This window comes from Anticarsia gemmatalis, chromosome 10 (assembly GCF_050436995.1).
Source record: "Anticarsia gemmatalis isolate Benzon Research Colony breed Stoneville strain chromosome 10, ilAntGemm2 primary, whole genome shotgun sequence".
Lineage (NCBI taxonomy): Eukaryota > Metazoa > Arthropoda > Insecta > Lepidoptera > Erebidae > Anticarsia > Anticarsia gemmatalis.
This window is the reverse complement of record NC_134754.1, coordinates 3,197,238-3,341,416: the sequence shown is the minus strand read 5'-3', so window position 1 is coordinate 3,341,416 and position 144,179 is coordinate 3,197,238. Positions and strand designations below refer to the sequence as shown.

The window sequence follows — 144,179 nt, the reverse complement described above, 5'->3', positions numbered from 1 at the left end:
TGATAGAAACGAAATTTCATAATAGCATTACTTATCTACGTCACTCAAACCCAAGTTACAGTCACGTGGAATAATTTAATGTTAACTTTAAGGTTTCAAATGAAATGTATTTGAATTAAAATAAAATGTATTTCCAAACTAAATTCTAATAGCTAGAATGGGCATAATTTAAATCTGTAACTGAAATATCAGAAAATGCTTTGATTAGTATTCTCATTCGTATTTCATTTAAGTCTGATATAAATATCGTTTAAAGGTAAAACCAGCATAGATAATACTCTTAACTATTTCAAACAACTGGGTTGGAATAGTAGAGATAAGTTCAAAAACTAAATTATATTTTGGTCGCTGCTAATGTTGAAAGGATTGAGAATCCATGTGAGTGCCTATTATTTGAAAGACAATTTTTTCTATAGATATTTAAAATTTTAAACAAACAATGAAATAATATAATTATATCTATATAAAGAAACAGTAAAAATTGCGTGTCTGTATCCTTAATATGCTCATAAAATAATTAATGATTAGGGACAGTAATAGAACGCAAATCGACAAATAAAAGTTTGTCAGTTTGTACGTGCTAACCTCCGAAACTACTCATCGGATTTCAATATAACTTTCTTGTTGTAAAGCTATTAGGTCTAGGCTACAATTTTTTGCTTTAATTATTATAAAACGACACAATATGAAGTTCTCTGAGTACAAAAATCCCTGACCAAATATCTAACTCAATAAATTCAGTAGCAATGTGCCCGTATTGTTACTCTACAACATGCTATAAGAATAACAGTACCTATCGGAACTTTTTTGTGGTATATTGCTCTTATATAACTTAGGCTATTGTAAAGCAACGAGTATTCAGTGCCTTCACAAGCACATCACTATTGTGGTCCAGTGTGGCCACTTCTATGCTCTATATCCAGTCTGCCCCAGTTTCGTGTATGAAATTTCAATTGAATACTCGAGTTGGTATTTTTGGTTGGTGTTCTTTTTAGATACAGAAAAAGCATTATACTTTGTGTTTTTTTATTTACTTTTGTTTTTATTGTTTGTAGTGACATGAGACTGTTGAGCACGTTTCACCTACGATTCTTAGGTCAGGATTTTTTCTTTGTCCGTTTATTAAGAATACCTTTGCCAGCCATAGAACGGTAGTAAGTAAACTTTCTTGGTTCTCATCTGTTATTACTCTCGGATGTGCCAGGCATGAAAGGCAGTTTTGAAATTTTAATAATTACAGTCGGGCTGCTTTCTAGTACTTGCCACTATTGACTTTAAATTTACAAGAACTGTTTTCTTTAAGTAATTCTAGATGTCAAACACTTACCGTGCATAGTAGTAGTATATAGTATCGAATGTAGAAAATCGCGCTATTGTTCAAAGTGTTCAGTCTTCCATACCAAAATCGTCTAATAACCGATGACATAGTCGCAAGTGAGCCATGAATCATGATCTTCGAAGTGCTGACGTATACACAGGTCTGTTCACGCAGTTCCGCAACTCGCTGACGTGTCCAAAGCCTAACAGTTCACTATCAGCTGTTGCGTGATTTGTGTTTATATTAGGCGGAGTACGAGTGTGTTTCCACACCATTAACGACTACAAGGGTTTTGAGTTAAGCTTTTTCTGGAAGCCGCTTTTTGAAGACTTTGGAAAATTAGAGTTTTTGATGGTACAGTTTCATTGTGCTGTGATATCTTCACTAAATATAAATTTTGAAGAAGATTATAATTTATATAATTTGTAAGGTTAAGTCGGTGTAATCTGGGGGAAATGGGGGCAGGTCTTCGGTCATTACTTTTTTTTAAAGCTATATTAGATAACCCTTCATATTGAAATTAAAAATTACACTAGTATCTTCTGTATTTACTTAAAAATATTAATCAACCTATGACACAAAACGTTATGATTGAACTTGTTTAAAAAAGATTACGTTCATTTATTTTAAAAACTTATTTAGATAGCGGAATGGAGTATCTACTCTATACTCCCATTTTTATTGGTTCCATGCCTGAGCTGTCCACAATGCAGTATTACTGCACCATCGTAATTTTTAATGAAGATATTCTCTCGAGTAAACAGGACCGAGTTAACACAAACTTCAGTGCCAACAACTACGCTACCCTATTAAGTAAATGGACTTGACAAGCTATATCACTTCCAGTACATTTGATATTTAGCTCCTTCGTACTTAAACTTACAGAAGATATGTAGAGTATTTGATGTTCGTTAATGAATTACTGCTGATGAGTAGTAATGGCTCTTGGTTGCATACTACAATAATAATTAAAATAATTAAAAAAAAACTCCTGAGCAGTCTTCACAACGATTTTAAGACTTAAAAAAAATAAAGGGGTATAAAAACGTAGACAAAGTACACGTTAACATGAAACAATTACAAATTTGTTGCTTGTGGAATTGAACCCACGATCTTTAAGTTCAGTTCGAATCAGTTAGTGCCCACGCAACTATTGCTTCTTTACTATTGGTCACTCTTGTATTGCAGCAAACTTGGGTGAAATTGCTGCTGGGCCAGATGTTGTAATGTTAGCAGACGAATATGTTTAATGGTTGTGTAAATATAGGCATTGAAGACTGTATAATGTCTTTACAATTGTACTTATCACACATAAATATTTTTCTATATATTTACATGTGAAAAGTATCACAACGATATCATTTTGACCTAAAAATGCAAAAACTAGTTCAAATAACAAACTAAACTTCACTATATTAGAATGTAAGTATCAATAGAACTCCTAGTGACAATGTACGTCCTGATTTTGAATTCCAAAGGCGTCGGGACTAAGGGCAGTCAACATGATTGACCTTTGCGAGGGTAAAATCTCTGTTGACCAAAAGCTTTTTGAAAAACTTCGTAACCTTATCGTATACCGATCTTTAGGAGTATTGTTATCTTTGGGCTTTAGGCTTATATTGAACCGTTGGTTATTTCTATGACTTTTGAGTAAATATTGTGTTATTGGGGAGGCTGATAAGAATCTATTAAAAGTAGGACATCTATTTTTTGGTGAAATTTTCGGTTGCTTAAATCTACGTAACTAGTAACGAATAATTGTTTGAGTAGTTTAATAGGTAGATGCATTTATTTTAATTTATTTGAGAAGAAAACATTTTTTTATTTAAAAATGACAGACTCCTGTTCAGACGTTGCCTTTCGGTGTTGTTTGTAATTCAATTGTTATATGCTACTTTGGTCTCTGTTCTTACTGTATTGTTTGAACTACTTACTGCTCCTTATTTTCACTGATGAATAGTAGACGGTGCACTGTAGTCCAAATGAAACGTACAGTGTTTGTTTAATGTAAAGTTACAGTGACTTGAACAGAATATAAAATCGTATCCGTAAAACTTATCGCTAACGTTCAAAGAGACAAAATACCTCATTTTATTCTATCAAAGCTGAACGCCCAATAAAAACACTTACACCACATTCACTTCAAAAATAAAATAATGGGTACTTAACACATTACTTCGGGATTTTACGTCGTACGTTCCCAGTTGTTGCTGAATTATTTATTTGTTACTAATAGAAATAAACGGGTACAAGGCCTTGTTCTTGAGTTCGTTTCCCGTATAGCGAATCGGAACGGATGTCTCTGCGCTATGAAATATTAATGTGTCGTGAGAAATTGTGGAGAAGCTGTCTTTTACTTGCTTTTGATGGGGTATTGGCAATTAGGAATATAGTCTACATAGTAGCACGCACGCGATACACGAAATGTGGGTGAAGCTACCGTGGCGCGGACATTCTATAGATGGATCTGTTGTTTCCGTGATTCGGAGCGCTCGTAAAATGTTGGTCTCAGTGGTTGTCAATTAAAATTGCAGTCTTTAAACCATGTCAAAGACCTCAGTACAGCTTGAACAACTTTTACATTTGCTCTACCCGTACGATGATGTAAAACGAAATTTTCAAAAATAGGTGCTTTTGTTTACCAAGATATATATACTCTCCCAAAATATACTTAAAAAAAACTCAACTAAAAAATGTAATGCTATTGTTTTTTTGTTAAGAAATACAATCATTACTATGATACAGTTGACAGACATCTTTTATCTACGTATTCAATATCAATAGACTAAGCTGCCTACATTTTATCTACAACTCCCACATCTCAGTATTATTCCAAAAATACAATATACAAACGTAAAAAGACCTTTGAGATTTGTTTGTATCATGTTTCACCTCATTATGTTGTCAAAGTGAGAGCTAAAGAGGTTTAAATATTTAAGTCTTTGAATATATTTACCACAAACGTCATCTGAGATACTCTAGAATGTTTCAACAATGAGATTTTGAACTATTTGTGTCCTTTGATATTTAACTCAAACAAAAATTCATCACTTTTTCAATTTGCAGACGGTCACCTGATTCCAAACATTGTGTACTATAATTACTCTATTGGTAAACATAAACAGATTTACAACCGGTCAAAATATCTTTGACTTAACCAGCCATAAGATCATAGATATCTATGAATGGATAAAATCGAATCCAGCATTTATTATTTTTGACAAAATCACTTCGTAAACAAGCTTCGAATACAACAGCTTCAGTTGTCCGAATTTTTCAGTTTCAGTAACCCTGTAAACAAAACTGAAGTTTAAAAACAAAATACACACGTAAAGTTAAATAAAAAGCTTGAAAATGTTAATACACAACACCTGGAGCAAGCCGCAGCTTGAATGTTTGCCAGAAATTTGAACGATACCACCTGTTTAGATTTTATACACCTTTGGTTTTACTGTTGCGAAATTCCGGCGAAGTTTGAATGTCCTTTCGTGTTTTTCTACACATTTATATTTTTTGTACTTCATGCCTCCACATATTCATTATTGTTGAAGATTGTTCTTTTATTGGTATCAAATTCAATAAGTCTTACATTAAAATTGCAAGCTAAACCAGCAGTAATTAGCAGAACGAAAATCACCAAAATTAATTTGTGTTAGTACCATTTTATTTTGAAAAGTTATCAAGTGCCTATGAAGTCCTTGACACCTGTGATTGACATTCAGACTTACCAGACGACAAATTGTTCAGTTACTCACGAGTTAAAACTCTCAAGACTACACAAGGAATTCCTTCTAATTATAACTTATTTTAGGATTCACATCAACATTACAAAGGAACAATACGTATTTTGACGTGTTCCTTTAAGTAACTTTTCATCTTTCTGGATGAGTGACTTAAAACACTTAAAAAAGATTTGTACTGTATTCCTTATTTGTATGTATGTATTACAATGAAAAAAATTAAAATGTACCGTGATATAAGTGGTAAAAAAACTGATCAAGATAGACTGGAAGCGTAAGCAGACCCATGAACAGTAAAAAAATAATTGAACGAATAATTTCATAACTGGAACATAGCACTACGCCCATTTTGAAACTGCGGTTCTACATACATAAAAGGACTTTGTTTCTATATTAAATTTCATAGATATACCTATGTAATAATGATACGTCTCTTCAGCTGTGAGTAATGAGTACTTTACTAACTAATGCAGGAACAGAATGCAGGACGCTAAGCGTAAGTGTGTCCAAGGGTTTAGTTGTCACTCGAACAATTTGTCTTAGAACGCTGAGCTCTTGACCAGCTATCTTGTTCCTTAAGTGGAACAGTGTGTTATGTAGTGTAAGTAATTGTTTATGTAGCTTATTAACTTACTTTATTACTCGTTTTACCGAAAAGAATACCTGCAACTAAGCATTCGGTGTCTAAATACGGCTTATGTGTACCAAAGATCATAGTTTAAAATCAATGAGGTTATTAAACCTAATGCAAAATCACTGAAACTACGATGAAGGGGTGATTTTCTACCACTATCGATTAACGACTACAGGCTAGATCTGAATCAGAAAATCTGATCAGCGTCTCTAGCGGGTGCCGTAGGGATTAATTTAAATCATGAAGGTTTTAAATGACAATCTTTTGGTACTTGAAAGTACCGACTATAGAAAATTACACAAAAGTTTACTTTTGATATCATAGACGGCTAACCAGTTATCTTACCTCTCAAATAAACAAAAGATTGCAATTTAAAGATAAGTCTCAACCTAAATTTGTTCGTGATTTGTTCTCGAATAACCTATCAAAGATAGAATAGATTACGTATCCTAGATAACCGATTGCTAAAAAAATATAAATTTCAAAGGATTGCTCAATGATTTATGGAAGGGGTCAGTGTCGACGTATTTTGGGTGTACTCGGTTTTTGCAAACAAACCATTTGTCTTGCTGTAATTGTTCGTCCGCAGATTAAATTCATTAGACTTGAATAATTAAGGATACTGATTAATGGCTTCGTGGATATCAGGGAGCGTCTGTAAATTTTCTTTGTTAAGTTTAATTGAAATGAAAACACCGCAAACTTTGTTCTCGCTGTACTTAGTACTCACGGTACAACTAAAGCCATCCGCTTCTATTTTCGTAATCAAATTGTTTCAACTTGCAAATGAATCAATCTGAAGGAATTTCTTAGTCCGCATTGAGCACTCCTTTGGTGTTCAATAGGTTTTATAGAAAAAGTGACAAAATGATCTTTTTATTAAGCTAAAAAAATGGAATGATTTATTGTGGTTTTGAACTTGTATTAAAATATTTTATTTGTTTTTTGTATCACATCAATGTTTACCGGCTAGAGCTGCTATTTATATTTGTCTAGGTATTTACCACAAAAAATAATACGTTGAAAACATGATATATTATTATATCAAGACAAAATGGAAATAAGTTGTAATAGTTTTTCTTACAGTAATCTTATCCTATATTAATTTTAATCTATTGCAACAAAAAATAAACCACTTTGTAAACAATGTCTTGAAATTAAAAAGTTTAAATGTTATTACATCTACCTGTGGCACGCAGTCAAAGAACATAATTATTATGATTGAGCCCATTATAATAATATTTTTTACCCTGTTGCTGCTTTGTCCATCTTAAATCGAAACTAAACTTTACCGCCTAAAAAAATTGGGTGGGATTAGACTATTAAAAGAAAAAAATAGCTCAGACACGGTCGGAAAAATTGGTCTATGGTAATTTTCTTAAATTTATAGAGGATTTAAATGCTACTAGAAAAAGTCGCATTCGATATTATGACTCCAATATTCCTTAAAAACCTTCATCTCTACATCATGTACCATGCCTTAAAGCATATTCGCGAGTTGAGGTAAACTAGATACCCGCAGGTTTGTACCTACACATATATAATTATTCCAGTTACTTGCAATTAAAGCAATAACTAGGATATATGAAGGAACCCGCGTCAAGTCACTTGTATTTCAACGAACTGGGAAGGCTTTGTCATAATCAAAACATTTACTTATTTAGGACATAGAAACCGCGGAATGCGGAATGACGGATATTGAAGTGATAAATAGCCATAACTGTCAGACCATAATTATGTATTAGTCATTTGTTTGAGATATTTTATTATTTGTGTGTGAATTTGTCATCGTTTTCGATCTTAAAACCTATACTAAAAACGTAAATGCAATAGCTTGGATGTATGTATGAATGTTTGTAATAGAATCATGACAAAACTAGAGAACCGATTTTCATGACATTCGGCACACAGATAGTTACTAATCCGGACATAACAAATCTTTTTTATTTCACAAAATACCTTCACATATGTTCCTAATATCGAAACAATTTCCCACCATGCTCGTACGATATTTTTAGAAATTAATCATAAATATTATTATGCGCCTGGTGTGACTCCCAACTTAATCAGACAACACGACACATCCAAAAAAGTGTTTTATAACTAGCCGCATGTAGTAGCTGCAAATCCTTTGAGATGAAGATAAAGTAATGAATAACGTAAACAAATTATAGACACTACTCAATCCATCAAGGAAAACAATTTTTTCGAAACTCAAAGCTAGTTTTGATATAGACAACATAAAAAAGAACTTATCATAAATTATACAAATGAGTATACAAATCTTCATTTCTGAATACACGGTTCTTTACCTCAGTAAACATGAAGTACGTTATCTATACAATGGGAGCGGGCCACCCGTATAGCTGCCAGGCGCCTTTAAGGAAATCATCCAACCGAATACTGAAACACGACACGTCTAACGTTTCACAGTTTACACTATTCTAATTGTTTGAAAATAGTGTGTACATTGTGTAACTGTCTAACGATATCCTAACACATCTGTAGACGACCAATAACAATGCACAAATATTGCATGATTATTTACCATTTAGGGTTTTTGTTTTGCTAATTGCTATATTTTGACAAATAACTTTTAAGGTTAACTTAATTAAACTTAATTTAATTGTGCAAACTAATCACGGCAAACCATTTACTTTCAATAGCAATGCTTCCCATTGTAGCCTATCCTTCTAATAAAAACTGGTTTAGGTAGCACTGGTAGCCGTCTTATCAGTTATCACCTATTTAGAAGTAGCTTATCGTAAGTTGTTAAAAATATTTATAAAATACTGCTTCAAATCATAAAACTGTCCATAAGTCTTCTTAAAAACTTATTTGCTATCGACTCGTATTAAGCGTCGAAATGGATCCATTGAAGCACGTATTTAATTTCCTACTCGTTTCCAAGAATTTGTCTTTATAATTCTGAAGTCTCTCGAGTGTTGGTAATCGAGCCTTCGTTTCAATCATCGGGATTGTTTGAAGAGCCGTTTGTTCGTTTTTGTTCCCACTGATAGGAAACAGCGGCCTATTCTTTGCAGTCTTTACTTGATTCAGTGAATTATTTGATCTGCGCCCGTTATTTTGTGGACGGCTTTGTGTTATGTCTTTCTTCCGTTTTTCTTCATTGTTTGAGTCAATTTCGTTTGTTTTAGATAAAGATAGTTGTACCAATTAATTAGAAAGACTGTTAGCTAATGTTTAATAGAGATTGGAAAAGGTTTATTATGTCACGTTTTGTGAGTATATTAGTAGGAAGTCGGGGGGATTTTCAAACTATTCTAAGAACAAATTTTTATGAGCTCTTAATTCGCAACCTATGACATGATATAATACTTAATTGTTTTCTAGCATAATGTATAAAATATAGCTTTAACTTGTATTGGAAACCAAAACAAGGAAAACTCAAATAAGGAAAGGAGGATGGGAAACAAATGTATGGAATCTGGGCCCACCCCTCAATAGTAACATATGATATACCGTTGGATAGGCCTTTTTAGCGGAACATTATTTACTAACTAAACTATGGTCAAATGTTAGTACTTTCGGAGCTACGATGTCTTAAAGTCGTCTCAGATTATCATATTATTTATAAGGTAAAATAGTAATGATACTAATAATACATGTATTTTACTTTAAAACAAGATTTATTATTCGTCTTCTTCATCAATAAGAATGACATCATTTAAGAAAAACGCGGGGGCCACGAATGGTTGATATCTTCCAACTCCTAGGTACCAAATCAGTGATGCGCTAGCGCTAGTCATCGCCAGAGTGTTTTGCGTTGAGTAACTGTTTTCTATTTTGTATACCTTTTGACCCGGCTATTCCTTGGACATTGACTGTTGTTGTTTTTATTATTGACCCCAGTTTCGTTTAATGGACTACTGAATTGCATATCGATTGGTTTTGTGGAAAATGCACCATTTGCAAATGCGCACGGGCCGTCGGCGCGGCGGGAGGGTTGGGATGCTAGAGAGGGGAGCTGCTAGAGAGATAAGCGATGATTATACACAATACAGTTTGAGCCTCGGTAGTGTTAATATTTTAATGAAGTAAACTATGATAAATAATTGCTTAGATTGGGATCATTTTTATGGCAGTATAATAGGTAGTATAACTCCGAAAGTACTGACTTTTAACGTTAGTCGTAATACTAAGTTTTATTCTGCATGAAAATACCTATTCATTCATATGTATCTCACTTCTATTGAGAGGTGGGCCCACCATTACCCATTGTCCTTTGCACCCGAAAAATTTATTATTTCGTTAAAGTGGTGTCAAATATCACATTTTGTATCCGATCCAAGAAAACCTATCTATATCCTTTGTACCTCACACTGGGACTAAAGTAAAGCCTTGGCATGCACTACAAAACTGTATCCTGTCTCAAACTTGGTGTTAACTTATTACTCTGTATGTCATAACTTATTTGAAAACTCTTGAGGATTGTTACTTGTGTGGAATCCATTGGAGGTCTAGTCTTCAGTGGACTTTGTCGTTTGTACTATATTAAGTTTGGTCTAGATAACGAGTTGTGAACTACAATTAATATGTTTAGAAATAATTTTGAAAATATTGAAGTTGTACAGATCTTTCATTGTTTTTTATTTTGTTTGTTTTGTATATTGATTTCGATAAAGATTTTGATTAATTTAGATTCAGAATTGCACTGGTATATTTTACTCAAAGTTGCTCAGTCCTCAAAATGAATATGACAAACATTACATTAACTTTCCTATTATATTGAATAAGGTTAAATTCTGTATATTATACGTTAAATATAAAGATGTTTAAAGATAGTTGCAGCTGTTATCAGTCAATTTAAATGGTTAAAGGCAAGTGGCCTTACCAGCCTAAAACTGGGTTAACTGACCACACACAAAATCGCAAAAAACCGTTTATTAGTATTATTTCATCTTCTGATATAATAACAATACGGCTAAATAAAAAAAAACTAATATACCAATATAAAATCACATAATTGTATTTAATCACTTAATAGGTTGTTGACCTTAGTCACTGACAATGAAACAAGTCAAACCTGCTGTTACGAGTATAATGCAAACGGGCTGTTGCGAAGTGGCCTTTTAATTCGAAACACTAGTAGTCTGAACAAAAACCTTCTAGTGAGAAACCAAAGTTAGTACCTAAGTTTTGAGGTTTGCTTATCAAAAATGGAAAATTAAGTGGAATCAAATATGGATCACAACTTTGAGTTAACTTTTACGGTATAACCAAATTTTCAACTCAATAGACTGGATAGAAGATAGTAGAAAATTTATGTTACTGCGACTAATCTATACAAATATTATAAAGCTGAAGAGTTTGTTTGTTTGTTTGAACGCGCTAATCTCAGGAACTACGGGTCCGATTTGAAAAATTCTTTCAGTGCTAGATAGTCAATTTATCGAGGAAGGTTAAAGGCTATATATCATCACGCTACAACCAATAGGAGAAGAGTACCAGTAAAAAATGTTACAAAAACGGGGAAAATTTTGATCCATTCTTATGTTATGCAAGCGAAGTTCAGCGGGTCAGCTAGTGATTTCATAGAGAAAAGTAGGTATAGGTACAGTAGACCTTGTATAAATGTTTGCTTTAGATCGTTGTTAAAATTTTGCACATCATAAAAATTAATTGGTGAAAAACCCCTAACTATGAACAAAAATATTTACCTATTTCATTTCCTGCTACATAAATATTATGTTAATAAATCTTATGTAATATTTTGGTGAATACCCGTCGTTATGCGTTCATATGATGGCTTAAGTGATGGTATCCCTCAAGGCACAATTCTTGGCCCCTAATCGGATTTGCTTTCGATGCTTTGATCTTACTTATGGTACTTATGCATTTATTATGATGTATGTAAGTAGGGCATAGGGAATTATACGGGGCTCATGGAAATATTAAATTATGAGGCTGTGTTTCATGCCCGTTTTTTCTTTCTAAGTAATTTAGCAGAATAGTGCTAATTTAAAGCAATACGGGCGAGCCTATAGTTAATTGGGCTCATTACTAAATTGCGGGCTGCTACTAAGAATTTGTGATAACTGAAAATCTTTTTCGTTATCAGATCTAGATCCAGACCAGAACGAAAAAGATGCCACAACATAGAGAGTTTGTAAGTGAGCCAATAATATTACAAGCTACACCACAGATGCGTCTTTAGGGATTATAATGACTTGATTCTACCTATATTTATTGTTCTATTTACTTAAGCGTTGACTTGATACATTTCTCTGATGTAATACTTAAGGCTAAACTGTAACATTACACGCAGTGAATGACCGTAGACTTTGATATATATCTGAGTCTACACATGACCGTGACTGACTCACGACATCCTATTCAATGAACGACACTCATACTTGCCGCAAGGTGTAACATTACGTTTTACGTATAATCATGACGCAGTGTGACGTCACTGCTACTGGAATGTAGTTAGGATTGCTACACACATAATCGAGCCGACATTCATCGGCACAGCCAGGCGATACAATTGAAAACACGTGCATAGATTTGCGAGTCACAAACCACTCGGCTGCTTCAAATAACTGGGTTTGGTAACTACCGAATTATGCCAATTGGCTTTATTCGTGGTACTAATACGACAAAACAGCACAAGTCGAATATTTTTTTTAGTTCTTTGTTTTAATAGGTATTTTAAACTCTTTAAGCTTAGGTCAGCACGATAAAAACAATACGCTAACAATTGTTTTGGGTTAGCAAAGTCAAAGGAATACTGCCGAACCGTTAATGCCGTTCGACTATATACATACTTACATAGTTACCTTTACGTTATTGCGGTTAAACGATGATCGGTGTACACCTTTGAACGTCTGAGGTCGTGCCTGATTTATGACGTAATGCACACTTCACGTGTGTTTCTTTCTATAAATAGAAGTAGGTACGAAGGTAAAGGCGTTGACGTATAACTAGTTTTTTATATGGTTTTCCGCTCTATGACGTTTCTCCAGTACATCATGTTAACGCTATTGTGTTGTTTTTACTAGTAAACGTTTTATTGGAAACATCCGTGATGTTATTGAGAATTACTGACAATATACAATAATAATTATGCATTTGAATTATGAGTTACAACTTATGAGTAAATAAACCCTTTTTGGGTTTCCACGCTTTGTGTTAACAAAAGATCTATGCCACCAAAAACATTCTGTAAAAACCTCAAGTCTCGCCGTAAAAAGTGGTGAGATCTATATAATACCAAGTCGATTAATCAATTTAGTCCCTACTTAAAGGACCTTCTGTCTTAAGTTATTACGTATGTTATTATCATGCCAATTTAACAAAAATACCTCTAAAACAAATTGACCGACTTGGCCATCGCATGATTTGATTATTAGTATGTATCACACTACACAGCACGACAACAAGTTAATGCTCCTGAAATATTAACGGCGAATTTGTGTTTTCTTGCGATGACCAAGTCGATCTATTTGTTTTAAAGGTATTTTTGTTAAATTGGCATGATAATAACATACGTAATAACTTAAGACAGAAGGTCCTTTAAGTAGGGACTAAATAGATTAATCGACTTGGTATTATATAGATCTCACCACTTTTTACGGCGAGACTTGAGGTTTTTACAGAATGTTTTTGGTGGCATCTCATTTCTTTTTGTAGAGCGAACATAAGTCCAATTTGTATGGAAAGACGTTTTTTTTTTATAATTCAACATATTTTCCAATGGGAATGTTGTTCAGTTTCATGGGCTAAACACCCTTACCCACCCTATACCACCTCCCGTTATGCCTCATATAGTAGGTACTTATTTACACCTATTTATTTTATTTTCTACAGTAATAATAATTCATTAACCGCAAATGTAACCTTGTAATCTTATACATTTATAGGGGATTACAAAGTTATTCTTGCAGTTGGTGTATTTAGAAAACTGGACCGAAATTAGAAAATATTAAATTTTTCCCATGATTAAGACACTAAACCCTATTTTAATTCTAAATTTTAAGCTTCTAAGTCTGCTAGAAGTACCTTAGACTTTTGATGATCGGTGAGTCAGTGAGTCAGTGAGTCAGTGAATCAGTGAGTGACAAAATTCAAAATTTTAACAAGTTGTCATTCTAAAACTACTGGTTCAAATTGACTGAAATTTTAAATATACCGTGTTTATACAATGACTGATTAGTTGCTGAAAATCCAGGCTTCTTGCTTTATCCACAACGAATTTATAGGGGTGTCAAAAATAGCCCGAATTGCTTCGAGAAAAGGATGTTACGGCCGTGCCACTTTTTTTTGCTCGACTTGCGGGGGCAATTCCGTGCCCCCAGATTACACGTGGATAATTCCTAATAGCACAAATACTTTTACCGAATAAGTTAATTTAGTTACCAAATAATTTCAATTTTCTCGACTTTTCTCTCCTCTTTATAACCAATAACATACAATTGTATGTTCTGGTATCTTTGTTTTCAGACAAATATGCGAAAATGTGACCTGTAATGTTTAGGTACTGAGAAATATTACGTTCAGGAGAAATTAATATTCAGATTAATCACGTTGTATTGTTATTATAAATTATTTCTGTAACTTCAAGTAAAATTTGAGATAGCTAGTTACAATAATAAGTAGAACATAATTATTTTAAGGTAAATAGACTGGGTGCTTGGATGTCTATTTTCGGTACAAGTGTAATCAGTCTTTGTAATTATAATTTATAATATTTCATTTTCATTCCTTTGATGTTCAGTTGTTTGTTTTGTTTGTGCTAATTTATTGTGATTTTAGGCAAAAATATAGTTTGTTGGTAAGTTATTTTGTTCATCCTAAGATTTATTAGTCGTTGTTTTTAGAGCTTTGATTAATATCAAAATTATGCATAATCATAAATTTAACTTTCTAGATACCGTCCCCACCTTGAAATAAAATAAGGTTTAGGCATTGATTTACCACGCTTACTCATTGTAGGGACTTACCATTACTTCAAGTAAAGAAAATAATTTTAAATATGCGAGGTTTTCCGACGATATTCTCCTTCTCCGCTAAGTGATTTAGAAAAAACAATTTCCGTACGCCTCTACTATATTTTGAGAGTCACTTTATACCAATTGTGTGTCAAGCAAATATAATTTAAAAAATTAAGTTAAAAAATATTTTACGTTTTATTCGCAGAGGCAATATAGTCTTTCGAACTACATCATGTTATGCAATTTGTCAAGCCTTCCTTATTATTTAGAATACAATTTCCCAACTTATAAATTAATCACTTAATCTCACAAAACAAAATAAAAAATGTAAACAGAAAAACCTATCAACAATTAAGTTAGATATAATTGAATAGTAGAGGAAGATGTTTAAACAAAAGAGTTTTAATATTTACCGTATATTGCACAACTTGTGAACATCATAATAGTATTATACCTGCGCTTATTAAATAAAATGTGTTGCAAGCGGTTATTACCCCGTGACTAAACGTTGCAATTTTTCATTACTTTTTTGGAAAAAATATGATGTAATGTAATTTCTTTGTAGGTAGATGATGTATGACTGTAAGGGAACCTGTTGTACCTTGGCCGGTTTTTTAGAAATATATTTTTTATTTTGATTTGACGTGCAGCACACAAATCATATTTGCATAGTTTGAAATGTCAATTATTTGGGTACTCACCAAAAAAATATCAGAAATGTATATTTAATATTTACATAATATTTTTAAATTTAAAAAAAAATGGGAAATGTGGCCAAGGTACAACATACCCTATGTACCTAGGCCAGTAGTACGTTGTACCTAGGCCACATTGAAATTTGGGGGTAATTTAAGCAAATTATCAAGTTTTGTTAACTAAAATCATTTTATTCGATTTATTACAGTACACAGTATTATTACAGTATACAGTATTTAACAAAACATTTTAAAAATTCTCAAATGATCAAAATTTTAAAATGATAAAAATTAAAATAATATTCATAGCTTTTTTTATGCTTTTCAAACAAAATATTTAAACAAAAACAACTAACTTTGGCCACCGTTTCGTAACATCACATCGCTGCGCCTGCCAAACTCCATATGTGTATTTTGATGTTAAAAAAAATGAATATTGTGTCCCAAATAAAAAAAAAAGTTTTCCAAAATCTCACAAAAGACACATGTGGAACTTGGCAGGCGCAGCCACGATATCACATAATATAATATAACAAATCAATATACCTATATAGCATAGCAACGGAAAACAAAATATTGAAACAACTAGCTGACCCGCGCAACTTCGCTTGCGTCACATAAGAAAGAATGGGTCATAATTTTCCCCGTTTTTGTAACATTTTTTACTGGTACTCTGCTCCTATTGGTCATAGCGTGATGATATATAGCCTATAGCCTTCCTCGATAAATGGGCTATCTAAAACTGAAAGAATTTTTCAAATCGGACCAGCAGTTCCTGAGATTAGCGCGTTCAAACAAACAAACAAACTCTTCAGCTTTATAATATTAGTATAGATTAGTATAGATTATCTTTACCTATATATAAATTATTATTTCTCTCTTAAATTTTAATCAGTCATTTGGACTAGCTATTATAAAAACACTATCAATAATGTCGATATATTATTCAGCCTTAAGCATTTAGTAGAAATCCCAGTACTTCTGTATCTCTGGAACATAATAAATTTCTCTGTTCTTGTTAACTTTTTGCGGGGTTTTAATCTCCTCTTTTTCAGGCCATTTCCAGTTTTTAAGTGATTTTTGCATCGATTTCTGAAATAATAAAGCTATTTAATTAGGAATATTATTACGTAAATGTGAAATAATTTAATAAAACATTCTCCTGGCCAAAGTACAACATCCAGGTTGTACCTTGGCCAGTGGCCAAGGTACAGCTGATCGACAGTGACCGAGGTACAACACTACTCCAACTTCACTAAAACGGTGATTTTATATAGTTTAGAATTTAAGTATCTCGTAAGTTTTTTATTGTGTTGAGACTTGTAAAATCAAAGAACCGATAGCATATAACAGTTAAGTGACTATTAGAAAACTTTTAAAACTATTAGACTTCAAAATATATTAGAAATACTTACTTTTTCACACAAAAAAGTTTCAGCGTCGATAACACCAAACACCGGCTTAATGGCGGTATGCGACTAAATGCACATTGAATAGTCTGTAGTGACGTATCGAATACCGTAAACAGTAGAATTTAGTATCGCGCGAATATTTGAAAACGAGCCCAGTGGCCTAGGTACACATAGTGCCAAGGTACAACAGGTTCCCCTAAGTGTAAAATTTAGTGTACCGTTGAAATATAACGTATTCATTGATGTTTAGAGTTCTACTTTTGTTTTTTTTTTGGTTTTTTATTGTTAAGGATGTTTCGGAAAAAGTTTATTCGATGTTTATCGTTCAGAGGTTAAGATAGCTACCACGTAGCTACAACTGCGTGCTGGGAATGTGGGTTCAATTCCCGTTCTACATAATTTGTAAGATTTTTTCTGAATTTATTCAGCCAGTTAACCGCAATATCGTTATTGAAAAAGAGTTTGTGGAATATAAAAAAGTAAAGCCTAAGTTTTAAACGAAGCAATTTCAATTCAAAAGTAATATTTGTAAGTTAAAGAAGTCAAACTTATCTGTTGATGATATCTTTAAAATTTGAAAGCTTAGCCCAAAGGGATCGAAAGCCTGTAGCCATAAATTAAATTTCAATCATTCCAAACATTAATTTATTCTGAACGGGTCTCTAAAGAGCACGAACCTATTTTATCAACTTTGAATCAATTTCGAATGAAAAACAGATATGCAATGTCACAGATAAAATATGTGATCTTATTTCTTTAAATCCAACTTGAAATCCCGGCGGAGAATAACAAGTTTCATTGAAAAATACGAACACTTTTATTTTAGGTCTATTTGACAAATTTTATTCAATTTATTTGTAAAAAAATTTAGCCCTGTGACACAAAATTCACGATATCACGAGACTTAATGAGTATAACATAATGATCGACAAATGTGCAGGTGTTATAGCTACAGTAAACATATTTATAAACTAAGGACCTTTTTTTTTAATTTTACACACTACTGTGTGTAATTATTTTTACTGTGTGTTGTGCACTGTATAATTACGTACCTACTTATACAAAAATAAAAAAAAATGACTTGTGGACATATCACTCTAAAGATATAAATGAAGCATTTCAAACTTTAAACATAGGCTTTTAAAATCTAAGCATACATAGGGACAGAAAGCAAAAAGCGACTTTGTTTTATACTATGTAGTAATACAACGGCTAACTAGCTACCCATAATCACAACACAACAATACACAACACTTAACCTAAAATACGAGCACCGCAACACTCGATAACATAATTTGAAGGAACGAAACGCCTTCGAAATAGACCTAAACAATTTTAGTTTATAAGGGTCAAACAGTCAAACAACCGTGAACGTATAGACCTGAGCAACCCATGGGATTAAGGGGTAATGGTTTGTGGTGTACGGAAACGGGTTCGGGGAATTATGACCGCATCGCTCATATTGGAAGATGGAAGTTGAATGTTAGATAGTGTCTATTGATTTGATTTGGAAGGTAAAGTGTCAGTGTAAAACTTAACCAAGAACTATTGTATACTCTTGTTTTTGGTCTGGCTGTACTTTGTGTCCCTTATTTGTATGTTTGTAAAAGTTCCCGCAACACAAGACCAATTAAGAATAGTACGGGAGTTTCACTCGCGCTAGATATAAGATATTGTTGTCCCCTAATTAACTAAGTAAAGCTTATTTACATACTAAAATATATTTTAGTATTTAATGGGAATTCCCAGTTACTTAAAAATGTGAACATTATATTTCTCAAGGTCAACTGAATATTTTGAGGTAATCTAATGATTTATACCTATATTACAATAAGATGACTATGCATAACACGAGGAAAGTCATTGAATAGACCAGCTAAGGTCTGATTAGGTGGATTCCCAGCTTCCGCAATGTTTTTATACGAATTCCTAACGATAATCCTTGACAAAATTTAAATCATTAGAGAATGACAGTCAATAATATTACTCAGTAAAATAAAAAAGGAAAAAGACAAAGTATGAAAATAGTTTTTTGAGATAATAACATGATTGTATGTTTTGAAAGATTACATTTTACTTTTTACTAATAATAAAAATGCGAAAGTTTGTAAATATGAATATGTTCGTTACTCAATCACTGAAATGTTTTTCCATAAAAAAAATAAATTTCCATAAAAAGAGGTGTAAACATTGCATTTCATTTAATCATCAATTTTCAATCGGGTTCTTAAAAAAAACGAAAAGTTTATAAGTATTTCAAGTTAAAAACTTTTCATAATGTCAATAAATGAAGCTTAAAATCGATGGATGGTAATTAAAAAACCTGTCAATCTTGTCATAGCTCATTAAAACACATTAATGAGTTGAATAATTACTTAAAAGTAAAGGCTTACTTTAAAAGCTGCTAAACTGCTATATTCAATTTGACTGCCTTTTAGGTGAATCACGAGAAGTAGGTAATGAACGCAGTATCTCACAAAATGCTTTATTTTTATAACATTTTAAGCTTAATTTCAATCAGTTAATTTAATTTTTTGCAAGCATTCAACTCCGTTTCCCGAATTGTCAAAAAAAACAGTTTGAGAACTAATAACAAAAAAATACATCTGAGTGTGTTTGCTGTACGTGAAATTACCTTTGTAATTAATACTTCTAAGTCGTAATAAACACAATTATTTCAAAGCGTCGCCTATAAATACCCAACTTCTTGAAATCACAGAACTGGCATTATTCTACTTAAGTGGTTACTTAATCCTTGGCAATCAAACAGTCGTTCCAGACCCCAACTTTCCAAGTAATGTTAGTGTCATAATGGCAAAGTTGTAACAGTTTAGTGCAGAAATACTTTAAACGTATTTGGCTCAATTCCAAATATGAGTGCTCAAAAGCAATTATACTAAATTAAAATTATCCAAAGGTACTTTTTAAGTTAAAATTTAGGTAGTGAAAGTGAACTGACCGTGGATTTTATGACCTTATAAATTCGGCAATACTTTATGTTAATCCATTTTTATTACTATCAAATTCTAAGTAATATTTTACTCGTATTATTTTCTTTCTCTTACGATGAAGTAAAAATCTTGATAAAACCTTGCATACCTTAAATTTGTTTAATACATTTATTGAGGGCATGAAAATTTTCACACCAGCACTTGCACTTGCCAGCGTAGTGGACTCAAGGCCTAAAACACCTCCCTCATTTGGGAGGAGACCCTTGCCCAGCAGTGGATCAGTAATAGGGTAAAAAAAAATATTATGATTGCGGGTGGAAAGGTAGACTTTCGAATGGTTTCTACCTCTGGATGGCTCCTTTGCCATAATAATCGTCAGGAAATAATAAATGAATATTGCATGATCGCTTCCATATCGATCTAATATTTTCTATAACAGCTCAAGTTGAAAACTTACGATAGCAAAACCTAAATCAATATCCTAAAACCAATTATAGTAAACTAATATTATTTAAATTGGTTATGTTGGATAAACAGACGCAATGATATTATTCTAGACCCTTGTCAAGTTGTCACTATCTCAGTTCCTGTTATAAAGGTCATGTAATGTCAAGAGTAGTTTAAACGGATTTAAATTATACTCACATGAGAACAAATTGCACTTTTTATTCGTTTAAGTTGTAAATTATATGGGTATTGGTGTTCTTATAGAAATTGAATGTCATTGTTTAGAATCCAAACAAACATATTATTGAGTGAATAAGTTGCCGGTCTTTTTTACTGAGTTTTTTTTATTCGATAAACTAAGAATTAAGGTCATTAACAAAATTATAATTGTTCGAGTCATTAGTCTACTACATTGTTCAGGTGCGCGTCGGGATGAAAATTTTCTCAACCAGGATTTGTCTTACAATTATTTTGAATTGATGACGTAGCGTTAAGTTTAAACACAGAGGGAAGAAATTTTTAAGAAAATAAATGAATTACTGATATATATCTTTAGTTATTTTTTTTAAATTAAACAACTCATTGCAGTTCGTGATTACTTGTCCACTATCTGCTATCTCTTTTTCCGAGTCCGTCGATTTCCTTCCTACATTAATAATGAATAATAGATTAAATTAACATGATGGCCATCATTTATCATGAGTAAAACCCGATGAGCTATTATAGTTATAGCTAAATAGCACATAATCTAGGCATTTTAACTCGGGATTTATCCAGGTAAACTAACACCGGGAAATTTAAATAAATTAAATATTTATTAGTTACCGCTTATTAATATTGTGTAATCATGATCATCATTTAACAAAAAATAGAATTTCCCGGGGAAAATCATGTGCTGCAACTAAACTAATATTGTCTATCAAGTTAATTAACTTGATAGACAATATTAGTGTTATAGATATAATTATATTATAATTATATTATTATATTAGGGCAGATGATGATGATGATTTTTCATTATATTATTTTATACGCAAACCGAACATTTTTATTTGACTTCTTTAAGTTTCAGCGCAGGCTCAACTAACCGTTGCTGCTTTGCATTGAAAAAGCGGTCTATATGTCGATGCTTGTAATCTATCAATATTGTGAAAATTCGATAAATAACTTTTTGTTTTGAGGCGAATAGAAACCAATACAGTGATTACGTATTATATTAGTATTGATATTTAACAATAACGTAACGAGAAATCATTCTAGCTAAAGTTTTTATAGCAACGGTTACCAAGTTCAAGAGTGCATCTTAAGCAAATTAACATAACCTGTTCTGCATTATGTTACTAAACATATTAAGAACGCATAAAAATAAAAAAAAGTGTATAATTTATTGCATACATTTTCATGTAAGGACTTGAACATCTTTTGTTTAAGACACATAAGTTACAAAACTTTTTTGTTTTGTGTTATCGTCATAACAAATTATGTAATCTGTAAAACACTTCATGTTGTGTTAATTTGAAGTATAAAGGATTGATCACGAATGATTAGCACTTTTACACACATCGATTGTAATAAGAACATAGGAAATTTACTATTATAGCGTAAAGGAAAACGATTTTTTTATGATTCTAAATATATCAAGCAATAGAATAGAATAGAATAGTTTATTTCAGTTACTAAGTATTACAAAAATGTCTCTTAGCCTACTATATAATAGTCTATTAAGTATATAAACAAGAGAATACGTTGACGACCGTAGTAGTATGAACAAACAATATACAACAAATAAGACTCGATACTTTAACTAAACGAACTCGATTGTTGAATTGAAAGTTCGCGTTTATTCAAAGTCAAAACAGTTCCGGTTGTTGAATAATATTATAGTTTTTGTTATATATAATAGCTTAAGAAGATCTGACATAGTTTTTGTTCAAAAGTACCATAAATAATGAATCTCAGCGAGCTAGTTTTTGTTTCGCAAATATAAATAGCAGACTTAATTAGTCATCACTTTTAAGTTTTTTAGTAAGTAAGCTTCAATGACAAACATTAGAGTAGTTAGTCACTTGTTTATACAATGACTAATAAAATAAGTTAGTGTTTAGTTTGTCTTAATTCAAGAGTACTAACCGTGAGACTTGTTAAGACGTAATACAGAAAGTTCGAATTAAAGCCGTCAAAAAGAGGTGGCAAGATTAGGATAACACTAAAGAAGTAGAAAATATACCTATGTACAATTAATGTTTTTAGAAAAAATCGCGTCGGACACAGCCGAAGACCGGCAGATGTGTTTCAAAGACACCCGCGATTCTTTAGTAATCAAGTCTGTCCTATTTAATAGTGGACGAATTTATATTGTTGGCTACCTAATTCTGATCAGCAGTCGTATGTACCCTACCGACCAGATTTTAAAGGCAATATTGTCTCTGTAGCACAGTGGTTTAGGTCGCCACGCCGATGCTACTGCGTCGGGAGGTCGTGGGTTCGATTCCCACACGGAACAATTATTTGTGCTATCCACAAATGTTTTGTTTCGGGCCTGGTTGTACTTTGAGTCCGTTTTTTGTATGTTTGTAGAAGTCCCCGCGACACAAGGGATATTCTTAGTGGGATTCTTAGTGTATCTTAAAAAAAAGATGTAAAAGGTCTTATAAAATTAAGGCATAATAACTTAATAAGATAAAACTTCTCTTTCACTCGAATGAATCACGCATGTAATATGTAAATAATGTAACAACACATTGAATAATGCCAATCACTGAAGGTCAATCCGCTTTAGAGTTCAATGTCACGCGGATACGAATTTCTTTAAAATGAGACTACAAGTTTGTGTTTTTTTTTTGCGGTTGACTTATTGTACGTCTGAACTGGCACCCTTTTTACTTTGGTTCAGACGACTACCGATATAATTTAGTCGATTTCGTCGTGTTAGGAGGCATGAACAATATAAAAAGACAACTTCCGCTCTAAGAATTGCTCTTGTGTCGTGGGGACTTTAATAAATATACGAACAACGGACACAAATTACAACCAGACCGTAATAAGTAACTATTTATGAATTGCCCAAATAATTGTCTCGTGTGGGAATCGAACCACGACCTCCCGACGCAGTAGTGCTAGTAGTGACGTTGCGACCACCTTAACTAACCGCGCCACTTGAAATAAAAGAGCTCTTTTTAAAGAAGGAGATCACGAAGGGATTATGTTCATTCAATTTTTCAACAAAATATTTTGTATGATAACGATCAATCGTGTAAGTTATTGACTCAAAGAAAGGACCAATCAGCGGACGCCATTTTTTCTCCATTATCGCCTTTTGATATTTTTTTGTCAATATGAAGGATAATAATTGAGCGAAACACATTTATAATTTTCAAAATGGTGTTTTTTTATTACTATTTAAGGGTCAAAATACACCCGTATCAAATTTTAAAACCTTTTTGATTATAGGGATTATACAAGTTCATTAGATATTATTGTTGCTTAACACTTTACGAAGATCATTGACCCTAATGAAGTTGAAATAAAGCGCAATTTTATACTCACACTAATATTATTATAATTTATTTATGCAACGACTTTTCAGAATTCGTGCATAATATTTAATAAGATTTGTGCATGTCGCAGTATTAGATAATATAAAACGAATTACAGTTTTATTTATCTTATCGTTTACCTTTATAATGGTAAAATCAGAGCACACCCTAGTATACTTTGAAGTCATAGTTGTACTTTTGAGAGAGTAAATTATTTATTAATGGGTTAAGATAAGTAATTAAAACTAGAACCTGCGTTTTCACAACTTAGGTAGTCTAAGAAAAAACGCAATTCTAAGCGAATTACTTGTGGTTAAGTTAACGGTAACATGAGTCATAGCATTCAGAGTCTGAAATGAGTCAAACTGCTAACTTGACAGGTTTACTTTAAATTTTGAACCTCAACTTTAATGAGGGAAGGGTTGATTGGCCGTCGTAAAAGTTGATTTGATTTCTGTCATTTCTTAGGAATAGGTTCCGGACCTTTAAAGAATGTAACCCTTTTCACACTTGGTCACTTGCAGCTTGTTGTTTATTACCTATATTTCTTTTGATAAAGGCATATTAATGAACCAGCGATTACCAGTAATTGCCTTCCTTTATTTTTTAAACACCTATTTGATTAAATCCCTGCATCACTCACGGTAGGCTGGCAGAAAAGTCCTTTGGCATTAAGTCCGCATTTACAAATTTTTGTATATAAGACTAATTAAATAAATCAATATTTATAGTTTTTTTGTTTGCACACGTTGCCATAAAAGCCAACATTTCTATATTAAAAAGGACCGCAAAAATAAGAACATACGAGTATGTAAGTGAATATGGGTTTATTTGTACTTTCGAAGCGGATCTCGATAAAATTGTCAACGTGGTAAATTTTAAACCGAAGCAACTATTTTCAACAAAAAGAAACACGGATATAATACAGCAGGAATGCGGCTTTTATTCCAGGATACTTAAAAAATCATCGACTTGATCCGAATGTGTTCGGTATATGTCAAGTGCTCGCTTATACAATGATACCAATTCAACTCGGAAATAACTGTCGCTACCATATATGAAGTGTTAATAAAAATGTAAACGTTTTAACCGCTGATCGTAGCGTTTAGTCATCATGACACAATATGTGATATCGAGATGTAAGTAACTCTGTAACTGGCGTAACCTTGTGGCATTGATGTAAGCTAGATGCAACAAAAAACTAGTCGCAACATGTAAACATTAACCAATGTGATGCAAATAAAAAAATACTTAGTTTTCTTTAAAGATCCCTTGTTAGGAATGAATCTTAGACCGTTCCTAGATGCTCATTAAGATGGCATAAAATATCGTACCGCACATTATATTCCACCTTGCACACAATTTAAGGGCGGCCTTATGTGACAAGACTTCTAAAAGTCACGGAAATGCAGCTAAACCCAAAATAATGACATCAATACAAGTTGAAGGTCTATTTGTTTAGGCAATATAATTGTGCAAATTTATTGTGTGTTGACGGTATAGTGGCTTTATGTGGATTTTTAAACCATACAATTGACGAAAACAGTATGTAGCTAGAGTGTAGAGTGTAGATAGAGAGATCCTTATGTGGATTTTTTTACTATTTTTGGACACGTAGTGGAGTGACAGTCTTAATTACTGCAACACGGATGTTATCTGTCGTTAACAAATTAACCAAAGGTTTGATTGATTTGTTTTGACTTTCTTTCAAGTAATTAATATGTTAATGTCGTTGACCTTTGTTAAGCAGAAGGCTTAACTTGGCTACAAGAAAATTGCAACAGCCGGAAATGACTGTCTAGACCTTCGAAATACGGAGATCCACATCAATACGTGACAGGTCATCTAAGAATTTAATGCGTCAAAGGCTACTTACTTACCTACCAACCATTTCCTACCGACTAGAGACCGATTACAAGGAGTATAGAGATTATCGTGACTTCCCCAAATGTTCGTAATTCTGTATGAGGCCAACTGAGTAAAATTCACCAAGAATTATTTTATCTTTGGTCTGTATAAATGTATTTATTAATACCACGCGCTTTTGGCTGACTTAATGCCATCAGCATTCTCTCTCAGCCATCCTTTGGGTAATGCATTATCTGTAAAGTCCCTAGTTAATAAGACATTATTCACTATACAGAAATTCTTTAAAAAACTTACAGTTATTTAAACCCAGTTCAACCACAATGACCACACGTTTAGTTACAATCAATTACTCAAATACCAATAAAAGAAAATTAATCTGTAGATCCGGTGCTTTTTATTAAAACATTACTCATTAACCGCAAGGCGGAACCGGTTCTTATTAATCTTATATTATTATAATGTGTATGGAAAACCGCATATTATTGTTATAATAAAGGATTTTTTTATATATACGCCAAAAGATGTGGGTGAGCCACATGACAGTAGACATCAAATTGGTATCTGAGAAGCAATGTCAATGACCTAGTTAGTAATGGCAGAATGGCTTGAAAGTATAGTTAAGCTCACTATGTATAGTAAAAATTTTATTTCAGGTAAAATTTCATTGCAGTTTTATGCACCAAACAGCTTGAGCATAGCCCTAGTTTCGCCGAAATTTCTTCTAAAAAAAATTCTACCTTTTTTAACGTGCCTAAATCTAGGCAAAGTCGATATGTTATTCTAGGATCTTTGTTAAAAAGGACGAGTAATATAAACCAAAATAAAAAAGGATAACCACGCTTTTTATGAATGTAACAATCTCACTTACTTTGTAATGATTCTATTCTTGAATCTTTCATCAAAAATTACTAGTAATTTATACCAAAATAAAAAGGTTAACTTAGTTCACTTATGTTCATGTTTATAATTATTATTATTGTTTAAGTGAATATTACAATAACACTTTAAGTAACTACTAAAGTTAATATTAAGTGCTATAAGTAAGTACCAATTGCAGCCGTAATACCGGTCTCAGGGACTTAACCATTGATCGTGAGCTATTCTGCAACTTATATTTATTTAAGGTACATTTCAAATAAATATTATAATAAATAATGAATATTACAATCAAAATGAATGGTATATAACACTTCATGTAGGCTAGAATTAAAGAATACATAAATTTTACTTTATTTATTTTATTTTTCTTAAATTATTGTTAGACCAGGAAAATGGCTGTTTTTTTCTGAGACACACAATACAACTTAATATTGTCAATATGTATTAGATCAAAATAAATGTGTAGGTAGATAGAGTCAAATAAATGCGCATTTTATAAACCGAACTTTAATAATTATTTATTAAAATAATCACTCGATTATATTAAATACTACTTGAACAATAAAAAAAAACTGCATGATTTCTCATTAGAGTGTATTATGAATTATTTATTATGGCCAAATAATCCATAAGTATAATAACAACAACAATAGCAAAGCAAAGACTCAAACAGAAACCGCAAATATTGATAACAATACATAAATAAAGACAATAACATAATGCAAACAAATATTATTGCATTTAATAGCTGCAAAATCTACCCGTTTGCTAACTATAAAACACAAACTTTTTCCGATAACAGTGGTGGGAAAACTGACCAGATGATTCACAAAAGGAAAGCCAAGGGAATTACGTTTAGATACCGGACTATATATATTGCAGAATAACACGCCGAGTATCATTCACGTGCGAATACAACGGTCGCGTTACTTAAAACCGACGGACGCCACCTGTCCATTCATTTGTTTACAACCAGTCGCTACGCAAGGCCGTGTCGAAAATGTACAAAACAATGTTTGTGATCGTGCTCTTGTGCCTTATGACGATCGTAGAGTCAAGAACACTCTACTACCCAAACCCTAACGATCCAGACGCGATCGTCTTCGAAGGCCCCACAAACTACGACACGAGAAAAGCATACGAAAACGAAATCAATGAAGACTACTCAAAATTGATTGACGTGAGATTTTCTCGAGAAGGAATCACTGATGAGAAGACACCGCCTGAAGCGGAAAACACCGGATTCATCTTCCCTGATGATTAAAAGAATAGTGAAACTGTTAGTAAAGTTACCAGTGAGATATTTAGTGCTGTGTTAGAAGACGAAGACTCAAGATAGTGCCATATCGATGGTGAATTGTATTATTTATATTATGTTTAAGATTATATCATCAGTAACCTTCAATAACTGGTTGCGATGTCTCGTATGTGTGTGGACGTGAATAAAAAGCATAATGTTCGTTAATATTTGCTGTGATGTTATAAAACGTAATTTATGTTTAAGGTGTGTTCACAAACTGTGTCTTACGAACGTTTCGATCGGGTCAAAAGGTTACAAAAATATGAGTTTCGGAATTCATATCGATTAATTATATTTTGACAGTGAAAGTGCGTCCTTAAGTTGGTCATAACAGTAAAACGAAATTAAAGCAAATCTATTCATTTATTTGATGTCACATTTTGTCGGCCCTAAGCCCTTGCGGTTCACTGTTCTACCCAAACCCTGATTTGCGTTCCAAACTTATCAAAGGGTATCGCTCTTTGACAAAAAATACTCGAAAACGGATGTAACCGATTTGATTCAAAGGCAATGCAGTACAAAAACAAACGACTAGCTTCACTTGAACGTAAAAAACACGCTAAGAATCGGTTTTCCCTCGGAACTGTTGAAGTGAGCAAAAATCTCAATGCGGTAAATAGCATTACTTTGAATTAAAATTCGAGGATTTGAACAAATCTAATAAGAACTGTTGCTTCTTATTGTTAAACTAGCTGACACGCGCAACTTCGCTTGCGTCACATAAGAGAATTAAAATTTTCCCCGTTTTTATAACATTTTTCACTGGTACTCTGCTCCTATTAGTCATAGCGTGATGATATATAGCCTATAGCCTTCCTCGATAAATGGGCTATCTAACACTGAAAGAATTTTTCAAATCGGACCAGTAGTTCCCGAGATTAGCGCGTTCAAACAAACAAACAAACAAACTCTTCAGCTTTATAATATTAGTATATATGTAATTCATTGTTGAACTAAATTATAAAGCATTTCATGACTGTTTAAAATAGTCGCTAAGTCAAGTAAAGGTAAATATTATTTGTAAATAATGAACATTAATATAACCTGTAATTATGTTTCTGTACTGAAGCGTAATTACATAAATTTTAAGTATTATATTATTGATCGCAATTTATCATAAAATTATTTTTTACTTGAATAATGGGTCTTACCGTATATAACGTGATCGTTCAATTGCTCATCAAACAATTATCTCTTCAACATCAATATTGTTCATTACGTAATTTATTTTCTGTGCAAAAAATACGCGTGTATGTATGTGATAGATATATGATAACATTGATATTTTGATCATGTTACGAGACGTAGGATTTCGTGAGTGTAACAAAATCACAACCTTGCTGAAGAATGATAGTAAGGACATTTTATTTATTAAGTTAAGTGACGATATCTCTGAAATTGTTAAAGGTCGTTTTACCAAACAAAGTGGCCAGTATTTAAACATTGAAGCGAAATATTCATCCGTGTATAATATAATATTTTAGTTTTACCGTTTCATCGCACTTTTGACTATTTACCAAATCTCCGATTCTACCACATTACCGCAACGTACAATTAAAATAATTTATAACTATCATTGTCGTAAAGTTTTGATTGAACTCGTAACAAATTATAGTCAATTTGTTCATGTCATTATATAATTAGATTTGATATCTGAGTGATTATAATAGTATTAGAAGTAATAAAACGTAGTACACCACTAATGACTAGTGGGAACGCGATCAAAATGATATTAGCTAAATATTATAATGAGTTTTATAAACTGTGTTTGGGTTTTTTTGTCCAGGAAATTCTCATTAAGGACACGTTATTAGGATCAATAGATAAACATATTAAGCGAAGTTTTATTCAAATATAACACGGTTTGTGTGAACATGCCTCTTTTATAGTATTTGCGTATTGACTGACACATCCTAGCGATTAAAGTTGAGCGTTCCTTGATATAGAGTATCGTTAAACTGTTTGGCAAATTAAGTTAAAGATTTTAAATGTATAATTTATTTTGTCTTTTTGCTTTGTTATTCAATTAGTAAACTATTTTATAATTTACTAAAAGAGAATGTCTATATGAACAAAATATTGTCAAATTAATGTGGATTGGATTTTTGCCTAACCTAACAAATATTGTTGTTATAATCAGTCCAATTATTTTTGTTAAAAAATAATGCATAGTAATGTCATACCTATAATTATTTTCTTTGTTATGTAAGACTATTAGTCACAGCTACTTATTAGTTTTTTACGATGTTTCAAACACTTTTATGACTTACAAATGCCATTAAAATATATGTTTAAAACACGAATAGTTTCTGAAATGCTTTGCCAATATACATTTTTAAATGTTTGAAGTGTCTCAAAATGTATAGCAGTATTGTTAGAATGTTTTAACGAAGAGTGAGCATGCAATTGTATATTAGTATTTATTTTTATTTATATCTTAAAGTTACGACTTTGTACTGAATGATTTCTTTTGTAAATTAGTCATTTTCCTATTGTAAGGCTTTTATGAGATTCTAGTTGTAAGTGATAATGGATTAAATGACGACTGATATTTTAGTGAATAAATATATTTTTGCATAATATTGAATGTTTTATTGCTCCTTTGATAACAATCAAGAACTTTTGCCTTTGAAAATCTTTACCCTTATCCGTATTTGAAACAATTTCTACAAATTTAAGGTACAATCATGATTGTTTTTATCATAGAAGGCCTCCTTTTTGTAAGTTGTTTAAAAATATATTATAGTGACAAAGGTTTGCATCGCCTTCAGATAAATAAATTTTGACACTGAAATTTGCTCTATTACATGATTCTAACCCTCTTATTCATAAAAATATAATAATATAAAGTTATGCAAGGCTTAGCGGAAAAAAGGGGAAACATATTGTAGTAGCTTTTTAACTAAAATAGGTTTATAGTGTGTTTATGAATAAGAGGGTAAGAATATAAATCAATCTCAGTTAAAATTAACACGAATATTCATAAAAGTTGAAGCAAAGAAATTTCACCAAAGAACGTATTACGAAAGCAAACCAATTTCTTAGGAAGTTGATCAAATGGAACTTCTTGGTATACGGTTCACGGTTAACCGGTTTTATTGTTTTGTTGGAACATAAACGTATTTCATGGTGGACATAGAACATTGGAACTTTTGTTGGCACTCACTAATGGGCACTAAAATGCCTAATGTGCTTGTATTACAGTTGAAATATACATAATACACCTTTACTGGTGTTCCAATGACATGTGGTGCATTCACGAAGTTTAGGTAAAATAAAATTATGTTCTATTCACAAGAAAAAATTGTGGGACGATATGAAGTTTCGAATGCTACGTTAGTTCTTTGCACATTTGTTACATATACATTATCGATCGCTTGACGCGGCCTCAAAGTGATTCGTGATCGCACTGATCATGGTTGATATTACATAAAATAATGTAAAGTTTTTAGCAATGTCCTTATGCCACTACATGATAGGCCTTGTAGATCACAAGCTGCATTGGACGTATTTCCTTGATTATATCTTTGATTGGCATTTAGTTTTATCAAGCCCTACTGGTAATTATAATTCGAAAGCAGTATTAATAACTCTTCGTTAAACAAACTATTCACAACCGATTGACTTTACTACCAAGACCTTACGAACGAAATAAAATAACAAATGTTTCTTTAGTGATACTTATTTAGACTTTACTCCAAACTGGGAACGACATGTAAAAATGTGGTCCCAAATGTAAGTAATCGTTCAGACTACGTCGTAAAATAAAGACTAAGTTATTAGGGTTACAGTTACAAAAAGGCTGCATATATAAAACAAAAAGATCGGTACAAAAAAAAAAATCTTTGATTGACGATGACAGGTTTATGAAGTCAAAGTACTTGTCTAGACATGATGAGAGTTTAATTTCATATTCATGTTTAATAAAACACGAATTTGATCATAAAAAATCGAAATTCACTTACAAAAACACGTTTTGGGCGGGTTCTGATAACGCCTTATTCCCATTTACATATTGGCTAAGGTCATTATTACTTTTTGGAATATATTATTGGTATATGGTCATGGGACATTTTGGGGTCACGTTCTGACTATTTTATGTTGCTATCTTAGACCAAAAGCTTTTCTAAGCTAACACGTCTGATCAAATTATAACATCACATTTTTCAATTGCAGCTTCGCATCTATGTATAAAAACATTTTCTCAATTTTTTTTCCGAAGGTTTAATGTATTAACTCCTGAAATTCAATGTTTTAGTATCTTAAACGAACGTGCGAGTCTTTCGAAGTATGACCGACACGGTAACAAATTTTTGAATGCACTTTTTTTCTTGAACAATGCTGTAAACACATTAGTATTCGTTAAGTATTTAGTTAACACCATTAAATAAAGTATAACAAAGTCACCTAAATGAATAAATTTTGGATATATTCGATCGAAATCGGTAAAGGTTAAACAAAAAATTCCATATAATTTTTTATTTGTTTTTACAAAAGCAAAATTCAAAAGTAGAAATTAAGCAGTTTACGCCGTTATGAATAACAGGTGTTGAATGTAACAGTTAGGACGCCCAGTACCCTCGAATATACTTTATATGATTTTTAAATAATATTTAATAATAACGTGAAGTCCTACTGGCCGGTAATCGGATACAGCGGCCAGTTTCATTAAAACCAGCCAGTGCAGGACGTTGTTTATATCGTCTATGAAAAAATCTTAACAGATATACAACGAAAAGAGTTTTTGGCCCGGCTCGGGAATCAAACCAGTTACCAGCTCGAATCAAGTGCGCGTCGTAAAAGGCTGTAATTTCCTAGTTCAGCTATAGTTGAAAATTTGAATCAATTTAGCCTTTTCCTTACCGACAATATGCTTCAATTATATTGGGAGTTGCGAACAAAAAACTGTTTAGATATCTGTTACGAAATGTGATAATCCGCTTAAAGTAGTTTTTTCGCGTCTCTAATCGGCTTAAGAGCTTAAAACTTTTATTGTGTCAATCAACAGGTTTTTATGTAAGATAAATATTGTTGACCGTTTAAAGTAACGACGGTTTAATAACATGTCATAAGTGCTTCAAAGTCATTTCTGGTTGTAGAGAAGTATTTTTAACCTTGATTGCATTGCATTCAATTTGGTAGGAGATTATGGACGATATCAAAATCATGTATAATTCTGTATTCTTCGATATTCCACAAATAAACTTTTTGATTATTACGTACATAACATCACGCATGTAATACCCGAAAGTGTAGAAGGAAGAGTTCCATGTAATGGGGTCATAAAACTCCTTGCTACTACAATTGATATTTTTTTAAACATTAATTTGGAAAGACTACTATCACTTTACCGAAACCGTGAAATGAGTCTGAGAGTTTGAGGCCAGCAGTCATACACCGCTATCCAGACCACAGGGCAGCAATTTATTTACCCCCAGTTTTTGAGGTACATTTAACGGTAGTTTATCTATTCAATTGCGTTTTTTTTATAAGGGCTTAAACTACCGGTAAATGTGAAATAAAACCGGGGCTTAGTGTAATATGTAATATAAAAATAAAATAATAAATTTAACCCACTACTGTCCCACTGCTGGGCAAGGGTCTCCTCCCGTAATGAGGGAGGGGTTAGGCCTTGAGTCCACCACGCTGGCCAAGTGCGGGTTGGGGACTTTGCATGCCCTCAATAAATGTATTAAACAAATTTTAGGCACGCAAGGTTTCCTCACGATGCTTTCCTTCACCGTTGGAGCACGTGATAATTATTTCTAATACACACATAACTTCGAAAAGTCATTGGTGTGTTGCCTTGGGTTCGAACCTGCGACCACTTGCGTGGGAGGTGTCAACTTATACCACTCGGCTATCACTGCTTCTGCACTGCACTGTAATATGTAATACCTAAAATTATAATCTTTACTGTCCATCTTGTTTCACAACTTAGTTGCAAGTTTGAAGAGCTCAGTCTGTTGGACATCAGCGCCTTTGTTAGTAGTGCAGACTAAATTCTATACAGTCCACTCTACAGCAAAGCTTATAGTTCCTGACAGTTGAAACTTTGTGATGGACTAAGTACAGAGCAAACAGTTGTATCTCGTACCTCAGTTGCTTGTTTGCATTTCATTCATACGTATTGTGTTCTGTTAGGCGTCTGAAATGCCTTAGTTTACATACATAAAATCATGCGTTTTTAGGACCATGACCAAAGAACCCCAATTGCAACGGTTCCTATATTTTTTCTTGGTTTTATATACTTTAGGAACAGTTAAGTTTTCATTGAAAATGTAAAGTAGTAAATTGCGATTACTATTTCGGTAGGATCGATAATAATGCATGCTATTTGATTAGGTATAGTTTTAACGACACGACAAACTAAGAGCACAGAACAACTTACTAATACATAATAATATAGTTAAAAATTATAAACATGTCTTCGACATTAAACCATTGAGCCTCTACATGCCTAGTTTGTTTTGACGTGAAATGGTTTAGCAGTCGATCGCTTGGAGCTATCCTATTTGGATAAAAGACAGCAATTTATTGCCTCTCAAAATTATGAATAAACAACTAATCATCGATGCCTATTTTGGATAATTATTTTTGGGTTTCGGCCACCAAAAAAGTTCGAAAGTGAAATATTTTTCTTTCCATTAATTAAATTGACTTATATAATATTTGTATGTTATTCATTAGCAATTCTGTTGCAATCCGCCAATTTCAAAGTTACCGGACGAATAACTCGGTCAATTTGTTTGTTTAAATTAAAATCTCTCGTATGACGTATAGTTTACGTCAAAGAGATGTCGACATCGGCACTTATTATTTGACACGAGGTCAAGTAGTCACGAGAATTGATGTGAAGAGCATGACGTTACAGTCAAGGCCTGTGGTCAAAACTATGACGTATTATAAGTACGATACGTCATACCATGATACGTCATCATCACAACAAGTTTGATAATTTGTTTAATATAAGTTTAATAACTAAGCCCTGGTTTCTGAGGTACATTTAGCAGTAGTTTATCTATTCAATAGTGTCAAAACTTATATAAAAAAACTCTATTGAATAGATAAACTACCGCTAAATGTACTCAGTAACCGGGGGTAAGACTGGTGATGTATATTCGTGTTAGAGACGCGCAATCCATATAAGCTTTAATTTTATTTACGTCTTTCATATCAAAATGTTGTTTAATAGACATCATTTTAAAATGAAATATGATTAGCGTGAGTCACTCGAACTCAGAGTATTTATGAAATAAACAATACAATCTATATGTCAAAATAAGCATTCTTTACATACAAAATCAATGTCCATTTTAAAGGAATGACAGTGAAATTTTTCATAAAAAAGTCGAGTAACCTTTCATCAGTGATTAATTTATTATTTGAAAGCTTTTCTTCCGCTTGTCTATTGCAGTAAAAAGACACTTTAGAATTATCTAATAAAATATCCGGAAAGTAATTAATTGTTTATTTTGTTAGTTGCACTTTTAACCCCAGACGGCTTCAACTATGTCGATAAAAAAGAATAGAATATATAGATAAAGATAGCTCAATAGAGCATTTAACACGTACCCAAATATTTCACAAAAAGCGGCCCACGCGAGCTGTCTACATATACTGGAAGGAACTGAACTCGTGATGCGACAAAAAATGCTGATAGGTACAATATGTATACGATTTATATTACAATATTTTTAATCATATTTCAATGTGGTAATAATGTTAATCATTTTCCTTAAGTGGGCGCCAATGTTTATTATGATATAAGTAGTATTTGTATATATTATTTGTTTAGTTATAAAAAAAACATGTCATCCTTTAGTTAATAACAGGAAATTCTTCATAGAGTTTTATGTTGAGGAAGGGTTCTACAATTTTAAACGCAAATTTCAATTTTAACACTGTCTTCTTTAGTCACAACCATTTAAACAATCCGTAACTAGAAACTTAAGAATTCTTAGATGTTACATTTGCATTTAGGGTAAAAACCACATTTTTAGACTTAAATAATATATGTACTTAAATCAATTAAATAACCTCAAACATTCAGTTGCCACTATAAACTGTGTTGAGGGTTCATCATCAATTTGCGTTATCGATAAATAATTCATTATTATGCATGTCTTTTGTATATCTCGGGACTATGGAGTCCCGGACATTTGGAAGGCATGCGTGGGGCCGAAGCCAACACGTAGAGGCCCTTTTTAGACAGCTTTAATCTATCAATAATGTGTGGTGTCACAATCCGGTGATTATCCCTGTTTACACTATAAAATGCACCCAAGGACAATCACCGGACTGTGCGGAACTATGGCAAAACTAATGGGAAAAAACTACTCGGGCTATGGGGATGGGGTGCTGATGGACTGGAAAACTATGTATCTACGGGGACTATGGCGCCTGCTTATTATTAATGTGTTTAATATTATGTAATCTGAGGTTAAAGCACCAAAAGCAGGTCAAACATAATTTATGATATTTTTTTCGAATAAATAAACAAAATAAAATAATTTTGAATATTCGAAGATCCCCAGCTATTAGACCGGTTTTGGTATGTTGGTAGTCATACTTTTTTGTTCTTTGCTTGATATTCGATTAAGAATCTACGATACATTTTAAATTAATAGGTAGTAAATTTTTGCATTTTACATGTCAAATAAATATCAAAGTTATTATAGATAAATATTTCAAATTGAATGTTATTTGTTAGTATTGTTACTTACTAAAATGTGAAACATACGTGTGTTTAGGAAATCTTTACACCTAGATTCATTAGATTGATACGTTTAGTCCGATAAGCATGAGTTTAATATCTCTTACTTAAATTGAAGTATTAAATTCTCAAAATCTTGATGCTGATGGTAATTTCTCAGTAGTAATCTTTTTAGTAAGTAGCATTTCAGCCATAGTAACAGTCAGTATTTATCTAAGAAAGCCAATATTTAACTGATTGCTATGAATTTTGGTAATTCCAATAGCGTTTGACTTTGTTGGTTAATCCAATCAGTTTATTCTTCCTTTTACCAATCCAACTAGTGATCAGCAAAACTTTACCTCAGTAGTATCTCTCAAACTTGATCGAAAGTTTTAACCCAAATATTAAAACAAGCCAATGTGAATATGAACCTCTAGTGCAGTGCCGGCCTAGGGTGCACTACTGCCCCCGGTCGATTTTCCTGTCAAAACCCCAATGAGCAGTTCAAATCATCGTCATCATTAGATATGATAGGTACACATACACATACTCTTGACCTCAAGAGCTACAGTCATTTACATCCCTTATCCGATACGTATCTTTAAGAACATCAAAGCTTAATACAACATAATTAGTATCAAAATGTTTCACGGCATCAAATTGTTTTGCGTAAAAGCAACACAGCACACAATACACAATTGGTACTACAGCAAGCCTAAAACCAATACTGTACCGTGCAAATCGTTCAAAGTACCAAGTTATTCCTTTAACTGGCGTGTATGAAACACAATTGCGTCCAGGCATCCTAGTCGAAGGCATTCAGTTGTTAAGCTTTCAACTCCTTGAGCTAGCGAACTTTGGTGCTAGACTTTACCGGTTGAATTCGGGTAGACTGTTGTTCACTGGGAAAATAAGCTATGTAAAGTGAAGGATAGTGTTACAGTCAGTTAATTTCAGGATATTTCGTGCAGAAAAAATTGATTAGGTTACAAAGAACAATGTCTTCACTAAAATGATTTTCATATATTTTAATAACTAAAATGTAAGGTTTATGGTCTTAAATTATTTTCAAAATGAAATTTCTATCAAGTTTTTAAACGACCGTTTTTGTCTTAATAGCTATGTGATTTTTTTTGAATAATAAAGGCACCTGCAAAATATGAAAGGAACAAACTGAAATTATTTTTTCAGTCTACGTAAAACCAAATCTACATCATCAACTCACATAAATGAGCGCTCTTCTCATGAGTGAACCGCTTGTAGAAATAATATATTGTGTGTAATAGCGCAGAAATAATGATCATCGAGTCAGTACTTAAGGGAAAATGGGTGTAAAGATAACACAATTGATTTGAACGTGAATAACGCAATCAAACGTAGTTCCGGGTCAAATACTGCGTCGTATTTTTGTTTTGACTAAACAATAATATGAATAATAATACTGTCAACTTATGAACCTCTCTTAAGGATCAAAAGAGCAAGTCATTTTATTTTTTTAAGACGACGACTACAATTAATATTTTATTGATCTTATGTTGCGGCTTTTACAAACATACAAACAATGGACAAGGAGTACATCCACACCCAAAGTAACATTTTATATTAACCCATGATTATTGAGCATCTTGCGTATTAGCAATGTCATATTCACTACCTCGCCCACTCCCTTATAATATCGTCGTTCTTAATAATTACTGTTTTATTACATGTATAGATATTCGTCGTACTTTAAAGTACATTTTACTAAAAGTAAATTTTATTATGTGTGTACAGTTAACGCTAGGGAGATGACATTACTTAATACGTGTTATATCTTTTAAATACTAAAGCAAGTTTTAAAACTCTCACATTTTACTTTAGAGTCTAAAAAGTGCCGAAAACAAACAAATGGACGCGCGAGCTAAAACAGCATTACGTTAAAACCCCTTGAGATCTAAATCCAGAACTTTACGGCCTCACAGATTAATGTCTTTAATTTCGAAAAAACAATCTCATTTACTTAACTCTTGCCCTCTCATCGTTCATGACACCCATGGGAATGAAGCGCCATAATATTAAGGCGAGGTTTCTGTGAAAACAGCTGAGGTAGCGCGTTTTCACATATTATTACGTATTCTCTTGTACAATTCTCTACCACTATCGACAATCAGCTAGTTATCGAGCAATGTTGTATGAAAATCTGATCAGCGCCTCTAGCGGGTACTGTAGGAACTATTTCTGCAGTACATTCTAAATGTCAAACTGTCGATACTCGATAGTAGTTAACTTACAAACCTTTAACTAAGAAGCTTATGCAATTGCTGGCATTTAATTTTGTTGTACAATAAAAATGTTATAAAATTCAATGGCAAGTTCTTTGTTATTGAAACATATGGCAAAAAATATTCAAAATGGATTTTTGTTTTTATTTCATCCAAATTCATTTGGTAAAATTTTGAGTTTATCCTCATTAGAAACCTGTTAGGTCATAAGGAAAATAGATAACTTAAATTTTATAGGTACCTACATAATGTCGACTATTCTACATAAAATGTTTTTTAACCTCTTGGTTTTGTTTAGACACAAGACTGTCTGTCATTCAAATTTATATCCACTATTAAAATGTAATATGTCGATACTATATCCATTATTAAATGTAACAGATAATGTTTGTTGTTTGTCGTATGGTTAGTGGTCAACCTAGTGTCAAAGTTGTTCAAGCCGCCCGAGAGACCTTTGACGTGGCTTAACGACTGTTATCTTAGTACAACAACCGGGACCGACTTTTAACGTGCCCTCCGAAGCACGGAGACGCCCAGTTCGAATACCACTTTGCGGTCACCCATCTAAGGAATGACCGCGCCAGTAGTTGCTTAACCCACAGATCGTTTACCGACCGGTGAGCGCAACTGGCTATGGGCGCCTCATATAATAAATATTAATATAAAATAGGACCTACTTATAAAAATGCCCATCTACAATCAAACAACATTATATGCAATGACGCTACCATTTTTATGTTCAAGACCCACGCCTTAACAAAATAGACTTTTACATTACTTAATTCAATTGCGTAGTTCATTTAAAATATATTCAGTGAGACAGATTCGAAAACAAAATGATAATTGGGTTCGTGTCAATGAATGTAAGGAGGCGGACTTTATTAATCTATTTAGCCGTGCCATCCGTACTTTGTAGGCTTAGAATATTAATTTATATTCGAAATAACAGTTTCACATTGATTACGAAGTTTAAATGCCTTGTTGTTATTTGTAGGGAGTATTTTGGCTTAGAAAGGCTTAATAAGGTGTCGAGTTTATTGTTTTGAAGCGTGGGCTAGGTGTATATTATACATTTTGTGAAGATACTTACTGTTTATTTTCAACCTACAGAATGGTATTTGACAAATTGTCACATTGATTATAATCAGTTTCATTTTCAGTTCGCGATTGTTATAGTCAGTACTATAAAGTATTGATAGTTTGAAATTTGGAATGTACTTAAAATTAGTTCTAACGGAATCCGCTAGAGGCGCTGATTATGTTTTCATGAAAATGCGACAATATTCGGTTATCAAAATAGTTTAAAATTTCGCTTCTTTTTTCCTACGTCACAAGTCACAACATGCAGAAGTAAAAAACGCTTCTGATTTTGCATTACATAACCTAAGTTAACTAAGAACACGTTGTTTCTTTAAAGCATTTTGCCGCTTTTATAATTAATTTGAGAACACCAAAGTATATTTCAAATCAGTTCAGAAGAACGATTTCAAATATTGGATACTATCATATCGAATCGATATTTTTTCAACACCTACCAGACGCTCTACAGAAATTCACAAACTTTTAAAACGTAAGAAGAAATCAATCAATTTTAAATGTCAATCCTATCATTGTCATTACACTACAGTCACGTTAAACTCTAGTTATAAATACTTACACAGTACCTTTACAGATACTTAAGTAGTATTACGAGTACGAGTATTTACCAAGTTAGTATCAGGTTCTCAAAATAAGTGATCACTTAGCGCTGTTTACTTTATACATTAAGTAGACGTAACATTTTCGTAGAACTTTGGTAGATAAAGGATACGATTACGAAGTGCCTAGTAACAGTGCAAATACAAATACTGCTTTATAAATCCTATACTTTTTCTGAAAATATATTTATTTAAGCATTGTCTTGTTTAACATTACTATCTCATTGTTTTAGTAGTATATAATTAACAGACTTTTCCTTCTGAATGACCTTCTTCCTTCTTCCGTCTGTGTTTTTTTTATCTATCTTCATGTAAAATTTCATCTAGATTGATAACAGGAGAAACTATAAATGTCTGATACTGGTACTTGATTCTGATGTTAGTTATAATATCAAATATTTTTGATATGCGATATTTTTTCCCACGGACGAATAATATTCAAGTTCAGTTCAACAACAAAAAACATAGATATTTGAATCCGCTACCAGTTTTCATATAAATAACCTTTCACTTTTGAATGCAATATCCCGCAAGCTGGCTCGCCCGTATTTTAAAAATGTCTTTTAAATATTTCAATTTTAGAATCGGATATGCAGCCATCTTCGTTTTGCCAGATGGCTTAGGTAGGAATCTTATTTTACATGTAAACTAGTTGAGACATAATAAGTATACGATATCAAGCAAATATGAATATGGGCTTACAATCACCTGATGAAGGAGTTATTTCCCTTAGAATTGCAATTAAAAGTTGTAATAAATCGGAATAAAAATAAACATTTTTTGGCGAAAAACAAACATTTAAGAAGTGTAGTAGTAAGTAAGTGGGAAGAAGTTTAGTAGTATATTGTCAATCATAATAAGATATATTTTTTAGAAAATAAGTGTACAAAATAGTATGTAGCGACATCTATTAACACGTGAGCATATTTATTGATTAACCATCTCTTTAGTTTCTCATAAAAATTGCAGATGGCGTTACTCAAAATCACTTATTGTCGTATTTTGGTAAAGGTTATTCAACCTTGTATTTGTCACACAATTGTGGGACTTGTAGTTAAGAATAGAACTTAATAATAATATGTAATAATTTGTACTTGTGGGAATATGAAATTACCTTGACTATTAAAGGCAGTTCATTTGGCATGAAATTGATTATAAACAGACTTTTTTAAGAACTGGTTTACATTCGTGCGTCACAAAGGGTTATGAAAATTAGCACCTAAATGCTAATGTATTATTGTTTTAAGGTTGTGTTTGTAAATAGGCAATGTAAATTGAAACAATACGGGCGGGAAGTTTGATAGAGTGCGTGTGGTATCATTTTTCCGTAGTAAAGCAAGTATAGTTATGTTCAAAATAACGCATTAAAATCCAGACTTTTTATAGCCGGAAAATGTTTAATTAGAATAGTTGTAAGACTAGTACTTTTATAGTAAACTTATTCTTTTGGTTTCAAGATGGCTGCTATTAGAATTTATTATTTGCCCTGTAGCGCATTCACAAACATTGAAATCACGAACTCAAAGTAAATCCATTTTTCCTTTTCTTCCTATAATCCTCTTTCTAATGCATTTACATGTTTTAATCCGGTAAGTAAATAAAGTAGCATCATCTTACAGAAAATGAAATAAGAGAGCGACTTGAAAAGTTTCGCTAAACCCTTTCAGTTCTCATTACTGAAAATGTAGACTACCCGGCTCAAACTCCAGTTGGGGTCGGATTTCATTTCTTAGTATTAGGGAGGGGGCGAAAGTGAACTGTGCTGTGCTGTGCTTTAAAAAAAAATAGTATAGATCTATGGTGTAAATAGGTACTGGAACGAAGATTTGCTTACTTTCAAAACTGGTGATACAATCTAGTCTGTTACGTCACGTCTAAGTGTTGTTGTTATCACGTGTCCAATTGACCAGTCAATTTGAAACAATTCTTAACAAAATTAAACTCTAGGTAACTATATATTCGGGCATAGAAGGTGTGGTTTTGCAAATATATAAAATATACCTAGTATTGATTTATTTACTCATACTGGGAAGACAGAGTCTATTTCCAATTTATAACTGTTTGAAAATGTTTCATTCTTCACCTCCAACAAGCGGGACATAATAAAACATAGCACAGCATCACACAGCAAAGCTCTGTTTTATTCAATTACCCCTAAACCAAAATGTACGACAAAATATGCAGGGTTAAACCTTTCCAGTTCGAGGTTTGGGTATTAATTACCATTGTTGATCTGTTGCGTTTGAGTTCGTTTATTTTATTTAAATGTGATCTCCGTAATCTTGGGGTTTCGTTAAATGGTTTTCTCGCTTTCAACCACATCGTTTTTGTTTATGACCCTTTTCATTGTGTGGGAAATAATATTTTGTATAGAAAGTACTATTTAAATAAATTGTGGAGTGTTTCAGTAAATAAAAAGGTATTGAACAGAAATTACTAAGAGTCTAAAGGGCAAAAAGAAGAAACTATCGCGAGGAAGCAGAATGCCTATCTAGTTCCCTGTAACTATAGATTAATCAAAGGTTTTGAACTTGAGATTGTAAAAAGGCACTATTTTTGCATTTGACAAGTTGTTATTGTTGCATCTACAATATTGATCTATCTTTACGTATCTAAGAATAGAATCAACATACGAATAAGATTAAATATATTATAATAAAAACTTATAGCGTGAGATTTATAAGTTCGTTTGAAATGACGTTAGAATAATAAAAAAAAATTGATTATCATTACGTTTATTACGGAAATTGTTTTAAACTAAACCATTGACGCCTTTTGTTAATGTTTTGATTGTTTAACAGAATGTGTCTACGTAAAAGGCATAAATTATATACCTACCACATATGTATTTTTTTTCACACAAACGAATTACGAAAGGAAACCGACTCTGCGTTAAAACAGCAATGGTTTAAACTTTTTCAGTTAACACTTAATAGTTCTCGTAATTAGAATTCCAAGTTCGTCAAGTAGTTATCTGCCATACGTTCTTAGTCGTTTTAAAGTTCAAGCGTTATTTTAAACGTTTAATGTAAATTTAAGAAATGAGTTAGCATTAAGTTATGTCCTCTTTATGAAGAAAACGATATAACAATATGGCGATGAGATATAAAAAGTTGTCTGCGTATTTCTTACGTGTGAAAGCTGAATAAAAAATATTTCGAGTTTTTGTCATGTTAAGGCAATTTACAACTGTTTGTAAAAAAAGCAAAATTAATAATATGTGGTTACGTATTACATGACATGTTTGTAAACTCGTTTTTGTCGGTGAAGCTATGTAAATGCCTGTGTCTTGAGATTTTTGAGAAACTATTTTCAATTGCTGCGTACGAAAACAGTAAAATATAGATTATTTGGGTATATTACTTTAATAAGTTAATGCAAAATCTGTTTTTCTAATAGGTGTTATTTTGAAATGCTGTTTTAATTGTGGTGGGTATTCTTCTCAACGTAGCATTATTCTTTATTGAGACCATCCAAAAATGATTTTTGGACTCTAAAATAAAAATTAAAAATTTGGGGAAAAACAATTATTACTATACATGCGTCAAAGATGTCTAAATAATGATGTATGTACCAACCTGTTTGTTTTCAAACCATCTATGCGTGTAATTTTTGAAAAATTTTATGTTTTATAATTTCATTACCTGCATGTTTATGAGCATAGCATTTTCATTTATCATTTATTTACTTGATATGAAAATCATAAAATGCAGTAAATAATACAAAAATGAACCATTTGGGAGATTTAATGTGCTACAAAAAAGGTATCTGTATTTAATCATTCTTTTTGCGATATAAAATGTGAATGCAATGAAATCTAGATAATATTATGTTTGTTGAAACAAGTTTGTTTATTGGGCTGTAACCTTTTAGGTGCACATTTATGTAATAATCATAATTATATAAACTATACTAGCAGTGATAGCCGAGTGGTTTAAGTTGGCACCTCCCACGCAAGTGGTCGCAGGTTCGAATCCGAGGCAACACCAATGACTTTTCGAAGTAATGTGTGTATTAGAAATAATTATCACTTGCTCTAACGGTGAAGGAAAACATCGTGAGGAAACCTTGCATGCCTAAAATTTGTTTAATACATTTATTGAGGGCATGCAAAGTCCCCAACCCGCACTTGGCCAGCGTGGTGGACTCAAGGCCTAACCCCTCCCCCTCGTTTGGGAGGAGACCCTTGCCCTGCAGTGGGACAGATATGGGTTATTAAAAAAAAAAAAAAAAATATATATATAAACTATAAGTATATTTAATTACGTAAACTCACTTTGGTTGTGAGAAGATAAAGCAACCCCTATTTAAAAAAAAACCATTATACAATACAAAATAATGTGCAATAAATTAAACAAAAATAATAATACCTTCTTACTAACATACTTTCTAAACCAAACGATGGTTCTTACCTTTTTAAGTAAGCATAAAATGTTTTTACATCCAGCCTTACCTCTCAAGTTGTTGCGGTAGAACTTCACCGCCTGTCTTCCAACTAAACTTATTAGTTAAGTAGTTTTACTTTAATCCAAGCCTTTACTTTTCTGCTGCAGTTGACAAAGTTCTTCTAATTGCATTCCTCACTGTGAGTTCGTATTCTATGCTATATTTGCAATTATACAGAGCAGGTGGGAATGAAGCAAGGTTTTTGTATACAATATAAACATCGTATTAGGTCGGGGAAAAAGTCTTTTCGCATTATAGTATGTATGAACTTGTAATAAAATCTCTTTGGCTTCAAGAATCACAAATGAGTACACAGTTCAGTAGGTTTTTTTCAGTGAGCTCGCGAGGTACCCAAATATCGAGTTTTTTTGTGTAGAGAAAAGATTTTATTTAAAAGTTCATACATACTATAATGCGAAAAGACTTTTCCCCCGACCTAATGCATTGAATATTATAACGTAACGTACGACGTACGTTACTAGGTATCCTAACATTTATTTAAAAAAATATAAATATGTTAGGATACCTCATTTGTTTACCCGACGTTTCGATCGACTTGCATCGACCGTGGTTACGGGCTGACCACGTTTTAATTTCGTTAATCATATAATGAGATGAGAAATCCTGGTGACCTATCCTTAGGCTGAATTTTGCCAGTAACTCAATGTTTATAAAAATATTTCAGAAATATATAAAAACAAACAATTTTTTTCAAGACATCTCCCGTCCAAGGGTAAGTCAACGGCATGTTCTTTTTTTGTAATGGAGACTGCTTTATTCGTGATAAAGTATGCTGGCGACTATGTCGCGGTCAGGTTTTTGATTGGTGGTCATCACTTAAAAGTTATAAGTGGTCGTCCCGAAATGGTACTGGTTTCCTGACTTCATTTGTTTTTGTTGTTGAGCGTAGACACATAATGATAATAAGCGTGTATTTTCTAAGAATCTGTAAAAAAAATAAACGAAATAATAAGAATAAAACGAATGTTGATAATAAATAGGCGCTTGTTGACAGGCAATTAGAATTGGACATAAGTAAGTTTTAATTAAAGTTTAAAAAAAATAACAAATCACACGGTAGGCGTTTATCGCAAATATGTTGTTAAACAATGTAACATTAAGTTATGCTAAAATAGTAGATTATTTTTTATGATGTACGAAAATAAAACTATTAGATAGATTGAGTCAAACAAAAATATGTTTAAATACTTACCAATTCCTACGATAAAGATCTCTCAGAGATATATTTCCCAATTATGTTCGTTAATGAGTAACCAGTTATGAAAATATCACGTCCCTTCGTGCCAAAGTTGATAGTAGACCAGTAGATACTAAAAGCAGCAGCTTAATTTATCTTTCTTTTCGATACATCTGAATTATAAAATTAAAATATCTCTCCAATCTTTTTGTAGCCTAAGGTTGTTGAACAGAGCAAAAAACCAACTTTGATAAAAATTAAGTTCTTAATTCTAGAATTAAAAGCTAGAGGATAAAACAGCGAATAACCCGGTAGACTTTAATCGACCTATATCTGATAATAATACCAGAAAATAACAACTGATGGACTACAAGGAAGTACTTCATAGAACTACAAAATCTATTTATCGAAGATTACAATTACCACGAACACATTTAAAAAAATATAACCTGTTGTTATTTCTACGAGATGCACAGGTCCGTCGCTGGTAGATTTTTGATCAATTCTAATTTCGCCAGTAGACAAAAACAATAACATTATATAATTTTGTATTAAAAATAAAATGCAACAATCGCAATTAACATTTTTGACATAGTACCTATTCATAACACTGACGTACATAGTAATAAATATTTCTTTTTAACATTGTTTTTTTTTTGTTAAAATATCACTAAAACTACATGCAAATAATGCTGTTTGTTAAATACTTATTAGATTTATCAAATTTGAGAGATAAGTTTATCCGAATATCTTTACTAGAACGAAAGGAAAATCTTTCTAGAAACTGAACAAAATATGCTGAAATAACACTAATTATTATGAGTAGTGATTGCCAAATAGGCTAAGGTTGCACCTTCCACGCATGCGACCGAAACATGGTTCGACGGGGCGGTAACAAACCAATGACATTTCGCAGTTATTTGTGTATTGGAAATAATTATCACTTGTTCTAACGATGAAGGAAAATCATTGTGATGTAACCTTACACGCTTAAAAGTTCTTTAACATACTTCTTAAGGACACGCAAAGTCCTTAAACCTCGTTTCGCCAGCGTGATGAACTCAGGGACTGAGGTCTCCCTCGTTTGAAAGCAGACCCTTGTCCATCAGTAGAACTGTATAACTGGGTTCAAAAAATATAAGTAAGGTTTTATACACAGCACAATTGACCTCCTCATCTTTAGCAATATTCAATACCGTCTGCAATCATCATCATAATCAAAATTATACGGATAGACGTGATTAAAGTTTGGAAAGAATTTACTCTAGGTAGTTTACATTATATTTTAACACACGTCAAGAAACCACAATTACAGGAAATTTTATATAATTGTCACAATTTTGAAAAACAGTGAAGGGTCATTTTAAACCGGGGTTCACTGAACCGGCTTATACTGAACACTGGCTCTGCCCTTAGTTTTTATGTTGTCAATTGTTATTTTAGTAGTTTTTTTCGTTACACCTTTTATACAAAAATTTTATGTGTTACGATATAAAACAATTAACTGCGTGGGAAAGTTATTATTTTTCTTTGATGAGTAAAGTGGGGTAAAAAATATAAATAAAAGTAACATGTAGGTATGTCGCCCTAGGCATGTGAAAAAAATGCAATATATCAATAAGTATTTGCAGCAAAATATAGTAGAGGACTATAGAAATATAGGATTTGATTCGTTTTAAATGATATTTTAAAGACTCACATTTCGTTCTTGAGGTAACTTGATTCGTAAACTAACAATGATACTTTTAACAGGCAATCTATTGAGAAATTCTTACAATATCCCATAATCATCATCATGGCCGATGATAACGTTATTTTCAAAATATTTAGTTATTTTTTCAATTATGTAAGAACCCTCATCGATCAATGAAGTAAAAAAAATTCTAGAAGCTGTAAACTGTTTTACTAAGAAATAGAATTTTCACTAAATACTCATTTTCAAATCACACGTGAAATTTTGCCCACTCTTCCCCTTCTCAATGAATAAATTCAGAAAGCCAGTTTAAAGCTAACTATTTTTGAAATACTTTTAACGATAATAATATATTTATTTATTTTTTGTTTTGATAAAAATGTATAAATTACTAACATGATAAGGTTAAACAGACATTCATGTTACTGTAGTGTTTGAACACTCATCCTTCCCTAATTAAGTTGTGACAAATATAAGTGGTCGTAAGTTTTTATCACATTCCTATGTTAAAACAAATTTCAAAATCATGAGTTACCCCACTTTCAAATTGGTCCTTATCTTCTATCACCTTTCAACCAATTGTGCTTGATTTTTCACGAAGTTTGGAACAAGGGTTCATGCCTCTAATTATCGTGACAAAATTGGTTACCAAAGCCCATTTTTGATACTAAAATATTAGTCGCCTGATTTAAATTTAATTTTACTTAATAAAAACTTTTATTTTTCAGAAAATGCTGATTGCTTCAACTGGGTATAAAGTAATAGAAGGCCTTCAAGCAGCCTTGAAGGTGTTATCAGTGTTACACCTTACCAACCACTTGTGGCCACCACAAACTGTTGTTCAAGGTAGGTTTCAATACTTGAATTTTTTGTTTTAAACGAAAATTTTAAATCACTTAATACAATAATTTATTGTAACAATGTTTTAGATGGCGCAAGTTTTGACTTTATCGTGGTCGGAGCTGGAACTGCGGGGAGCGTAATCGCAAATAGACTGTCTGAAATTGAGAATATCAATGTTCTTCTTATTGAGGCTGGTGGCGATCCGCCTTTTGAATCTGATGTAAGTAACTAAGTTAATGCTTAAAACCTTTTTGTATTGTAGATAATTTATAATAAGTGGATAGTTAATAATATAATATGTTATACCTAAGGTGTAGGCAGAGGTGTTATATACCCACGTTTCATCATCGACAGCAACATTATTGTTGTCTGCTAACATTTTATTAAATTTTATATTTTTGCTTTTCAGCTCCCTGGATTGCCATTGCTGATGAAGAGATCCCGCTATGATTGGAACTATACAGCCGTGAACGACGGCTATGACGATGTGTGCCATCTCAAACCCTATTTTGAATTTACGCTCGGCAAAATGCTTGGAGGAACTAGTTCTCTTAACTACATGATCTACCACAAAGGCCAACCTCAAGATTTCAATTCTTGGGCCGAAGTAGTCAAAGATGATACATGGAAATGGGAAAATGTTTTGCCATACTTTCTCAAGAGTGTGAGATTAGAAGACCCACAGCTACTTGCTTCACCTGACAAAGAGTTTTATGGCACTGATGGCTATGTAGGAATAACTAGAGATCATCGTAATTCTATTGAACCAGTTTTGGAAGCGTATAAGGAACTAGGACATGAAGTAGTCTCAGATTTTAACGAACGTCATCCTCTCGGATACGCTGCCCAAACTGTCACTATTTCTGGTCGAGATCGGCATGCCTCTGCGTATGCATTTTTGTCTACAGCTAAGGACCGCAAAAATCTTCACGTGCTTAAAAATACATTAGTCACTAAAATTTTGTTCGATGGTGATAAAACCGCTATTGGAGTTGAAGTTGAAACGCAAGATGGAAAAAAAATGCAACTGAAAGCGACAAAAGAAGTTATAGTATCAGCCGGTACATTCAATACACCCAAATTGCTCATGTTATCAGGTATTGGGCCTGCAGAACATTTGAAGAGTAAAGGCATTGAAGTACTTTCTGATTTACCAGTTGGTGAAAATCTGCAAGAACATTTTTGCGTAGTAATAATTCATACCTTAGGACCAATACCAGAAAACTTCCAAGATCCCACACCATATGAACTACCGGGAGCATCATATACTGGTTTTGTTTCACTAGATAAGTCTAGCATCGTACCAGACTATCAAGTCATAACGTTTTTAGGTAAATCACAAATTATGTTACTTTACTGCACGTTTGCGTTGAGATTTAGTGATGAAATATGCGATAAAATGTTCCAAGATGGTAATAGTGATTTACAGGCGTTTAACGAAATTCTCAACATCAATCCTGTATCAAGAGGCAAAGTGCTGTTGAGGAGTAATAATCCTTACGATGCTCCTGAAGTTTTTAGTGGATTTTTGTCAAACAAAGATGATATTGAAAAGATGATTGATTACATTGAAGACTTTGTACAAGTGATAAATACAACATATTATAGGAGCGTCAATGCTAAGATGATCGACGCATATCCTCAATGTAATGAATTTGAATCTGGAAGTCGAGATTATTGGCGTTGTTACATTATGTGTGTATCTTCTGGACTAAGTCACCTTACAAGTACGTGTCCTATGGGAACAGTCCTAGATGGGCATTTAAAAGTACATGGAGTGAAAGGCTTGAGAGTGGCCGATGCTAGCGTGATGCCCACAATAACAAGAGGGAATCCTTATGCTTCAGTAATGATGATAGGAGAAAAAGCTGCTGATCTGATTAAGAAAGACAATAATTTAGTTTAGAAAGTAGTCTTCGTATTATAGTCTTTCTCTGCAGACTGATTGAAGAATAGTGAGCAAAATTTTAAAATATGATTTTGTAGTAAATTTTGATGTTCACCGAGCTTTGATTTGTAATAAAAATATATTTATTGTATAAAGATTCGTTTTCAATAATTTCTAGTCCATATCGACCTTATCCCATACTATGTATGGTCGACATAACATGTTTTCTGGAGGAACAGTTACATTTATTTTTACTTAACAAATATCAAATTAGAAAAAAACAATACTTTCATGACTTTACGAAAGGATTACTAGTAAGGATATCAACTTATTTGGATTATTAGGTTTAAACAATATTTTTGACGATTTGAGGATGCTAATATACCTGTAAGTAAGTTTATTTAACTCAAATTGAGGGAACATTATTTTTAAAACTTAGTCAATCTTAATTAATTATGGACAATTAGTATCATTTTTGTATTATCAGAATAAGTTTTAACAACAGCAATTGATTAGAATAAACAAGAAATATGTTTATTTTAGGACAGATAAGGACTTAATTGAAAAAATCATATTCTCCACATATACTTTGAAAGCTAAATACCAGGATGTATTACATACTTCCATGTCTAACATTTTAAGATTCCGATCTCCTAGGTTTATTATTCCGAATAAAAAAAATTACAATCGCGTGCGACAATCATTTCTATGCGCTCTTAAGGGGACAATTGGGTAAAAGTTATACATAAACGTCAGAGTTTATTAATAGTAACTAAAATATTAAACATAAAAATGTATTGGAAAATTTTATTACATATTTTTGTAAAATTGTTTTGAAAAAGTTGAAAAATATTTATACGAAAGTAGCACATATTTATTAAATACGGAAAGTAGTACCTAGCGTTGATTTTTCGACTTTATAAAATCAGAATACTTTTTAAGAGTCTACGTATTTACTGTCAGTTATGTGTTTTATTTGGTTATCATGGATGTTGAATATAAAGCGTATTTGTTACTTAACCATCTAATCATAATGGACATTACCTATCTAGTTGCGGATATACATAAGTTCGTGAAAAATATTTTTTTCTTTTCCATTACAAACCTACTGCTGGGCAAGGGTCTTCGCCCGTATTAAAGGGAGCGCTGTGAGAGCAAAGCACTACGCTAGCAAAGCACGATTTGGGGACTTTGCATGCCCTTAAGAAATATGTTTAACAATAAAAAAATAAGTGCGCTTTTCAATCAGGTTTTTAAAAAAGTCACGTTTACCCCACTGTCCTTAAAGATTTCATATGATGTATGAAACGGAATCGAGTTAGCCTAACCAACAAATACATACGTAGTCTATTGTTAGGTTAATTCGTCAACTTGATATGTAAAAAATATTCGGCTACACAATCATTCATATTACGGTAGCGCTTTAAGAACAACGTTCCTTAAAAAAATTGGCCGTCGACAGAAATCGTGAGTATTTTTTTATAAATAAATAAATTCAACCCATTACTGTCCCACTGCTGGGTAAGGGTCTCCTTCCGTAATGAGGGAGGGCTTAGGCCTTGAATCCACCACGCTGGCCAAGTGCGGGTTGGGAACTTTGCATGCCCTCAAGAAACGTATTTAACCAATTTTAAGCATGCAAGGTTTCCTCATGATGTTTTCCTTCACCGCTGGAGCATGTGATAATTATATCTAATACACACATAACTTCAAAAAGTCATTGGTATGTTGCCTCGGGTTCGAACCTGGGATCACTTGCGTGGGAGTTTTATTATGTTACTAGCTGACCCGGCGAACTTTGTACCGCCTAAAATATGCAAAATTTAATGTCTATTTTTCAATATTTCTGAGAGATTTTCATAATATTTTTTTTCGTAAGAACCTTTTCCTAATAATAACAAATACAAAACAAAAAGCTCCAGCTATTCACGCGTGATGCCGTGACCAAGGAAAACGGGTTTCATTTGTATATATAATAATATAGATATATTTATAAAAACACGTAAAATGATATCAAACGATACAAATAACTTTATTAGAAAAAAATCTAAAAATTGATGTAAAAAAATTATGTAATATTTTTTGAGTATGCTATAATCTCCTATAATTGAAGGAGCATTTTGTTACAAATGTTGATTATGTGTATTCAAATGTGTAATGTATCCTTTGTTGAAGATTCATAACAATAAATAAATAAATAATAAATAAATTAGTGTTGTCCAAAATTATCACCTTATCTATAGACCGATTCAAAAGGAGGTCTTCATATCAGTTTAAAATAATAATTGATTCATTAATGAATTATTTCACTTAAAAGTCAATCGTTTGTAGCTATGGACTGGCACATTTTACTAAATCGGCTAATGAGACAAACCGAAAAATGTTTTTTAATTAAAACCGTGTCCAGAAAAAGACTAACAATAATAATTTTTCACATTATCTTACGAGTTCATCCGGATTTTTTGCTGACAACAAATTACCCAAAAGAACGATTAAAATGATAAAGAGAACAAAAAACTATTAAAGTTAGATATTTCACACGCTATGACGTACATATTTAGTACCTTTAAAACATTGTGTGAGTTCATCATAATATATTTATTCGTAGATAATGCTAGTAGCATCAACGGGTTTCAAGTTTCTGGAGACTCTGCAGGCAGCATTAAGAGTGTTAGCGATACTGAATCTCAATAAATACTTGTGGCCGCAGCAAGCTTTAGTACAAGGTTACTAATAAGTATATCTACGTTATTTATTTATTTTCATGCTTAGTTTTTTTAAAAACTACCAGTATGACTTAAAAATATGTAATATATGTAATTGCGAAGTATTATTTTTTCCTTTAGGAAATAATTATTAGATGATTTTCTTTCCGCTCCCTTTTGTAATTAAATTTATGAAGGCATTTAAAATACCTAGTCTTTTAAAAGATTTTTTAACTCATTATTGTTCTCCTGCTGGGCAAGGGTCTCCTCCCGAAAGAGGGAGGAGTTAAGTCTTGAGTCCACCACGCTGGCCGAGTGCGGGTTAAAACCTTGCATGCCTTCCAAAAATGCGTTTAACAACTTTTTAGACATGCAAGGTTAGCTAAAAGTAAATTATATTACATTAAACATATTTGCAATCTCCAACCTACATAACACAAAGTCCTAAATCACGTTCTATGTTTCAGATGGTGCAACTTTTGATTTTATTGTGGTGGGAGCTGGAACTGCCGGGAGTGTGATTGCAAACAGACTGTCAGAAATTGAGAGCATCAATGTTCTTCTCATTGAAGCTGGTGGCGACCCACCTTTTGAATCTGATGTAAGTAGAAAACAATTATCATGTAGGTACTAATATTAATTCACCTTTTTCTCGTAATTAGTTTTTACCTAGTTATTGTAATTATTGTAATGACGACAGAACTCTTAACTATACCTTTTCTAACGTTCGTTAGTCTAACCATATAAGTAAATTATTATAATAGTTTGTGTATATTTAACTTTAATGGATGTGAGATTTAAGATAAGTATATAATCTCTTTTAAACTCCTGGTGAAGGTAAATCAATGTTATGGCAACTAAAAATATTCTTTATTGCAGCTACCCGGCTTGCCGTTGTTAATGAAAAGATCTCGCTATGATTGGAACTACACAGCTATAAACGATGGATATGAAGACGTGTGTCATCTTAAGCCGTACTTCGAATTTACTCTCGGAAAAATGCTCGGTGGGACAAGCTCTCTCAATTACATGATCTACCATAGAGGTCAACCACGTGATTTTGACTCTTGGGCCGAAGTAGCAGGAGACGATACATGGAAATGGAAAAATGTACTACCTTATTTCAGAAAGAGTGTTAGGTTAGAAGATGAAGAATTACTCAAGACAATCGATAAAGAATTTTACGAAACTAATGGCTATTTGGGTGTTACAAGAGACCACAGGACAATTATTGATAAAGTTCTTGATGCATATGGAGAATTGGGCAACGAAATAGTTTTAGATTTCAATCAAAATCATCGTTTAGGATTTGCTGCGCAAACTGTTACTATATCTGGAAGGGACCGGCAAGGTTCAGCTAACACTTTCTTATCAACAGCTAAAGACAGGAAAAATCTTCACGTACTCAAACATGCAATGGTTACTAAAATTATATTTGGTGAAGATAAAAGAGCGATCGGAGTTGAAGTTCAAACCCAAGATGGCAAGATCTTAAATCTCAAAACTAAAAAGGAAGTTATAGTATCCGCCGGTACATTCAATACTCCCAAATTACTAATGTTGTCGGGTATTGGGCCTGCAGATCATTTAAAAAGCAAAGGTATTGAAGTGATATCTGATTTACCTGTTGGAGAGAATCTTCAAGATCACGTTAGCGTTATAATAGTGAATAGTTTAGAAGAAATAAAAGACAGTTTTCCGCAACCAACACCTTATGAACTGCCTGGAGCTTCATACTCAGGTTTTGTGGCCCTCAATAAAAGCAGCAACTATCCTGACTACCAAGTTACAACGTTTATGGCTACACCTCAAATGATTTTGCTCTACTGCAGTTTCGGTTTTAGGTTCAAAGATGAAATTTGTGACGCAATGGTAAAAAGCGACGACACTAGACTGCATGCTTACAACGAAATAATTAACATCAATCCTATATCGAGAGGCAAAGTTTTACTAAAAAGTAATGATCCATTGGATGATCCTGTCGTCTACAATGGATTTTTCTCCAATAAACAAGACGTTGAAAATCTAATTGATTATATTCAAGACAATTCAGCTATTTTGAACACGACATATCACAGAAGTATCAATTCTACGATGTCAGATGTTTATCCCAAATGCAATGAATTTGAGTTGGGCAGTCGAGATTATTGGCGTTGTTATATTATGTGTGTTTCTTCTGGACTAAGTCACCTTACAAGTACATGTCCTATGGGCAACGTTCTAGATGGACGTTTGAAGGTTCATGGAGTAAAAGGCTTGCGAGTTGCCGATGCCAGTGTTATGCCAACTGTAACAAGAGGAAATCCGTACGCATCAGTTATAATGATAGGAGAAAAAGCTGCTGACTTCATCAAGGAGGATCACAATTTAGTTAGTTAGTACTGATAACTGTATGCGTATCACGTATCTCAATTGATAACTAGTGTACGTCAAATTGATGTTGATTATTTAGTTCATTGCTGCTTTGACGTAACGTGTCAATCACTATAATCTAAGTGAGAAAACAATGTACATCATAGTGGGTTTAATTTTTTTTTCTTTTCAACTTATGATACATGATAGCTCCTTGATGCGAACTTAAAAATAACATAAAATGCCATTATAAATGTGTGTGCTGACGAATTTTTTAAATAAAAACATGTTTTTCAAATTGTGTTTTTTATGACCTTCAAAAATGTTATTTTTCAAAATACCTTTATCAAATTCAAATCTTAACATAATTATTTTTTGGTTCTGTAAATCAAAATCACTGAACACTGGAATTTTCATTGCTACACCAATTTCAAAAAATCTTTTTTGTACTTATATCAGTTGAGACTTTACAAATAAATATACATAATTTTCTTGAGATTCTGAGAAATAAACATTGGAAAGAAATTCAAAACCATTTTACGTAAAATCCCAATCACAGTTGCGAAAGAATTATAACACAGCAACGGATATAAAGATAAACTTCGTTTTTCATCTCAGTTACTAAGCGACGAACGACCTGAGTTTTCCTCAAACATTTTATGCAACTGTTCCTCCTCTTTTTATTTTTTATCTCACCAGCCGACACCCTTTATTGATGGCAGCCATTCCGCCATTACTACTGTTGAGGTTTTGTGTTGCGAAACTTTATGGGATTTGTCGCGTGTACTTTGTTTTCTTTTTTCGTAAAAGCGATTGTAGTGTTTGTTGCCAGGTTTTTTACATAATTTTTTGCGTTATTCAAAGAAAATTGTTTTGAGATGGAGAGTAGTGATGGTTTATGGTAATGAATAACAGCTGCATAGTATTACGTGAGAGATGCGCATGTGTTAGTAAGTATGGGGTAATAAAGTGGCAACGACGCCAGTATGTTGTGACACAGAAAAACTAACCATATGAAATGCACGCAAACTTTGTTACTTTTTGTAGAAGAGTTAACCAAAACAAAACCATGGTCCTGCTTTAGCGCTATTTTCCTCTGTCGGCACTGTTTACTATCATTTGTTTACTTTTAAAACGCAATGAAAAATAGTTCTTACGACGCCCGCTAGAGGCGCTTAACAGATTTTCATACAAAGTTACTGGAAAGTTAGTTGCTAGTCGATAGTGGTGGAGAATTGCGATTGCGAAGTTAAGAGAGTCATAATTTATTTCTAATTCTCGGTACTAATCCTATTTAAAATTTAACGTATCTCACAAAATGGGATCTCTGACTTTCATGAAAATATGCTTATACAGAAGCACTGGTTCGTGAACACTAGGTTGATTCAGATTAATTATATAACTGCTAAATGCTTTACAAATACTCGGTTTTAAAATTCTAAAGGGAAAAATCTAGTTAATAGAGTGGTAATTTTTTTATCTATTTCCTTTCAGATGTTCTTGCTGGTTTATTTTATGACCATTAGCATATCTATACTTATATTATAAAGCTGAAGAGTTTGTTTGTTTGTTTGTTTGTTTGAACGCGCTAATCTCAAAAACTACTGGTCCGATTGGAAAAAATCTTTCAATGTTAGATAGTCGATTTATCGAGGCACGCTATAGGCTATTATATCATAACGCTACAACCAATAGGAGCAGAGTAGCAATAAAAAATGTTACAAAAACGGGAAAAAGCGGCGCGTAGTACCATATACCGTTTCTTAATTTTAAAATTCAAATATTGTGTTATGCAAGTACTTAATCAGTTTGAAGGTAAAATAATTAAAATGAGGCTGTAAGTTTGTAAAGACTTTGGACATAATGATGGATTGAACAAATCAATCAAATACTCGTTATCTTAAAGATACTTTGACACAAAGTTTTAAAAGGCGGAAGAGGAAAGTTTTATCGTATTTATTCGTAAAAATGGTTTTTTAACGGAAACCATTTTGTATCTTGCAGTAATAATTTAAATTTTGAAATGAATGTTTTAAACACATATACATAAACATAAATACATTTAAGTAAAGTTTAAGCATTCAAAAATACATTACATTTTAACTAACTGATATTTTTTCAGGAGTTTACGCTAAAGAAAAATAATATTTGAAATGTGAACAACAAATGATAAACATTTATTAAAAGACTGCATCAAACTGACAAAGGTAAAAATTAAAAATGTCTACAAGTTTCATTTGTACCTCAATTTGCATCCTCACTCATCCTTTGTTCAGTAAGAGTTTTCTTTTACTTAAAAATTATCTCATTCAAATGAAAAATTATACTAACGCCCGCAGCTTTCTTAAGAAATGAGACAGAAAGGTTTTTATTTGTAGCGGACTAATGAAAGGCGGAAATTATACAGTTCGGTGCCTCAGCTGCAGTCGAAGTAAGCATTTACTTAATGAACCACGCTGTCAGTATAACACTAGTTTTAACTTGGACTGTAGTTTTAGTTTACGCTTCGTGATGGCCTGCTTAAGATGGGGATAATCTTGGAAGTGGATTTGAAAACTGTGTTATTATGTTTATTAATGTGTGGTGATTTTAATTGTGGAGTTAATTGAACAGTGATTATTTTCAGGAACTCAATTCATATTCAACTGCACGATTGGCGGAGGGATCAACATGGTCACCTTGCCGCAATCACCGTGGCGTCGCGTGTGGTTTCGAATCCTACTCAGGATAAATTGAAAAATGTATGATCTATGATGAGCACGCGCGCACGGGTGTTTGTTCTGAGCCTAAATGTTTATTTTATCTTCATTAATATCTATTTAGAAGTACATAGTATGTTTATCAGTTATTTGCATACAATAATACAAGTTTGCTTAGTTTGGAATCAAATGATTGTATGTGATTATTTATTTATTTTATTTTTTATTTAATAAACACCACTCTTAAAGGTAAATATGAATAAGATATGCTGAAAGTGCACATATAAAAGTAGTTTACTCTATTTAAAGACGTGATTTATATCACAAAACACAGGAGAGGACTTGAGAAGTATTATCTGCCAGTATTCCTTAGCTTAATGCTGTAGTTTCATGTATTCCAAGAATATTTCATCTCGTAGTGTGTATATCATTTGAAATGCGGAACAATGCGATGCATTGTTCTTGATACAATAACGTAAGCTCATTATGTCGCCGTCTTTACCTAATACTTTGAGCTCGTTTTGTAAAACAAATGCGGTTTTAACTTCGAATATGTTTGTTGATTTATAGTTGTAAATATTCTTTTGCTTTAGTTCTATTTCGCCAAGCTGGCGATTTCAATTTATGTGAATTACTAGTGTATAAAATATACTTGTTACATTCGCATTATATTGTAATTATTACATAGTCTATATTTATGTTCCTTGGTAACGTATATGATAAGGGTAAAAAATTACCCCCGTATTGAATGGTCCTGAAAAACTCACTAACTTGAATAATTATATTTTATAATAAATATATAGAAATAATGTTATATTAAAGAATATCGTGAGGTTGTAAGTTGTTATTTAAATAAGAGAAATTGTTTATATTCGAAAACTTGAATAAACTCCTTTATTCAGAGGCAACATTTTGGAAATCAAGTGCCACTGACAGAGATTTTCAAATAAAAACCCCGCTTTATGTTTATTTTAAACTGTTAACTCTACAATGTCCGCAACAAATGCCAGTAATCAAGGACTGACAATAAAGTTACAGAACAAGTAATTTTAATTTACACAAACAAATGAAAATTCTTTTATGTTTCATCTCAATAAATACTGAGTTGATTTGAACCCCGCAGGACACTTTTGTCAAGTACTTACTAACTTTTGTCCGCGACTCTGCTTCTGTTTTTTTTTGTAAAAGTTTTTATTTTATTTGCTTATAGGAAGTATCCTTATAGAAGCTTCTGTGGTCGTTATCAGTCCACATTACTTAACATCATGACACCTAATTATACAAACTAATATTATAAATGGGAAAGCTAATCGTAATCTAATGTTCAGGATGTTCGTTTCTAACTCTTTGTTGCCGAATCTACTTAACGGATATTGATGAAATTAAGTACGTAGATAGTTTATACACTTGAATAATACATGGGATGGATTTTTAATTCGGGAAATCTTTCCAGGTTGATGAAATCGTCGGCAGGAGCTAGTTTTATCTAAATTGTAAAAGTGATTGTACGAGAGTAATCGCTGGCAAACAAGTGTTACTGTAAATACATAACAGAAAAACTGACTTTATCATTTGTATGATACGAATGCTTACAGTATGGATGGCTGAAAAAATTACACAGAAACATTATCGGGTGATGTACATGAAACAAGTCCAATTTCGATGTCAAATCGTAAACAGAAAGGGGAAAATTTAATAAAAGCTTATGAACGGTAAATGGTCGTAAATTATTTTGACAGATGTCGCTAGTATTTCCTTGGTCGACGATTTCTAATTTTGTTTTTTTTTTGTCCGACTGCTATGAACAAAAAAGGGCTATCTGTTTAACGGTCTATCTATTTTTGTCTGTATGTTCCTTTGTGACAATCTAAAGAACAAACGCGTGGAGCAGCACTCTGACTACTTAATTATCGGAGTGTGTATGTCCGAGGCTCCCATTTCTCATCTTGATTTCAAGATTCATAAACTACTAGCCAGCTAAACACTTAATTTTGGAAATCATAACTAGTTTCATTACTTTATCCAAATGATAACGTAAGATATATCTCCCAATATTTTTACAACCTCTCATAAAAATCTTTCATTTTCTTTATTCACCATTGACAACCCACAAATTGTTACCATCAAAGAAAAAGATTTTCCTTAGGAACGTTTTACGGCTTGAGTGAAACAACAGCTGGTGTATTAAACCTTATTCTCTTGGGATTGATATGAAATTTAGTACAAATGAAGAATCTATTGGTTTTCCTTATTGTTAAATCATAATTTACTTGATTGTAAATATAATAATCGTAAAGCATTTATCAGTAGAATCTGATGAGATTAAAGCTTTACATTAAAAGTGGTTTTGCAAGAAAAAAAAATAGTATCTAACTAAAAATAGTAGTTATTATTCCACTGAATTATTATTTTTCTGGAACAAGAGAAGAATTGGGCTTTAAAGCCTTCACGCATCTCAGCCAATTGTTGATCGGACTAATCAATAGACAACTACATAGCAACCAATGACAAGGACTTTGTTTGCGATAAAACGTTTTCAAAAAATACCAAGAGTTTACAAAAAACATCAATTAAGTTTCGAGAGAGACGTACAAAAACAAATTGTAACACAAGAATATTGAAGTCTCATCAAACATCGTTACAGAGTCGCGTTACAATCTTCAAGTATTTTGTAAACAACAGCGTGTGATGTCAAATACAAAGTCGATTTTCTAAAATGCGCAATTTGTTTTCTGAAATGAATGTTTATGGATTTTTCTTAAGAAACATTTTACCTTAAAGAACGAGTAAATTACTTCTTTTAGAGTGAAGAGAATGTACTGAATAAGGAATGAGTTGTTTGTCATCTAACGAGTCTTAAATTTATTTTTATAGCACTTAAATTTTATCAAGGGTCTACAAAATATTATTGTCGCAGTTTCGTGTAAACAAGTTTATCATTTCCCTAGTGTACTAGTTTAAATTTTATTGCCAATTGAGATGGCTGTGAATAAAATAAAGATTTGGGCCAGGGGAGAGGGTAAGTAGGTTAGTTCTGTAATAGCGAAGTAAGTAACCTAAATTGACTTCATCTTACTTTGAAGGAAGTGCCTTATTTATAATGTATTAAAACCCTTTTAATTATGTACGAATTACCTTTACGTGTGAGTTGGTCCGTGTGGTTAACTTGTTGCTGCTTTAGGCCTAGTTTGTCCGTATTGGCTGTTGCTTGATTTCAGTAGCTGTTCTTATTTCTCCTTACGAAGGCATGATTAAGGAACTCCAGATTGTGTTTTCGTTGAGCATCTGTTAAACTACTATCATTCCAGTGTTATTTTTCTCAAGATTTTTCTTTTTTAAACTTACTTGCTCTATATTATTTTATTTAATATCCAAATTGATTCATTATTATTCAGGATATTCCAAGTAATTCTCAAGGGAATAAGACTACTTATAATTTGTAAGATAATCCTATATTTTGTAACTTAAAAGAAACTTATTCGAGACCCGCTGAATAAATAAGATGGTACGCCCACTTGGGAAAGATTTAGAGGGTCAAATTGAAAATATGCTATAAATTTAAAACGGGAGATTTATACGTGATTTAAATAGAATTGGAAAAATGTTAAGGTTGAAAATAAAATACAAATTATACAAGAGATTTTTTAGAAAATCAAAACTAAACTCACTGTGATTCGTTATCAAAAGATATTTTCTTTAAAACAAATTACGGTAACATTCTACCTCTACATTTACGGGTTATGAGACCTATAAACAATTACACAAAACAATATTGTAGTAGGGTCTAGAGGTGGATTTTATTTAGTAGAAGCAAAAAAGAGTTAAATTACCCTTAATACTTTTGCACAGTACTTAACTTACGTGCAAAATGACAGATTAAATTTTATCCTTTCAAAGGGCTTTGAAAAACTTATGCAGGCACAAAGAAGCAAAACCAAAAGGTATCAACTCTCTACCTCTATGTGGTATCCTAATCCCTTTTACATCCATTCTTTCGATCCCCGATTCCAACGAATCATACTTTCATTTCTAATTTATGTTTCTAAAATATAACGGTTATAAAAAGTATTTCGATTATTGTGTCCCAGCGGTATTATGGTTTTATAAAAGTCGTAAGAATATACGGAAGAGGAATAAACTTGAATAATGTAATATTGGTTCGTTCGTGCAACGGTTGATAACCACTGGGTTTTGTGTGGAATCGAAATGTGTTTCCGAAGTTAAAAAAGCTCGTTCGATTTTATTTGACTTTGATTTTCAACGCTTATTGTTTCAGCACACCATTCTCCAATATTTTGTGGTTATCAGTATATTTTTAAGTTTCGACTGTGTTCTTTTATTCTTACTTTTATCTTATATTCTGAGCTGAGTTTCACACCTACATTCATTTTGGCAGTCATTGTGTCAGTTGTTATGAGTTCAATTTTACCTGCTTGTTATCAATTCGACAACACACTGTGTTAATACGGCAAAAATAGTCGATAAATCAAATTACGAAACGTACCAAAATCGGTAAACAAACTCTAATTCAACTATCCTCATTTTATTATCCTATATAGAAACTGTGAGGCTCAAACTCCCAACGCTTTATTAAACTCATAAAACGAGCAGGGAATAAAATTAATTATCTAGGACATTTTCTCTCACTGAACTGCAAACTTAGTTCCACTATTCGCAAAACTTACCCTAGACTCGCTTACTGTTTCAAACTTATGACGCAATTAATTCGATATTAACTTCATTTCCCCAAAGAATAGAAATAAAACGCTCAAGTAAATTCAAATTTTTATTACAATCGAGGAAAAAACAAAACAAACCGTTGAAGTCTAATATCCCTTTTAAATAAGGGCTCAAATTATTTCAAAGGGATATACAATCGTTAAAACAATTCATCTAATGACTGAAGTATCATTAACATTCTTAACTATAGCTCTACTAAATAAAATATTCCAGTACGAACAATCAGTGTCACTATAATTTACAAATATACTGTTATACTTATATACAACGGACCAAGATATGTATGTACATATTAAGATTACATATTTGAAAGTATTCGTTGGTTATCAATGATTCGTCAAAATTCGGTCAATTCACAAAATATTATTTACACACATATAGAAATCTAAACGTGCTATGCACTATTCAACCTTTAAATATTTACATTCCACTACTCTACTGTATTTGAAAGATTATATCTATATTATAATATCATTAACCTTCTGTATACAAGAAACGTACATTGAGATTCATATTCATTCATTTATTATACGTAGATTTTATTTACTTATTTAAATCTCTAATTCACTACGTATTTTTACGAATAATTCAAAACATTTGAGCAAATCAGCATCATTAATAATAAGCATAAAACTCTACTTTATCTTACAGTCTTTGGCACGATTACGGTTTCATACAAAGTAGCTTTTTGAATGCTCTCCTGAAGTCCATATTGAATATGGTGTATATAAGGGGGTTTAGTGCCGAGTTGATGTAGCCAAGCCAAGTGATGAAGTTTATAAACTTGTTGGACAAACAGCAACTAACGCAGAAGGGAATCACGAGGTATATCACGAAGAACGGCAGCCAGCAGAATACGAATACTCCCATTATTATGCCCAGCGTTCTTGCAGCACGACGTTCACGGGTCAAAGAGATCCTTTGCTTTTCTTCGATAAATTGATAAACGGTATTCTGCTGAGGAGGCTTAGGTTTTTTATGTGGCTTCACTGCTTTCTCAGTTTCATTGACTTCTATCAAGTCTTCGTCGTGAGTTTCCTTCGAGTTACTTTCTGAGGATGTGTTCCTGTTTTCCAAGTTATCCGCCATATCAGTGACTGAGTTTTCATTCGACAAGATCGGTATGATTAGTTTGTTCTGACTCTTATCATCTTTGCTCCAGTAACGTTTCTTAGGTTTTTTCTTTGGTGTCAGTTTTCTAGTTCTCTTTTTCTTCTCTGTGTCCGAGACTAGTCGAGTAACTCCTTGATGCTCGTTGTGGTTTGCCTCCGAGCTAACAGAATCCTGATCATGCTGGTCATTATCTTTGTTAGTGTATCGATTCTGTCCACTCGATATAGTACTGATTTTAGTAGCCTTAGCGCGGTCTCTAAGCCTCTTTTTCGTAGCCAAATATATCTCAAAGTAGACTACAGTCATTATAACTAATGGGATGTAAAAAGATCCGGATGATGAGAACACTACGAATCCTGGTTGAGATGTAAGACGACATGGTGTATCTGGTTCGAACACGTCGGGCCAGTCGTTCCATCCTAGCAACGGTGGAGAGCTAATAACTAATGAGAGAACCCACACCACTCCGATCATGAGGAGCACTCTTTCTAATGTTCTCTTTTGTGCGTAGTTTATAGGATCCGTAATCGCCCAGTACCTGTCCAAGGCAATCGCGCATAAATTTAAAATGGACGAAGTACAGCACATAATGTCGCATGTTAGCCACATTTTGCACACGTATATCCCGAACACCCATTGTCCGAGTATGGAGTATGCCACGTTCAGTGGCAGCACCAATATTGCTACTGTCAAATCCGCAACGGCCAGTGATACTATGAAGAAATTTTGTACGATCCTCAGAGGTTTGTACGTGAATACGCTAAGGATTACCAGAATGTTTCCAACTATAGTTGAGATAATTATCAGCGTGAGGACAATTGCCGTACATATTGCCTCCCATTCCGGTACTGCTAGCGTAATTCCAAAGCTGCTTGGATATTTAGGATCATCGGCGACCGCACATGCGTCCCTATCATCCTCGATGATGTCTTCAGTATAATTTATTGATGTATAGTTAGAGTCGACGTGTGTTGCTGTCTGTCCCATCTTGTCGGATTACTTATCTACATTTCACGTAGTACTATTAGTAAGACTGGTGAGTCGTGAGAATTTTTCAAAGCATTTGGCCAAAAGCCGCCGATAATTCTTCTTGTGTGAGTCGAGCGCGTTTCCTTTATTCATTCTTTCATACTCCAGTTTTCTGTAACAATAAATAACCCTTTTAATGGTAATGGAAATGTATCGGCGATTTCTTATTGAATATAGTTCGCGTGAGTTACGCGACTTACCTCCTGCTGGAAATCTTTACTAGGAAGTCCCATTTGTGTGACTTGTTCATTTTTTGATGCGTAAACGAATCTGTAACAAAAGAGAACATATATCAGAGGCAGTCAGGTATGAAAAGAAAATATCTTTTACGAGGCTGTGCCTGTAACGTTAGAGGGCGCAATCGCGTTATGCGATCTCGGGGGGCATTTATCAGATAGATATATCATCGCGATGGATGTTTGCGAAACATAAGTCAAAATAATAACGTCGGTAATGTCTTGATTTATATTCTGTTATTTATGGGCTATTTGTCTAGTGGTGGCAAGCGCAACTGCTGATCGTACCGTTCGGAATTCAATTTCGTGGTCGGACATTGTTATCTGGGGGCACGGAAGTGCCCCCGCAAGTCGAGCAAAAAAAAAGCGGCACGGCCGTAACATCCTTTTCTCGAAGCAATTCGGGCTATTTTTGACACCCCTATAATTTCGTTGTGGATAAAACAAGAAGCCTGGATTTTCAGCAACTAATCAGTCATTGTATAAACACGGTATATTTAAAATTTCAGTCAATTTGAACGAGTAGTTTAAGAATGACAACTTGTTAAAATTTTGAATTTTGTCACTCACTGATTCACTGACTCACTGACTCACCGATCATCAAAAGTCTAAGGTACTTCTAGCAGACTTAGAAGCTTAAAATTTAGAATACAAATAGGGTTTAGTGTCTTAATCATGGGAAAATTTTAATATTTTCTAATTTCGGTCCAGTTTTCTAAATACACCAACTGCAACAATAACTTTGTTATCCCATATAAATGTATAAGATTACAAGGTTACATTTGCAGTTAATGAATTATTATTACTGTAGAAAATAAAATAAATAGGTGCAAATAGGTACCTACTATATGAGGCATAACGGAAGAGGGTAAAGGGTGGGTAAGGGTGTTTAGCCCCTGAAACTGAACAACATTCCCATAAGAAAATATGTTGAATTATGAAAAAAAAACGTCTTTCCATACAAATTGGACTTATGTTCGCTCTACAAAAAGAAGTGAGATGCCATCAAAAACATTCTGTAAAAACCTCAAGTCTCGCCGTAAAAAGTTGTGAGATCTATATAATACCAAGTCGATTAATCTATTTAGTCTCTACTTAAAGGACCTTCTGTCTTAAGTTATTACGTATGTTATTATCATGCCAATTTTAAAAAAATACCTTTAAAACAAATAGATCGACTTGGTCATCGCAAGAAAACACAAATTCGCCATTATTAACATTTCAGGAGCATTAACTTCTTGTCGTGCTGTGTAGTGTGATACATACTAATAATCAAATCATGCGATGGCCAGGTCGGTCTATTTGTTTTAGAGGTATTTTTTTTTAAATTGGCATGATAATAACATACGTAATAACTTAAGACAGAAGGTCCTTTAAGTAGAGACTAAATAGATTAATCGACTTGGTATTATATAGATCTCACAACTTTTTACGGCGAGACTTGAGGTTTTTACAGAATGTTTTTGATGGCATTAAGTTTTTCTGTCACATTCGCAGGATTTATGTTAGATTTTGGTTTTCATGATGATGCATTTACTTAATATTTATTCATTCTCTTAAACAAGTAGTAGGTACGTCTCATAACAGTGCTATAAACTAATACCATAAAACTTCACCGTGTATGAAATACCTCATACTATCTAATAAAAGGGTACCGCGAAATAAAAATGAATACTGCATAAGTACAATCCCGTTATTCAGCTAAATTGACAAAGTTTTTATACCAGCATGCAAATTTTCTTGTAGTCTATTGAGATTTATTACTGGTTCGAATTCTATACGCATGATATTCACAGAACACAGTAATGAGAATGGTTTTCAAAGTCACTTTGAACATATCGTAAAATACTGGCTGAAAAATTCTAGAATATATTTCAAAAATAAAATGTCAGTCGATCCATTCTTGCAAACGTTGGAAAAACTTAACGACATCTCGTTTTCGATTTTCAATAAAGAATTTAATTGGATTGTAATAGAAAAAACTAGAAAACGGGTCAACTGTGGATAATAGATACAAACGGTCGTAGTCTATCTTTTGCCTATTGTTAGGATTCCGATGTTGATATTAAATGGAGTTTAAAATAGAATCCAACGAGTATCTTAATTGAAAAGTCGTCGTCAGGGAAAGGTTATATTTATTTTTTACCATTTCAAATAAATTTGAGCAGTCATAAGAACTGTCTCATTCAAGGGATAACCGTATTGATTGATATTGATTGAAGATAGAGTTTGACATTCAAAATGTATTGCAAAAATAGTTCCCACATCGCCCACAAGAGGCGTTAATCAGGTTTCCACACAAAATTTATTGATAGCAAACCGGTTAAATTAGTCGATAGTGGTAGAGAATCTCACTACAGCACACAAGTATATTTTAAACAAAATGGTTTCAATTCATTCAAACTTATATTGTATAGAACGTATTTTTTTTATTCCACACTTGATTTTTGTATCATGACCTATTTTCGTCACCAAAACAATACAAATTTTCTTCTAACTGCTATCTTAAAGAACACGAAAAGCACTTAAGAGTAGTGAAGGGCCATTGCAACCCGATTTCTAAGTAAGTCTGCAATCCTCAATGATATTTTCTTACCTTTTAAAATTTCAAGGCAGGTAAAAGCTCTTCAAGTGAATTGTCTGACTGCGTTGATATAGATTGCATTGTTAATGGAAGGTGCGCTATCTGGTTTAAAATTAGTTAAGTTTTGTTAGAAGCGAATTTTGAATGGTTCTTTCGAAAAATTTTGGGACTGGGCAACTATTGATTATTGTTCTTTCTTCAGTAAGGTAGGCTACAATTTACAGACACGTAGAAATTTATATGCCAGAAACAGTCATTTGTATACCAGGACCGCTCCCGGCTGTCTTTTTTAAAAGGATCTTATGGTAAAAAAAAAAGTATGTGTCGGAGAACGAATTTCTATTTGGCTTTAAGATCTGAACAATAAGTAGAACGAACCATGTGTGACGGCAGGTCAGTGAAACATTTATTAGTTAACCATTAAGTTATTATCCGTCAAAATTTGGACATAAGCTTCCTTCTTGTCCAAACTTGTCCAAAACATTTAATAGATGTACAAACTAACAACAAAAATATCCTTCATTGTTTTAGTAACGATTTTTATTGATAAAACTCGAAAAGGTCACGTAGCAAGATTGGTTTTATTTTTAGTCGTGACTCTAACCGAGAAATATAATGCTAAACAAATAACTATTGCTTTTACAAATGTTTGTTCCTTGTGGAATAGAAATAAACCTTTAAGCCGACTGCGTAGGAGTGGATTTAAATGAGTTTTCGTACGGCATGAATATCAAAAGCCAAGTCGGTATAAATAAACTTTTCTTTATTAACTCGTTAACAGTTGGGAAGAGAAATCCGATTAAAACCAACCCACACTGACCACTTTTGATGGTAAAGTAACAAATATCACAGGCATTTTGCCAGTAAAATTATACATTTTTATGATAGAACATGATACTCTCATGTACCGTTTTACAAAATGTTTGATTTTTTTTATTGGAATCGTAATTAAACTTATATCGGTAAATAAGTCTTTGGTTGAGTTCATAAGGTGTTTAAACAGGAAAATATTGTGATCCAGAAAGGTCTGATTGCTTATAAAATATTATTATGTTAGTAAAATCTCTACAATATACAACGTGTCCCAAAACTCAACGTCAAAACGAAAACCTGAGCCAGGCCGAGTTGTGTTGGCTCTCAAAAAATAATTAAAAAAAATCTATCTCGTGTAGTTTAAAAATGACAACCATTTTTGTAAAATTGCCACCCTCTGATGAGTTTAGTCTACTGTGGCAACAAATGACTTCTTTTCTAGTTCTTTTTTCATGTGGAGTATTCTTAAGTAACGCTCCTACATAATTCAATTCATTATTTGCACACAACTTCATTGGAATATCAGAAAATATCCCTTTTATGGCGAATTATGCCGTGAACATAATTTCATCACTCAACTTTGACAGTCTGTCCTGAAAAATATTTGTACTTTGCTTTTTCGGCATGTACTTTCAAAAGTTGGCGCATTTAATGAGCTTTTGAAAATGGTATAACACTTACTATATTATTTCATAGACGATGAGGAAATAAAAAAAATCTTAAGATAGTCGGTATTTAACGTATTATTAGTTCGTCATAAAACTTTCTCAAAATTATTCTAATGTCATCTAAGTGTTCTGTGATGATGTTGTCCTGGTAGATTTCGGATACGGCGGTCAGTTTCATTGAAACCAGCCAACAGTGCAGGTTTTTGTTTATAGTGGCCAAGTGTGTGCACAATACACAGGTACACTCTCATAGTCTGGTGGGACGGCAAAACCGTCACGACCAGAGAGAGGTCAGGCGCAGGACCGACGGCTTTACGTGCTCTCCGAGGCACAGAGGTCCCTTACCTCAATTTCCTACCTGCAGGCAATCTCTGAGAATTATTTTAACAGAAAATCTCTAAAATTACTTTTTGGCCCGACCCAGGATTCGAACCCGAGACCTCTTGGGCGGCAGTCGCATAAAGCGACGAAGAAATTTAAGAGTGGGACGGATAGTGACGCTACATTCATGGTGTTAGTGACATTTATTGTATTTGGGATTGTTTCAATAAAGATAAATTATTATTAAAAATCTAATGATCATTTAAATGAACCTTTTCTTAATCGTCAATATTTAAACATTACTTCCCTTTAATTTCACCCTAGATGTCATTAGAATAGTTTTGAGAAAGTTTTATGACGAACTAATAATACGTTAAATACCGACTATCTTAAGATTTTTTTTATTTTCTCATCGTCTATGAAATAATATAGTAAGTGTTATACCATTTTCGAAAGCTCATTAAATGCGTCAACTTTTGAAAGTACATGCTGAAAAAGCGTAGTACAAATATTTTTTCAGGACAGACTGCCAAAGTTGAGTGATGAAATTATGTTCACGGCATAATTCGCCATAAAAGGGATATTTTCTGATATTCCAATGAAGTTGTGTGCAAATAATGAATTGAATTTTGTAGGAGCGTTACTTAAGAATACTCCACATAAAAAAAGAACTAGAAAAAAAGTCATTTGTTGCCACAGTAGACTAAACTCATCAGAGTGTGGTAATTTTACAAAAATGGTTGTCATTTTTAAACTACACCAGATAGATTTTTTTAAATTATTTTTTGAGAGCCAACACAACTCGGCCTAGCTCTGGTTTTCGTTTTGACGTTGAGTTTTGGGACACGTTGTATAATCTATACTAATATTATAAAGCTGAAGAGTTCGTTTGTTTGTTTGAACGCGCTAATCTCAAGAACTACTGGTACGATTTGAAAAATTATTTCAGTGTTAGATAGCCCATTGATCGAGGAAGGCTATAGGCTATATATCATCACGCTACGACCAATAGGAGCAGAGTACCAGTGAAAAATGTTATAAAAACGGGGAAAATTATGATTCTCTTATGTGACGCAAGCGAAGTTGCGCGGGTCAGCTAGTTAAATATATAATGGATTAGTTTATTTATTTCGTCAGTCATTTTATACACGAGCTATATTCGAGTGACGAATCCTCACTTCCGCTAATGTATTTTCTCATATTTGTAACGTATAAATCTATATGAAAAACCTTAGCTTATTATATCAACGCAGAGATGGTAATATTTTCCTCATAACCCTAAAACAAAATTTTCCCAGTTCAATATCTATTCAAATATCGAGGCTAGGCTGGATTTCAATAACACTCTCGCGAACAGCCGCGATGGCTCGGCTGTCAGACGTCCGATACAGAATCGGTGGAAGATATAAAATGATAATAGTTCTTGGCTTATTGTTATAAGATGGGAAATGCGGAAGTCATTTCAAATTGTTACTTTGTTTTGTTTATAGAATAGCGTGCTATGAATGAGAAATAAAAATGTTTATTATTATTCCTTATCTATTAGAACCGTCTGTAATAAATCTTACTTATAGTTTATTGGTAGTTTAATAAATCCAAGTTTCCTTGAAGCACTTTTTTGTTTATATTCAAAAATTTAGATATTTCTATCACTCCGTTTATATAAAAGTTTTTTTTAGATATATATAAAAGGAGTGCCTGTGGTGGACTGTTCTGACATTAACAGAAGCTCATCGATAGACAGCTCTTAAAGCTTACTGGGATTATAACAGTGATTCATTTTTCACATCCTTGCGTTATATGCTTCTGATCAACGATTTATTTCACACATCTTATCAATTTATTTGCAGTTTCAAATTCCCAAAGTGTAGATTTAGGGTCTGCCTCTACAGCAAAACAATTCCTAGTGAACATAATTGTATATCACAATATCGTCAGCAATCCCTCATGTAATGTGTTCATCCCATTACTGTACCGTTGTCTAAATTAGAACGAACTACAGTTTAACAGCTATTGGTGAAAGTGCGGTCGGTCGCTGTTATAAGTTTCGAGAGGAACCCTTGAAAGGGTTTCTGCTTGAGTTTAGCGGTTCGTACCTTTCCATTGTAAGTGGGTTTGTACTCATTGTACCGTTATTTTGACATAATATTCAAGTTTTATTTCGGTTTACTAGCTATAGACAGCTTTTTATCTATAAATCAAGAAGAATTCTCTGACATACTAAAGTTGGTGACGATAGCTTTAAATCTAATCTTATAATAGTAATTTAAATTCACATTATAAACTGTCCTATATCGTACGCAGTGCCCACCAATAATAATATACAAAACAATTTTGAACGCACTGTAGATGCCTGAAAAATTGATAGTCAAATACCAGTCGCGAAAAGGTCCAGTTTCCCAAACATTCTGTGTTCACAAAAATACCTCATACAAGACAAAATATTTTACTAAAGCTAAAATGCTGTATCAAGAGAAACAGACGATGATATATGAAGAGAATTATTCAAGCACCCAATAAATAATTCACTTGATAGAATATACGACGCGCCGCCCCTACTTACCATATTAGAAAAATGTTAAATTTACGCTTCTCGAGTGCCCAAATATCGCCAGCATAGCAAATTGGGGACCATGTCTTTGGATTCTTTTTTGCAAGAGTTCTTTACGAAATCTTATTAACATGTATGGTATGCAGGCGGTGAGTGCAGACACGGACAATTTTTTGGATGAACGGGTTTGGTCTTTGGATATTTGAATATTATTTTTACGGATGATTTACTACGTCGCTCGAAAATTATCATTCAAGCTATTCTCGCTGATGAAGAAAAATATAAATTATCTATTGAGCTACCCTTTAAAATTGATGCAAAAGAAAATCGCGTAGAAATAGGTAAAAAGTGATTGGATGTTTAAAATTTGTATGTCAAGCTTAAATTAAGTTTGAACAGATATACATTGCACTATATTAGAATTATGACATTATCTAAGTTAGTGTTCTACAGAAAACGTTTATCTCCCACGTGTTTTAGAATCCAGTTGTTTACAGAAACAGTTTCTAAAAAAAGACCACAGAGTTACTTCCGTTGCAGCCTACCTTGTTCTATTTTTGTTCAAACCACAACGGGAAGATAGACAAAAACATAGCCAGCGAATGAAATCCTATTCAGTGTTCAAATGGAGAAACACATACATCTAAATCAGAGCCGAGTGATTGATCTGAGTTAAGATTTAAGAAGTTGACCAAGACGGATCAGTGCTCACGAAGTGAAACGGAATGAAATTTTGATTTAACAGTGATATAGATTGAACGCATTTCTTAAATATTGCGGTAAAACTTAATCATAAAATGGGTGTGATTATTATAATTAAATGAGATTCATAACTATAGATAAATCTCGAAAAACATCGATTTAAATGATGTGATACATGACGTAGGGATAGGGAAGGCATAAATATGTGATAAACGGTTCCTGAAAATACTTTATTGTAAAACAAATAAACATTTCTTTAAATTCACAAATGTTAAACAAAACGAAGATATTGAAGTCCATTTTGAATACCATTAGAGTCGAAAGGTACCTTTGAGAATATTGCATAATAAAAATGCTATACCGAGAGCTGTGGAATGCAGTTATTTCATCGATTTTCATAAGCATTTAAGCGGTTTATTTATTCAGGATAGTGCAGCGCGGCATAATGGCTTGCGGGCAGATGAAATATGCAAAAAGAAATGCTGCCTTTGTAATGTGTTTTATATTAAAATAACGTTTAAAATGCTTAGCGAGCCTTTTAGAATTGTTTTATCATAGAATATGAATATGAGGTACTGTTATTGTCGCTTGGAAAAAATATGACAAAAAAATAACATTTTTGTAAAGTTCAAAAGGTAGAATGTAGTTGTTTAAATTTATATAAAGTGTAGCAGAAATTGAGTTTTTTTTTCTTTGAAAAAATGATCATTATTTACGACTAAAATAATAAATACGAATAAATACTCAACAAATTAAATTTATCTAGTTTTCAAAATAAAAGCTCATTATACTTTAACAACAAAAGGAAAACATAGAGAAAATTTAATTATAAAGTTAATTAACACATTAAATAGCTATTTTAGGAATGCTAAATAAAGCTCAATTCTAAAATAACGGGCGAAGTTTCACCCTTTACCTACGAAACTTACGTCTCAATATTGAAAAATTAATAATGCTTTATCTTTATAGCATTGATGTTAAAGCATCCAAGACACAGTAGGCAGAATTGTAGCTATACATTGGATCGTGAGGTTTTATTCCCATTCGAAGTAGATTTATTGTTATGCACAAATATTTTCTGCAGATTCGGTGGCACTCTTGTCTATAGACACACACATTAAATGTGTGTTAAAACTCTTAGTTTCGTATGCGTAAAAGTCTCGTGAAATAAAATTATATGTATCTAAGTATTCTTTAATTTTGCATTGAGTAGTATAACCCCCCTTATTCAAATCGTTTGCCATGACTCAGCTTTTACAAAGAACAGGTAGAATTTTTCACATTTACCATCAAAACAAAACCCTTTCTACGGTAGGGATCAAAAGAGAATGAACGGTACTTCCCAATGCGAGGAAGTTAAGCGTCTGTACGTGATGTCAATATCGATGTAAGATGAGGGCTTGCTTCCGAAGTGACGTGACTAGTACAGCCGGTAGTGGAGATCCGGTGGAGAGATGAATTCGGCTGTATGTTTTGAATATACGTCGGTATATAAGTATGGTAATGGAGCGGTATAGGATTACACGAACAGACACCATTAATAAACGTGGGTGGTTATTTTGGTCGGGCTTTTAAGCTGAAAACTTTAAAACTAAACGCGTCATTGATTTATAAAAAAAAAAACATACATGTTAAGCCAATACTGTTTGTTATATGAATTAGTCTATACACATAAAAACGCTATTACCATGTGCTGAACCATTTAATTTTGAGCTATTACTGAGAATACTCAAACAGAAATCGGAAAGATTGGATATCTGAAATCGAAGCGGAGACCTCGTAGCCAATACTTGCATACTTGTTTATCAACAAAGCAGGCACTAAAACATTAATCGCCTATAAAATACGTTTGTCACGCAGATAATCCATTAAATTGTGGCTGATATTACTATTGAGTGTTGTGTTACAGGACAGCGGGCGTGTCAATATCGTTGTAACGTTACCGCAACACTGCGGTCACAAACGATTAAGGATGAGTTCACATTGGCGAATGTACTGATCAAAGGTATTTCAGTATTCATTTTGTTTGCAATTTAACATACATAATGACATATATACATACATAAAATCATGCCTTTTTAACATAGCAGATAACAGAGACTAAATAATTACAGAATTTAAAATTGCTTAATCTGTCTTATACAGCTACCGTTGTTTATTATATAAACAATGTTTCATTTCTGACAAACTTTTTGTCATGTAAAAATTTCGCTGTGGATCACGAAGTATTTGCGACTTTAATCATGCAGGTTATAGTCGCTTATGTGAATTAAAAACAAAGCAAAGAAACTAATTTAGTACGTATTAAATTGTACAAAAATTTATTCTTCAACTTGCACGATTCCTTTGACATTAGGACAAGATGTATTTAAAAATTTGTGATGCGTAACATTTCGAATATTCACAAAAAAAGTTATTAATTATCTGGTATAAACGGACTCTAAAACAATAGTTGTAGCAAATATAGGGTTGTCGTATAAACTTAAGTGCACATGTGGTTGCGACATAAAATTTAATGATCACACTTCGAAGAGGAAAAACAATTGACTACAGAAATCTCCGGCACTTAAAAATACAATTACACTGCAACTGCTAGATTAGATTGTTAGGGTATTGTTGCTTTTATTTTGAAAATTGGCATTAGTACTATAGAAATGTTTCTTTGCAGTAGTGAAGGCTTTACTGGGTAATCACCCAGACTGATCAAGCTAAATGTAGTTAAATAGTTTATATTTGATTAAAAATATTATTATTTTCCTACTGGCTTCTTCACAGTCGTGTCGTTGAAAAATGTATTTTTAGACGAATTCTGTATCTAGCTCCTCCGTCTTTTCTCAGAGAATTAGCTATCAAGAGCCCAATACTATACAAATCTGATAATGTAATAGATCTGGAAGATGTATATTTAAACACGTAAGAAGAACAAGAGACGATGTTCCTCATCAAATTAAAACCGCAAAAAATAAGAAACATCTTTTGACTAACAGTTGGATACCGGTTTTTATCTGAGCGATTAAAGACATAGGTAAAACTATAATACTAATTGCATAAAGTCAGAACTCTCGAGTTGCTCCTTTAAAACATTAAGAACATTTTAAGCAAGTTCACACCAAGGCCAAAAGTTTCACACATTTAATTAATCAACATTTCTCATACATTACTCTAACAAACTTGTGAAAACAAGCCGTTCAAAAACACGTTAAAAGTACGCGTTTGTGGCGAAAGTTAAGTATTCAGACGTTGTTCGTCACTCGTTTAATAAAGTAACCTTGTACGCGGCGATACTCCTTATACATGGAGTAATACATGTATGGAATAAGAGTTTGTTTCTTTGCTGCGAAAAAAATGTGGGACAATATAAACTTACTGTTAAATTTACTATTGGGTAGCTATCACTATTTGATTGTTTTTGTATCCCGGCTCTGATTCAATTCCCAGATTGGGGTCATAAATGTATTCCTGAATTACTCTGACCACCGTAGCCATGCCAAGTCTTAACTTGAAGGTACAATTATAGTAGATATATCTTAGCATAAGGTGTTTATTTTTCAAAATTGTAGCTGAGAGTGGATTGATGGTTGGATACGAAAAAACAATAATACAAATCAATGGATATCTGTGTAAGGAAAGCTTTAGTAACAGTAAAGCTATTGACGACTTGCTTTATAAATAGCAACGGTCTACATCAAACCATCACTGCAACAAATTTCATTCGATTACGTACCTATCTCTTTGGGAGATGTATCCGTGGTTACAATATAACGACTGTAGAATCGTTCATCGTCATTTCATAACTTAATTCCATCGCGTTCACGACTCAACGGTTCACTAATCTAGTTATCCCACATGCGATTAATTATTGAAATTACACATTGTTCCCAATTATATTCGTATTCTGTTTGTTGTCAAACAAAAATGAGCTTTAAATAAATGATGTTAAGGATTATCAAGTTTACAGTTGAATGATTGTTTTATTGCTGGCTAAAAATAGCTGCATTGTTGTCAACATTAATGGTGTTCAATGATTTATTTACAGCATATTTTCGTACTAAAAACCATTCAATGAATTAGATAACACGATTGTATGTGCCATATGGAAATCGGACTTAAAACCTGTAGCACGATTCCCTACAGTTGGAACCATCGAGTATCAAGAGTTTGACATTTAAAATGTAGTGCTCAAATATTTTCTGAGACGTCCACTAGAGGCGCTGAACCGATTGTGTGACATACAAAATTGTTCTTTAGCTAGCCGGTTATCGGTATTTGATAGTGGTAAAGAATCGTGGTACAATTTAGGATTTGTATTATATTTACAATTTAATTCGATAAAGCAATGTTGATGTTTTTTTGTCAAGATACAAGAGTCACACACATTAAATAAATTGTTCACCCGCGTGAGTCCACTAGTGTGTGATTTGAGTACGAAAAATTAACTGCTGGTCTACAACATTCTTCATGTTTAAAAAAAAATATATGCAGTAACATTAACAGACAGGCATACAACATTTTATTCTCGTCATAGAAAGTGTACAAGGGTATATGTAATAATCTAAAATCAAAATGTCATCCGCCATACAATGTACTAATACATTATGCCTGCGTACCGCCTGTGTCACCCTAATCTTATTATAATGGGATAAGCCGTTTTACCAAACAAAGACTCTTTCGTCTTTGTGATATTAGTATGATACAGCATCAAAAGTGAATATTGTTTGCGTCTTACACACAAATTAATTTAGAAATAACAACATTCAGGAAAAAAATTCGTAGGACACATCATATTAGTATGACTAATTAATTTATTACCTAGTTTCGAAAAAGCTCTGGTCCGATTATTGTTACTACCTCTTATCCCCTCTCTTCTCCCTCTCTGAATCTGGAATTTATTTGTAAGGATACTAAAGTTGAAAAAGAAACAATCACACATCGTTTACGCACGAACTGTTATGACAACAATCTTAAACTCTTTCTTTTTACTTTGCCCTTTCGAAATTGAGAAGTATAATATTTGTCGTAAACATAATTCCTGATTTTAATTAACACTTAAACCCAACTCACTATAAAATTAAGGTCTAGTTTCACGAATTCGTACATCAATTAAAAAATAAATTCGTTCCTTCACACACGACAGTCAGCAGTGAGTGGAAACCGCAAAATACCTGCCAAGTACATTTAATTAAGGCTTGCGGTTCACATTTAACAGCTTCATGATCTTCCTTCAGAGCTATTTTCGGTTCACGTTAATTGTATGCTTAATGCAAAGTTGTAAGTTCGTGTTTTAAATTTTGCTCTTATGGCCGAGCGTAGTGTAATTTTTATATGAATTTTAAAGAAGCCTTGAATATTTTTATGGCTGTAAAGGGAATTTAATTTGACGCCACGCCTGTTAACCGTGGTTAGCTGTGTCGTGTACACTAATTATTTATTTAGTTAATATGGTTAAGTAAACAAAACTATTTTGATAATTCTTGATTCAATGAAAAATAATAATTTACCAGAAAATATAGATTTACGGACGGATTTATATCGTATTCTACTGTGCAAAGCAAAATGTTACTTATTATAAATGTAAAAGTTTGTCAGGATGTATGTATTAGTTTGTTTCTTACTCTTTCACAAAAAAACGACTGCACCGATTTCAATGAAATCTGACTGTCAGCTTGTAACTTGGGGAAACTTTTGCACACAGAGAATATAACAGTCAAGTCGTGCAATAAAACATTTCCTAGAAAAAATCATTGCTACTTCTATTCTGACTTCATCGAAGTAGGCCATTTTCAATTATACTGCGTCTATACTTTGAATTGATGAATGAGAGGTGAATTGTCTACCAGTGAATGGGAGAACGATCAGGGGAGCATTGGCGAGTGAGGTTAATTAGTACATCGATAGAACAGACCGGCTATATCACTAACGATACTGTTGAGTAGGTATCTATGATTTTTCTATAGGAAATTGAGCCACACTTCAAGATGTAATGAACTACTTTTTGTTGTTTAAAAATAAAATATAAAGAATACTTTGAAAAAACATATTTTCTTGCTGTATTTTCTGCATAAAGCTATAGTGCCATAGCAAAAGAGCAAGAAGAAAAACGTGAAACAACCAACGACAGATTGCATGAATCAATTGATATATCTCGTTTTAATATTACTAGATGGCGTTACTTGGATTAAGATTATAAGTATTCACTTTAAATTACGACATATGTAAATCATTTTTTTCTTGGCCGTTATCCTACGTTAATGGTGCAGATTTTTAATGTTGTAAATAAGTCAGATACCCGTTACGAGTAATGGAATCGAGCAGAATCACATTTTGGATACAAAATAGTTATATAAACTAAAGCTGAACTTAATGCTCTTTGGTTATATTAAATGTAAAAGGTGTAAAAGACTAGAGTAGAAAGCGGGGTTATAGTTTTGGAAACCGTTTTTAAACAACTTTCGAAGTTTCATGTTCAAAGGATAATTAATTATCGATTTGTTAACATCGTTAAAGTTTCATATTTCTAACATGTGGGTTGTAATAAATTAGATACGAAAATATCTGAAAGGTTAAATTGGAAGCTCAAAATAGATTTTCTAGTACCAGGGTACTAGTAATATAGAGCGTTGGATAAATAACGGTGCGTCGTCATTATTCACTTAGAACACATTCGTAGAGTACTCATAATAAGAAAAGAAACACTTTTCTCGTATATCTTGAGTATGACGTCACTATTCTCTAACACATAAGCTTCTACGCCTTGCTCTTTTGTTATTTCATAAACTTAATTGTACTATTTTTAACACTGTATGCACCTAAATTTCCTTTTAACGCATCAAGAACAATTGAAAACAATCTTTTAGGCTTCGCATCACAACTACTTAATAAGTGTCAGACAAATTAGCAAAAGGTATAATTTCTGCACAATACATTTTCGGTTAAAAACACCCTTCGTTTTCTCGACCTAACAGAGCGAGCAATGAATCAAAATTCAAAAGTAGCCCTAGAGATGTAGGTTATACATTCAAATGTCAGTCATGCAATATTTCTTGTTCAAGAATATTCTCGGTAGTATCATGGAGTCTACCCAATATGTTACCGAGAAATTCATGCTCAGTAAATGACAAAAGGATCGGATTTCGTCTTCTCTTACATTGGCAAAATGTACTGCACGATGTTTTACTCTTCCACGAAACCAAATTGATAACTAGATTTGCTTGTTAGTTGGAAAAACTAGTGCGTAAGATAATTTTGTAGGTTATATGAAATATGTATTTTTGCCGGGTTAGAACAGCTACATTAAAACATTGTCGTAGCACCTCTACGAAGCTACGCCGTAGGCCGTCGTAGGTGTAGCCACTATTGACCAAGTTTAACTGAGTAGCTATCGACAATTAAATGTCTAACGAATTTAACAATTACCTTAAAACTACTTATAATAGCGACTGTATATAATCACATTCTAATATCATATTGACAATAGTATAAATTTAAGTCGATTTTTTATTCTACTCGGAACAATGTCGATTTAAGCTTGTAAATTTTAGAGTTTTTCTTGAAGAAATTCATTTTTCATTCAAAATTCTGGTTAAATATACACCACACTACACAAGTATGACCGCGGATGGTATATGTGTATGACAAGCAAGTACACTGCAAGCTCGGTCCCGCCCAGCGTTTGAGCGGCGTTGAAATATTTACACACTTAATATTATTCATATAACTTACTTAATGTAACTATGTCTCTTATTTTAGATCCTTTGCTTCGCTTTTTATTTTATCATACATTAAAACAAGCTTAGCATAAACAGGAATGGGGAAAATTAAAATAGAGTATTTTTTTCCCAGCAGTTGTATTACTATATTGTCATATTTACTTCAACTTATTACTTTATAACCAACTTCAGAAAATTTTGTCGCAAATTAACTACACAAAAAATGTATCAAAAAAATTACTCTATGTAGGTACCTACCTTAAAACGAAATATTCAATATGCAAAAAACCTGAAGTCATTAAACCTTTAGCTAATAACAAAAATTAATGCTTATTTTACTTATCAATTCTCTTCCTATAAAGCTTCAAAGAGTTTAATAATCCACCAAATCTGGAACTTCTAACAAAACAACTATATACCCGTTAATCCTCTTTGAAAATAAGGCTTTACTTCACAATGGGAGCCAACTAGACGCACTGACACGTATAATTACCTTTCTGCACCAACATAATAGAAATGTGCTCGCAAAGACCGATTCAGACCGTGACGTCATTGATCGAGAATGAATTTATTTTGCTCGTTCACTGAATGAGATCGAGTAATGAAGCGTTGCGTTCATGTAGATTACATGACGGTTTCTTGTTTATTCATGTTTTAGGTGAAATGTATATTTTTGTTACTTTTGGTGAAAAATATTGATGAAAACGGTAAAGAACAATATTTATTGTTTCAAGATTTTCCTGTTTGATATTCTTATCTATGATATGAGTAACTGAACATAGTTAAACCAAACCTATTATTCCAATTCAAACCTATTATCCTAATTTCTGCTCCTAAATAAAAAAACTCTACTAAAATACCTAGTCTGGGTCTATTTTAAAGTTTCCGTTCGAAACTCTCCGTTATCACCACGCAAAACGAATGAATGAATGAAGTTTATCAGTTTCATTCATTACACCAAAACCGAAAGTTCTGTAGACCTACATTAAAGTTTTTCCTTCCTGTTTATCAAAACTTAGGTGTGTATTCGTATCTACAAAGTTTTGGGGTTCAAAGATTACATTCTTGTTGCAAACTAGTTTACAGGGTTGAACTCGATAGGGAAGAATTTCCACCACTGGCGTACTCTTTTTCCACTTCACTTGATTTTGTGCTTCCGTAAAAGTTTTATCAAGGGCTCCCAAGTTTTGGTACAAAAACAACCAATTGGAAAGGAAAACTCGCCGTCTGAAAGCAATGTTTTGCCCTCGCGAGGTAGAAGAAACCTCCGTGGCCCTGGGTTCATATTAAGGATCACCAAATATTTTTATTCAAAGTTTTCTCATATTAGATCTTTACCCTCATAATATTATTATCTGAACTGATACATCGAATTGAAACTGTTGATACACTTTCTACAAAATATATATTATGTGTTTTCGTATCTTACTACCTACATCATTTAATTATGTCTACACTTCATTCGCTTATCCTTAACTCAAGGATTATTCAGGTTTTTTGTACTACCGGTACAAAAAATAGTTACTTCAACTGAAAAACACATTTTGTACATTATGTCTCAAACACAAAAGTACTAGAAGCTAATATTTTACTACCTCACTTATGAACTGAACAGAATAAGACCTTGGCTTCCTCCACATTGACACGTATAATTAATTGGTTTCTGTATTGTCGTGCACAAACGTTCTAGCTAAATGTTTACACGACGGCACAACGACGCTGTTCTGTACATAGGTAGTCGTTTACTTTGAAATATGCAGACTAATGTTATGTCTACTTGGTCTTATTTTTGTTTATTTAAAGAAAAGTTTTTTATTTAGCCGGCGTCGGTGTCCCATTGTTGAGTAAAAGTTTCTCCCCGAGACTTACAGACACCTCGTTTGCCTGTTTTTTTCTTGCTATCCTTCTAAAGACCTGTCCAGATCGTCCAACCATGTATGTTTAGGTCTTCGTTGTCTTCTTTAAGTAGTTAAACTGTCTGCCTGTCTGTTCTTGCTTACTGAAAATATTTCTAAAAATTATCGACAAAGACTAAAGTCAGCCTCTCAAATTTTCTATCTAATATTCTCAAAAAAGAGGCAAAATGTTTGCTAATAAAAATATCCATCGTGTTATCATGATACCTTATTTTATATTTCTTATTTTTCTAGGTTATACCCAACAGAAAAATATCTAGTTTTATCTCAAGACAGTGCCTGTCAAAATGTACTATGAGTAATGGTATAGTGACTCAGCTTTAGTTTATCAAAAGGCTAATATTTTATTTCGGAGAGCTTATGGCCTAGACGGCTGATAAGTGAAACAAAACAACGGCTTATCTTTCTTTATTAAACTGCGAGAAAATTAACCCTTAAATATTTTCTTTTGTTTATCGTGTCTTATACTTTTTTATTGATATTATTCTTAAAGGATTTTTAGTGAAATCCCTTTTGTATTGCAAAAAATTCGGATACTTTAATAATTACCCTCTAACACAGAGAGTAAGGCCGAGTAACGGTTATATTATATTATCAAAGTCAAAGTTGTTACTTACTTAAAAACTAAGCAACCTGTTTCTATAGTGCAAAAGCACTATTATGCAAACGTCGGATTCAATTTTTTTCTTGCATTATCTGTGTACAATGATAAGTTACGGGAATTAATCGTCAGATTCGTTACTAATAGACGTGCGCTAACAATGAATTGTTCAATTGTATATTTACCTAAAATAAAGAAATGATAAAACTAGGTACGTTTAGAATGAGAGTCACATATAAATAGCACAATATATTCTTTTATTTCCCTTCAAAATGCCAAGGAGACGAATCAATCTTACTTAGCGGTATAGTAACATTTATATTCGTCGGTCAAGAAGTGTCAACGTAAGGTGTCTAAGCGGCCCTAGACGTCATACACACTAACAATAACAAGTGACAAATGATCGGAAACGATACGAGAGCGATACTAAACTCGAGCACTGTGACGTCATAGTTTGTATTGGCGACAATGACGTCATATTTTCGTTTGAGGATTTCCGTGAAGGGATGTATTGTTTCTGAGGTATATTAGAATCGGTTGAGTTGAAACGTTTTATTTTGTTAATTCTTGGCATGCCAGTGATTAATACCAATTTTCGTATCTAGAGTGACTAAATATCGCCCCAACAGGATGTTACGTTTAGAATTTTAAATTAAAGGACCTTTTTATTCTCTCACGATAAGCCTTACCTAGAGCCTTACAGAGCAGATGAACCAGTCGCCTCGTCATTAGACCGTTTAAAAACAGTTTGCTTGCTTCTCTTTACAAATCTGGTGAACGTTTTAATTTATCATTAATTATAAAAAAAATACAAGAAATTATAATTTTATCAACCAACGATATTAATACAATTAAAACTTAAAAGCAACAACAAAATAAAATCCCCACTCAATTTTACTCAAAAAAGCCGTTAAAACCAGCCTTTATAAAGCCACCACTCACATAATAATTTAAAACACGTACGTATCATAAACACAACATACAGAATCCAATCACAGTACATTAGAACGACAGCGCGTAACAAACATTCTAATTTTATCGCGTACATAACGCGATGTGAACACATAAAAACATGAAGCGAACGATCGCGTTAAAACAAACGTACCAACTATACTTAACGGTATTGTTGAAGTTTTGAATGTGGATTTTAAAAGGTTGATATGTATTGGCGATTGTTTAAAAGACTGCTGTACCACGCTACTCCATCGTTATCGACTATCGACAACCGCCTAGCTATCGAGAAATTTTGTAAGAAAATAGGATCAGCGCATCCAGCGGGGTCTGTAGGAACTATATTTGTAGTATAGTTTTTCAGAAACTACTGGCTAGCAACGTCAAATTTATTGGCACTTAAATATTAAGTTAAACATAAACTTAAAAATATAGCACCTTAAAAGTGAAAAATAAAAATAATATTCGATATTATTTCAAATATATCTCAATTTGAAACGTGAAGCCAGTTTGACCAAACACAGTGAATTTAATCAAACTAATGAATGAAATTCAATTGTCATGGGTTAGATCGTGGTCGTATTACTAAGTAAGGGTTTATGTTATGTGTAATTCGGTTTTACTTATTTATACAGGGCTATTTCAGTTCTGGTTACCAATTATATTATTTAAATGGATTACTTTTAGGTTTAGTGGGCGTGAGTGTTAATGACTTTTACTTATACTTTAGTTTATTAATAGTTTGAAAGACGATATTGTATATTTTAGCTTCATCCAAAAATATATATGTACCTACTACTGGTAAAACTTGTATTTCTAGATAGAACAATCATGAGTTTGTACATACGTTTATGACTAAACTTGAGTCCATCTCCTAAATATGGCAAAACTCTGTAATACAAGAAGACTTAGTACTTGATAATTTTGCTTATTACAAATTTAAGCAAATCAAAGTCATAAAACATTAACTATAGACACAGGACTACAAAATACAGTCCCAAACCCAAAACCGCAAACCACAATAACAAGTTTACCAAAATAAAACTGTTTTCCAGACTTGCACCAGTATATTTTAACTGCAATGAAACACCGCCGGCTGCCGACGCATCACTTTCAAATTCACACACAGACTCGAGCATATTTCTGAATTAACATCCGTTGCAACGAACGACTTTGTGGCCGCCGCTTCGCTAAACCAGAACTAAATATTGAAATGCGTAATAGTGTTGGACTTGCAAGTTATGTTAGTGTAAATAAATAGTGCTCTTTGAGGTTCGCTTTTATGAAAGTAATTGTATGCTGTACGTGGAATAATCGGTTTTCGGTATGTTTATTTGAGTTACCAAATGTAACAATAATTCGTTTCAGGTTAATGTTACACATTTAAAAATGAAATACAGCTTTAAATCGTCTCGTATTTTGTGTACCAAAATCTTGTAATCATTAATTTGATACCTATGGTTTGAAAAAAATCCAGTATTCGGGGCTGTCGAGAGATGTTTGTTAAAACTGAAATTTATCTCTGACTTGTATTCAAATCCAAATTTGGGATACGTTTTTGTGCCCTCTTATGCTTTCGTGCTTAAGCTATCATTCTTCTTAGCAGAAAATATAGGCTACTTTTTGTTCACAAAATTATACAAGTAGGCAAAAGCTATTCCAAATAATTCTGCCGATATGTCCAAACACTATAAAAATAAACCTAAACATAAACTGTTAGAAAAATGTTAGGCTAAAACTATAAAAATATCCTCACCCTTTTTATATTCAGAAAGGTCTATAAACAGAAGATAGTGTTTTCGCAATCGGCAAACAAGCACAATAATGTATGTGAGTGGCAGGCTGCGATAAGATTTTGTACCAAGCCAATTTGCAGGCCAGTTAACGCCCAACAATCCCGAGGCCACGGCCCCGATAGACCCAATTATATTTGTATTGAGTCTACGTTTATTATTTTGAGTTTGTTTGTAAGGGAGAAAGTTCAAAGAAATAAAAACAAAGAATCTTTTTGTTGATGAAAATTTTCTACTGTTAAACACTGGTTCACTGAAGATGACAATTAATTTCAGGTAAGCTTTAAAAGATCATAGTTTTCAAAAAAATATGTATGTTGCTGTCGTCCATATTAAAGTCAAACCATGCATAAATTAAATATTCATAAGTGCAATCCTTGATTTAAAAATGTTTGCAACCAACTATAGCCAAAAAATACACAAATTATTCGGATTTCTATTCCACGCCGCTGAATAAATCGACAAGGACAAATTCAATAAGGAAATCTGTTTTAATCAACATATACAAAACAACGTCTATATTGATGAGTATTGTCTTCGTTTTAAAAGGGTACGATGAACCGAGGTGCTATTACGATAATGTCAAGTAATTTACCCCAGCTTCCTGTTCAGATTAAATTTAATGGTGCTATTTAATGAGAATAACCAACCTCAAGAGCTTATGCCGCATCATAAGTTGCTGACATATGCCAAATGTATCATTTGGGAGTACGTAGGAACACAGGTGATGTGTTTTGACGATCATACTTAGTTTCTTGTAATCATTACGATTTGAGGCCGTCCTAAAATGTTGAGCTTGTCATTAAAAAAGTACTCATTTGTATTTTTTTACATACGTATTCGTAGCATCACGCTTGTTATACCCGAAGGTGTAAACAGAGATGTATGTAATGCACCCACGTATGTATAACCATTTTCGGTGTTGGTCCCATGCAATAGAAGGCGGGCCTATTAATTTTTTATGTGACAGTATAAGAGGTCCCCATTACATAGACAAAACGTCCTCATCTTAAGGGTCACATTCCAAAACTGGCAACAACAAGGTCGATTTAACGGGTAGTCCAACCACTATAAATTACTCATGAACACACATTCCTTTCATCTATTTTCCTCCAATCATTTACGCTTGCTTTAGCAGAACACACCCATTTCCCCTCGGAATGATAATTATAAGGAAACTAAACAGCAATTAATGTAAATCAATTACAAATAGTCAAACATTAAGGTCCAGTGGTAATTGATCAAAGGATCTCATTGGACCCCTAATGGCTACCGAAGGAGAAAACAAATTGGATCCTCAACATCAATCATGGGGAAAGGGTGGCCAGAAGTTATGGTAGTACGCTTCAACGATTCGTGGATAAAGGTTGTGTAAAATGATGGTCGTTTTTCAAAGTCACGGTTTGTCATAAAAGATAAACTTGTTCGCGGAAATGAAATTTGACAAATGTTATTTGCATGGGAGTTCTGCTCAGAGCTGGACAAATGTCTTCATTTGTCTTATAAAACAGTCTTGTTGAAACAGACTTATAATTTTGTTTGATTTCGTCGTCATAATATTTTAGCATTAAACAGAGTTACCTTAAGGAAATATTTTATAAAGAAATTGCTTTTTTCTTGCTTCGAAATCCAACAAATATTTAGGTCGTCTCGATACCAAGAAACCAAAAACTCATCTCGTTTATAAGATCGATCTTCAAACTTGACGCTTGAAATATTCGTGCACGATTTTCCTCAAAATTCGATTCGGTTCTGTTAAATGAAACCCATTTTCTGTCACTCTCATTAATCTGTCGCCTGGACTCAAGAGAGGTTTAGACTGTCGACTTTTTGTGAGAGTCGACGCTTCCCAGTTAGCCTTTGACATCACACAGAATTTTTAATTTGAGCAGAAGGCTAAGTTCGTTACTGAACGCAGTCGTCATCGGACGAGCCACAACGTTTCACAGAAACGAGTTTTGAATGTTCAAAAAGATCCTTTGTCGCCTATTACCATGATGTCGTTACAACACATCCCAAATTTCCTTTGCTTGAATAAACGGTGAAGTTTCGGATGCGAGATAGGCAGTTTTAGTCACTTTGAGCTGTTTGCAAAATATGTTAGTTTGAAAACCTTTACAAACTAGCATATTTTGGCAAAGGAAGCTGAATTTGGTTTTCATTCAATAACAACTAGTTTTGTGGTACAGCAAAAACACCAAAAATGAAGTGAAAAGTACGTAAACAGCACAACAACATAATTATCCTCAGTCATGTAATATGTAAACCTGTACTTTGATACTTACGGTAACATCATAAGATATGAACATCGTGTTTCAAAGGAAGAAAACACTCTCAGTGGATTAAAGGCACTGAGCGTTGAAAATTGTTGAATTACGAGCAGTAATGTTAGCGAAGTTATTACTGTTGGAGACTTTGCCAACTTCTTACTGAGATCTAGTAATAACTTACCTCAAATAGAATTGTACATTCTGTAAACAAGATATGAGTTAGTCATACACTGTTGTGTATCGAAAGTATTATAGAACTACTAAAGCTTTTATAGATTACAGAAGATTAGAGAAGACAATTTAAAAATAACAGATGAAGGACACTAAAAACTTAATTAAATAACAACAATTTGAGTCTATATCGGCATACTATTTTTTGGAATTTGATTATTTTTTGATTTGGCGAAAGACAATGTTCAATTTGTTCAAAATACTTTTATACTTGATTAAAAATGACCAACCAACCCGTCAAAAGAATTATATGAAGCCTGCTGATGCAATATTAATGCTATATTTATATTTATCAACACTTCATATTTTATAACTTCGTTTAAATTCAAAAATCATCATCAATTTTCAATGACTTCATTACTGTGGTTGATACACTTATAATATGCAAATTAATTCATAGCTTCCACATACATAAATTTTAAATTATTGTCGGCAAAATACCAATATTCTCGCCGTATTAATTCCTGGGTTGTATCATTTACGAACCAAATGAACTATTTTTAATGGTTAACCGAAAATCCCACATTTGGTCGACAAATAGCAATGTACGAACATTTTTTATTCCCTTATTTTATTTTTGTCGTATACTGACATTCAAATGTTGTGATTATTTTTCATTTGTATAAACAGTAGAAACGTGTGGGTGTCAGCATATATAATACTCAATAATGAATACAATTCATTTGTTACAAAATTACCGAAAATGAAAATTAAGTTTTTTTTGCTGTGAAATAAAATTGCGCCTGTTTTAAAAATGGTCTTACTATTTGTGAACGTTTCGTATAACTCTCAAAAAAGTTTTCAGGACGAAACTTCTGTGTCATTTTAGTCAAATTTCAAACCAACTACTGAACTTACTCTGTTATTTCACTAAAATAAACACTCAACAAAGCATAACTACACTGCAAGCTTTTATATAACCATGACTTCAATATCACAAAAAAATGTATTTTTTGGCATATAACCTTAAGTTGATTATACAAAAACCATATAATTTTACAACACAATGTAAACGAGAAAAAAATCAAGTGCAAACATACTAACAATTCTTTTTTACGATTATTTCTTTCCTTATGTCTCAAAAGCCTCATATTTGGCTTCAAGCCACAATCTGAGCCTCTACAAATGTTAATTCTGCACAACTCTGTTGACAAATTGATACGGAACATGGAACCGGATAAAGTAAATCCCTTCAATTTATTTCGCGATAATAGCAAAGGATTACGCTCAAAACCTGTATAACGGTGGTGACGTGTGATCCGAATGTAATGAATAAATAATGAAATATTTGCTATAACATTTTGGTATAAAACTGAAAGGCTGTCCCACTACTATATGGGATTGCATGGAAGAAAGAGAAATTAAGGTAATAAAACTAAAGATTAATAACTCTACTAATATATTGTATTTGCGTACCGAAGGGATGTTAATTTACTTAAAAATAACGGTGGCAAAGTGATTCAAAACCCAAAAATACTATTACAAAAATGTGTTCTTAAGCAGGTAATTTACACGAACATCCTGACAACAGTAAGATGGCAGAAGCAACCACTTAAATCATCAACCGCATGCATGATTCGTTACGTACCTACGCATACACGCATACAATAAACCCATCCTACATGATGTCACTATAAGTTTTACAAATTACTGTCAATACGTTTATGCTCCTTGATTGAAGAACCTAGGCCTATGTACCCGTGAACTGATCCACATAGTTGTTTTGACGGAAAAACACACGAACAATTTGGTTGAACTAAATAACCACATCAATAAATCGAACGACGCTTAGTATTCCTAACCTTATTTCTTCGTTTCTAGTTTAATCAAACAAAGCTTAATATCAGTTATTCAACCTTCCTTTTGTGAAGCCACTAATTAAAGCTTTTTATTACAAAAAAATCTAATTAGACGTTAGTACAAAAACTATGACCTCAATCGTATTAATTATTCGCTTCTTCTATTTCAGACAAATGGAGGATATTTGAAAAATATAAAAGTAGTTCTTTCTTAATTAGTAGTTCATGAGGTCGCTAGCTAGAATCTGGGGACGAGACTTTTCCAAGTTTTATTGGAAAGTTTTCATACTATTCCGGAGTTACAAGACCAGTATTTAGTACCAAGATCACCCAGTGCTGCAGGGGATCAACTTAAATTATAAATATAATTTAAAAACTCACACACGGTCAGTTGATTCCAAACTGAGCAACTTGTACTATGGTAACCAATCACACAAATATTTGTCTCGTATGGGATTCGAACTCACCAATACTTTCTGATACAACAAGCGTGAAATTGCTAAAAAGTAAAAGAAAATTATATCCTATTAATAGAAACATCAAAAAACAAAAACACAATTTTCCAGGCATTTAGAAATGTTTATTAAATGTCTATAGCCCGTCAACTAGACAGAATTAAGCGTGAATTAGTCAAGGCTTGTCAAGTTGAGCCGCCATTAGCGCCCTAAGCAAACGAGAATACCTTCTGACGTTTAAATTTGTAACAATCTATTACTAAATGAAAGAGGTCTGTTTATACTAGTTTCAGTAATGGAGGTAGTCACGAAAGGTTTGTTAGTCATAATTTGAAATTGTTTTTGATGATTGATAGAGTCCATTTATTTGTTTGTCTATCTTTGACTCAGACAGTAATGGCCGTTTAGCCTTCTAACAAGTCATGAAGTCTTAGTTATACTTATATAATGTCCACGGAATAGGAACTAGTGCGTGCAACACATGAATTTTTAACATTGATATCAAAGTATCACACTTGGTAATTTTGCTTTTTAATTACAAATCCTCGAAAGCTAACTGAGCGTTATTAATTTTCAATGTCATCAATTCCAACACTTAAAGTTGGCTTCCCTTTGAATGGAAGAAAATAAATATACTTATATAAATACTGAAACCAAGTGAAGTTTGGTCAGGCACCTAGTTCATAGCTTCATTACAAACGAAGAAATAACTGAGCGATTTCAATTTCGTGGTTGTACAAAAGTTTTTTCACAAAGACGTTCTCATTAGTTTAGACGTAGACTGATTTCTCTTCAATCTATCCCAGAGCCGAGATTCAGATCTGTTCAGCCTCCGTGCGGGACCAATTAACGAAGATCGGCCTTTATTGTACGCGTTTGACGAACCTGATCCCAGTTTGTTTTGGTAACACGAGAAATAAAGGTCTTGATTTTGTTTATGTTATTCACGAAAATTGTGAAATAAAATATTTTTAAAGCTGGTATGTTTTCTTTTTGAAATCGTTTTCCATTTTATTTTTGTTGCCTGTGCAATATGGAACACGTGGTATGATACCTTTGTGAAAACTGTATGATATTTCATACTTGACAAATTATTGCTAGCGATCAATAAGGTAAATTTTCAGAAAGAAAATTCGATAGTTACTCGATAGCTAGCTCAGTAGTGGATAGTCCTGTAAGTTCATACAGTCGACTCTACGCATCTCAGGGGTAAATTTTTGAGTACTATCTAGTTAGAAGAAAAATTTATTGGAAAGACTTAAAAAGATTCCTTAAAGTTTTATAACTTATCCTATACAAAGGCCGAACTTATTATCCGAGACTTCGAACAAATATTTTTTTATTTCGAAAGCAAATGAAAATTCTGTCGGATGTTTTTTCAAAAATAAATTAAACAGCAATCAAAATATCGGGTGAACGCAAACGATAGAATTCAATCGCTCCGTTTGTAACTTTTGACATTAAAATGGCGACATTTCGGCAATATTCGTGAACTCTCGCCGTTAAGTAAAGAACTTCGTGTATTATTTTAGAATCCGCTTTCTATTGTATTAAGTTGCTTCGCGGAAAATACTTCGGAAGTTCTTTTGAATACGAATTAGAAAATGTTTAATTTGAGGGCACATTGTCACTGTTCTGCTTTCATCACTTATTGGACATTGAAATTCTCATTTTGGAATAATTATAAATTACTTGTATTGTAAACGTTCACAATCCTCTTTTGATTAATTAGATGCAAGCTATGTTTTTATTATACGGTGTAAAGTAACTACGAATATTTAACACACATCTATATTCTAAGATCAGAAGTTTCAAAAAATATTTCAACATCTTAATAAATCTATCTTTTGTTCAAGTCTGACTTTAATAACTCACAAAAATATTTTTTGCACCTATTCTTGTCCTGTCACTTTTCTTTTAGAGACTAACCTTTTGAAAGGCTTTGCCAACGCATAAACTATTGACCTACTAAGTACTTAATGACACATGACTGTCATGTCTTCTGTTGACGTCCAAAGCCTAGTAATTCACCTGTCATTGTCATATCTACTCATTTACTTTTTGTCATACCTTTCATATAATTTACACTCATCATACATTCAATGTAATAACAATACAAATATCAATCATTTTGGAAACAAGGCCTGAATTTTCAGCATTTTTTTCTTTTATACTAGCCTTATTCGATGATGGATGTCTGTTTCGCATAAAAGCCTAGACTGACAGCAGTGACTTAGGACATACTAATGGATCACTAGGTTTAGGTCGAAATGTAAGTTGAGGTTTTGCTGTCGGGTTATGTAACTGGATGAAGTGTGACTTAGACAAGGTTAAAGGTCATCGGTCAGATTTTTTGTAGTAGAAAAAGTTAAGTTCATGAACTAGGATTTTTACCTTTAAATGGTGGCTACTTAAGGACGGATTGTTCGTTTGGTAGTTTGTTAATGACCATTAGACACGGTTTTTTGGTTAACGGTTTTTATGAAAATATTGGCGAGAAAAAAACTCATTGTTATCATAAATTAATTTATTAAAAATCAGCCAACACATTCGCTATTTTAAATCTGTTTAAATCAACATTAAAATATGTTGTTGCCATATAACTCTGCTTTCTACCCAATCGTGTTTGCAAACTTTATTATATTTATTTTACAAATTTATAGTTTTAATAGCCCGCAGAATCAAAAATTCTGTTCACCAGTTACCTTTTGATTAAAGTCGTCAATCATCAAACAGGTGTACACGATATGTGTGATTTATTGATTGTACACCGATCGTTACACAGCCAACTACTAATAAACGACCTGCATTAAAAATGCAATGCATTGTTACCGTTTTGTTTCGATCGATTGCAGCTATAAACAGGTGTTTGGTTTTACTGTTGCATAACTTGAAATGGTGTATCCCTATTACGTACAATTTGTACCAACAATATTATGGCTGAGTTAAATAGCAGAGTCTTTTGAATAACATTTTTGGAAATAAGTTTCCTAAGATATCCCCAAAATTAAAAGAAATGCGATTTAAGATTAAGGAGGGCTGTTCTAATAAACAACAAAAGCCAAAATAAAATCCTATGAGAACATAAAAAAAATTGACATTAAAACTGTTTACACTTTTTCGAGTACTAGTGGCAATGATATGGCAATAACCTTTTGACCATCATTGTCGTCGTGAAAATATTGCACTTATAAAGTGTATCGGTTTTTAAATCATTCAACTCAACATGGAATTCCTTTTCAATATACATTCTCGAAGTAGATATTATGATGCTACCGGCAAAAACTATAAGCTTTAGCCTTCAAGTATTTAAGTATTGAATGGGTATTTCGACAAAAGTTGCAGAGTACAAAAAGAGACGAAAAACCAAAGTATTGATAAACTCATTTTAAAGCGCAATGCAACGGCTGCTGATCTCGTAAACTTTGCTAAAGTTGATCGGCTGCAAGAACATTAAAACTGCCCTCTTAACATTTGTGGTAAAAATACATAGTAAAAGCATAAATACATAGTAAAGTAGATTTAGTATATTTTAACATAAAATATTGTAAAACACAGATATCTAAGAGAAGATTATATTGGTAAGATATAGCATGTTTTTGTTTCCCACTGCTGAGATAAGGATCTTCATATCCTGAACACTGATACTCTAGCCATATTGTCATAGGATTACCTAATCACTTAAATAATAAGCTTGAAGAAAAACATCCAATTCACAATTCAAGTGATCCAATACAATTACCATTTTTACCAAAACAGCTCAAAGAACGCAATACCAACAAGATAAATGAACAAAACAAAATTATGCCATTTGTGATATCACTTACTTTCGCGTAAATAGAATTTTAAAGAAGCATATCTGCCCCAGCGAAATTCCAATAAGGCATCGCAAAAACGGTCAACGGTAGCGTTAAATAATCAAATTGCTTCCCCGTTTTTTTCCCATTCTAAAGCGAATCTAATTTCTAAGGATTAAGGTTGATATTAGGGTACAAATGTTACTGAATAATGCTAACATAAATAATTTTATCTGCGCCGTAACTGTTGTTATTAAAACGACGGTATAAAAGGGGCTTTTGTGTGGATGAGATGTATGGTCAGCTTCCGTTATCAAAGTCCTGGGAGCCATTGGTAGTGGCGGTACAGTGCAAATTACTACACCGCTATAAGTTATTCAATGGGGCCTTAACCGGATTGCCTTTAAGGGCGTGTGGTGAAGGTAAACGCTGTTGATGTAATGGCGGAATGATGTCATAAAAGTTTATTTATGTTTCGTTGTCACCGGTTGATGAATAACGTTTATTTTACATGTGTGTAAACTATGAAATGAGTGGTTTGAAGCCAAAATAAAGGTTATAAAGTACATGCTCAGTTTATTTAATAGTACAAAAATATAAGACTTTTTGCCGGAATACAAATGTGTCTGTTATATTCGTCTGTAATCAAATACTCAATTCCACCGCTTGTTATTTGAATTCTGATTTAAACCAATACACCTAGTAGAAATTCTGGACGGGCAAAAGCGGAATTTCGTTTTAATTACTAAGTAAATACGATACGGGGAAACAGAGTATCCTGACCTACTTTAACGAAATCGAGACCAATTTTGGCGAAAACCTGTGAAACAACAGTACTGAACAAATAAACGTAAAATGATTTAATTTTATAAAACATATTTTAGGCAGTGGGTCTAAACGGAAACGCCCACATGGAATTTTGGATAAAAAATAGGCATTCGGGTATTACATGGCGTCCGATATATTTTTGTCAACATAAATTTCAATTGTTGTACAAAATTCTCTTTTAAACGGCGATATTGATCTCGATTTAACTGCTATTCGTCGTTTAATACTTTCAATTTAAAGTTAGTTCTATTTTGTTACCAAGCACGAACAAAATTTTTGTAAGTAATTCCAATTTTGTAATTTAAAGACTTCTACGTATGAAAATATTGTTTCTTTAATAAAATATAGGGTTCATTCTAAGCTATTCTCTAGTGTCGACTCTCAGATCTCTTTGACTCTCAGTTAAAACTGACGCGCTTTCTATTTTTACAATATTGTATTTTTTACTTTCATACTTATTTCCTGTGAGAATAAAGCAGGAAGTTTATTTTTAATTCGCAGAGTGGAAGAAACCTAGCTTTCTGTTGAACAATATTTTTATAGACTTCAACTTAAGATTTTAGCGTCACATTGTGCCATTATAAAAATAATATTGTTTGTCATAATATTATTATTTATACCAATAAGACCAATATTATCAATAAAATATTAATAACACGTTTTATGAGTATGCATTTGACTAACTAACTCTAAAACTTAGTCACGAACTTTACAGGGAGCAGAAAAATTTTGTTAAATGATTGTTCTCTGGGAAGCCCCTATGGAAAAAATTAGTGATTTTATGTATGTTTGTTTGTATGCATAATTGTCAGATTCTTGAGTGGCAAATCTACCGTTACACAATCACCTTCTAATCTACAAGATGTCTTATTTCTTTATTTGTCAGATGCTATTAGCTCCAAAATAAACCAGTATACAGCTATTGTCTACGTGGACCAAATTGAAGACCGTAAATTAGACGAGCTTCTAATTTTGCGTTTACTACATCAGTAAATTAAACTAGAAAAAGCGAATTAGCAGCGGACCGTAATATAAGATAAAAACTGGACGGAGAAAGGATTTACGATAATCAACTCTTTGACGCAGCTACTAATAGGTGCTGTAGAAGCGAAACTATAAACCTTATCTTACTACTAACTTTGGGACGTCCATCGTAAGCGTGTAATGAAAATAGTCTTCTTACGGTATTAATTATATTATTCAAGGAAAGTCTGCCTTTTTATTTTCTTTGCTGATAAGTCAGACTTTTATTTTTCGCCAACATTTATTGCTTTTGGCATCCGTCAATTCTATTGATGTAGGTATAATGTGAGTTAGATTTTTTCCTGATGTGTCTGTTTTTCTTGAAGGATCTGACTGACGTGGAATTTACTGTATGCCAGCTATATTGGCAATTTTTAGATAACCTTTTTTTTTATTATGTTGATTGGCGCTAAAATCAATCAAATCTGGTTCTGGATCTACAGTCACATTCACAGCCTTTTTCGGCGGTCGCGGTGACATGAACTTTTCCTTAGTTAAAATTTTGACTCGACATCATATCGCACATATAGGCAAAAGCAGAAAGACCAAACGAATATAAAATTATTACTTTCACCTAGAAAACTACATTTCAATAATTGCCTTAACACATCACATTTGACAAAGGAACGTCGCAATATCCCAACCATGTTATAGCTGGTAATATTTTTTTACTAGAACGTTAATCTGAGCGAGGCGGAAGATAAACGTTGTCTAGACTACAGTTTATTACACTCTGGTATTCTGCATCATTAGTCAGTCGGAAGTATTTTTACTGCACAATGTTCTGAAGTAAATTGCACTTTATAACGAGTAATGTCTTTTGGTTCCTTTAGCGGTGGAATTGAGTGTATTAGGTAAAAGTGAATGTGGGTAAAGGTTAAGTTGATAATTAAAATACAGTGTTTAACCTGTTATTGTTTGTGTCTTTTTTCGTAAATATCCTTTAAATATTGTCGTGGTACATTTGTTTTGAGATTCAAAAAATAGGATTTATGAAGTAACTAAACGTAAAAAAATCGAAACATTGCGAAAGTATTTTTGCGCGTTACGCAACCTGTACGTTGTGCAGATGGAACTGTCCAAAATATTCAACTTTCAATCACGGACGCAAAATTTTTGTTCCAAAATTCCACATAATTTTGATAAAATTCACGTACTGCTGAGTTAAAGCCGTCAATGTGAAGTTTTAATTAGCACTACACTTAACTTTTTAAGCATACACTGGCGTGTGGAATGCAACTATGTAGCTTTATGTAATACTATTCTTATAACATGTTGGATATTAAATTCTCAAGCTGCAGTAAAACACTGTGCATTTTTATGCAAGAATTGTAGCTTCTAATATTCTTGGTCAGGTGGCCACATCTGGGTTATTAGGTTTTCTTTATTCATATTGTTCCTTTGCCTAGACTACAAATTGTGTTTCTCGCAGCGTTTATTCTCGTCTGACAAAAGATTTTATAAAATCTACCTTCTCGCAACATAACTTGTGGGCTCTTCATAAAATCATATAAAAAAACAATTTGTGACGTCACGTAAGCTGTCGTTTTGCATTATTGGCAAATAACAGAAAGCTCTGCGGCTTCTGCCGCGTCAATTCGATGTGAAATCGTTCGGAAATCAAACGTCAAACGTCAATCGACGCCGCTCGTTGGTACTGGCTTTAATGGTTCCTTTTTTTAAAAAGCAATTTTGTTTTTTTTGGGAATATTTTTATTAACTGCCTGATATTTTGGAGAAAGATCACCTTGGTTCTGTCAAACTTAAAAATATGTACTTATTTCTTTTTAAAATTAAGTAGTGATTAAACTCAAGGTCGTAGGCTATATATTTTCATAAAAATTATTCTAAAAGCTAAATATAACAATAACATTTGTTCAGAATGGCATGTTAAACTAACGATGTTTTAACCTTTGCACATTGCAACGCAAACATTTAAATAGTAATAATTACACCAGTTGAATACAAACTGCAGTATTATTCTGTAATTGCTTTTCGTTTTTCAGCGTCCTTGACCATGAAGTGCTAAAAAAGCCTTGAAGTCTATAAAACACGGAAAGAAAAAATAAATTACCGAATACATTTTACTTACAATGTAATCAAATAGCGCTATACCCAACACTGGCAGTCTAAATATTGTCTTCGTGTCATGTATTTGACATAAAAGTTTCTTCAAAGCACGAAAGAGGCACTGATTACATTATCAAATAAAGATTCTTGATAACTACCCGATAAATGGTTCAATAGTAGTCACGTCAAACAAGCATTCTTGTCCAAATATTTATAAATAGTTATTTAAAAGGACACGATCCACTTATGTGCTGTAATTTTAAAGCCTGTTATGTACGGAAGTATTCTTTGCATGCACTACCAATTACATGCAATCAAAGCATCAAAAGCTCGAAAATTCCAATATCATGTTAAAGTTATATTTTCATGAACAAAATTCCCAAGCTAACACACCTATATAATACGATTGCGTGTAACTATCAATAAAAAAGACAACAAAACTGTTATCTTGGTTCATCGCAAGGAAATTTTTAAATTAACCTGTCGTGGTCGAGGCCCGCCTAAATACGTTGGTACAATTAAATAGTCATATTTAGGCAAATTGTTATGGCCATCACGTGTGGCCTTATTATGTGTGCTAGGAGGTGCTTCTGAATACGGCGGCACGGCATGTGATATAGTGCATGGCATGTGTTTGTTTTAGAAGTTACTTCCGTGTCTTCTTTTGTTTAAATATAATTGGCTTTGTAATGTTTAGTATGACTTTATTTCTATCTCTATACTTTCGTGGCTTAGTTAGCAACACTAGCGCGGATCAATCTCTCAGGTTAAGCAACGCTTGCCGAGGTTATTCTGTGGATGGGTGACCATCTTATACATATCGAGTTCCTCCATGTTTCGGAAGGCACGCTAAGTTTTGAGTTCCGGCTGTCATTTTCGAAGATTCAAAAGCCAGTTTCAACAAAGTTAGGAAGAAAGGCTAAGCCGATATAGTTTAGATTTCTTGGGGTTTAGTTCCTAAAGGACTCGTACGCCACAATATAGCTTTACTGATTGTTTCTATTACATTAAAGTTTATTGTTACAAGGTCATTAACGCGAAAAACAGTAGTCGTCACATGCTTTCCAGGATTTGATTTCAATGAGTCGTGTTGAGCTTTATATTAGATCAGAATACTGTCTTTATTTAACACAGAACAGTGACAAAACTATGCTTTGACCCTTAAAAAAAGATATAAGAATGCGATATTCGGTAGTATTAATTCCTAAAGGAATATTCGCCTGTATTTTTAACCTAGATTTCCATCTCACCATATTGGCACCTAATTTCGTTGTCACGCGTCACCGATCTGTGGATGTTCGGTAGAATATATTACCTATAATGTTCAGGATTCTCTCGGGAAATCCTTCTGCCGGATTATTAATACGACTTGTTTTAACTTTGCCGACTGTAGGCGTATTTGAAACGTTATAATGTAATACGGAAATGTATATTTTTTTCGTCTAATTTTAATATATCAAGGAAATTGTATCACGTTCCAATTCTTTGGGGATTTGGAAAGATGTATGGCTAATACGTTCATAGCTTTTTATCGTCGAAAAGTTTTCTTCGTAAATAATATATAAAATAAAAAATTAAATGATATAAGTACTGCAAATTCGACTGGGTCACAAAAATCATAGCATTATAATTTCGAAACAGACTACCAGTTTTAAATTTTCACAACTGAACTGTTGTACCTGCCAATGAAAATGAATCAATCAATCATTTACCAATTCACACACACAATTAGGCAGATTGGGGTCACGCAGCATCGCTTCTCCTCGCTGAAAAAGCGTGTAGTTGTAAAACTCGTAAATGAAATACCATTTTATTTAACCACTAGCTGACTCGCGCAACTTCGCTTGCGTCACATTAGAGAGAATGGATCAAAATTTTCCCCGTTTCCGAAACATTTTTTACTGGTACTCTGCTCCTATTGGTAGTAGCGTAATGATATATAGCCTATAACCTTCCTCGATAAATGGGCTATCTAACACTGAAAGAATTTTTCAAATCGGACCTGTAGTTCCTGAGATTAGCGCGTTCAAACAAACAAACAAACAAACAATCAAACAAACAAACTCTTCAGCTTTATAATATTAGTATAGATAAAGTTACCTTTATGAAGCTATGTGTGTATTGAAAACAATGATCACTGCTAATAAAAATCGTGATAAAATCTAGCATGCTTAAAAATTGTTAAACTCATTTCTTGAAGGCGTGCAAAGTAGCCAATCCACACTTGGCCAACGTGGCGGACGCAGGGCTCAACTCTTTCTTTAATATAGAAGAAAACCCTTGCCCGGCAGTAAGATAGTAATGGGATAAAAAAGTTACCTTTTGTTCTAACTTTTGAAGTCAAATGTTTAAAGCATAAGAAAACTGAGTAAAATTATTACATTCTACGTTCCCAACATTCATCTTTATTAGTAGTTTCCCACTTCTGAAACCGAATGAGACCGCCTTCCGTTCGTTTTCGAATAATACAATCTGGAAGCAATTTCTCAACACACTCGGCAAACTGTTAATGAAATTATTTCTCTTAACTTATGTACAGTGGTTTAGGAATAGATTGATACTGGGAATGTTACTACGAGCATAATTTAAGACCTAGATATTCTATGAACCTAGTGTTGTAATGTTTAGTTCAATATGTTAATTTCGTGATGAATTGCCTGTTAAAGGAAGCCTAAATGTGTCTAAGTTTGAGAAAATTTAGTTTTAATTTCTAGTGATGATAGTAACTGTGTTTGCATTTTTTAATAGTTTTCTGAGCAATCAATTAAATTACACAGAACAATAAATAAATTAGTTTGATTTCATCTTTACCTAGTAAACTGTTCACATAGATCAAGCAAGAGGCCTGAAAAAAGGCCTGTTTTCAATTAAAATCGCTAAGAATACCTATGCCAAGAAAATCTTGTTTTAAAAACTCAGCTGTGCCATAAATTTCCAAGTTAAAAAGTTCTAGACTTCACACGCTCTCAAAACTTGGGCAAAGCGTTGGTATAATCGTGAGTAATTGTTTTAGGTGATTCCACGCATCTAAAATACGGCGACAGGTTTATGGGCCACAAATAATTGTTCTAGAAAAATAAGTTGTTTGGAAACGGGTTTTTTATTTAAATGTTTTGTATAATAAAAAGGAAATTGCCACGTAAAGAATTATTACATTTCCGGTGTTAGGTGTAGCTGTTACAAAACATTCGTACTTTGAAATAGCTCCAAGTCTGAAGTATATACATCAATTCACGCCTTACTCACTTAACGTAACGTTAAGCTAAAATACAGGTCTCTTGCTACAATAGTGTGAAACTATCTAAAAATATAAATATTAATGAGTCCCTGTAACTAAACTTTCATAACAGAAATAACCGGTAACCAAAACATTTAATTAAACTCCATTCCATATTTAATCAAGCGCACCCATATTCAAACACTTCATACAAACCCTGAAGCGAATTCAGTAGAATTACATACAAGTTATGTTTTAATTATATCAGTTAGTTTTGTAGCCCGTGGCGTCAGCGGCCGGCCCTTTTCATATTAAATATTAAGTTTGACCCGCAATTTCTTCACTCTTGCTCCTTCCTTGATTACTCTTTGAGACTGTTTTAATTCAGTTTTGTGGAGGAAGTGACCTTTTTCTTCAAAGGATGCCTTTATTATTTCCTTTTTATAGCATCTTCAGTATTTATAAGTACATTTATTTCTGTTACCTTTCCAGACTCAATATAACATGCTTCAAAGGCAATATCTAGATCAACTATAAAAGGCTCTTTAGAACTCAATTGAGTTTTATCAAATGGTTCATTAATATTAAACCTATTACCATCTTTATAAAAGAGTAGCCGAGCAAAGTAAGAAGAAATACACGAAACATCGCGAAGAAACTCGTAATTACAATTTAAATAATCTTCCTCGAAGGCCGGTTATGACTGTAAAAAAATTAATTAAGTTGGGAAGCGGCCCAAAGGTGCTATAAGGAGCTAACATTTTGCATAATTAGAGCTGAATAAAAAAAAGTCTGGTAGGTATTGTGAAACGACTCACGTACGTTTAAAACCCCAATTTTAATTAGAACCATTTGCTTCTCAGTTGTTATGCTGATGTGATATTGCCGCTATTATAAGCTCATTTTACTAAATACCTCGTCTCATTAAGCTGTATCGTCAAAGAATATGTTGTCCCTTTTCATTGGTACGAGTAAGGGCTTACGAGCGTCTATAGAACTTTTTGTGAGTCTAATACGCACCGCTTTACAAGTCCCAGACATGAAGATCTCAAATACTAATTACTTTAAGGGTCTTTACGCATTGAGCACTTTAGCAAAAGTGCTGTCTGGATTAATTCTTTATCTGTGTATTTTACTAAAGTCAGTTTGTCTTGCCTAGATTTTCATCTACTCCGTAAGTTTTATTATGATTTATTTTTTACTCTCGGACTATATCTATTGCGTAATATTTTAGCAGGTAGTCTTTGGACACTATAAAGAACCGGCTAAATAATTATATATTAGTCCTTTATGTGGCAAATATCTTGAAAAAATTCGTCGTGATTTTAAGGCTTCACATCATCAAACGTACCGATATCGTATAGAACTATTCGTACGCCAATGCCTTACGGCTGACTTGTCGCATAACAAAACGATTATCAAAATGTTATAATATTTTCAACACAATAACAACACATCTTCCTACATTTATCGCACCATTATCTCCATATCCCATCATTTAATATGATGCTCTAATCAGTTATTATTTCATCAGCCGTACCAAAGTATCCCTAAACAGGACCGTTTCATTAATTATGAGCCTCCATGCAATTAATTACACAAATATTAAGTTTCGTTATTAAAACAAGTAGGTATTTGGTGGGAGTAATTAAAATTTGCTTCCATTATGTGATAATGAGTGAGCTGTCAACTAAATTGGTTTATTTTGTGTACACGAATAATCTGTTCTGTTATTTTATTGATTGCAGACGTGTTTACATTGGTTTGTTTGATCAGGAAGGTAGTTGGAATGTAATTATTTTGTGGGAGGTATACAAATGTGTTATTATCGATTTTTGTATAGGTAACAGGTAGGTTCTTATGACTTACGCTTGAAACAGCGTTTCAAGCCTAAGTCATAAGAATGACATTGAATGCATTGCAAAAAAATCCTTTGGCGCTCGCAGATTTTCATACACAAATCCTCGGCAATAATAAAAAATTACACAGCGCCTATGCCTTAAGATTTACTTTTGCTTTTGTACCTTCTAAATGTCAAAATCTTCTAAAACAAAATATTGAATTTAAAACGAATATCCAAATCAATGTTTACGATATGGAATAAAAATTCTCTACGTTTTTTTACTAAATCAAGATACATTTAAATAGTTAAGCTACATGAAGATACAACATACGTTAGTATTTCAAAAATTTTTACGTTAATTATAACGTTGGCTTATTAAAACAAATGAATATTTATTACCTTAATGTATTTGATTTAGAAAGTGTTTTGATTTAGAAAGTGTTTTGATTTAGAAAGTGTTTTGCGGTAATAGAAATCATATCGACCCCTCCTACGTAAACTATGGTAACCCACAAAAAATCAATTTTTCCTTTTTTACGGAAATGCATATAAAATTAGTTAAAGAATGTATAAAAAAAAAATTGTAACGAATTTCCATAAGGAAGTCTATTTTCTCAGTCGTATAATATGGCAAGTTCTGAACGTCCACGATGTAAAATATTGCGAGAGTCGATGCGACCGTTTACGACGGGTGCGCGGGGAAGCCGTGCGGTCGCGAGCGCATTGTAAGTATCAGTAACCGTTGTTTACGCCGGACGAAGCGACTTGCGCGGTTTATTTGCTGAGTTTTACGAAAAATTGTTTGTACGTGTTTATAATACTTTTATAATGACGGATAGATATAAAGTGTATAGTACAGGTAAGAAAATTTCGTCTATGTCAGACATTATATTTAATTTAGCCGTCAACCGATTTAATGTTAGCGGTGAAACAGAAGATAAACCAGGTAAATATCAGCTATGGGTATTAAATTATTACTCATTTACTTCAGTAATTACTTTTTTATAAATATTTAAATACTTAAAACGTAAAGAAGTCGAAGCTGTGTGTGCTATATTACTTGCTCATATCTCCGACGTATTTTATGGTTAGTGATACATACCATAATGTACTTCGGAAATCACATTTTTTCATGTAATGTATGTGATAGTTGTCATATTTTCCATTGGACCAAATAAGGAAACCTTATGTTGTACAATCACTTGCTATACTTTACACCGTAAATTACACCAAAAAAATATTGTATCTAATACTTACCACAATTCACAGTGGATAGATAATTAATATACGATATATTACGTTCCTAAATATTATTGATTTATTCATATTATATTGATTTTTGTTGGTATTATTATATTTCAGATTCTCCTTTGCCCCCCGGAGCAGATTTAGAAGAAATAAATAGTTTAATGGATAATTTGCGACACTCTTGGCCGCTTGGTGTTGGTGACATTGAGATCTAATAGTTTAGTAGATGTTTCTGCTAATACGTGATTAACACTTGCAACCAATCCTTTAATGATTCTATTCCTAACAGTATGTATGCTTCTTTATTTACTAATTTTAAAATATGTACCTATTTTTATTATTTTGTGTTGGTTTGTTTTGCTGAGACTTTCTTGAGCTACGAGAATTTATTATTTACCTACATTTTTGCATTCTTAAACTGATAAACTACTTTTATATTTGAAAAAAAATCATCTCTTTTTTTCCTAGTGCGAGAGATGTAAGTTTGGTATGCATAACGAAAAATATTTTTAACTGCTTAATATCGAAAGGTGAAAGAGATGCATGCAATAAAATGTACTAAGTTTACTCAAGCTAGCTATGACCAAACTATTGTTTACTGGGCATGTTGCAGTGTTTGCTTTCCCTATTTCAGGTTACACAGAGAGCCATGGCAGAAGTTGTTACATTCCAGATTCGGAAACTGAAATATTTTAGCTGATGAAAACGATAATTTAAATACTCCATGCCCATCCATAGAGTGTGATTTCATTAATCACCTAGATAGTGACTGCCATAATAATTTCTGTCCATGGTTCGTTTCAAATAATACGGAAGACATTATGTCCATAGACTCACCATTTATGTTACAAAATAGTTATGCTTCTACTCCTCAAGCAAACACTCCACTCTCATGCTCATCTGTAACGGCTACACCTCTGTCCAATAAACGAAAACTTCCAAGAAAAGACAAAGCAGATATAAGAAAAAGACACGTCTCTGAATGGATTGATGTTAAAAGAAAAGCTTTAAGGAACACCGGCAAGTAATATACGAGTCGTAATGGAACTATTAGGCCAAAGAAGTCTCAAACATGTCGCATGAAATGCTGCAGCAAAATTGACGAACAAGGGCGCTTAAACATTTTAAAAAATTTCTGGGACCGTAAATATAAGTTAAAAACATTCATCATCATATTAACTTGTACTTCATAACTTTTAAACTCTCGCGTTGCATGTTTAATGTATAATAGAATACGGGAATTAACGGGAACACGCATTTTACCTTAAAATGCCTAACGTTTCGGCGCAGGTTGCACTCGCCGTGGTCCCAGGCTGACTGTCAGCCTGGGACCACATTGACACTGGTACACTGGGACAGGTAAAATGCGTGTTCGCGTTAATTCCCGTATTCTATTATACATTAACTTGTACTTGTACTCTTGTTCGTCAATTTCGCTGCAGCATTTCATGCGACATGTTTGAGGACATGGTGCTTTCATTGACTTCTTTGGCCTAATGGTTACGACTCGTATATTACTTGCCGGTGTTCCTTAAAGCTTTTCTTTTAACATCAATCCATTCAGAGACGACACGTCTCTGAATGATCTGAATGGTTTTTCTTATATCTGCTTTGTCTTTTCTTGGAAGTTTTCGTTTATTGGACAGAGGTGTAGCCGTTACAGATGAGCATGAGAGTGGAGTGTTTGCTTGAGGAGTAGAAGCATAACTATTTTGTTACATAAATGGTGAGTCTATGGACATAATGCCTTCCGTATTCTTTGAAACGAACCATGGACAGAAATTATTATGGCAGTCACTATCTAGGTGATTAATGAAATCACACTCTATGGATGGGCATGGAGTACTTAAATTATCGTTTTCATTAGCTAAAATTTCAGTTTCTGTATCTGGAATATAACAACTTTTGCCATGGTTCACTGTGTAACCTGAAATAGGGAAAGCAAACACTGCAACATGCCCAGTAAACAATAGTTTGGTCATAGCTGGCTTAAGTAAACTTAGTACATTTTATTGCATGCATCTCTTTCACCTTTTGACATTAAGCAGTTATAGATCTTTTTCGCTATGCAAACCTACTTTACCTTACCTTACCTTACTATTATGTCTACTATTAGAACTGTTTTTTATTGAAATTTGATGAAAAAAATTCCGAAATTGCAATTTGATTACTTGTTCTGTTTTTTTTTTTTTATTATTTAATAAGTAAAAAAAAATGTTTATGTTTGACGGTACTTTTTAAAAGGCTGATTTTGTTGTTGATCTCAATGATTATTAAAAGTATAACTTTATAATTTAGATATAAAGTATAAGGTTAACACATATTTTTTATATTGTTTAATATTTTGTAAGAATGAAGATAGTGAGAATAAAATAAATTTGATTGAACAATATTTTGTGTTTTACTATATTTGGAAACCTAAAAATATTCCAACGTATATTGTAGTAAGTGTTACTAACGACTAAAATCCTTAATTAGTTTACCATGTAAAAAGTAGTAAGTTGTATATACCATATTAGCAGATATTTATTTTGCGACGTAAAATATGGCAAGTAGTACATACGATAAAATTACTAACATAATGCACGAAGTAAAATATGGTAACATCATTTTCTCAAAAACTAGTAAAATAACCTTATAAAATATAATAACATCTTGAAGAGCAATTGTTAACTAGTCTACGTAGTAATTTTCAAGTCAATATATAAACAGAACAAAATTTTATGCAACTTTATATGTTCAAACAGCTCTGCTGTAAAATTGACATTTTGGGGTTACCATAGTCTACGTAGGAGGGGTCGATATAATTATTATCAATTTAATTTTGTTACTGACAGCAAATGTGATTACTGCTCAACAAATTATCATAATTTATTCATTGAGCAATACATTGTATAATATATTATAATAATAAGTTAATTATAAATATACATTATGTGGGATGAACAAAAGGAATTACAAAACAAAATAAAATGTACAAAGGAACACGTAAAATTACGCCTTGTTCCCATAAGGCGAGATCAATCAACGCCCTTGGTACTATCTAACAAATTTTCCATCCTTCATTCAAATCCATACATCTTGACATACGGACCGTCGCCGGTCGAAAAAACATGAAAAAGATTAAAATGCTTTTCACATAATTTTAGGGAGTTAATCAGTTGCACTTTTAACTAGATACAGATACGTAAGGTGAAGAAATAATCTGAAAAGGCAAAATATCATAGAACTATTGAATACATATATTGGACAAAACGTATTAAAGTCTGACATGAAATAATCGCATTGTTTTATTAAACTTACTCTATCGTGTTTCAATAAGTCTAAGTTGACAAATTGTACGGCTTTTATTTTTGTCGTAAGATATATCTTTTTGTAGACAATATTTTTTTTGTAGTACTTAACTATTTGTCAGTGGATGTCCGGTATTGGCGTTGGCGTTTTTGTACCTGTCAATGTGAGTACCTATTGTGTAGAATAGTTTGTATGAGTGGGTTTGTTTGATGTTATTCGATGGTAGTTATCTTTGAATGGTTATTAGTGGAAATGAGTAGGCGGGGATTTATGTTCCTAATTGGTGCTATTGATGTCTGATACATTTTTAGATATTCTATTTTATTTTTCTATATTATTAGATAATTAAAAATTCGTACCTTTTAAAACAAGAATTTCTCGCCATGACCATAGCTTAAACTTGGCAGGGTTTAGTTTAATTGTTTGAAATCTCAGTCGATCATTATTGCATTAATTAAGTTAATGCAATAATGATCGACTTATAATGCAATAATGATGTCATCGATTTACCTTAACATAATTATAGGAAACGCTAATCAATAATGTGTATTATTGATTAGCGTTTCCTAAAATATACAAGCGTAACAATTAAAAGACATTAAATTTGAAACCACAAGACAAGACTTTCAGAATACTTACCATCCTACTATACTTTATCATACTTCTTATACTATACGGTAGCTTATAGAGGCCACAGAAAATAACAAAAGGTTTGTACTAGAGGCTTACGAAGACACGCAGTCGATAATTGCGATTCCTTTGAAACGTGCCAACAAAACCAAAGAATGGGCCCTCAATCGCGGCCGCGGAACGATCCTTGTTCAATGTCGACTCCAGACTGTTTACTTCAACGATTGTTAACTCACTCTTAGAACTAAATTATTTGAACTAAGATTTACTATTCATTCTTAATAGTTTCTAAGATGATAGTTTATTGTTTCGTAAGTATGGCTTCGTAGTTGTGGTGTATGATCGTTATTTGTTTTTGATTTTGGCTTTGCGATAGTAATGAAACGTGTACGGCGTGTAGTTACTATTTAGTACTAATGTACTTCTAAATAGTACTTATTACTAGAGAATTACTAAATATACAATTATTGTATAATTTATGGTCTAGAGTTAGATTTTAACTATCTCGAAAAATAAAAAATACCCAAAGAATGTAATCCGATTATTACTTGTTTCTGTAACTTTGAATAATTGTTTACTCAAGTTTATATCACACATATGTACATATCACATCTTCATTTCTATATCAAAATATGTTATCATGAAAAAATATAAATAGCTTACAATCTTACATGGTCCTTTGTTCAATATTTCTTTATCATTATAACTGCGGTAGGAAAAAAGAACCTCATGGAATACCACGAATTGGAGACCCAAACAAGGGGCTATTTATATCCAGAAACGATTCTTAGATAAGAGTCAATAAACTGCTTACTTTAGTGATTGTTATTTTATTTATTTAGGCTACATATTGTGTACAGTAAGAAACACAAATATGTGTAAAGAGTGACACATTTTCTAACATTTTTTTATCAATGAACAGATTAAAATACTTCGGTTGGTTATAATCAATCTTACAATAATTCCGCATACACAAAATAAAGCCAATAATGTTTTTTCTACTGTCGATTCTAAATCTGCGTTTTAAAGTTAATATTATACGCATAATTGCTGTTCCCACAAAAAAAGATAAACCATTCTTTAACGGGTGTCTGGCTATCAGTGTATCAGTTGACCACTATTTGAAAGCCACTTTCCTGTAAACTGTACCTCGATTCTCTAACACTACCGACAACTGGCTAACTATCGAATTTTGATATTTAGAATGTACTGCCAAAAAAGTTGCTACGACGCCCGTCAGAGGCGCGTGATCAGATTTTCATACAAAATTTCTCGATGACAGGTCGGTTGTCGGTATAGTAATAGAGAATTGAGCAACTGTTTTCTCCCTGAGATTATAGTGATTAACATGTGACGTCAGAGCAGCAATGTACTGATCTCTCGTACGATGTACTCATCTGATCTGTTCAAAAATATGCCAAGTAAGATCAGGTGTTTCAGCACGAATATAAAGCGCAATACACATTGAGCCCGCCGGGCCGCCGACATATGTCGGCAACTTTTTGTTGGCGGTATAGTTGGCGGCTTCACTTATTACAAGTCGGAAAATTTGGTCGGCGGCATGTCGGCGGCTTGAGATAAGAAATTTATTTGACAGTCAGTGATTGCCCCGTGTCGATAAAGGTTGTGTGGTTGTGCGATATAATTTTGATGGTGTATCTTCGATAATTCAGTCAATAGAAATAATTTTAAAAATGGACGATGGCAGTGATCTGTTGATAGCAGCTTGTGGAATGTCACTACAGGTCGAGCGTCGCCGGGCAACTGAGTGCAGGCGTACTCAAGCCGCCAACATGTCGGCGGGTAACACGCGCAGACGCATGTTGCCGACATGATTCTTTTCGTACAGGCCGCCGGGTTGTGTCGCCGGGCTTTGTCGGCGGCCCGGCGGGCTCAATGTGTATTGCGCTTAAGGGCTGTTTTCTAGGTATTTTGTAAGAAGATTTACAAAAGGCACAGACTAGACTAATGAAAGGAAATCGTAAATCTGTAATGTTATCTATTGAAGAAATCACGTATCGTCACAAATACCCAGATTATTGAACGTCTGGAACTGGTATTACTTATTTTTGAACAAATACAATCTTCGGTAACCGAGATGTCTTCTTAGAAAAATGATACAACTAAGCGAGGCTTAAGAGAAAATAAGAAAACTTGTTAGAAAAATATAAGATTAGACTTTCCATGTTTTCGAATATACGTCGTAATCATTATTTTTTTGTCTGATAGCTTTGATTATGTGTAACTAGATTCTTGATCGATTGAAACTAATTGATTTTGATATTGAAATCTATACTAATATTATAAAGCTGAAGAGTTTGTTTGTCTGTTTGTTTGAAAATCTCAGGGACTACTGGTCCGATTTGAAAAATTCTTTCAGTGTTAGATAGCCCATTTATGGAGGAAGGCTATAGGTTATATATCATCACGCTACGACCAATAGGAGCAAAGTACCAGTAAGAAATGTTACAAAAACGGGGAATAATTTCACCCATTCTCTCTAATGTGTCAGCTAGTAATATGTTATAAGAAATAATACAATAAAACAATCGTGACAAATCTTTTTCAATATCCAAATCCACAATAAGCCCAAAATGAAACCCAGCGTTTATAAAACATTGTACCCTTATTATTTCATTATTCCTTTAAGCTCGAACAACGTTTACGTAAAGCAGCCCGAAATGTACACCAATAATGTCGATATTTGGGTATCGAAGGCAGAAGAGTCAATTTAAGCAGCGAATCAGTTTAATTGGATCTCTTTAACGAGCTCACTACACTGTCACGATTTTTTCCTTTAATATCGCTGGAACACGAATTTCGTACAAAATAAACTAGGTTTTTGTAGTATATTTTTTGTGTTTTTAATGGCCAGTGCTTACGTATTACCTTTTTTGGGTCTAGTTTATTCAGGTTTCGATTTAGGTTTATGTTTTTATTTGTAACGGAAATAGCTTCCGTAATTCTATGAGAACTGAATTAGTGAGATTAAAAAGAGTTCAAAACGTAAAATTACCTATACCAATAAATTTAAATCCATTATTATTTTTACGGATGTGTCTCGAAGGATTTGTATGTCTGTTACGCTTTACAGAATAAAAACCTATCAGATAAACGTCTGAATCAATTTAGATACATAACTTCATATTTCTTCAAATTACCTTTATGCACATTTTGGCAGCAAAACGAACTGTTACTTGTTACGAACCTGAACCGCAAGCCACTAAATGCTTGTCACCCTCACACTTTATATACCAACATCAAGAGTATTAAAACTAGACGGTAGTAAGATACAGTAGAAGTTCTGTACAATATTGACAGTGTTCATAATATTAAATTTACGACCACCTTAGTCTAGGGACACACCTGCGCATAGCTCGATACCGAACACTCGTTTGAAAGCTCTCGCTGTGTTAATCACCAATCACACATTATACATTGGAATTAGTTGATAATCGAGACCAAAATATAAAGGACCAGAGGCAATCTTTGCCCAACAATGCAAAGGTTAACAAGATAGATAAGGAAAAAAATACACATCAGTCAAAATTACACCGGGTCTGGCGTAGCGCCGAACCTTTCGTCGTCGATCGTTTGTCGTCGAAGGTCGCAGGTGTGTCCCTACACTTATCGCTGCGGTACCGTTCAACTAACAATGGAGGAAGACTTGCAAGCAATCTTGCCGCTTGCCTTTCTAAGCTGTTATTAATGCGAGCTGAACTACTAGATAGTATGTTTTGCATCAATATTAGTCTACGATATTGTTTTGGGATTTATGTGTACGATATATCCGAGACCAGACATGTGTATATTGCAAATTGTGTTTAAGCTGTCTAGGTTCCAGGTGTTACGTTTTATGACGCTATTCATATTTTCGTATATGTAAGTTCAAAATAAAAATAAATTCAGTTCAAAATAAATCCATACCTACTCACGTTACCTACGTTACGCTACGTTTATTCTATAAGTAAATGTCCTCTTTTTTTCCAAATTATAATCACTACCTTACTAATTGCAATAAGACAGAGGTTGTATAGATTGTAGATGTAGGACAATGCAATTCACATCTCTTAGCAGTTTCCACATTCCATAATAATAATACGAGTATGGAACTATTTAATGTCTAGTAATGAATTAAAATATAATAATCCTGTACACCTACCAATTGTTTCCTAAAAGCATTATCTGTTGCTATTATATACATAATTATCTCAAAACCCGATACCGTATAAGTCGGAGACAGGTCTCCTAAGTAAACTGTACTCACTATTCCGTTCAGCGCTGACACTCGATAAGCCTCTTCAATTTACCTGACGATATCTATTTCCTAACTCTAACGAACTTTCAGACGTTACTTAGTAACTTTAGAAGGTTTAGTAAAAACTGGAAGTATAAAAGATATTATATCTTGGCATAAATTGTATTTGACAGTTATTTTTCATACCAATACGTAATATAATATTATACTAATGTACACCTAATTTTAGAAACATTGTCAACAACCAAATATCTTATTCCTTTATGAGAGTGTTATACATTTAGGAATTCAACGTACTTTTTCCTAACCAATTTTATTGTTGCGTAAAAGTATTCAAACCTATCTATGGTGTCGATCCCCAGCCATTTTCTGTTCACCCCTGCCTCCATGGCGCAGTGGTTTAGGTCGTCATACCGCTGCGATTGCGTCGGGAGGTCGTGGGTTCGATTCCCAATTTCTCACACGGAGCAATTATTTGTGCCATCGACAAATAATTGTTTCGGGTCTAGTTGTGTGTTGTGTCCGTTGTTTGTATGTTTGTAAAAGTCCCCGCGGCACAAGAGCAATTCTTAGTGCGGGAGTTGTCTTTTTAAGAAAAAAGTGTTCGAGTTAATCGACTGTTAAATAATGTTTGAATTATGTAATACATGCATACCAGCTTTTTCTGCCTTCATAATATGTAACATCAGCATCAACAAATGTACCACAAATTTTAAGAATTTTAATCAATTGTATTCATTACAAAGGTGTTACTGGAATAAACAAATGATACTGAAATTACCACGAAATACTTATACCCATTAAACATTAAAAAGATTAACCATAACGATTATTACAAGCCGATGCATTATTTAAGCTTTCATTCATCTGATCGCGTTAATTAGCCTTCATTCGGAAAATACGTGAGCACGTTATAATAAAATGTTTTATTTAACGGATTGATTACCCATTGTCCATACATTTAATACTTTTCTCTTCTATCAAATAAACAATTACTAACCCCCGGTTTCTGAGGTATATTTAGCGGTAGTTTATCTAATCAATAGCGTTTAAACTCATATAAAAACAAATGAATAGATAAACTACCGTTAAATATAAAATAATTTTGTATTTCCTCATGCCAGTGAACTATAATTGTTCTTTGGAGAATAAATATTTTTTAAACCTAAATGTGCCTAAGAAACTGGGCATAAGTAAGTTAAGATTATTATTATAATAACTTGAGCAAACGAGATTATCAAGTAACCGATAAGTTTCAAACTTAACCAAAATCTGTACAGTACTTTTGGAATGATTTTGCAACAAACATCACGAAAAACTTCAGGAAAGTACACATCTCAATTATCACAATAATTTTATAAGAATATATTTATACAATTCCCCAAGACTAAGCAAAAAATTATAGTCGCGGAAACGTCGCTTGATTTACCCTATCTTAATTCCCACTAAGTAATTTTCTTTATTACTACGAATACATTTTATACATTCAAGTTGGTCGTTACAAGTTTAGGCAAGTACCCGCCCACGATATCCCTTGAGTGAGCATTGTAAGAGGTGATTAAAGGAGGATTACGTAAGGATAGACTGTAAGCCCACTTGTATACAGTCAAGTATTTCCTGGTATAGTCATTAGGGCTTAGCTATTTTATCTTACTACTTCAATGGCAATGAACTTTCAGATTCTGGGTGAGTGTATCGCATAAAAGACTTAGGCTACCTTATCTTATACTTAGACGCTATTGCTCCCTGATTGAACAGTACGGGTTAGATTTATTCAAATTGTTACGATTTTCGTGTAATACAAAACATGCTGAACCATTGATACCGATTATGAGAACTTACTCTTCAAATTGCTTAAAGACTGGTTTGCTGCCTGATACATTCTAGAAAAACTTTCATTTAGCTACGAATCTTGGCGCGATCACAAAGAAATTGAAAACACATTAAATTTAGCCTTTAATATTTATTTATAACACTGCAACAAGAACTTAAATTTTTCTATTTTATGGCACTTCCATAACTCGTGTTTCTAATTCTTTTCCGGATACTCTTGGTACTCGAATAAATATGGCTTTTGTTTCAAAGATCGTTTTAAATTACGCCGTTCTGGCGGTCTTCCAATGTTTTACGACTTTGGCCATCGATAACGCTGGGCTGCATTGAAATACAAGTCTGCATTTTTAAGCAAATATATTTCAGACTAGACTTTATGTTAAAAACGGTCTTTGGGGTTTTATTTTCGATATTGAAGATGATGTCAACAAAGAACCACAGAATAATAATTGTTCTGTAACAGAAATAAATATCAATTTATTCTGGATTTATTTTGAATATGATTGATGTTTATCGCAAAAATAAGACTCATTATAGAATATTTTTATACAATAAATAAATATACTTGTGTCGTAAATGCACAGTGATATTGACGTCAGCCGAGATTTTTGATAAAAGAGCGAATTTTCTGAGCGATAACAAATAAAAGCCGATAAAAATAGCAACTATTTATTTATTTGGTAAACAATTCTAGATATGAAAGTGAGTATCTACTATCTACTTTTGAAACAGTAATTTCACTCCAAAAAAAATAAGGACCTCCCAAGCCTAAAAATATTCATTAAACCGAAATAACACGCACACAATAAAATAAACAACCAGAATAAAAGGGAGTACTGCAATTTAAAGGCGAAGGAAAAATTCCGTAATACAATTTACATAGGAACGTGTGAGAACAACATTATCATCTGTCGACACTCGACATCAAAAAGCTTAAGCATTAACATGATCACTCACTGGAAGTCGTGGGTAATGTAACAATGTAAGACTCGAAGCATTACATTTCAGAGGAGCGATTTTCTACCACTATCGAGTCAGAAATAAGGGTGGAGTTTGAAAGAAAATCTTTTGATGATCTGAACTTAGAAATACTGTATTAAAAACTGTTTTACGTCCTAACTAAAATATCAAAAATGTTACTCGAATAAAAAACTCGATACGAAATCAAGGAATCAAACTCATCGTATAAAAATCGTTCGATTTTTTTTATTCAAATCGAATTAATACAAATATTATGACAATATATGATACTCTTACAATAGAATCTACAGGCCTTCCTATATTTTCTTTCGCAATTAGAAAAAAACCGAAAAGAAACACAAATTCAGTATTTTCAATTACCATCTAATTTTGGTACAATAGATGTTGTACAAACCTTCATCGTATCATAAAGAGAAGTCATTTTCATATGCAAAACAGGAGGACATGAATTCATCCTAGTGTTGTCGACTATATTCGTTTCATCCATCACGAGGAGCTTGAGTCTCTATTACTAGTCAGATAGCAATCCAACCAGATTATCTAACCTTTGGTGCAGTCAGCGTATGGATAGATGAATTGGTGTCTCCGCTTAGAGCGGCTTTGAACCGACAGAATGTGTGGTTTAAATCGCTTGTGACATCGTTCATCGGTCCCAGTTATTGGCTTTCGAAGTAACATTCTTTGTTAGCAGAGTAACGTTAAACACAGAAGAATATTGTAGATTACAATTAAAATTGGATGAGGACTGGCTTCAGGCCCTCAAGCAGTCAGTTAAAGTTGTTAATGCTCAAAGCATTGTTAAGTAAAAACATATACTCGTAAGTGTTATTAGTAGCCTTACGGCAGAAAAACAAAGCATGTATTGTTATCTCTTTAAGGTATTTAAAAATACGTATGCAAAGTATTTAAAATTCATTAAAAAGGTTTTATAAAAATAGTAAAAATAATCTTATAACAACCTTTAATACCAGTTATGAAAAAAGTGAATATCAGTTACAGGATTTATCTATACTAATCTATACTAATATTATAAAGCTGAAGAGTTTGTTTGTTTGTTTGAACGCGCTAATCTCAGGAACTACTAGTCCGATTTTTAAAATTCTTTCAGTCTTAGATAGACCATTTACCGAGGAAGGCTATAGGCTATATATAATCACGCTACGGCCATTAGGAGCGGAGTAGTAACGAAAAATGTTAGAAAAACGAGGAAAATTATCACCCATTCTCTCTTATGTGACGCAAGCGAAGTTGTGCGGGTCAGCTAGTTATTTTTAAAAAAGAAATTTGTGCTTGAGTCTTTGAAGTTTGGCTGTATTAAGAAAGTATTAGACAAATACACATCTTTGATAACATTTTAAACGATTTATTAAGGCAGCACAAAATATGGTACCTACTTATATTCATCATAAATACCAAAGCAGTCTTAACATTAGTAACACATACGGTACAAAGTTTATTTTGTATGTATTTTGGAGTAAAGCCTAGAAGATAGGATTAGAAGGGTCTAGGCATGTTGAGACTTAGCTTGTATCAAAGTAACATAGTTGGGGAACACAATACGCGGGACAAAGCTTAAGTCCTTAAAGGATTTAAAAGACTATGTTAGTTATGTGAACATGTTTTTGACCGGATTATGCAATAAAAAAATATGAATAACTATTTTGAATGTCCGAAAAGATTTTGGTTTAAATAGTCTACATATTTTTTTGCAAAAATAGACAACTAATGCCTAAAGACAGAGTTGAAAATCAGTTTTGGTCATATCTTTGCATATTTTGAAAATGTTAATTAAATTGTTAGGATTCCTACTATTACTTTATTACTCATTTTACATACATACATTAAATCACACTCCCTTCCCTTAACAGCAGGCAGAGACCAGAGAACTTACACAGAAATGTACATAAAAAGTTCCTAAATATGTAATGTGCCTTAACCGGTAACGACCCAACTCAGTTGACACAATTCCCACTTTAATTGCAACAACACAGCGCCAGAAAACTTTCACTGATTATACGAGCCAAAAAACTTATTAAACTTAAATAACACAAGCATATTTACAATACAAAAGTAAAAATAAGGCATGTTTCTTCTAAGAATGCACACTGGGCCACTCAAATTAGTTCAACGAATACGTGACGCGGGTACAAGCAAACAGTTTATATACAAACCTCACGTTTTTCTCAGTTGAATAAAAGTTACGAGAACAAACCTAGTATTCGAGTAAGTGAATGTAGAATTTTATAGTAGTTGAGAGAAAATTTAATTCTCTATGTTATTTTCTTGGTAAGGATTACTCGTATGTGTCTTCTGGGAGCTTTTATATGTAGTTGCAGTATTATATTTATAATTTTCAGAAAAATGTTATGCACTTTTTATAGGGGACCTGCACAGATTGTATACCAACCAATATGAAAACTCCACGTAGGAAAAACTTAAAAACAATCACCCAAAATAGTTATCAAAATATACACAAATTTTACGAAGAACCAAATCTTTGATTAGGTAGATTTATGTGTTAAGAAGAAGTAAAAGAGTAGTCAAAATGTCCAGCAATCAGATTAAAATCATGCATGATATCTTAAATGCTTTGTAATATGTAGTAGGAAAATTCAAAGTCAAAGTACATGCAAAAGTTTAGAAAAATAATTGAAGGCATTATTGAAGACTGACGAGTATCTACCGTCTCTAGCAATTATAAGTTTCAGTCTGCGTTGTATCGGCTTAGTTTTGGCAAGAAGCCTTTGGCAGAAAGCCTTATAGACGCTAATATGCTATGTCTGGGACCACGTCCAAGCAAAGACGACATTTTCAATATGTTGTTCCTTGGATATTTTACTACATATATACATGAAGTATATCTACATTATTACATATTTTTACCAAATAACCCAAAGAAATAATTATAGGGTCGTATACACAAATTATTTTAAAACGTCAGATAACTATATTTGAGGAATAATTGTTATATCATATACTATAGAGTCCATAAAATTAATCATAATTTAGCGATGCAAAAATTATAATTAGATCACAACGACACTTTTAATCGTACATAATATATTTTGGAAATATTCATCAAAAGACATACAAAAATACATAATTTGAAATCGCAATTTAACCATTCCAACCCAGGCATGTACACGCAATAATCCGACAAAATTAAATAGACATTAAGCACTAATAGGCAAAACCATTGGCGATATAACGAGGCGTCCTTCCCCATCTGTCGGTTAATAGCTGGGCGGTCATCAGCGTGTTACAAATCCGAGCAATCATGGACGACAGACGAATACAACCGTGTTTATACCCACAATAGACGTAAACGCGATTAATTTTGTTTGTTTCAGAATAGAATCACGTAGGGGAATAGTCGTAAGAGTTATGTGCGAATTGCATTAATTTAATTTATGATTGATTTTGATGACTAATTCATTTTAAAGTTATTAAGAGTTTAAGAAGTGTGAATTCTCCACAGCCGGCACTATCAAGTATCGAGAGATTGACATTTAAAATGTAGTGCAAAAATAGTTCCTATGGCGTTCATTAAAGAGGCTGATAAAATTTTCATACACAGTTTTCCGATAGCTAGCTGGTTGTCGGTAAGCTATAGCGGTAAAGAATGTATTTTGAGAAACGACGCGAAACGGTTTTTAGTAATATGTTATTAACGATGAATATTGATGTTCATTTTGAATATGAGATAGGGGTTATACCTTTAGTTGCCTCTGGCATATTAATATCTATATTAGATTGAAAATATTGATACTTTTTATAACAAAACGAAACCACTACCAATGCTTCTTTAGTAGATCATGTTCTGAAGCAATTTTACGGTATTTTACTACAAATGACAGCGTTGCAAATTCTTAGACCACAAGCTTTTATTATCGTTTCGCTCATAAATCCTGTGTTATGTCATTTAAGTCCCTTCTTAATCGTTTATGACATCTTTTAATCGGAAGATTTGAGGGTTTATTGCCGAGTTGGGGGTATTATGGGCCCGCGATGATAGTAATGCTGAGTAAATAATGATTTTATGACGAATTTGTGGCTGTTTGCTTTGACAACAGTCTTTTTATGGAGTTTGGAAATGTTATGGCTACTCAAAAGTCTATAACATTTTTGTTAGAAGTAAAAATGTGGGTGAAATCAATGTTTATTCTTTATCTAAATATTTGGCACGTGAAGTGAATAGAAGAACTGGTTATAACGCAAACAAATGGTTGGGGTTTGAGGTTATTATTTACTTCACAAATTACATTATGTCAAGTACATACATTATTCATATGTTAAATGTATGTAATTCATAATATTAAGTTAAAACTTTGATTGTTATGCCTAATTATAATTTCTTTTAAATTAAATTGGTTTGGATCCTTGCATCTTTTCTCAAAAATTGACTCAATTTTATTCCGCCATGCAAGAAAATTGGATCGCTCAAAGCGCCTTACTGTTTCCGTCAAAACATCCAAATCGTACTGAAGCCCGAACTCGATTGATTTCTCTCCCACAGTCGCAGATAAAAACGTCTCATATGAACGAGTCCCAACCTACCAATTTGTATTACGCCCCTTCGATAAGGCTCGAGTGTAAAACGATTTATCTAGAATTATCGGATTGATATTTCTACGTTTTGTTATGAAAATATGCACAGATGGCATAATCGCATCAGGCATGTTTGGAGATCGTTTCAAACTATACTATTTTAATCATGTTTTCAAACATACAGAACATAAATATTCACAAGACAATAGTAGTGGATATCAAACCAACTATGTATGTAATTATTTAATGATTATTGCAGATAGTGTGAGTATCCTTTGGATTGGTGACCGAATTTGAGGACAAGAAGCGTAAATACATCAATGACAATGTAACGTATTTTGTCAGAAGAACATGACTGACAATTTGTTTGGCGACGACAACTTAAGAACTGACTGCAGTATCTTCTATTCTTCTATCTTATATTAAGGAACTAAAAAATATAACCAAACTTTATCTACCCACGAATAGAAACACACCATCAAATTACAGCCATCTTTAGCCTGTTATATGAACGTGTTATTTACGCCGTCACGTACTCTACCTTCGTACGAACAAGTTATACCCAATTCGTTTAAAAACCTTTATCAAGTAATTTATTTGTTGTAAGTATTTACGAGGTCGTAATTTTAATCTGGGCCCGTGATAGGATGTATTGTGGTGAGATTGATCCTCGCTACAATGTGTTTTCACACAAATACCATGAAACAAAAAGGCAAGGGTTTTTTCGATAGATTTATGGATTTTTATATGTAGGAACCAATTAACGTTATGTTTTTTTTGTGACATTGAATTCTAGATATCGACACTGCATTATTCTAATGAAAATCAACAGCGAAAGTTAATCCTACCAATATTATTAATGCGAAAGTTTGTGATATTGTATAATCACCACTTACTTATCATATACTTATTGTCTCACACATATAAGATAACATTAGCATTACTTAGAGCCCAAAAGATTTAGAAAAAATCTTTAGTTTTTTTTTTAGCGATGTTTAAGAGAAAATTGCTTTTTATTTTTATTTTAAAGCTTTGAATTGTTGCTTTTCACGATTGAGGGCGCGTGACGTGATCCGTGAAATTGCTAAAATCTTTGGCGACATTGTCATTAGGACACTTTGGGCTCGATACTAACTTAGATTTTTAAGTCCTTTACAGCATTTATCGGTATTGAAAATATTGATACTTTTTATATTGACGAGTTTACTATTCTTACTTTCAATTTTACGCAGTTATTTTTAATATTGGTTATAGATAGAAAGAGGAAAAGGAGTCTTTGCCCTGCTGCTTTTGCTGATGAATGACAATTGCGTTAGAAGTAACTAATGGTCATTTTACATCACCTAGAAGTCCTGTTAAATACTGTATTTACAATTCTTTACCGCAAAAAGACTATTGCCATCTGTTATCCAACTGTAATCCTAATACACCCGTTGAATACCCAAAGTAATTTAAGACCACGATTCAAAGGGTGAAAAGAATTGCGAAGTATAAAAGTGACTTATAGTCCGCATTGATTCAGCTTCTAAACCATTGTAAGAAATTGCCTTACTTTGGATTAGGGAATATAGTCGTCATTCAAACGAATACCTATGAAGTTCATTGGTAAATCCTACCTATTTGAAACGTCTGTCGCAGTCATAGTAAGAAGGGGATTTTGGATACCTTTTTCTTATATTAGTATAGTAATGTGAATGAACTGTCGGATTTGTGTTCGAATTGCTTCATTTGTCACGTGAGTATTAATAGATATGGCTTGAAGGATTTGGTTTCTTTATTCTAAGGTGGTTGACCTTCTTGAGAAAGTATATTATAATTTTAAGTACACAGGTGTCTTTACATATGTACCTATTAATATAAGTATGTTCATCCGTTATTAAACAAACTTGCAAGACATTATAACTGATTTTGCCTACTTAAAGTTTAATGTTTTATAGATACAAAAAATTTTAAGTATTTTAGAATTATTACGTAAGAGGTCGTAAAAAAGGACTGTAAAATAAAACGATACAGTACCATAATAAGTAACGTAATTACAACTACAAAGTAATGGTTATCTCTTTTGTTAGAAATACGTTACTACAAAGTTATATGAGACAGAACTAGGTATCTTTTGTTTTGTAACTGTCTAGCGTGTATAGCTTTGTCACGACGTCCACGTTGATTTTTAGAGGCTCTTTACTTAAAAGACACAACCAACATGATTCTGGGAAATTATTTCAAAGTAAGGGTATAATAAAACTCTGAAATATGCATGATATGACCTAAAATTTGAACCGAAAAATGAGATAACCCAGCTCAAAATGTAATACAGAATTAATTCAGATTAAATTAGCTCAAAATACGTACTAGATCAAAAACTACGTTCATAAAGTCCCAGTTTTTGAATGAAAAGCCAAGTTATTCTTCAGCGATAAGAGTTTTAAATAAAGGTCCGCTTTATGCAGAAAGCCGCCAGTTAGGATTATGACGAGTTGGTTCCCTTTGATATACGTATCATCCCTTTTTGGTGAAATTTTCATGGCGTTAAAAAGCCTTAATCTGTGAATTATGTTCAAATGGGTGGTACTGATAATATGAAAGATGGTGGTAATTAAGTTTAAGGTCATAAATCTTAGGATTATTTTCTTGGTTTTAGAAATAAAATATAGCCACGGACCCTTCAGTGTTAAGAGGACCTTGCCTCTTTCGTTGGACATACCTAAAAATATATTTTGATAAGCATAATCAGTACAATATCTATAACAAAACAATTATAAATAAATATATTTGAGACTTATTTATACATAAGTTCTATCAAAATATCAATATTTAAACAAATTCCAATAATATCAATTTTATGAGGGTTTTGTACTCACGTCGGTAAAACAACAAACTAAACCGATACGAAAATCTATAAAGTAATTACACAAACTTCACCAATATGAATAAACATGAGCCGAAATAGAAAACGACCTCAAAACAATTAATAAAATACTCGATTTGCAAACAGAATGAGTAATTAACAAAGTTGAATAGGAAGTGGGGGCATTTGCGTTGTAGTAAACGAAAATAACTTCTTAATAAAGCCAATACCGGAATGTCGTTGCCGAACACTTCGAGTCTTCCAAAATAATTCGTTTCATTATCATTTTCTTTGAACTTAATTTGAAGTTTGAAAGTTCTGTTCCGAAATTCTGGTTAACCGACAGATTGCGTGTGAAACCGATTAAGCTTCGGCAAACGTTCACAGTTTACACGTTCAAATTGAGAAAATAAATTAACGAAACTAACGAACGACGGGAAGGTACGAAATAAAAAACGGTTATCGACAAGTTAAGCTTCTTAAAACAAGGAAACAGAATACAAGCGGAAAAGCAGCTAGATGTTTTTAAAGGTCACTTTTAAATACAGTTTTTTAAGTATTTTATCTTTGTAGAATAACGATGCTTTAAGTTGTGCTAGAAGGTGTTTTTTTTATCGTTAAATCGATTTTAATTGCGAAAAAAGATATGTAACATCGAAGTACGGAGTTTGTACTTTTGTATTCCTATACAAAAGTACAAACTAAGCTAAGGAAAAGCATCATTAACCTACGTTTGCTTGACATTTTGTCCAGATTAAGCAGCGTCCGAACGCTGTCGAGTTTAGCGATATTATATCCACTATTAAAATGAGTAAATATTTGCCATTCAACTGAATGTATTTTGCTATCTATTAAATACTTGAAAACATTGTAATGACAATTTTTAGCCACGCCCTTAAGCGAAATTAGATTCAAAGTTGTTCCAAAAAAGACCAGGCCGTATAATTCAGTACTTTACATTTTAATTTCCAAATTCGCTTAATGAATGCTTCTTGCAAACAGTTTGCAACATGTCTTAATTAACATCTCATAAGTGTAAGGTGCCTAAAAGACTTCATTTAGAGGACGTATGAAGATAATTAATGTACCTACTTTGAGCTGTCGTATGCTATTTCCTCTTATGAAGTGAATACACTAAAGTCGCTGTCTCGCCGACATATTAGGTCGGGGAAAGTCTTTTCGCATTATAGTATGTGTAATAAAATCTCTTTCGCCTCAAGAATCACAAATGAGTACACGGTTCATTAGGTTTCTTTCAGTGAGCTCGTGAGGTACCTAAATATTGAGCTTGTTTGTGTAGAGAAAAGATTTTATTACAAGTTCATACATACTATAATGCGAAAAGACTTTTTCCTCGACCTAATATAATATATTATATATGTACATCGACGACTTGATGCCGCCGACTTCGTTTCCAAGACAGTACAAGTCGCTGACATAATTATTTTGAAATAACATGCCACCGACATTAAGTCGCCGACATATGGTTGCTGGTCGGCGACTTTAGTGAGTAGACTCCTTTAAGCCAAGTAACCTAATGAGCTCGTTAGAGATTATGTAATGAACGTTGCTTTATTCATAGGATCATCTCAGTGTTATTAAATACTTATTGAAACCTTAAATCGTTTAGTTCATAGGCTTTTCAGGGTAATCGAGATCATTTAAGTCGTTAGGCTCGTAATGGAAGGCTCTAGAGGAAATTATCTTGAGAATATTTTAGCAGTCCGGTAAGGTACAGTTAAAATCATGTTCCTTGTGGTGATTGAAGTCACGACACTCGCAGTGAATGAATTGATTTCTGATGTACTAGTGGTGCATTTGGTGCAATGGTTAAAGCGATAAATGATTTCTCACGCTTGATCGCCGCATATATCAAGCTCGATTATTGATAATGGATAGTTGTGTAACTAAAAGACCCTACATATGAATTATATCATGTGAATTGTGATATACAATTTAATGCGTTGTAGAAAATCTTTGTTTGTAAAAGTGTGCCTACTCTGTGGCGCAGTGGTTTAGGTCGCCACGCTGATACCACTGCAACGGGAGGTCGTGGGTTCGATTCCCACACGGGACAATTATTTGTGCGATCCACAAATAATTGTTTCGGGTCTGGTTGTGCTTTGTGTCCGTTGTTTGTATGTTTGTAAAAGTCCCCGCGACACAAGAGCAATTCTTAGTGCGGGAGTTGTCTAAAAAAAAAAAAAAAAAAAAAAAAAAAAAAAAAAAAAAAAAAAAAAAAAAAAAAAATTGCGTTAGATGCGACATTTAAACTTAATATAAGGAAAAAAATTCTTCAGAACGAATGAAACGACACTTCAGAAAGTCATTTAGCTTTTAATTATCCTACTGACTTTAAAATGTCAAAATCTCAGGTACTTCTTACAAACGTTCTCATTAGCTAATTGGAGAACATAAAACTTATTGGAGGTTGAAACATTCAGGCTCTTTGTAATCAAGTAGGACGCTGCATTAAAGGTTTCTTTTACATATAAACGACTTGCCTTTGTTTACTTCCCGGTGAGGTGCCTCAGGTGCTTGCCGTCTCGATTGTGTTTTGATTTTCGCATTGGAAATTTATATTATGGAAAGTTAAGTTTAAAATACTTAGTAAACATGACGGTATTTTACTTAACTTAGAAAGGACAGTTAGTCTGCCACACATTGATAATCTTATGGCACCAGAACTTATAAAACTGACGGCCAAATGGAGAAACATCTTTCATCATGCGACAGAAATATTTTTCAGTGTTCAACATTTGATATTTTTTTCTGTTTTTGACCGTTACTGATGATAAACCCATTGTTTTTTTTTCTATCATTGTAATTTTTAGTATCGTTGGATATCAACAAAGTAAAGTTTACGCTAAAAAATAAGTGTTGTGTCCACTTTTTTGTAATAAACAGGCCTGTTACAAAATTACTAAAAGTACACACGAAAGTCAAACTTTCTCCAAAACAGAGAATGTTTTGTTCAAGGTCGTCACAAATCACTTAGTTACCTCAGAAATAAATCTCTTTTCTTCAAAGTGCAAACTTCCGTGAAACCGATGTTTAAATAAAGTTGCTCTTCTCCATTGTACGTTTGAACAAGTTTATAATGAGCAAAGATTACAACTACTGAAATTGGATCTTTGTTTCATAGAATAAGAGAGAGAGTTCGTGGAATAAAACAAAGATGCTCTTTTAACTTGTTTAAAGTTTGCTGCAAGAGTTCAGCGTTCGTTACAGTATGTTTGCTATTAATTCGATGCGCTTCCTAATGGTCGGATGCATAAATACTTATGTGTTGCACAATTCTCTACCACTATCTTCTGGCGATAGCTATCGAGAAGTTTTATATGAAAATCTGATAAGTGCCCCAAGCGGGCTAACTATACTATTTAAATTGCAGTTCATTATAAATGTCAAACTTTTGATACTCGATAGTACCGACTGTAGAGAATCACGCTTTTGTTACTTATTTAAAAGTAATGATTAAGTCATGTAGACAAAATACCTATCAAAGCATTTTCAAACCTGTGGGACGATTTTCTATTATCTGTTATCGGCAACCGTGAACAATTTGGCAGACTGCGAGAACTTTGTGTGGTTTCAAGTAATTTTGACAGTCAAATGCTGACTACCCAAAAGTGCCGAGTGATGTAAATCACGCTACTGGTAAAGTTTTTCCTCACAAATACACTTCACTTAACATGATTTAAAATATTTAACTTACAGTTTTATAGTAAGACTTTATCTTTAATTATAAATTATCTTTACAAATAATTTCACTTAAGTGATACTCAAACATCAGTTTTATATCACAGAAATCGGCACAGTATAAAATGTAATCAATAAAATGATACATAGTACTGTACCTTGATTCTCTACCACTATCGACTACCGACAACCGGCTAGCTATCGAAATTTTGACATTTAGAATGTACTGCCAAAACATTTCCTACGACACCCGTCAGAGGCGGTGATCAGATTTTCATACAAAATTTCTCGATGACAGGTCGGTTGTCGGTAGTCGATAGTAGTAGAAAATCGAGCTACTGATGGCAAGACGGCAATACCTACATAAAGTAAAATACAGCATATTTCAAAGTACTGTCTCATTAACACCTATTTCATTCTCGTTTCTCCAACCACAGAAAGACTTACATTATTTATTCCCCAGTTTTAGTATTCGACAGTAACTAAAAAGATAATGACTTCTCAAGACGTGTCAACAACAAGTCGTTACTAAAGAAATTGTGCCACAACCTCGCTACTGTGACGGTTTTTTCATTGTTTAAGTTACAAGCGAGTAGCGGTAGTAATTAGGACTTACTATTTATGTATTTGTGTGGACCTGTAATTCGCTTTTTGACGCTATATATCATACCTGTTGGTCTACGATGTAATAAATCAATTTTAATATCAGTCGTAACTATATAGCCAATTCAAACCATATATAATTTATTTAATTGTCACTCTTTCCTAATGGTTTTACTTCCTGAACTGCTGTTAAATTATTTTTAAGTGTAGCTTTGACAATATTTTTATGGAATATCTACATATATTATATGTGTTCAAATTACGATTATACAAAAACTAATTTGATTTTTTTCATTCGCTTTTATTCATATTATTCAACTCTGAGACCATAAAAAACGTAAAACTTACTCTGGCAGCGCATATGTTGCTATTTTCCTAACTGAGCAATACTATGGAATTGCACTTCGATTATCGTATTTATAAGCCTCCAAGACACTGCATTCATTCAATAATAATTTGCTAACGGACCATATTGATTTGCGTTCTCCCTAACGATCATAATGAAGAGCGTATTACTCCATATAGTCAATATTATATCAAGCATGTTGCATGTATTCAGCTTAGTGAAATAGTTTAGCAACTAACTTCAAGCTATATTAATTACAATGTTAATATATCATGTCTATCAACTTGTAACAACTTCACACCACAAGGAATTTGTATACTAACAGCCGTTATTGCACATCCATTGATGGACTTTAATAACCATAATGAAGAGCGTATCGAACTAACGACGTGCTAAGTGCAAGTTCACAGAATAGTAACAATAATCGTATAGTGAATGCATTCAAGAAATTAATAGATTCTGTCCTCGATTTCGCCAATAGCTTTTCTTTCTATTTTTGTATGAAAATATTGCCTGCTGTCGTTGCATTGTTCTTATATTTTCGCGGGTTTCTACTCAATTGCATTTGCATGATCGAAATATTAAAAAGTAGGTATGTATAATAATTATATGAATTCGGAAGTCCGGATGCTTCTTAATCTCTATCATCCCAAAACAACTGAATGATGATTTTGATATACTGTTTATACCCTGCCTGATTTTATACATTAAAGACTTTCATCCCGGGAATCTCTTTTAACGACGCGATGTCAAGTTCGCTTAAGCTAATAATATGTCTGCTATTAAACTATTCGCTACACACTGGTCGCATTGCAAGCTCTATATTTTAGGTGAGCTTGTATACCAAATGTTATTGTTACAGTCCCAAAAAATACTCTTCCTCCATTCCCTTGCACCACAATCCCAAGAGTTTATTATGTGGACGTACCGACGTTTGTCTAAGGACTAATTTCCTCTGGCCAAGGACACAAGATCGATGCGTCTACTTACTGACTGCCATTTTTTATGTGAGAAATATTTGTGTGATAATGGCGCGTATAATTTTCTTCCCTATCTAAGTGCTGCAAGGAAATATGTCGCTAATAAGTTGGTCAAGTGTAATTCCCTAGTTAATGTCGACTCGGCTTTTGCTTTGCTGTTGGCGAGGAAGATTGGCCACCCTTAAGTCGGTAATTTGTAGTTTATGTTAAAGTTGTAATCATCGTAAAAATACGTGGAAAATATGATCTTATTTCTTTGTTAAAAAAAATTGTACCTTAAAGCGTCATAATAGTCATACCAAACGCGCCGAAACGTCAGGTATTTTCGGGGTACAACGTGTGTTTGTGGTAATTCCCGTAAAAATAAAGATAAAGATAATTTATTAAAAAATTATAACGCGAAAGTTTAAGGTAGTTTAATATATTTTGTCACATTTTAAACTATGTAAAATGCATCTTTGTAGCAAACTCTTAAATAAAAATGTAATACATCAACGTCTTTCACGTAGAAAATGTGTCAATCCATATTTCTTAGCCTTTCGACTTCTTGGTATGTCGCGAAGAATTTATAGATCAATATAAAGTGACCTCTGGCTACCAATATGTACGACGTTGTAACTGAGTATGAAACTGGTCGTTTTTATTACATTTTTCAGGTCATATGTACTACGTATTTTATGTCCAATAGAAGGTTATTGAAGCATATTATTTTTGATCTCTTGAGAGTATTCTTTATTGGAAAGTAAATTAGGTAATACATCTGTGTACGTCAAGTATGTTGCCTCGATTTCATTGCCAACATTAGGTTAAACTTCCTGAAATAAGAAAATTTATGCTTCCGGTCCGATGGTCACTAAACTGTCTTTAGAAAATTGCATAACAGTTTCAGCCGATAGATAGTTAACACAAATGATCCGTTCATTCAAAATAATATTAATCACATAGACGTAAATGACTATGACACATTATATTGTTTTCCTTTAACTTAACGATGTTAGCTATTAATCCAATCACATTTTCTCACAACACATTTCAAACTATAAAATAATTTACCCTTGCAATTCCTAAGCAATAAACTTCATCAAACTCGCAGCGCAAGTGCATCACTCAAATCTAAATACCTCAGTTTGCAATCAAGTGTGAACGAACGGTACCTTTGACGTACCGCCTGATCGGTAGTTTTGGCTTAGGTTCAGAGGAAAACCTCGAATTACTCCGTTCATAGTTTGAGATGGAAATTCATAGAACATTGGTACGCTGAAGTATTGAATATAATTGAGTTTTTAGGTGGACTTAGGCTTACTACACATATTATTCGGCACGTTAGGCTCGGCAATATCTATCAAATAACAAATCGACCCGGCTTACTATTTCGGCTTGTGCCAGTCGGGTTTTTAGCCGAGAAAGTGCTTGGACTTATATACTAAACCCAATTCATCCTTAATTCGCTCCTTGAATACAAAAGGGCCACAAATCGAAATCTATAAATTTTACAGGAGAGCCAAAACAAATTTTTGAAACTGTTTTTTTATAACATTTCATATATTTATTTATTAAATATAAGATGTTAATATATCATTAGATGCGTATTTTTTAGCTCTATCTTTCTACAAAATAAACTTTGTAATAGCTGTTGCCTATTAAGAGAAAAAAGCATATAAGTCCCTTTTGCATTCAAAATTTGAACCAATGTTATGAGAAATATGTCAAAAATTAAACACAGTTTTACAAATAAAAATGGTTAATTGTACTTTTTTGGTAAAAAAACCGTATCAAAAAGTTTAATAATAATAACTAAGTAAAACCATAACTGAATAGACCAGGAAAACATTGTATTAAACAATCTAAATGAAAAAATCTTAACTTTTTATTAAGTAAGTAAAATTATTGAGATCAACTTTGTGCGTAACTTTAATTATTTAGTAAAATTAAACATCAATCATCATCATCAATCAATGGGTAACGTGACGAGTAGCCTGAGTGCAGCAGGAGTATTGAAGAAATAAGATAATAGAAAAGGTTTTTGAGTTTTATAAGCCTTTATATTGAGCATTCGTGGATTATTCCAAAGCTTTTGATAGCATTACTCATTCCGCCATAGAATCATCACTCCATCCAAGTCCTACTTAAAGATACTATGTAGAATCGAACCTTCATACATCAAACTCATCAAAGCAATAGACAACAATATCATTCCAAATCCAAAGAAGCGTGAAACAGGGAGACCCGCTATCTCCCAAATTATTTACCAGCACCCTCAGAGAAATTTTCAGGAGCCTGGCGGTGTTATGGCAATCAAAAGCATAGTTGTAAGTGGTAAACAGTTAACAAACCATTGTTTTGTAGATGACATAGTCCTCTTCTCTTTTTCGGCATCGGAACTCGAATCAATGCTCAAAGATCTGAGCACGGCAAACCTTCAGATTGGACTGAGTAAGAACCGTACAAAAACCCAGGTTATGACCAACAACACAAAACGTAGGGTCGAGGTAGACGGGCACGTCATAGACTATGTCGACGAGTACACTTGCTAGGGCCAGATAACCTCTTTTAACAACCGACGGGACAAAGAGTTGGACAAACGTGTCACAAGTGCCTGAAAGAGATCCTGGTCCAGGAAAGAGCTAATGAAGGGTAACCTTCCACTGTCACTGAAGTGAAAGCTCGTCGACATGTTTATACCTACTACCCGTCCTTACCTACGCTGCCCAAACATGATCCCTTACGGAAAACCAGAAAGAGCCAGAGAGCGATGGAGCATAGTATATTATGCATCAAAAGAACAGATCACGTCCGAAATTCTATACTGCGCTCCCAAACTCGCATAGCCGATGTAAGGGAGAAGACCGCCTGGCTGAAATGGAACTGAGCCGGCCACATTATCCATATGCATTCGGAAAGGTGGACCCGCATATCTACCAACTGGATGCTAGAAGATGGTCATAGCAGACGCAGGAGACTTAAATGGAGATGGCGGGATGACCTAGACGCATTTGAAAAGGACTGGTCGGATCTAGCCCCTGAAAGAGGAATTTGAAAGGAAAGGGTGCCTCTTTACTTTGCCTGCATCAAAATGTATTATTTTATTTTTAAAATTGTAACGAAAACTAAAATTATTATCATACCAAACGGTCATATTTCTGGCCTTCCCATTCTAGCACGCTAAAAATGATTATTTATTCCACAATAATTTAATGCAAAAGGGACGTATTTCAAAATATGCTACTGTTATATTACAAAATATAATAACAAATACTAGTGTTTGAATGCAAAACGGTCGTTTTCAGAAATATGGCACTTTTGTATTACAAAATATGGTAAAAAATACTCTAATTAGAATGCAAAAAGGACGTTTTCTAAAATATGGCAGTTTTGTATTGTAAAATATAATCACATTATCTTGAAATTTTGCACCCAACACAGACATATTTTGGATTGTGGCACTTTTTCATGCAACTGACGAGCATTTGCGTTGAATCTCCGGGCGCAACTCACAAAGTGGCTGTTTTGCACTGACATTACCTGTCAAAGTGAGCTAATGCAAAAAGGGCAGTAAGTCAGTGCAGCCATAATATAAGCAAAAATGATGGGGGTTTTTTTTTTACTATAAAATATAGTCGGTTCAGGTGTCATTTTTGCAATAAAACGATTTTCATTTTTTTTTGAGTTGTGGCCCTTTTGCATTGAAGGAGCGAATTATCAGTAGAGCGTTTTTCTGCTTTTACTATTATCAACTATTAATTAGTAACCGACTAGCCATCAACAAAATGTTCTATGCGAAACTGATCACCGCATGGTATCCTGTAGGAAATTTAATTTTTAAGGAATTTTAAATGCCAAACGCTAGCCAGTTTACCTACCGATTAGTAAAAAAAAGCGAGCTTTAATAAATATTGCCGTAAAGCTACTATTTTAATTGCGCTAATTCTATTTAATTGCAAAACATTGAATCTAGTTGCCAATTTAAAGTCCCAAAAAGCACACTAAATAAAATCAGCCCGCATTTCGCATTAGGAATCTGTTCCACTATTTTCACTGTCGGTGGTTACGAGGCGTCCTGTTTTTCTTTTAGCTTTAACGAATGCACAGAGAGACTGTAATCGGATAGAAAATGTCTAGGCGTTCGCAAACGTTTGACGTTATGATCATCCATGCAAGACTGGTTAGTGTTTCATTTTAAATTTTGTTTGCTTTTACTTCAAAGGTATTTAAATATATAAAAGAAGATAGCATAAGATCTAAAGTTTGCGATCTAAATAAATATGAATAAAATATATTTTAAAGTCAACACAAGTGGTCATAAAATATTGCATGAGCTTTAATACTAAAATTACAAATCCATTTGTTATACCTATGTCCTTAATATACCTTATGAAAACTACAATTTAGAATGAACAAAATACGACCGAACACAGTTGGTTTATTATTAAAAACAGGAAACGAGAAATTCCGTACCGTTTGCAACAAAATCAATCTCGGATGAGTTTATCTTCTAACAATAAGTTATAACCCTATATTGAGTTCCAGTGAGTCCGTAAAATAAAATGCGCCTTCCAATATTTATTTCAAGTAAAAGAAAGGGTCTGTGTTAGATTTATCTTCATTTTGCACTGTTTTTTAACGGTCTGGGTCCCTTGGAATTAGGGCCACAACTCACCGAGTCAATTATTAATTGTTGGGGTTCTCCCTTCCGTGTGATCCAGTTGCAATGTCGTTTGTTATTTTAGACGGCGTTTTTAACATTTACACTTTATTAAATACGCTAAGGCATTTCAGTATCGGTTTAAATAAACAAGACAGGCTCTTACTGACTGTAGTTTAAATATGTTCTGTAGCAATTATTCAAGAATATTTTTTAATGACCTAGTCTTCCTATAATTTCGTCGGCATGATTATAATTTCTTGGAATAAAAACTCATAATCAGTTCAATAGTTTTGACGTGATAGAGATAAAAATCCATACAAACTGTTTTGATAAAAAAATATTGCACGATTTCTGACATATCTATCTTATCTAAAAATACTGCAAGTAAATCCAATGCAGCGTCACTAAATTCAATTTTGATTTTCTTTTTAATATTTTTGCATTCAATTGTCTTTACAATGTTCAACTTTATTTAATTTAAGTTCCTATTAGCTAATCGTGTAATCTATTATAACGGCTTTCAACTCAAAGTCTATTCTCATCATGGAGACCCTTAATCACCATTATCTTAAGTAACTATGATTATGCAAACCCCTAATTACTATTAAGAAGGGTCTTACTCTGCGTTGAAATTTTGCATACATTTTCAAATATTGCATGAAATTCGATACAATAGAGGTAGTATCGATCTAATGTCAAATACTCGATAGCTTTTGACAGTTGAACGATACGCTTTAAGATTTTTTAGTGACTGAAGTTGTTGTTTGTCTGCCGCATAAAAGTTGTTATACCTAATAATTTTTAATTGCTTCGTTTCAAAATTTCGTGTATGCTATAGCTAAAATTAATTGGTCTACTTTAGAACTATGAGGCAAGGAATATAATTACATTCCTAGTGCCTATAAATTATATAAACCATTTATTAAGAGAATATTTGGAAAGCCTTGAACCCTAGATTACGATCCTAAAGTTGTTCGTTTATATTAAATTGTTCATGTCTGGCGTTAGTACCTAAAAGTAATACTTAGACATTTTTAAAATAAGTCTTTAATGTTGTACATAATTTCCTGACAAACATAATCGGAGAAAAATGTATCAAGATCTTTTTTGCATTGAATTTGCGTACTTGTTCAGCACGGTGTACTCAAGACCCTTCCTCGTTTGGGAGAAGATCTTTGCCAAGCAGTGGGAAAGGCAGTTCAGGCAGTCACGGGTTAATAAAAAAGTTTAAGCATCTAATTAAACATTATTATTATTATCTTCGCTGTATTGCTAGTAACAAGCTGCAAAACTCACGTCTAAGCGCATAATTCTCACTATAATTATATGCAGAGTAGCGCATCCCACCATTTGTCACTGCCACGGCTTTGGCCTACCAATTTTGAGCGGCGATAATTTAACCTTCTACCCTAGTGTGACGTCACGCGGTCATTCGGGATGTAACAGGGACAGGCCGACGTACTTAGCGGATCTGTTTGTGGTCATATTTCTGTATATCAGAAGATAATTTGCGTAAATTATAATTACTTTGTTGATTTTATTCCTTATACAGTTTTTTGTTAGTTAGTTAATTTTATATAGATGTCAGTTAATTAAATATAGGTGTCAACCGTTCATTAAATAACCTACTTAATTATTTACTAAAGATTCGAGAATTTTACCCCAGGTTTTTTGTTAGCAGTCGCTAATTATCTTAAACCAATAAAAAGGAGCAGTAAGTAAAATATTTTTTTTATTCGCACTATTTTTTTTTCAAGAATAATTAATGCGATAAAGTCCATGTATTATAAAATAATATCAAAACGAAACTTGTTTTAATTCTTCCTTGAAATATTCTATCTCATCTTCTTTTTGCCAAATTGAAGTCGATAAAAGGAACCTGCCTAAAACATTTTCTTTATATACAAAACCGATGCTTATCTACTTATCACATCACTCATAACTTACGAAACACGAAAGCAATCTTATAAGTCCTAAAGCTTCCTTACGTAAAAGTAATATTGATCTTCAAAGTGATCACTCATATTATTATCAAGTTTGTTGTAGGTATATTTTTATATATGGCTGAATCTTTTTTACAGCAAATCACAACTTATTTTATATTATTATATTCCCTCGTTCCTTCCCAGCAATGGGACAATCATGGGTTAAATAAATATTTAGTCTCAAAGAAACTAAACCGAATTCCATCGAAGGGTTAAACGAATGCTAGTATTCGCGCATGTGCATTACGACGACAATAAATAAAAATAGTTCGCATATATGTATACAGACGTTTCATTATATAAATATAGAATCTTAACCAAAGGAAACTCAGGCAGTAGTAATAGCACGAAACATAATAATATGTTACCTATATCTCGGGGGATATTGAATTCAACAAATCAACCGTAGTTACCAAGTCTATACATCTATCGGCAACTCAGTCATACAAATGAAACTCGAAGCCACAACATCCAATGCAATAGAATCAATGAGAAAATCTAAACCAACACGCAATTCCCAACACGTGTGGGAAATGTAACATAAAAAGAAAAACTCATTTCATAATTAAAAAACCTTCAATAAAATCCTTAATAACATCCAACGAAGCGAAATCTAAAGTTACTAATTAAAAAGTCTATAATTCCTGGAAATTCCTTTCATAATCCCGTTGAAACTAGTAATAACGAACACAATTTTGTACAACGCTGATTGAATATAAAGAAAAAACCTTCATTTTCTATTGGTCGTAACTACTTTTTTTCCTACAATATTCCCTGGGTCCTGCAGTGATTTTCTCGCTAACTCGATTTTTTCCAGCAATTTCCTACTAAAACAGATTATTGCCTCGATTTTATAGATGGCATAAAACTTAAGATGGATTTTGTTTACCACTATTTTGTTACCATTTTTATAAAGTATTGGGTGTTTCGGTTTCATTATGTATTTTGTTTTCATTTCTGGAGTGTATTTTGAAGGTTTCGTTTTACGAGTTTGAGGAACTAAACCCATTGTGGATAGATTTTCGTGTATGATTTTTTTATTGTTTATAGATTTTTATGGATTAAGTGTTAATAATTTAATATTAAAGTTAGGGAAGTGCGTAAACTAAATAATTTTGAGTATGCGTAAGGATTTTTTGGTTCGCATGTTAGTTGTATTTAGTGAAAATTTAGTTAATTCAAGTGGATTACAATTGTCTTTTTGTAAATTAAGATTAAAACATATAAAGATCAATAAGAATAATTATTATAAGATCAACTGTTATTAACAAGGTAAATACTATTCTAATCTTCTAATTTCGTAACAAATGTAAAAAAACAAAACGCCTGTAGCCCGATTCTCTTCAACTATCGACTACCGACAAACGAGCTGTCATCGAGAAATTTTGTATGAAAATCTGATCAGTGCCTCTGACGGGTGTCGTAGGAAACATTTTGGCAGTACATTCTAAATGTCAAAATTCGATAGCTAGCCGGTTGTCGGTAGTCGATAGTGGTACAGAATCGAGGTACTGAAAGCCCTTGTAAAATAGTTTAAGAATCACAGTCTGTATACCTACATTCCATCCTTCAACGAATCTTACAAAATAATCTCTACAAGCTCATATAAATGAGTTACGGCCAGTTTCTTCCCGGCGAGCCGATGGATGTTTTTACGTCCAAGAAAAAACCTCGGTATTCATTTAGTGTTAGGCCATAAACTATACGAAGCGAGAATAAACTGGGACCTGTTTACACCAGCAATTTATTTACTATATCTGTTTGTCTTGGTTTTGCCTGTGTGGACAAACGATAAAATTTTTTAATGATGATAGACACAAAACACAGTTTTTTTTTCATTTATTCGTATGTAGCTACTAAAAAGACCGTTTTAAAGTTTTATGTTGGACTCTTTTGAAACACAAGTAACTCGTACTTTAAACAGTTATTTTCTAACCTACATTATTTTTTTAACCGAATATTAAACATTCTTCTGTTGTATAAAACGGTTCTGCATTTTATTTACGGCATTCGCTTCAGAAACCGAATACATACAGTTAACAAATTTAATAAATGATTTTATCTTTGCGCTGTATCAGACGGGCAGAACTATTTCACAATTAAACCATCCATCAAACAGTATGTAGTTACTCAATGATAGTGATGACCCTTCCTTTTATAGATGCCTACTAAACTAGTACTAATAAGTCTACGTAACTTAACTATGTACTTGTTTGGTACTAAAAACCAAATTGTTACACTGTGTCATAGCAGTTTTATGCGCGGTTTTAGTAAGACATTATGTGATTATGTTACTGCTGATTGTCTAGACTGTGGCAAGGTCGTTTCTTATTTTATAGGCTGGTAATACAAAATATTATTGTTTTGTCTTGGCAATGTTTTTTTTTAGTTAGAGAGAAACTGGCAAAATAGACAAAGTCAGTCTGTATATTTTTTTGTATTTTGCAAAGTTATAGAACAAGTTTAGTGATTGCCAAAATTGGCTTATAACAATTTTATTGTTATAAGTACATTGTTTCATAAGATTTTGAGCGAGGATGCCTAACTTTTTTTATATCTAGAATGAAATTTATTACTTACGTTTTAACAAAAATCTTTTGTACTGTTTAATTTTACAAAAAAAAGACTACATTAAATTAATTTAAAAGAAGAAATCCAAAAACCATTTCAGTTGGGTATTATGTTGTTTTTTACTCCCAAAACTAACGCTAAATAAAAGAGGTATGTCACATTATTTTCATTCAAACAAAATGTTTATTATTATACAGGCATCTAAACCGTTATTGTTTACAATTATAGCGCTAATAAAACAAATTGTGGAATGGAATTTAATTAAATTTGATCAGTTAGTAGAATAATATAATTCTGGAGCATCAAATATTACGATAATACCCGTTTAATTTAATAAAACAATATTACTAAATAATTCATAGAATAGCAGTGAAATACATGCATATTCTAAAGCAAACATATTAAAAACTCAATACCAATTTGAAATTATTTTAAATCTCTTTCTCCCATTCACTAGCTTAGCTTGCAGCCTTTGTCTTGAACGCTCCTTCAGAAAAAACTTCAAACATTTTTAACTATTCTACTTAAGCCCACTCAAGCTGAGCTTCTAGAATATTCTTTCAGTTAAAACAAAGAAATGTAACATCCTATTATAACGGCATTTCATTACAAAGGCTTCCAGTAATGTGGCCGGATCTGGTCAAAGTTAATCGAAAGCAAATAGCACTAAAGAGAGGGGTTTTGTGGGCAAGTCGGAGCCTTTACGATACCCATGGGCAGCGAGGGGGAAAGTCATTCAGAACCAAGGCCAACACACATGGATATCAACCTTTATAGAATATTTAATTCAATGCCCATAATAAGGTATTATGGGTTTTTAATGCCCGTTTTAGGGGTATTTCCGCATTGAATTTCTTTGGTTGTAAACCGTTCTTATTACTGTGTACCAATAATTTTTAAGTAAGTATACTAAAATAAAAGATTGGTATTTTCATTTGTAATTTAGATACATATTTAAAAATTAAAAAATGCCTTATAATGTCTGATATAATATACGTAATAAATATTGTATTTACGACCAAATATTCTTTCATACTATGGTGATACGCCCTTATTAATTTGAAATAATTAAATAATGTCATATACGTCAATTTTTTTTAATAAAAATGGTTTTGGTGAGAAAAAAATCATGGGGGTAAAAGCCATTTTTTTGGGAATATTGAAATTTTAAATATACAGATCGATAGAGCGTCGAAAACTAAACAAAGTTGCATTATTAACTCATTTTGGCCAAAAGTGGCTTTTACGCCCTTTCTTCCCCGAAGTAGCGATATGTTGTTTTACTAGAAAGTATTTCTTTCTTCTATCTTTTTTTCACTTAAGTTACATTGAGTGAAATATTCTACTTAGTAGAAGAGTAGTTAGTTGAAAAAAGACACAGGAAGTCAATTTTATTCACGGATAATACTCAAAAGAGCAGGAGATGTAGATTCCATGTATAAAAATAGTTTGTAACTTTAACCTTACTAGATTTCCTAACAAAATTGCCTTCACGACATAGTCGTATCTTTCACGCGATACTTTAAACCGCCAGCAATTACCACTCAATCTTCATTCTTCATAACGTTGGCGATGAAAAATAAAATAATGGAGCCGCAAGAGCATTTTGCCGAACAATTTATAGTTTAGATGGCGTTATTATGACTTGTTTTTGTCTGATAAAAGTTTTAAGGCTAGAAGTAGCGAGTTAAGATGTTTTATGTTTTGTTATAAATTATAAGCTTTTAAGATTTTTTCATAGAATTACAACATATTTTTAGATATACTAAAAATCTATATGAATTTGCGTGCGGAATTTAGTTTTTCTTGAGAGTTTTTTTATGGATTACAAAAATCGAAAATCTGAGTTTGGTTAATCTGCAACGGCCTAATAAAAGACCAAACGACACCTGACTGACAACAAACGTCGAAGTTATAGTAGCCTGAGAGTTAAATAAATGTATTTTAAAATTTAGCGTCTTTAGAATTTGCAGTGAATCATATTCTTGGTAGATTCGAATACCAATAAATTCAATAAGTGGAATTGGGAACTGCAAACCTGCGAAATGCTTTTTCATAATCTTTATTTGGAACTCCCAATAAAAACATTTCACAGAATTTACGCTCTATAATCCTTCAATTCAGTATTTCGAAACTGTTATTAATAAAATGACGTTGGCGTTTTTATAAACTGATACGTCTGTACGAGAATAGGTACAAATATTAACATACAATTAGAAATAATATTATACCTACGTCGTATTTCAGTTTGCTAAATTAAATGACTGATACGACCTTCACAAAAAGTACCAATAAGTTGACGGTTCGTTAATATTCATATTTTCCCTATTACTTTTTATGTATTCTGTCTATCAGTTAATATTACTGCTATATCTAGTTCCATAGACAGCAAAATGATCCTCAATGGATCCAGATTAAGAGTAATCTTAAGGAACGGTTTCAATGTCGGCCATAAAATTTAATAAAAAAATATAATGATATGTATCCGGAACAAGACTTGAAGTACCATAGCAAAAGATTAAAATCGAAACCATGGGAGGAGAGATCGAATTTACTTAACTACTTATTAAGGCATCATGTATTAATATTTGGAAAAGACTTAATAAAAGAAGCTCTGTCCTTAATTTTGTTATCATCAAAATAATCTTTGGCAGACTTGGCAGTGTAATAATCTTTCTTTTAAGTTTATATTCCGTTCAATTAACTTACATTTATCGAATTTTACATTTTAAATTTCACTAAGGAATTTATTTTAAAATCGTGATTATGCTCCACGAGCAAAATTACTTAGATGAAATTTTGCTTTAAATTTAGATGCCCCTAACGTAGTCAATACATTACCATTGTCCTAATTAGTTAATTAATTAGACCTAAGTTAGTCAAACTCCGTTAAACTTAGTACTATTGAACTAAGTTCAAGTGCGAAGCGAATAGGCAAATATTGATCGTTTCAATGACTATTGTAGGTTGAAAATCGTAAAGATCGAGGCAAATATATTTTGGTTCTCATTCCTATGAATGTATTTCCAAATTATTGTTCTCCATACATTTTAAATTTGTTTACTATATTATCATAACATTAATATTTTACGCAACATTTCATATTCACATCAATATTCAGAGACCAATAACACGTAGAATAATGTGACGTATTCCTACTAAAACCAAAAATAAACGCGTCCTAAACATTTAAATTTTACTTCCTACAAAGCCATATACTAAACGTAAATATACAACCACAAAATCAAGTGGGAATCAAATCATGAACTCGCGTTCAAGCAAACATCTCTTACTAAAACAACGCACAAATTGTAATAAATTAAAATTGTCGAGATAAAATTATAATTATTAACAATGATTCATATTTTTTTGTAGTAGTATCTGAGTGCAATGTATAATTTAAAAGAATATTGATCAGTGAAATATATAATACAACTTTTGCTCTACTTAACATAATCTTAGTTGTTATATTAAGGTCAAATCAATTTATTATTATTTTATCTTATTCATTAAAAATCCACCCGTACATTAATGTATCTCATATAATCATGTATAATACAGAGGTCTTAGAACCAAACAGCAGCAAAAGGAAACGTTTATACAATTAGAAGTAAATTATTCCTGAACATAATTTTTTGGTACGTAAAAGTGCCCTAACTGTGAAAATACAGTAATTTGCCAGTTTTGCCACCCACAGAATTAGGGAAATGTTATAACTTCTCCCAGTATTTCTTTCAATAATATAAAACATTTCTCAAAAAATATAATTGGTAACTTTGAAACAGTTTCGCAAATTAATATTGAAAAGTAAATAATTTTCCCCAAAAGTTTCTTAGTAAATCATAATTGGGCGCCAGAAAAATATAATTTAGGAATCTTACGCTCCTAAATATTCGAGCTTGTAATTTAGTAATCTGTCATTAAAATTAAAATAATATGGTTATTACTTTACAAAAAGACTTTTTTATTTCGCGTTTTGTCGTGCTATATTTATGATTTATAATTGATTGGAAGTCTTAATTGCTTTATTAAATATAACTTGAAATTAAATTAATATTATAAATTCAATTTACTTACCTAAGTACTATTATCTTCTATTGTTAATGTTCTCATAGTTTATTCTTCTATGCACATTTACACTTTACGAATTATTCAATAAAAAACTAAATTTAATAGTTTTTAAAATACTATTTTTACACAAAAATTTAATAAAACAGTTTTATTAGTAACAGTACATAGTAGTTTTAGTAATCAAATGCACAACCACTTCGACAGTACTAAGTTCAAAGTTAAGCATTACTTTCGTACTTTCGTAGCAAATACGACGAGCGTCGTAGCGGGCGCGCTCCGTAGCGACCGACTATCAACTGCCGCTACGAGCAGTCTACGCCGTAGTACACTTACGCGGGTGCGATGTACGCTCTTTTACATTGTAAGGTGACATCACATTTTGTTCAAATGACATTTAAAATAAAAGTAAGAACTTTGCTTTAGTTTTGTTTATTAACTGTTGTATTAAAATTTAATTAAATTAAAGTTTTTTGTTGGCTATCATTGTGAAATAATATATTATAATTATATTAATATGGCTAAAATTATTTATTAACGAGGGTATCTAAAATATACAGATACAAATTGATGTGTCTTTCTGCAACGCTGAATATGTATCGAAATAATGAATGATGTAAATGTAATCTCTGTTTTTCTGTTGTTATTTTTTAAAGATTAGAAAGAATTATAGCCTTTTGAAGTCATAATAATTTATCATAATAATCGGCTTTAGACAAGGCCTAAGATTTAAATCCTGTGAATAATAAAATATTTCTAGGAGTCACCAGAGATTAAAAAATGAGCCCTCCAAAATGTTCAGACGCGGTATTAATGTTAGCGGAATAAAAAGTTAAGCTTGAATATAATTTCCTAGTAATATTCCAATAAAGCTACAAATAATTATACGTAACCTTTATGTTATATCTCAACAATGTAGGATTTTTTTTATTACTGTCTATTACCAAGTGGTGGTTCATGCTGGCTCAATTATTTATTCGCTCTTGTAATGTGTTAAAACTTCTGCCTGATAAGTCGCCGCGCGTAAAAGTAGCGCCATTTCTGGCATATTATAATTTATCACCCAAATCTAAATTGGATGTTAATTTATCTATATAGGTATGTATTTAGAAGTACTACACAAGTATGTTTATCACTTGTCTGGTTACCAAAGTACAAGCTCTGCTTAGTTTGGAATCAGATGAGTGTGTGTGTTGTCGAATTTTTTTTATTTATTTCATTATTTTTTTAATTGATCAGTACAATAATTTACACTTAAAAGTGTAACTAACGAACAGAAATATTGATTGTCATCATTTTAATAATGATATAGAAGTCTCGAGTCTGATTATATTAATAGTGTCATTATAGAGTAGCCTTAGTTTTGTGTACACTTTGCATAGCTAACCCAACGAGTATACCAGGTTTGGAGGTTATCCCTCCTTATTATGTTATAATATAGTTTTCTGCATAACAATTTCAAAGCTGGCAAGCAGTATCAGTTACATATTTTTCCAAGGAAATTGTATTTCCAGATTTTTGAAGTTCACAATTGTAGAAGCACTTTGCAAGATTGCTGTCGTGTAGTCAAAGCTGTTTGTGTTGAGGACCTAATGTTTCAGCAACGTCAAGAGTCAGGTTTTGTGATTGGTACACTGTTCTAAACTTGTGTTTCGGTCTTTCTAAAATTCTGTCTTGGGTGCACTAAAAATTAGTAAATTTTTTTTAATAAAATTATTTTTGTAAATACTACATTTTTACGTTCTACTTTGTTTATTGTCTAAGGAGTTTTATTTTTAACTTACCCTTTGCTTTAACACATATTTATGTTAAACATTTTTATATAAGAACATTAAACGTATTAACGAGCGATAAAACAGAACATATTAAAAAACCTTACTACACCTAGGTACAAATCATTGAGCATAAAAATTTCTCGTAAATAGCTTTGAACAGTGTTAGGTGAAAGAAGGAAAGGAGGTCTTTTCCTGCAGCAAGGAAGTACGACAAAAGTATCCTATTGACAACATTAAAACACTAATTAGTAGCACGGGTTAAACAATTAATATATTGTATACACGAGTTTCATTTCAAAGTTTGTTAACTCAAAGACGGAACCCCAAAACCACTTAAGATTATTTTTGTTACAATATTTATCCAAATTTAGCCGCTGATAAACGAAGCAGTTATG

General features: G+C 32.8%; 3 protein-coding genes across 3 annotated transcripts; 2 read left to right on the top strand and 1 right to left on the bottom strand.

Annotated features, from left to right (window-relative positions):
• Positions 1 to 48,138: 48,138 nt before the first annotated feature.
• On the top strand, positions 48,139 to 50,616 carry LOC142975937 (ecdysone oxidase-like). Its single transcript, XM_076119101.1, has 4 exons — positions 48,139 to 48,210; positions 48,457 to 48,574; positions 48,658 to 48,791; positions 48,981 to 50,616. Exons 2-4 carry the CDS (start codon positions 48,460 to 48,462, stop codon positions 50,475 to 50,477), a joined length of 1,746 nt encoding a protein of 581 aa, XP_075975216.1. The 5' UTR covers positions 48,139 to 48,210; positions 48,457 to 48,459; the 3' UTR covers positions 50,478 to 50,616.
• Positions 50,617 to 53,070: 2,454 nt separating this feature from the next.
• LOC142975956 (ecdysone oxidase-like) lies at positions 53,071 to 55,768 on the top strand. The gene is made up of 3 exons (XM_076119118.1): positions 53,071 to 53,185; positions 53,632 to 53,765; positions 54,044 to 55,768. Exons 1-3 carry the CDS (start codon positions 53,071 to 53,073, stop codon positions 55,541 to 55,543), a joined length of 1,749 nt encoding a protein of 582 aa, XP_075975233.1. The 3' UTR covers positions 55,544 to 55,768.
• A 7,220-nt stretch (positions 55,769 to 62,988) lies between these two features.
• Positions 62,989 to 142,293, bottom strand: Oct-TyrR (Octopamine-Tyramine receptor). The gene is made up of 3 exons (XM_076119420.1): positions 142,019 to 142,293; positions 65,298 to 65,367; positions 62,989 to 65,209 (listed from the first exon to the last, which is right to left on the bottom strand). Exon 3 carries the CDS (start codon positions 65,053 to 65,055, stop codon positions 63,619 to 63,621), a length of 1,437 nt encoding a protein of 478 aa, XP_075975535.1. The 5' UTR covers positions 65,056 to 65,209; positions 65,298 to 65,367; positions 142,019 to 142,293; the 3' UTR covers positions 62,989 to 63,618.
• Between the last annotated feature and the right edge of the window lie 1,886 nt (positions 142,294 to 144,179).

Excerpts from the sequence above, each read along its gene's own strand:
- LOC142975937 (XM_076119101.1), top strand. The coding sequence starts at position 48,460 with ATGCTGATTGCTTCAACTGGGTATAAAGTAATAGAAGGCCTTCAAGCA. Across the intron at positions 48,575-48,657 it reads ACCACAAACTGTTGTTCAAG|ATGGCGCAAGTTTTGACTTT; the intron begins GTAGGTTTCAAT and ends ACAATGTTTTAG. Across the intron at positions 48,792-48,980 it reads ATCCGCCTTTTGAATCTGAT|CTCCCTGGATTGCCATTGCT; the intron begins GTAAGTAACTAA and ends TTTGCTTTTCAG.
- LOC142975956 (XM_076119118.1), top strand. The coding sequence starts at position 53,071 with ATGCTAGTAGCATCAACGGGTTTCAAGTTTCTGGAGACTCTGCAGGCA. Across the intron at positions 53,186-53,631 it reads GCAGCAAGCTTTAGTACAAG|ATGGTGCAACTTTTGATTTT; the intron begins GTTACTAATAAG and ends TCTATGTTTCAG. Across the intron at positions 53,766-54,043 it reads ACCCACCTTTTGAATCTGAT|CTACCCGGCTTGCCGTTGTT; the intron begins GTAAGTAGAAAA and ends TCTTTATTGCAG.
- Oct-TyrR (XM_076119420.1), bottom strand. The coding sequence starts at position 65,055 with ATGGGACAGACAGCAACACACGTCGACTCTAACTATACATCAATAAAT.